A 144,179-nucleotide genomic window follows, 5' to 3' on the forward strand; every position below is an offset into this window, starting at 1 on the left:
TGCCATGTTAAATTAGTTGTGTTTGAACAAATATGCTCATTATTAGAATACTACATATATTCCTGTATGCACCTTTGCAAATGTTCCTTTGATAGTAACAGCAGTACTCAAGGACTCCACAGTGTATTTTGTAAGCCAGAAATACGTGTAATTCTTCTGAGGTAAATATCTCTCTTAGAGCAACAGCTGTTTCCTTTTCAGTAAAAAATATCAACTTATTTAGGAGTAGTTTACAAGAAATGGAGAAAATCACAATATTGGTATTCTCAGTGAAATAAAGGCAGAAATTAAGGTCACTAGCTAGCATGGAACTTGGGTAGAATATTGAGACAAATATTTCTATCAGTGTAAAAAGAGATAAATCATCTCAAATTCCACATAATCTATTGGGAGCAAATAAACTCCAGTGTTCAATAGTCTTATATCAAATAGCATAGTTTCTTCTGGAAGTGTACTTTCTCTTACCCTCATGGTAAGGCATTAGTTTAACAATGAATTCATGGCTTGAGCAAAACTTACTGACTCAAAAAGCATCATCTTTTGCAGCAGCAGTTATTTTATGGGATTCTCATCCAAGTATTCAGCCAGCCTAATCCTGCTTAGCTTTTGGAATCTGATGCAATTACGGGCTATTGTGATAAGGCAAAAGGCTTACTACCCAGATTTATTTTATAGTAATGTGAAGTCAGAACTTGCTGTGTTTAGATATAGTATTCTCCCCTTTTTCTTGGCAATATTATGTCAAGTAAGTCTTTCTCATGCTTTTACAGATTCCTATATTTGCCCTCTAGTTGCCTTTGTATGTTTACCTTCTGTTTGTGTAGCTTCTTAGCTCTGCAGTAATCTTGAGAGAGTAAATAAATAAGAGCTATACAACTCTATTTTGAATTATGTGCCAGCGGAGAGGAGGAGGGAAACAGAAAGTAAAATCAAGCAATCCATAGTTAGACTACAAAGCCTACATCTGTGCTCTTGGCTTTCTGATCACCACGGAGTGACACTAAATCACACTTAATTAATTGCATTAATTTCTTCAAATGATTTAACATTTTTGGTATGCTCCCACAGATTCTTCTGTCGTAATAATTGCACATGTTTAATTACTAACAAAATAATACCTTTCACTTGCAAACAAAGAAGTGCCAATTTTTTTGGTGTAAATCATGGTTTCCTAAAATTTCCCAGATTACTACTGCTAAAAGCAGCAACATTAGTAGTTGAATCTTGACCCATGCACATATATTTAGTTTCTAGACAACTATGATCCCACTCCCATGACCTGACTTTACCAACTTTCCTAGTGTTACAAGAAAAACACCGCCTTCTATTATGTGCAGACCCTGCCTGCCCAATGAGTAGAACAGAAAAAGACTCACTTTATTAGTATTTCTTTTATTGAAGAAAATCTGAAGTTTACAATTGCTAGCACGTATCTATGACAAAGGTGTTGTAGACAGTTCCTGGTGTCAGTTGCATGCACATGACTGTGACCTATGCCAAATTGCAAGGAGGACTCCATCTAAGAGTGATCAGCTCTTGCACAGATACTTGGATGGTGGGTAGGTGTCATTATGTTATCTGCACACTGTTATAGTTCATGCTGTTTTTTACATAGTCCAAGTTCAAAATACTTCTGGTCTTCCAGGCCAAAACAGTTTTATCTTGAATTAACTTTGTAGAAGCAAGAGCATATGCAGCTATAACAGTACCAGCTAAAATATTTTTTGGCAAGATGGCATTAGCTTTTTAACAGTTCGTTAACCTACTCACATAAAGTAACTAATCACTAATCTGCTGTGAGTCAGCAGGAGATTCATTCTGCCACTAAGGCATTCAGGGATGTTGAGGAGGGTAGTGGCATTTTCTGTATCACTGCTCAATATCCCACTCCTTCATTCACGTAGGACCTATTACCGTCTCTCCAAAGGTGTCTCCAAAGGTCTCCGTGCTACATCCTGACTTGACCTGCTCCTGTATCCAGTACTTGTCTCACCTCACTTCTCCTGTGCATGTCTCACATTGAGTTGATTTCTACAGTGTGTCAGACTTCAGGCTTGTGTACATGTAGGGTCTACGAGTGAATTCCTAAGTGGGTGTGTAGGCAGACACAGTACTTCAATAACATGAAGCCATCTTTTTCTGCCTGCTCCACAGGCACTGAGAGAAGTGAGGAAACCAGTCCTAAAATTTCCCATGTACTACCAGTAGTTTACTTACTACAGTGTGGGCAACCTCGTGCTTTAGAATAATGACATGGTGTTTTGAAACACATTTTATTATTGAGTGAGTTAAAAGCTTTTCTTTATATGATAAACTGGACACATATGAAAAGGAGGAAGACTAAGCTGAGGGAACCTCATATTCAAGAATAGAAATTTGGACCTTTTTTTTGCTTTAAACAAAGAAATGGAATTTAACATAGTACTGTAAAGAACATGTGCACTTAAAAAGCTTTTCCAACAAGGTATTTTTCAATGTCTGAAGTAAGAGCGTTCTACTTTCAAATATTGATTAGAAATGTCAAATTGTTTGTCCTTAAAGTATAGTAATAAATCAAATGGCAGCAAGTGTCTCTTTACAGTCATGATGGACACTTTGACTAGTTCATGGGAGAGGAGGGAAAAACACATCTGTACAGCTTTAAGGAGTCTCTTGTACTCTGGTTACCAATTTCTCCAGTCTTTGCTTTATTTCATCTGGTTTCTTAATTAATGATTTTCATTTTCCTTATGAAGTGAATACTTATGCCTATATTTAAAGTTAAGCCTATGAGTTGAGAGGTCCGTAAAGTCAATGAAACTAATCATATGCTTAAAACTGATCATGTTTTTGTGCAAAACTAATACAGTGTCAGAGAACTTACTGCTTTGTATATTTCCTATGTAATTCAGGAATTTAACAATTTTTGAAAAATTAAATGGAAATATTTATTTTGATAAAAGTAGGAAAATATGCACAATAAACTATTTGAAGAATCGAATCTGTATTAGGAACTATGATTTGTGCATGAATTAACATGTGGTAAGTCAGGATTTCCCTAGCATCTGTTCTGTAAAATTTACAGCTTCACAACCTTACAAAGTTTAGAAAATTTAATACAGCTCTCCTCCAGCCCTAATGAATATGAAACACAAACAAGGTAAAGCTAGAAAAAATTACTTCTACTTCCTTTTTCTTCTCATCAAGTGCAAAATAATTTCACATAGTCCATGACTCTTTCTGAATTTTTGAGTGACTTCAATGATGGGCAACTTGCTTTCAGGAAAGTGTCTCAAGTCTGATACATTCTTAAAAGTAAGAAATTTTTATTTGATTAATTTCATATCATTTCGTCTACTTCATTCCCTTTGGACTTCCCAGATGCTTTCTTCCTACTGCAGTATCATTTGTGAATTTTATCAGTGTACTTTTAAAGCTTTTTTTTAAAAAAAAGGATAATTAAGATGAAGATTAAAAGTGTTTTAACACTAATTGCTGCAGCATACATTTAATGTTCTTTTAAAGCCTGGTACATTTCTGCTTGTAACTACTTTGTGCTTATTTTCTTTTGAAATTTTTTTTTTTTTTTTTGGCCATGTTCAGTTCAAGATCACTGAAATTATTGGTATTGGTACCAAAATTACATATTATTTCAAGTGAAACTTGACTCCACATAAATTGGAACATTTTACTTGAAGTTAGAAATGTTTTTGTTGTGTAGAGAGCATATAATTCCAGTGAAAACACCAGTGAAGTTTTAAATGATATATCCACTTGTCTTCAATATTTGAAATATGTCCTAGAGAAACAGAACTGTCTTTTTCTCTCTTTTTCTCTCTTATTTTAGTAGCAACTAGGTTAATTCCCTGAACCACAGCTTCTTGTCAGTTTTTTTTGTAGATTTATACATTTTTGCGAGAAACTGAGTAATTCCCTTAGAGCTGGCATTCACCTAGGTCGCAAAATTATTTGTTTTAAAGGGGTAGTATCTGTTTAGTCTTTCCGATAACATCAATTTGTAATATACTTGTAACCTATAATATGAGTTCTGCATCTTTTCGCACGTCTTTGCAATTTGATTTGGGCAAAATACTTTTGTTAGAAGCCATCTTTGATTTTAAATTATAGACCATTGGCTGAAATCAAAATAAGAGACTTTCAAAGATGGTTTGCCAGACTACCATCACTGGCCATGATGACAGCTAGTGCCATTACAGCAACCATGGAGGTTTCTACATTATTGTTTTGGTTTGGAGCAATATTGCATTTTTGGAGCAAATCTCCTGATTGTCCTTATTTTCAATGTTTTGTTTCAGATCACAGAACATTTGGTATCAATCCTGTAACCCACCTTCTCTCAGTTACTTTGTCTGGGCACACACAACTGTGCAGAGACTCTGCAAGAATATAAATGCTTTGTGCTCTTAAGCTGTAATATATATTGGCTAATACACACGATACTTTGGTATTGCAGTACTCATTACCCCTGGGGGACACCTAGTGAGTCTTTGCTGGCCTGGAAGTCATCAGCCAGGTGGGGAAGGTTCAGCCTTCATTGTTCCCTGGAAGAGATTTGATCTTCAGTGTTGCTGAATTACCATCTTCCAGTTCCCTGCTTTTGTCTCTTGAGATTTTCTACCTTTTCATGTCAGTGTTTTTCCTCTTCCATCTTCAGCTGCAAACTAGCCCCATCAGAACAATCTTACCTGTGTCTGTAATTTTGACTTTCTTATCTGCATGATGCTTATCTGCATATTTTATTATAGCTCTTTCTCAAAATGTAGCAGTTTTCACAGAAGTCTGAGTCAAGATTATACGGCTGTGCTGCACCAGAATTAGGTAGTGGGTCATGGCTAGGTCAACAACTAGGAGGACGGTTACAACTACCAGCCTCTGGCTCTTCATGATTCACTCTTCCATCAGCAACTCATCTTCCACCCAAACCTCTCCTGGCTCAGTAGGCTTTCCCTTCTTGCTGGCCCTTCTGTTGTTTTCAGAACTTTTTTTCAAACTCCTTGTGCCCCCACCTCTCTTTCATTGTACTTCTTTTGTCAAGTGTCACCATTTGCAGTTAAAATCTTTCCAATGGTGACATCAGCTGCTTTGGTCTCCCAGACAAGCCAAGAAGAGAGGCCCTCAAGGAAACAACACTGCCTGCTGCATGACATCCTCATCATATTGGAGGCCTGTAGGTTAGTTGAGTGGCAGCCATTGAAGTATGTATGATTACAGCTGCTTTGCTGCAGTGATTTGGAGCGTGGGTCCTGCCATCACCCCCACACAGACCAGATAATATCCAAGAGGGCCAGGACTGCTTCATTAAGGGTGTCCTCCTGGAGAAGGTTGAAATCTTACTCTGTTGGTATTACACCTTTGTTCAGCTGAAGTTGAAGTTCTGCTTCACTGTAAGGAGGTTCAAATAGCAGGTACCATTGTATCACTTGTAAGTAAGGCCTACTTCTGCCGATGTGGCCCATTATAGCTACTACTGGCATCAGGAGTATGTCACTGTGTGGCACAAACAGCAGGATGCTGGTGCGTCTCTGGATGGGCTGCTTAGGGGCCAACATCCCAGAAAGTGAAGGTTTGTGCAATAGCTTTCCTTAGGCAGCTTTGCCTCACCTGGGCTGTGGGACCATTCAGTCTGGGAGACCAGACTAACTAGTCTGAAACAAAACTTCTGAAACCCATATAGCATAGGTATAAGGAGTGTCAACAACAGCTGCTTGAGCTGCTGACCCATTTCTGTTGTGCTTCATTATTGTTCATACAAACACATACAGTTTTTCTCTGTTCACTGCTCAATCTCATACAGTGGGCACGGCATGCCTCCTGCACCCTTTGACTTTATCCTCTCATACCTCAGCTAGAATTTCAATCCTATTCACTATCCTATCCTACACAATCGTATATGTGATTGTTCATATACTTAAGTTAACCACATCAGTCTTGGTAGGATCAGAGCCTTGCTTTTAATGAAGTACTAAATTCCAAGAGGTAAATGTCCTCAAATTCCACTAAAAATTACGAAATTTAAAAATCAGTGAGTACACCTCCGGAAATGTCATTGTTTGTACCTATACAGAATTATTTTTCCTTACAGTTTCATTACAGTGTTCCCATTAATTCTGCAAGGCAGGACACATGCAAATCACACACGGAAATAATGTATTATGTTACTCTCAGGAACAAAGCTAACTCAAACTTCATATTAAAGAGTGGTATTATATTCTAGGCACAACCTCTTTAATTATAGCAGTCCCTGTAAATTTGTTTGGGGGGAAAGGAGCTGCTAAGCAGTTTTCAAAATTCCTATTTTCCTTTTGTAGAAGACTAATGAAAAGTGTGAAATACGCTTTCCACATAATTTAATGAAATCCTTCATTAGTGAGAAGTTACACTTGTGCTCCATATTAAATAAGTTCTTTGTGCATGGAAAGTAACTCTTAATTTGCTTAAAATTGGAAGGAATCTATTAGCTTTACAGGATGGTAACTGATTGCTGTGCCACTGGTATTTTTCACAAGCAAAGCAGTTTCAGATGACTGTTATAAACAGTACGCTAAACCAAGTGCTGAAAGGCAATATAGCATTATTTTTCACTACCTTTTTCAGTTAAAATGTACTCTCTTTGTAATCCCACAGCTGACCAAACAGGAATGTTATTCATAGGAGATGCAATAATACAGGTCAGTAAACATTTGCTTGTTCTGCAGACACATTTGTTTCATACTTCATGTTTATTTCTTTAGCCAGCTTACACATTGCAAATCGTTTTCTCTCTATCATATCTGCTTTTAGGTTAATGGTATTAATGTAGAAAGTGCTACCCATGAAGAAGTGGTAAGTCTTTCTACTTTGATTTTTTGATAACATGGAGAATATTGTGTCCATACTGTCTTTTCTCTAGCTTTGTACCATAGCAGTTTATTTTTTCACTGTAAAGACACAGTGCTTTAGCCAGGTCTGTCAGGCATGTGAACATTAAGAGTTTTATTTTGGCTGTTCACATTATTTATAGTTTCTTTATAGGTACCTTTTTGTGACTGTTCTTCACATTAGGATACATGCACTTGTGGCACAAACGTACTGTTCCAGAGTCCAGTCTCCTTTATCATTTACTGTAGTTTTTACATTCCTTAGAAAAAAAAAATTTTTAAAGCAGAAAATAAGGCAAAAATGCCAAATCTTGGTAGGTTATGTCCATTCTCTTCAGTGGAGCCCAACTGCTCTTCCCAGAATACGAACTTTATCAGTTTCACCAATGAACATATGATGAATTTTTTCTTTCTGTGAACTGTACACTGGGCTACTTGCCATAAAAATTGAATAGAATGCAAATAAAAAATTAAAAGAGCTTCACTATTTAAGAATTAATGTTAAACATATAAAAAACATACATCACCTTCTTAGGTATGCTACCACAGGTACTCAACAGTCCTGTGGGTATGCACAATTACAGTCTCTCAGGGAAGGCAAATACATTGAATAGTCTTTTATATATATATATATGTATTTATATATGTATGTATGTATATGTACGTGTGTGTGTATTTGTAACTTTATTTATTTATGCACAGAGGTATGATCTTTATGGAGTATGACTTCGTTATAGTCCCTGATCCACTGGTATTGTAGGTGGTCCTAAAGGGTTTAGGTACTTTGATAATACTCTTAAACAGTACAAAAATTCTCAGCTTTTTAGCATTGCAGGAACAAGGATTGAATTACTGTAGTAAAGAATCTATTTTAATTGATTGTAAGAGCAACATTGAAAAATTAGATTATGTGAGGTGAGTGTCATGTTCCTGCTCAGGTATTTAAAGTCTTTGATACCCTTTGCCTTCAGTACGATTAAAAAGGACTCAAGTTTTGCAGGTTATATGTGTGCGTGTATATATATACACACACATATATATATGTATGTGTATGTGCACATGTGCACACGTGTATATATATATGTATAATATTATATATAATTTATATGTGTATTGTGACCACAAGGTGGACAAGAGAGGGTCAGATACCAGCGGAGAGAGACACTCAAGGTTCATAAGGGGTTAAGCAGGATAAGTTTAACAAAGGACTTACTCTACAGACTGCATGGGGAGCCCCAGGAAGCACGAGGAGGGGTTGCCAATGGGAGGCTGCTGGAGGCACGGGTAGGACACACAGGTCAGACGCCCAGGTGGGAGTCAACTTGTTGTTCCTAAGGACCCCTTAAATCTACTAGAAGTGTTTCCTCATCTCAGCTGTGCTAACCTGAGTAGCTACTGTCTGGAAAGCAGCTAGACGTTGTTGACAAAATGGAATATGCATGCCTGACCTTGATGGGAATTTGGTCAGTGCATAGTTTCACACAATGGGCCTGCTACTATGTACGCTGCCAGTCACTGATTCCTCACCAGATCTTCAGCAGGTGTTGTCACTACATGTATATACACCTACATTCATGCGTATATATATAGTTATGTAGTTATTGTTGCTGTGGGCTGTATTGCTTAGCACAGTGTACCTGTTTTGTGTTAGGAGTTCTCAAGTGTTACAGAAATATCACTAGTACATAAAAATAAGATTTATCATTATATTTAGACTGTGTCTAAATGCTGGGGCAATAATGGGAGGAACAGAGAAAGCAGTGGTGATAACCCCATTCAAATTTCAGCTTATCCTGTATGTCATTTTAAGACAGTATTCATCAGATTTGGGGGAAGTTTAAAAGAAAGAAACTTTCTTTGAAAGAAAGAAGCTTCCCCCAAATCTGATGAATAGTGTCTTAAAATGTAAGAAATGTACTTAAACATTGGTTGCAGATTTTTCTTCTTTTCTGAAGATTCTTTTAGATTGTATCTGTAGGACCAAGATGCACTTCCTACCTTCAAGTCTGAGTGCACATATTGTACACATGCTAACTCCAAGCTTATACTGCTAGATGTTAGAGGGATAGAGATAATAAATAACCCTAATATAAAACTTTGTACCTAATAAGACTAAATGTAAATGTTGAAACAAAAAGGAGAGGAATAAAAAAAAAATACAAAGATATACGAAGTTAAAAAGTTGACCTACAAAGATGTCAGCTGCAGGCTGGGATGAGAATAAGGCACACACTGCTGTATCACGGTTTTCATGTGAAAACCAGTATGTGCGGATTACAGGGGAGCTGCACCACTATGAAAAGTCCCCTTCTCTAGAAAAGATTGTCCAGGATTGTACAGCATGCTATGGAATGCACTTGTAGCTTGTGCATAGCTTTTGAATCCGGTGAAGTTCCTTAAGAGAAGCCAAACTCTTATTCATGAAGTAAAAGTATGAATGTGATAGATACGTATCTCCTTTTTTTTCTGAGGCTCACTCATGTCGATTTTTGAGAAGTGTTAACAGTATGTAAGTTTTTGTTAAGTTTAGAGGAATCCTGAAGTTAAAGAATGGAATTAAGATAACTAGTGCTAGTACCATATACTGACTCTTTCTGGCATATTCATGGTCATTATAGTATTCAAGAAGGGGACTAAGGTCTTCAAGTGAGTTCTAAGGAGGTATAGTACAGTAAAAAAGGATCTAAAGATTGGGAAGATTATCTGATATTTCTAAGGCCAGTAATTTCACAGAGCATTCAGTTTGCTTAAAATAAAAATTATTAAAATGTTTTCTATATTGCTTTATAGAATTAAGATGTTAAGAGCTTCTCTCTTCTCCTAATTAAACGGTAGCATCTCAAACTCTCTTATCTCTTCATTGAAAAGGTTTGTGTTGGGGGGTCAGTAGGGTTGTTCTGTTTTGCAGAAAAAAATTAAAATAGGGAATTACTTTCTTCTTCTGAAACATGTTATTTTGTATATAATACCTTCCATAGCGTTTTCAGTGCTTAGATGCTTGCAGCCATACACCAGATTAGAAAATACTTATCAATTGCTACTTCATATTACCTATTGGAATCTAGACAAGAGATAAGCCAGAAGTTGCTAGCTGAATTTCCAGAATGTTTTTACCAACACATGTAATCTGGTTGGGCTAAAGTATTGATTCTGACAGTATTTCTTATACTTTCTCCTCCAATTCATACTCTACCATAGTTTAAGAATCACTTGTACTTACATCCTCAGACTAATGTGTTGGCATGCACAGAGGAGAGGAGATGGCTGAGATGGGAGTAGGCAGTGCACAGAGCAGAGAGAACCTATGGATTTTGGATGCTACTGACACATCACCAGCTCTTGTCTGAGAGTATCTGAATGGCTCCTAGCAGTAATATGTTCTCATTGCATCTGTTCCCTGTGCTGGCATTAGATGCAAGGTATTAGACAGGTATTACTACCTTAATCCTATAATTATGAAAAATTTTGTTTTTTAAAGGGAATGGACACACACCATTCTCACTGATTTAAAGAAAAATGGGGGTCAATACTATGTTTATTTTTTTCATTTATTGTTCTGATTATTTCATGTGGTTTTGAAGCACAAACCATGACAATGTTTTCTCCTGCATTTAACATTGTTTAGTTTTAAATTGGTTTAGTTCATTTATCAGATTGACTGTATTCAGGGAATGATTTTACACACTATGAGATTAGGTAGACTACTGGCTCCTAAGAGAATGGAGGATGTTTTATTTCTTGTTTTTATGTATGTTGCATTTTCTTGAAATAATGGTTCAGTTTTCTCACCCAAAATAAAGCCAGTTCATATTCTGCCCATGTGCACTGCTTTTCTGACATGCAGTAAAAGGCAGTATAGGTAAAAGTTCTTAGCACCTGTTGTGTGTTTATTGGCAGTATCAGTTGATTCACTGACAAGTGTATCTCAGAATAGCATCTGTAGCAATCATAAATGACATGGGTTTTGACAGTCTTATCAGCAAGGCAGAAATTATATGGGCAAAGAAACTAAACTAGTTTTTATTACCTGGAGGTGATCTCTCTAGGTCAAGATAAAGTGCAGCTACATGATCTTGCAGTCCATTTCTTAGTGCTGATTAATATAGTCAGGCTGAATCTCTAAAATAATAACAGACAGAATCTCAGTAAAGCACTGAGTCAGATCTGTTTTATATTGGTGAACTGCCCTCCTGCTGCTTGTATTGTTGTTGCACATACAAAACTCTAAACCTTCTGAAAGCTATTCCTCACAAAACTGTAAGTTACATCCCTTAAGGGTTGTTTTTCAGTACCAAGGAACACTCAAGAACTGTCAGTGTAACTCAGCTATTCTCAGTGGTGAGGAATGATAGAGAAATTTGTAAAGCTACTCTTTGCACTGTGCATGGGAATTCAATGAGAATCACTAACCAAAACATTTTGGAACAACTGTAGGCCATATGGCTGAAAGAAGCTCCAGAAGGGAAAGAGATCTCAATGGACCTGGAGACAGATCTGCAAAGAGACATTTCTACAACCACAGCCTGCTATCAAAATCAGAGTGAGGTTTGATAAATGGGTCAAGTAGTTTAGGAAGGGACTGATTCTATATGGTATCAGATTAGGTAGGCTACTGCCAAAGCTCCTGAAAGAATGGAGGATGTTTTATTTCTTATTTTTATCTAAGTTGCATTTCCCTGAAATAACAGTTGAGTTTTCTCACCCAGAATAAAGATTTCCTTATTTGAATATGGTATGTGACTTTGTAGTTGAGAAGAAATGCTTCAGAAAGAAGTCTGTTAATGTTCCTAAGCTTGCAGCTGTAGGAATCCCTTGTTTGTCAGTAGCCACTGTTTGTAGATGGAATACGTCAATGATGCCTTTATCTGCTACCTATGAGGAGGTTAATATTTCTTATCTCATGTTCATTGAATTACACAGTGCCTGAGTGCACATGCATGCACACAAACATACGACATAAACAGCTAAAGTAAAATTCATATAGAATTTAGGAATATGTGCGAGTGATCTAGTTAATTAAAAATAAAAAATAAAAAGCCTTGAACTGAAGTTCTTTAGAGTCTGTGGGTTTTTTTTTTTTTTTTCTGATGAATGTAGATAAGTTTAAATTTCTGGTACTGCATACATCCAGAGCTGCGTTTTTTCAGTGCTTCTTTCCTACGTAAGATTTTTCATTTATTTGAAAGAGGAAACCTCAGTTCTAAGATGTTTAGGGTTCAGAGAACTCATAAACTAACAGGTTTGGGTTTTGTATACAATACAGTAGCTTCTGAAGCTATTAATACAATAGCCTAGTGATTAAGAGTACTTATCTAATCCAAAAGGCAGAAAGTTAGGTTTTGAGGAGCTATCTAACCTTTAGGGAATCACACCTGCATCTTCTATCTCCATAAAGAGTTCCCTGTTTTCTATGTGCGTAAGTCGGGTGAGAGGTACTCCATCAATTCTGTTCAAAAGGCGCTCAGCAATGAGGTTTGGGTAGTCTCAGTTCATGTTGGGTTGTATTTTATGCTTAGCATTGTTAATGTCATACGAAATAGTTAATGAGTGGGAGAATGCCTGCCGCAGGATTACTGAGTCATTCTTCTGGCTTGCTTTATTTCCTTTGGCACCATGATCATATTCAGTGATCTGCTTCAAGAGGAGGCTTCTGAAAAGTCATCCTCCAGCATAGTTTGAACATACTTCTTCCTGTTCACGTCCTGGGAGATGAAGATGTCATTTGTAAACAGCTAAATCAAGTTTATGAATTGTAGTGTGTGATCCAAAGGACTACTACAAGGACGCTGGTGGTAAAGGTAGAGACACTGGATTCTTTCACTGGTGCCTGCCACAGTGATAAGGTATTAAGGGGCAGGTTCAAGAACACAGTCTCTGCTTTTATTTTTTTGGTTTGGCTTTTTTTTAATCTTTTTATTGTAGCACTAAAAAGTGGTATTTAGAATTTTTCCCCTTTTGTTCTTCATTTCTTCTGTTTTAGAACACCTGCTGGTTCAGTCTTAGAGTATGTGAGGAAGTGTGCTGCATAGACACAAGTTTAGATAACCCACACTTTATTAAATGGAAGATTATGTGTAATCTCATGTCAGTTTGGCTGACAGGTGTTCCAGAGTCACCATGGGTGAATACATTTGGAGAGGAAGCTACAAGATCTGGGAGTAGTGGGAAAGGAGGTCAATTTAGTCTATCTACTGCTTACCAGCCTCACAGCTGGCACTGTGGAGATGGTTATGTAGATGTCTGATCTTGGTTGCACCAAATGTATAGCTTTGTTTCTTGATCCTTGCACTTTCAGCAAGGTTAAAAGATTCTAGCTTCCTTGGAATCTAAACAACTAGCTGGGCTGTCAGCAACAATCACAGCTTTCCTGTTTCACACTACTAATTATTAGAATTTACTTTTCTCCACAGTTCTTCAAGCTGCTACAGACTTGCTATCAACTTGCAGTAGTTGCTACCCTTCTATGGGCTTATCTTGATGGCTTTATTTTCTAATATAATTTGGCTGTTTTTTTGCACCTTATTTTGTACTTCAGCTTTGCATTGTTGTTTCTTTATCCTTTTCATCTAACTTCGAGCAACTGTCCTATCCCACAGTTCTCCCATTCTTTGCATTATTGCACTCATATGCACCAACCAAACATCAGAGGGCAAGCAGATAGAATCCTTAAAATAACAGTGTGTCCAAATTTTGGCTGATACACAGGCACGAAGGGGAGCTGCCGTGGCCCAAACTGTAATTTTTGTGTTATATTTTGTATTCATGCCTGTCCTAGGCCTGACTCAGGAAAATATTCATGAGGTCATCAGATAAGCCAGTGTTTAATCCAATTGAGATATATGGAAATGAAGCATGTGTTTAACTATTTTAATTATTGCATATGGCAGTTTCTCTGAATGGTATGTTAGCAACAGATTCAAATACAATAATAATAAAACCAAAAAGATTAATGTAAATTTCATTTTAGATTTATTGCAGTCTGTGTGAGGGATTGCCTGTTTCCATTTCATATTATTAGAAAATAGATCTTTGAATTTTTAGATCACGACAGACTTAAGGACATCATGGATATTGATAAAATTCTGGATGAGTTGCTGTAGGTAGTGTTTGAAAAAAGTGTAGATGAAAACAGAAAACTGGAAATCAGAATTGAGTGAAATGATGCTTTTACAGTAGGTAATACAACAGACTGTGAAGAAATGAAAATAAATTATTTTCCGTGAAAAATAAATTTATTTTTAGAAATAGTATATTGGCATGGGCAGACTGTTAGTACAGATAATTTTAATGCAGAAATTAATCTTGTTTCTGTATTGATCATCTGAGAGCAAATATATTTTGTTTCTCTCATGGCTAATCAGATTATCACCCAACACAACACAAATCGAACAGTCAGTTCTCCTAATAAAATGTCAGTTCTACGTTTGCCCCAAAATACCCTTACAGCCTGCAAAATTCTATTTCGTGTGCATCAATCCTTTGCATTGAATGGTGTGTATATTAAAATAAAAACTGAATATATATTTTTTACTCCTTTTAAAATTTTTAAATCAAAATCTTTGATGTTGTTTCCTTCTTCTAGTAATGCTTCACTATTTAACAGAAATCAAAATGGACACTCCTTCCAATGAAACCGAATCAGGAATTACAGTAACTATACTTTTAAAAATTATTTTTCTGGTATTTTACAGATATTTTTCTCAGTAGCCTATGTCAACTGAGAAATATTTCTACAACATAGAACCAGTTCCTCCCATGCTGTCTATGTGTTATTGGGGTATGAGGAACATGGACAGACAGCCTGTGGGACAAACTCCCAGTACGTTAGTTTATATTTAATTTTGGGACTATTTCAGATCATTGTCAGAGAGAGTTATGTCCAAAACAATGCACCAAAGTCCTTATTTTTATAAGCTCTGCCACACTGTTGTAGGGCAAACTATTCTTAAGCATCCCAATATTGTCTGCATTGGTCAAATCATACATCTACCATATGTCTGATCAGAACTTATTCTAGAGAATTACTGGATCAAGCATTTCCTTGATCAGGTCAAAACAAAATAAAATAAATTATCTTGTGTATCATAATGGAAGGTCGCTCTAGGAGCGGTGAATAAATGGGTCTTTTTAACGGTGAGCCACAGAAGGATGTGCTGGCTCTTTACTGCCACATCGAAGGAGGAGGCTGTCTTGATTTTACCCTAATTATTCCCTATTTTAAGGAGCAGTAAGAAATTCTAACTCTAAGTAAAGACATTTTTTTCCTAGAGAGAGTGGTGTCTGCAGAAAACTTCAGCAATGCTTGTATGCAAGTACTTTATTTTCAGATGTTGTTGATGGGGAGTCTAAAGTATCTTTGTATTTGAGGATTGAGAGGTGACAAATATGTGTTAGTAAAAAGTGCAAAAGATGATCTGGAAAACCTGGTGTCTGAACTAAGCAAATTATTAGCAAGTAGCAAAAAAATAGAGTTAACAAACACATAGACAAAAATGATTTGCTGGCAAAGAGTCAGTATGTCTCAGGAACCTACTAGAGCTTTGTCAAGAATCGAGAAGCGTGTGGATAAAGGAAATTTGATCAATATAGTCTGCTTGGCTTTACAAAAGGCTCTCAACGAAATGCTTATCTCAAACATGCTTTTAAGTAGACTAACTAACCAGTGGATAAGAATGACAGTTCTTGCTTGGATAAATAATTGATTAAAAGATGGGAAACAGAGGAAAAACTATCTGGTCAGTGTTCACAGTGAAGGGATACCATCACAGCTTTGCTTCATTCACAATGAACTGTGAAAGGAAATAGTTGTCTTGGTGTGAAATTCATATGTCCTTCTACTGTTTGACTACCATTACTTGGGAAAAGACTCCATGGCAATATGGAGTATGGTTTGGCGACTTTGGTAGTTTTAAAGTTAGTGTCTTTATTTGCATTAAAAGTGAAAAAAAATCTAACATTCTTAGGGTAAAAAATTACCCTCTTTTGTGAGAAAGACAGAGAAATTGTTATTCTGTTACTTTATATGAAATGGTCATTTTGTATAAATATTGCTTTATGGAAATTGTTTTCTATTTTTGTCATTTTACTGCATTGAAAAAAGCATAATTTTCTCTTAAAATGACAGTAGCTCAATGCTGTATTTCCAAACTGTCCAAAGCAAAATTAATATTTCTTTTTATGCTGAAACCATTGTACAGTACTTGTGGCAGACAAATCCACAGACATCAGTGTGCGCGCTTGCGTGACTGTCTGTGTGTTTGTGTGAATACTGCTTAGCAAGTTCTACTGAAGTCAAATCAATAAATATTTCCTTTAATTAAATCATATTATTTGGAAAGATGCACTTCTATCCAAAATGGTCAGGAGTTCCATATACTTAAGTTGTATGTTATATGTCCATATCTTCAAACATTATGTGTCTGTCATATTATGTAACAGTGGTGAGTCTAATCCTTTCTAGTTAATGAAGATCTCAACATAAAATTCTGTATGGGTTTGTGTGTGTGCCTGCAAGTGTATAATGCAACAGAGATTTAAGAGAACAGTATTGTGCAAATCAAAAAATAAATAATAATAACAAAAGAGTTATTTGTTTATATTTTGGGGGAAAAGAAAATAAAAAGACCATTACCATACAGAGGGCCTTTTAACTTTCTTCTAAGTGGCCTTCCAAGTGCCACAAGCTTGTTTCTGCAGGGTTAGGAATAGTAAGGGATATCCCACAGAGTACTACTGCACAGGTATACGAATGTGCAGGAACTCTGTAACAGGTTTACTAAATTTGTTTTTTTTTAAAAAATCATCTACTTTGTTCTACTTAATCTTACAAAGTAGCATTTGAGCACACAGACAGTAAATTCTTGCCGCTCATCTTATGTACGAATTGCCAGACAGCTGGGTTATCAGGTTCATCTTTCTTTGACACACCACTTTTTGTGAACAGCCCAAGTGGTCTATGATGTTCTCTGTGACTTTGAGGGAAACCCAGGGAAATCCGTGCTAAACGGCTATTGCACAGTACAGTTCCTGTTCTGGTGTTGTGTGGTGTGGGCTAGGTGTTAGCATGTGTGCTCTCTGTGCCTAGTGGAGAAGAGAAACACGATGCAGAAAGATTTTACTGAGATTTGTCTGGTTTTGGTCGGGGACACATCGCATTGTCCCCAAGGTGAGCGCTACCCTAGAGTGGAATGAATTGTTCACTAGAAATGCCTATTTGTATTCACCATAAACAAAAACCTACATGACTAGTTAAGATGTAAGTTTCATTGAACTGAATCCCATTTCAAGACAGTAAACTTTTTTTCCCATTAACTAGAAAAGACAAAACTGAGCATCTAAGAATATAAAAAGAAGCACAAGGTACTACGCAACATTTTTTCTTCATATTTTTTCATAGTAAATTAGTGAGTTTTAATATAATTTTGGTATTTCACACAAATGGTAATTTAATTGAAATCTTGCTCACCAATCCAGGAAAATACTTAGAAATATTTCTTATTTTAAGTATGTGAGTAATGTCACAGAAGTGAATCAATAAATAAGAAGTACTTCTTTAAAACAGAGAATCCATTCAATGGGGTTGTTTTAGATTTTCAGAATTTCAACTGCTTTTAGTCAGTAGTCATCAAGCGTCTTTGCCAGATCTTTGAACTCTTCCAGCTATTTTTTGTAATAGTTTAATATATTATTGGCTTGTCTGGCAGAGGGTGATGGACTTGGACTTGAATAGGTTGATTCATTAAGGACACAAGGGAAAATTTGAAAATTGCTCTTCTTCCTTAAGATATTGAAATTTTCGTTTCACTCATCCCTTATTTCATCATTCATTCTTTGTAAATTATTATTAGTTCTTTGCACAGAGTCTTCTTAAGTTCTATTACAAGTGGAACACAGACTATATCCTTGAGTTTGTATCTACGTAATATCAGAAAGAAAAAGGCTGACTAGAAAGAATTAGATACATGCCTAAAAACGTTCATGGTGGTCAACTGCTTAGCAGATACTTCACATCGAAGTTTGTAACATAATAAAAACCATATAAGTAGAATTGTAGTGATAAATTAATAAAATCAGTAAAATAGGAGAAAGAGAATTATCAAATACCTTCACAAATTGATAAATTCATCTTTTGATATGTATGTGAAATAATAAAAACATTTTTATGATAAACCATTCATTTACTAATTTTACTGTGTAGTAGTGCCTCATAATAGTATTAATAAGTAATTTTTTATTGACATATCCAGTTATTAAAGTCATTTATTAAAATCTGCTGCTACCTTAAACAATTTAAGATATTAATTTATTTGCACTGTGAAAACTACCGTGTTATTTTCTGTAGATTTAACTACCTGCTAAATTTTAATACATAATTCAGCTATATTTGAGTCAGCAGCCATGTGAAATTTGGAGAAAATAAAAGTAAAGTTTTCATTCAATACCAATAGAGGGTTAAATACCTAAAGATTCCTGCAGGAAATAATGAGCAGTACAGATTACAACTGCAAGTGAAATGCTTTTTGTTTTGTTAGATTGAACATGTACTTGCTACATTAAAATATATAGATACACTTGCAGATGTACATGTATTTCTGACTTGAGACTGACACTGACCTTTTATCTTCAGGTTATTCTTCAAAGCTTTACAGTTTCTCCTGTGGGGAGCTTTTCATTTTAAACATGTTCTTTTGCCCAACAGAGAAAATGTTACGATGTCAGCAACAACATGTTAATTGAGATATGGCAAGTATAGTATGAGAGTTTGATCAAATAAATGAAGGCTAAGACAAATATTTTACTACATATGAAGACTGCGCACCTCTTTCATTTCTTGGAATATCTATCTTAATGCTGCCAAGATGAGTATTTTTTCAACAGTACACTGTACATTTCACTTTAATAGTTAGGCTTTTATACTGCAATTTCAGACTTCTATCAAAATATAAGAAATATTCAGATAATACTGGGAGGTAATTCCTCCAAGTCCAGAAGAACCAGTAGCTAAGAGTTTCTCAGGTCACATGTAGATTATCTGATGCCTTTGGATGTTGTGGCACTGGTTCTTCGTTTCAGCTGTGTGGCTCTCCCATTTTATCAGTACTTTGCAAAATTATTTTTAGACATCTTAATTGTAGTAAATTAATTTGCTCTTTTGTATGGAGAGTTTAGAAGTGATGTTATAAATGGTTTCCATCTAAATGAGATTGTGATTCTGTATTCCCTATCCCTTTTCCTCCCATGTCTCCTTTCCCAAATGAAATTCAGTCAGAAACTGATCAAATAAGTATTAAGGAAAAAAAAAAAAAAAGAAGAAGAAAGGATGTGGTGATTCCTAAGATGGTCTTACATATCCATTTACTTCCATATAGATGTTGCTGCCTTGCTCAGATGTTCTAACAAAAGCAATCTCTTCCTCCTGTTTTTTTTTTTTTTTTTTTGATGTACTGAAAGACGAGGTGGATGCTTTTAAGAACCATTTTTAAATGAATTATTACCAGTAAAAAGAGACAATAAAATTGTACACATTTTCTGAAATATTGTATATACATTATTGCAAAGTTTTGTTGGAATTAAATCCTACTATATTAATGCAAGTCAAAAAAGTATGTGTTATTGCACAGAAACTTAGCAGTATTGTGTTAAATCACCTGAACATTTTGTTGCAATTCACAGTCTGTATTTCCTGAAATTGGCATGTGTTCAAGTAATGCAGATGCAGTAGAGTGGAAATAAACGAATCTCTGTAAAGATTATATTGAACATGTAGAGAAGAAGTGTGTGTACATTTTTGTGAGGTTGTATGTTTTGTCATGGGAAACCTAAAGAAATATGGAATAGGATAATCAAACTCTGTGTTCCAGAGAGACTGCAAATAAGTCTCAGGAAAATGTCAGCGAGGGAAGAAAAAGAAGAGCAATAGAAAAAGTTGAAAATCTGTCTCAGTGAGTTTTTGTTAGGGCTTTTGTTAGTGCCTTCATTGATGTCAGTTAAGTAGCTGTTAAAGAAAAAGAGAAAAAAAATAAAAACTTACAATATGCAATTGACTAACCGAGAGCTAAAGTGGCTCCCTTCTCTCTGTCTGTCTCTCTCTCTTTTTTTAAACAAAAACTTAATTAATCAAAGCTTGTAGAGCAAACAGAATTAAGGTATGTACTTTCATAGCCTTGACCCTCCTACTTCCCTTCTCCATATCCTTTCTGCTCATGAGAGCTGAAGAGAGAGGAAGGGAAAAATGATGGAGATTACCTAGAACAACTTGGCAAGGCTATGCTGTGAAATGACTTAGGAGGATCCATTGAGTCTCCTCTTTTTTTCAAAGTCTTTATGTGAAATGCATTTAATCTTTTGAAGATAGTTTTGGCATTTTCTGAATTTTCTGCTTACATCGTTCCCTCCACCCCCAAAAAATAGCATTTAAAAACAATAAAGCCAAAACCTTTGGTATTTTCTTACTCTAGCTGATTTCCATCACTGATCTAAGTTGTTACTGGATATTGAAGAAGAAATGTAGAGGTTTTTGTCTGTCGTCTTTTCTATGACTAGTTTCTGTGTATGAAATGTAATTTATTTAATTTGTAATGCCTTATTCTTTTCCGTATATGTTGCTGTTAGTTTTATTTCTCTAAATGGATTATATGGGTCATGAAATAAATGGCCAAATACTGAGTGACTGATAAGATTGGAGTGTGCTCCAGGCTAATAGGTTATCTCCAGTTACACAAAGACATAAAGAAACAATGTGGGCAGAATCCTTCCGCCCTGAGTATATTAATGAAGGGGAGCTGCATTCCTGGAACCCCTGCTGAAATAATTCCAAACACTCCCTGCTAGGTATTCCCATTATTAGAAGGTTTACTTTTTCAGTCAGACAGAGCGAGCATGGAGCTTGCCAAAGGATTTATAAGTGAACTTTAAACAAAATGGGATTTTCAGACATAAGAGAAATTGCAATTGCATATAAATAAGATTTTGTGGAGGAACTCTTTAACCATGAAACATTCAACAGGTCTCTGTTTAGTTAAAGCTTTTTAGTGTATTTCAAGGACTACACAGAGAAAAAAAGATAACAAGCTTCTGAAGATTTTATTTTCAGAACTTCATCTTGGTAGTTCTCAGAGTTCTCTTGTCATTGTCCCAGATCAGTCCCAAAACAGCACTTTAATTGTGTCCACTTTGTGGACAGTAAATACCTCTTACGGTGAGTAGATAGCTGCAGAATGGCTGCATGCATCAAAGAGCCCAAGCAGGAGCTGAAAGAAGTAGATGAACCCTTTTTTTAGTAGCATTTATTGAAGGGTTTAATATAGGAGCTTTCATTAGTTAAGACTTACCATGTATTTTAGAAAATTAGCTGCTGCTATGTTGGTAGGCAGTAACAGAAAGAGAAAAAAAATTTACATTAATAGGAAGAATGCTAATTTGAGTGCAGAATGAAGTCCTGGTGTTCATAGTTTGCCTAGGCTATAAAATAGTATTCTTTCAGTTACTCTTTGGAACTTTCCTGGGATATTTTTCTGGGGATTTGGTCATAGCAGAACAACCCTCCTATCTGACTGCGAGGCAAATAATTTAGCAATATTTTTTACCTTAGATGCGAAAGATATGAGTTTCATTTCATTTTTCCAGGTGCTAGTTTGCCATAGGCATTCTGTATCCCAGCCCTACGTAAAAATAAAACTACATAAAATAAGCAAATTACAGTACTACTGAAAAATATTGTGGGATACACAATTCATCATTGCTGTTTGCCAGATACCATAAGAAATGGGATCATTTCATCACTGGATGCATCTGTCAGCATTCCTTATTAAGAATCAAGTTCTAATATACCATCAGTCTTCAGCATCTTTAACATGAAAATGATAAACCTCACATGCTTTAACACACATTTTTGCCATTTGAAATTGCACCCTTTTGCACCTCTAGAGTTCTTTTGTAAAGAATTAAAAAAAAATCAAGAAAAAGATTTAAAAAATAGAGTAACACCATATGGTACCTATATTCGTTTTATACTTAAAAATGTTACATGATTTCTGTAATATATTCTTGGAAATGGACTTACTTTGAAGCACTAAACATGTTAAGAAAGCATCCAGAATTTAATAGTTCTAGATTTCAGTATTGTTATTTTACCACCACCTATTTCACAATCACTTAATTCCCTGAGTAAGAAAAGCAGCAAGTACTCTGGTATTACAAAAATGTGTGATATGCATAATCTTTGAACACAAAAGCTGAATTATTGTAATTAAAACCAATAGAAGAATGCAGCTTCTTGGCACAAAGGAGCTATAAGCAGAATTTAAGTCTTTGTTAAGTTACAGGCACAAAATGTAGCACTTAGATAAAGCACATAGACAGTAGGCCTGAACAGCTACCATTTAAAGCAGTACTTTCTACAGGTTAAAAAAATAATATTTTAAAAAAAAGTTTTACTTCCAAACTCAGGTATCTCTATCTCTTCCTATAACAGTTAGCCTTTTTCATTTCATAAATTCTGAAAGACCTACAAAAGAGTTTTAACAAATTGTACTAGTCATAAAGAACAAAAAAATAGGGTCGCTATTAGAGTTGCATGTAAACTGTAAATAATACAAATACAGTTCAGAAATTAAAAGTAATTTTGCATCAGTTTATATAAGGGAAAATAATATTGAATGCATGAGTAAAAGCAGGATGAGTGATCACAATTTATATGTTTTATTATGCTTAAAATGTGATCCTCATTTTGATCTAGGTGATCCTTGTCTTAGAGTTTTGAAAAACTGACACATGATGTAGCAGATCCTTTTACAAAAATCACCAAATACCTGGAGTTGTGCAAATACCTGGAGCAAGCAATTACAGTAGCTCTATATTTAACAGAGCTGGGGGGGGGGGTGTTGAGGGGGAAGGGTAAGAGTGATCTAAACAGTTTGCTTGTAATAAGATGAAAAATAATCTTAATTTTATTCCATTTTTGTAAAGTACATCAGACAAATAAAGATTAGATCAAAATATAATTCAAGTTTAAAAGTAGGTCATGTTAGATCAGTCATATTTCCGCCTCTTATGATTACTGAACTTGATCACCACCACCACTGACACCTGCACCCACCCTCCTCTTGGCATTGTTGCCAGCACCCTGTCTGCACACCCTGTCTGAGCACATGGACCACAACCCTTGACACCCTGCACAATGGGAGCCAAAGATCCAGTAGGTCAAAACTGTGCCTGCTACCAGCTGAGTGTGGGGTGTCCCCGCACTGTCTGCAGCAGCAACTTCTTCCCACCACAGCCTGCTGCCTCCTCACAGAGGGAGTGAACTTTGAGTGAGTCCTCTTCCTCACTTACTCCAGCCCTGCTCCCCACTACTTCACTCTGCTCCTTCTTCCTTCTCCTCCTATCTGTATAAAACCAAATGCCATGGAGGGAAACCAAATATTTAAGCTAAAGGAGAATGTTGAAATAAGAACAAAAGGGTATAAACTATCTGTGGATAAATCTCTAGCATCACTGAAAGTGTTGATAGGAAAAGAAATCATCTATTTTTAAAACGGGGCTTGATAGATTCAGGACAAGTACTGTGTGACATCCCTTGTTATCACTGACAGTCACTAGGAAGAACTTTCCACTCTAGCTTTATTTGATCCTTACATCATGTGCACAAACTAATCTGTTTTTTTCATTTTTGGTCACACTTCTGCACCTCAACTGGTAGTTAGCTTCTCTGAAGCAGTATCCATTCTTCCTATTTCCCCCTCCCCTACGTACCTTTTGCTATCTAAACAGTGTTTTGTGCTATCAAATAAATCACTGCCTTATCTTGGGTGACCCTCCGTTTTTCATCAGAGTGTAAAGAATTACAGAACATGATATATTCTAGCCCCATGTTATTATGAGGACCAAACTGGAAACTAGAAAAGACTTAGTGATGTTCAGTTGATTATGTAAATAAAATTGTACAAGATCAAGCTTATTCTGTTTCCATAAGTGGAACTCAGTCATTTTGCATCTTGTACATTTCCTGAATGGGAAAGGAAAATACAAGTTGTATAAAAGAATTAATCCCACATAAAATTAACTTCTTAATAGAGTTGTTGTATTTCTGATCATAAGTGATATGCATGAACTACTTCTTGGATTGTGGTTTGTAAAGATCATTATATAAGCTGTGTATAAGTTCTGTTTCTCTTCAAAAAGGCGTTGACTTTAATGGGGATGATCTAAACAAGAGGCGAAGAGGTCTCATAGCTGTTATTAATATTACAGGCAATATTAATTTGTTTAGCCACTAAATTGAGGCTAGATTGTGGTACCTGCTCTTGTTCCTTATTGTAGATACCAGACAAAACACTCAGAGCATAAATGGTCATCCACTTTGTTAGGGGGAGGCCAAATCCAGTAGCCCAGTAGTATCCTGGGCTGCATTAGGAAGGGCTGCATTGCCAGCAGTTCGAGGGAGGTGATCTTTCCCCTCTACTCAGCCCTGGGGTGGCCACACTTGGAGTACTGTGTCCAGTTGTGGGCTCCCCAGCATAAGAAGGATATGGAGCTACTGGAACAAGTCCAGCAAAGGGCTACAAAGATGATTAAGAGACTAGAGCATCTCTCATATGAGGAAAGGCTGAGAGAGGTGGGACTATTCAGCCTGGGAAAGAGAGGGCTGAGGGGGGATCTTATCAGTGTGTATAAATAGCTGATGGGAGGGTGTAAAGAGGATGGGGCTAGACTCTTTTCACTGCTGCCCAGTGATGGGACAAGAGACAACAGGCACAAACTGAAACACAGGCAGTTCCATCTGAACGTAAGGAAAACCTTTTTTATTGTGAGGGAGACAGAGCACTGGCACAGGTTGCCCAGAGAGGTGGAGTCTCTATCCTTGGAGATACACAAAAGCCATCTGGGCAGGGTCCTGGGCAATGTGCTCTAGGTGATTTTGCTTGAGCAGGGGGGTTGGGCTAGATGATCTCCAGAGGTCCCTTCCGAACTCAACTATACCGTGATTCTGTGATAGCGGTGAGGCTGTCACAGCTCCGTGTCCCTAAATTCATCCAATAGCAAGGCTGAGCATACATTCCCAGTAGGCGCCCACACAAACACATGTATACAACATATATATACATATACACATGACTGGCCACACAGATTAACACGGACAGACACACTCAGCACTCACATAGACACAAGCAGTACCCATGTCCTCATCTTGGTCCCCTCTCTGGCTGATCAGGAGGCAGGTCTGTAGTGGGGCACATATATACAAATGCATGATGTGGATCCCTCCTGTAGCTGGGCTTCGACATTCAGTTTGTCCAGTCACTGCCCCTAGATCCCCAGTTTCCCAGTTGCTGGCTCATGGACATATGAGTCTCTGAGGCCCATAGCCACACTCCAGTTGCTGATGCAGATCCCCTTATGATCACGAACGCACACTCAGAGACACAATCCAGAACCTGGGTTTAAAGACACACAGTCCATCTAGAAGTGTATCCTGGTATTATTTGAGTTCCTCCATCTGCCATTGTGTCTCTGCACCTTTGTGCGTGTGCAGAGGAGCTTTTTATCACAGAGCCTAACACTTCAAACCGTGGATAAGATAATGCAAATGTGGGTGCAAAACTGCTGTAGGTAAATCAACACTCCACATTTGAAGTAGGAATTTTCACCTTACAAAAACCATCATTCTATTTTAAAGGGCCTGCTTCAGGGCCTGCAGCTAGCTAGCACTATTTGGAATCTAGCCCTTGTTACTGTTGTTCAAGGAAGAGCTGCTTGAAACAGGAAGACTATTTTAACTGTGGTGTTGTATGCATATACATCATCTGTCCTTCTGTGGTTACAAGGAATGTCGCTGATGCAATTTCAATCAAAATCCTGATAGCATAAACATGTAGAATACCAGTCTATTCTTGGGCATGTCAGTGATGTTGGGATTCAAAGATCAGACGAAATTTCCATAGCAAGCAAACCTGCTGTCTTGCTTTTGGCTACAGCCAGAGTACAGGTGTCATGAAAACAAGATAGAATTTTCATAGAGACAGGGAATTCAGACTGAAGTTGGAACTCAGTCTCTAATCTGGTAATATATACATCTACATGAAGAGTTCATTTACATTGGAACACTCTCAGTTTGGGTGTGAAGTCCTACTTTGCCAGTCTCCACACTATTTTTTGATGTGGGCTATGTCCTAAGTGTTCTTTCTGAGAAAGCCCAGGTATGGAGGGTGTAGAGTGCTAGGCTGGTGCACACATTTTGTTAATGCAGTACAGCTGTTCCACTATGGATTTTCTGAACACCACGGGCTCATCATTCTGGTTCAATTACAGTCCTCACGAGAGGTCATGCATGGGTTTGCAGCCTGTTGTTCTTCCTCACAATCTCATATGTCTTTCGGTATACATATATCACCCTCATCTGAACAACAAAGAAAAAGTTCTTTCTCCTGGACTGTCTTGTTTCTGTTGCTGCACCAATGTTGTGCTGCAAGGAGGACCATCAGGCATTGCATAACAGTATAGGAGGGTGAAGGGAAAAAGGAACAAGAGAGCTGTAGTGCATATGTGTGATGGGTAGTAGGGGGGTTGCTACTCCACTCTCTTTGGCAAATTTTCCTGTCAGTAGCATAGTGCTATTTTAAACACGCTGTCACAGACTATCAAGAAACACAACAGAGAAGCAATGCTTAACTGAAAGAAACTGAGAGAGACATGTTGGATACAAAATGCTAATTTGGGGCGTTTATCGGACCTGCCTCTCTTACAGCAAGCATGAAGAAATCTTTGGCAAGCATTATACTATCCTACCCACTCCAGTGCATGATCCCGTGCCTGGAGTCCTATACTACAGGCTCAACAAAAGGACTCTTTCAATATGATCAGGCAGCTGAGCAACTGAAGAAATGATCCTCCTTTTGAACTAGACATGGACATCAGCACAGAGCTCACCTGCTTGTCTCTGGGATGGTCTGTGCAGCCATCCAGTATAGGCTGAAACCAAACTCAATGAATACAAGTACTCATTTTAGTGGTGATTGGGAAGAAACTAAAGTCTCATGGAAAATAGATTGCTTTAGGGGTACACACTGACATTATAGAGATGAGCAGAAGTGGGACAAAGCACCCAATGTTGGGAAGAAATTTCAGAAGCCTGTGCACAAAGGGGAATTCCAGTCATGAAGCATCAGTGACACGTATAACAGGCTAATTAACAATTATACTAAGCAATAAAGTACATCCCAACTCACACTGCTTGCAAGATTGAAGTGTATACATGCATAACTGAAGTATCTTGGCCTTTCCTGGCATCCCAGAAGACTCAGGCATATAGTCCCCTACCTCCAAGCATTCAATCAGACTAGCTGCTGCATTGGCAGTTTTAGTACTGTGGTGTTTTCCTTTTGAATGCAATCATATTGTCTCTTCCCATTAACCGGTGTTATTACTGTAATATTTCTTGTAAGTACATCCTCATGAATAACATTTGCCTCCCCTGATTATTTTTCAGAGTTCTTCCTTCCCTACACTATCTCATGCAGTGGGCTAGCAAAGGCACAAGATGTCACAACAGGGAAATACCTGCCTACAGTTCTCAACACTTTTGTCTGGTTGCTTCCCCATTTCATGGGTAATGAACAATAATATAGGATTTGGCATGGGCTTAGGCAAGGGTATTGACTAACTGGCACTTAAGAATGAGACAAGGACTGCTTGTTTCTTCATTTGGGGTAGGTCCTACCCAATGGTGGTATGCCAGTATTGGTAGAGATCTCTGTCTCTTTCACAGCTGCCTGGAACTTCTGGACCATACTAGAGTGTTCTGATTGTCCATAATAGCATGGTGTCAGCAAATATTCTTTGGCACAGGAATTTGATCAGCAATATTGTTAAAATATCAGAGGATACTTGGCATAGCTTGGCCCAAACCAAATATTTCTTTCTGAAACAACTACCAGGCCTGGATCAGAAGTTAACATGGGCCAGCCACCCTGTTTTGGAGGTGAAGAGAAATACATATGGCCAGACAATGCTAGTTGGTTTCAGTGCCAAAGAACAGGCACTGACACTATTTTCCTTACTAGTTTAGCTGTGCCCGCTGAATTCACTTTATGCATCCACATATAAAGTTGCAAACTTTGTGCTGTAAGTAGCACTGGGTGTTTGGCAGATTGGGTCTGGCTACCAATATATTGTGTACCTCTAAACAGAAGTAGAGATTGATGAATTTGCTGTCTTTGCCTCTACAGAAACAGCTGCCTCACCTTCTCATGGGTTGCCTCCAAACTCTCACCGTGAATCCTCCAACAGCAGACTGCTTATGCTGTTGAGATCATGTTCCTCGAGCACAGATAGATGAGGAAAGATCCCTCATCTATCATGCCCCAGCATAATTTTGTAGGACTGGAAGGTGCGAGGGTGCTAACAGTGCTATCTTCAGGGGGAACAGCGGTAGCAGCTGGACCTACTCCAGCAGAAACCATCAGGAAGAGCTAGTCCAGCCTGTGAAATGATTCACAGAAGATAAAGCAGTAGCTGAATCAGTAAGTCTTTGGTCTGAGACCCCAAATGCTCTTCCATATGGCTCCAGCCTTGGGGGAGGAGTGAAGGGAACAGGACTAGGTGCTTCTAGATGCTAGGGCTGATGGTAGCACAATCTACCCCTCCCTGGATCCACAATAGTTGGTTTGTAGGGATGTAGCCATGGCACCTACTAATATAAATTAGGACAAGAAGACCTTGATTCTTGTGGGAAGAGGGTTGGGTTTTTTCCTCCTTAATAAAATTAAGAAGATATGGGAAAGTAGGACAGTTAATTTTCTCTTGTTGACTGGGTGCCCTTTTTTTGGTTTTGAATTTGGAAATAAAATGCTGGTAAGAACTGAAGCTATGTCTTTTGCCTTTCCATGGATTCCAGGAGCTCCTGATCTGTTAGCTTCTCCAAGATGTACAACTATGTGCCCTGGTGGTCACCCTATGCTGAGGCAGGGCACCAGGGTTCAGAATCTTCTGCAGGATAATAAATTAGGCCAACTAAGGAGTGGTGGGCTGTGGAGGGAAACCTCTACCAGACAGGTTTTGCGATGTTGAAGGGGAAACTTGATTTGTAGCATCAATAACTGTCTGCTCATTGGGTTGCCTTGCTCCATGACTACGATGATTCCTCATCCCATAGCCTGTGGTTTGCTCTAAGGTCACTGTGGGCGAGCCAGAGGACAGATCTGTGTTCCTGAAACAAAAAGGAGGGATTTCCCTTTTTGGGACTGGGTCAGGAAGTTGTTAGTGGATTAGTTATTGGAATTCTTTACTGTAGATGGTACTGAGTTCATTACCCATTCCAGAGTTGAATAGAGCATTAAGGGCCTTGTAGGGCCCTCTTAGATAGGGTTCACTGCTAGGGTTCACTGATAAGATTCATTAGAGCATTTTATTGTTAATCAGACTCTCTTAAGAAATTTCTCTTTCTGATAGTTAGGCAAAATTACCAGAATATTCTGAAGTTGCAAGGCTTGTAGTGTAATTAAAAATTACTAGAAGATTTTCTTTCAGTTTTATTTTGTGGTTTGACTGGAATGGTCTTCTTTCAGTTTTGTCTATTGGAGGTTGTCTATAACATAATTAGCAAGTCAGATATATGAGATTTGTTAATACAAGAGATCCCCAGTATAATACAGCAATTTTGATGATAAGACAAACTGTAGTATTATAAAGAATAAAACCTTGCTGACTACATGGTTCTGCTAGCCTGTTTTACTTGTTTTGTTGTTGTTGTTGTTGTTTTTTGCTTAGATGTTTAGTGTAATTCACGGACTGAAATAAACAGCTGTCTGTTGATGGCACTCTGGTGACCTTCTAGGTCTAGAAAGTTTCAGATTTTTAAACTTAAAAATATAATCCAGGTCATATTAAAATAAAAAGTAGAGTGCCTAACTTTTTAAGTTGAAAAATCTCAGTGATTCAATCAGAAAGAATAGAAATGAAAAAGATTTATTAACAACTCCCACCTGTACAACTGCAAATGAGTTCTTGCTTTCAGATTTAGTTTCATCTAACTCAGTGATTTCCTGAGTTACCACTAACTTCACAAAGTCCCCTGTGACCCTTTCCCTCACCTCTGAGTTCTGGTTCTCTGCCTCCTGGTACCCTCAGGTGTGTCCCGGTTTCTTTTCATGAACTGCAAACTCCTATATTGTTGCTAGATCTCTTTCTCTGACTCCTTCTCACCTTGCAGGCCAAGTTTCTTTCTCTGAGTATACTCAGCTGTTGCTCAAGCAAAGATCAATCTTCTCCTCAACCAGAGAATCCTTCCTAACCCAGCTTTCTTAAAAGAATAAAAAATGGCACAACTGAGAATAAACACATTAAACAGATACAGGCTGTCATGCCCTGCATTCACGTTTCTCATAGGTTGGATGTCTAACTGCAATTTGGATGGGGTAAGATGAGAGCTAGGTAATGAAAGGATGCTGAAAACCTCCAGCGTACCAAATACATAGTATCTGGCATGAGTATCCATCAGGATATTGTACGGTAGTGATGGAAAGGGGAGTTACCTACAGAACATGTTTTATTTTACATATATACTTTGTTTAGATAGTCTTTCTTGAAATACTGTTCCAGAGTTAGACTGGTACCTACCCTGTTAGATTTGGAGTCTCATCTACTTGGGCAAAGACTATAGTAGCAGATAGTGGAAGTTTTACTTCATGTTAGTATATTGTGTGTTGTGTATTTGCTGCCTTTTTGGGTTTTGTTTTGTTCTGAGAGCAGGGAAAAAAGACTACTTGTTTGCTTTTGGGCTGCCATGCAGGGAGGCAGGTGGAGCTGCTTGGGAGATCAGAGAACAGCACCTTCCATGAAAGCATTTGAGCATACACAGCGGCAGTTTCTAAAATGCTGAATGCGGCCATGAGTGAATAGTCCATGAGTATGTGAGGCACAATAAGCAGGGAGCATACTAAAAGACTTGTGAACTTGATTGTAAGTCAAGTCTGGGAAGTGACAGAGACTGAGAGAGGCTATGTAGAGTTTGTTGTGACACAGAAAATGACAGACAACTGCTGAACTGGAAAGCAAATCTGTAAGGACACTGTAGTAGGAGGGAAATTTGTCATTTCACCTTTTATTCTAGGTTTTACCATGCAGCAGATGTCAGTTTTCTCCATTTAAAAAAATAATTTATTGTAATGTAATGTTTTGTATTCTAGTAAAACGTGGATTTAGAGATTTGGAAGTCTCTTTGGAATTCATGTATTTGATATGTTCAGTTAACAGAAGAGATGGGATAGTTCCATTTTAAGAATCTGACTGACTCATGGACTTATTATGTGGTCCCCAAATAGCAGACTCTTCAGTGGAGAATTTAATGGCAACTATTTTATTTAAATGTTTTTATAAAGAATGTAGAAATTATTTCCAGCAAGTTATAATCATCTGTCAGTCCAAACATAGATTTTTGTGTTCGCATACGTGAAACTATCCATAAAACGTTATAGTTAGTTACTGCAGTTGGTGTTTGGGTTAGATATGTATATAAGCAAACTGTGTCTATGCTATCTAAATATCTAAATGCTTTATAAAATAAATGTGAAAGATTAATTAAATGAACAACAATCAGCCAGCTTCCATGGCCATCAGAAATATAAAGACATTATAAATGCCTCTTGCTGATATCATTTAAAGGCATACAGAAATGACTGCAAATGAAAACCTGCTGAAACTTCCGAACTCAGGGTATTGCTTTGAGACCTCAGCACTGAACTGACAGAGATTTGTTATGGAGAAAATGAGCTTTTGCTGAACTAACTTCCATTTTGCTAAATCCTTCAGATATGTGGAATATAAACCTAGGAAAATATATGGCCAAGAATGACTTTTTGACTTTCTTGATGTTAGACTTGAAAAACCTATTAATGTGAAATGATTTACAGGCAATTTCAGGTGACTTCTTCAGACAGAAAAAAGAGTTTTCGGTGATGATGAATATAATGCTGTGAAATTGATTTTATGTACTTTATTGATAAGATCAAGTCCTGTCTGACAGTAATTGTATGAAGTGCCTTATTGGAGCTATATGTTAAGATTATACATTTAAGAAAATTGTACAATGATGTGACTTTGTGCTGGTTCCATTATAAAAATAGGTTATTACATACAGATGCATTAAGCTAACCTGGAGTCACATTAACCATTAAAGCAGGATCGTGATGCATAGCTATTAAAGAAAGAGTTATCTCAGAGATAATTTTTGAGACTATAATGGTGCAATATTAACATTGCAAAATGACTCCTTGCTTTTAATCTTGCAGTTTCAAAAAGTACCTCATACTTGGCACTTGTAGCAGAAAGATATATCCATTAATAAAGTGTGTGTATGTGTACAGTTAGTGCTTGCCTGAGAGGTTCTTATTAGCTTTGTCTATAAATACAGTCCACAGTTATACTGTAGGGTGAGAGTTTCAATAGTAAATAAGAAATGTATTCATTAAATTAATGGGATTTGTGTAACTAAATTACTTACTTGGTTTTAAATATATCATTCTCAGTGCAAAAAAGGCTTAGTGCTGCTAACAGTTAAGCATATTAGAAGTTCCTCTGAGCCCAGTCTCTATATAATGATGTCCAGCTGCTTTTATGTTTTTAGACATATGAAGTGTAGCATATGGTCAGACACATTTTATTGGCTGTCATTCTAAATGCAAGCAGTACTCTTTTGGTTTGGTGTTTTATTTTGAAAGTTCTCATTGTGTTTTCCTTTCTCAGCTGAATTAGCTATTGTCTGCTGAAAAAATATATATGTATAGTATAATGTAATATAATGTGTTAACATAAACAGTTTTCTTTCATGATCTGATTTCAGGTTCCCCTGGACCATCTAGTGATCACAGCAGTGGAGCTTCATCACCTCTCTTTGACAGTGGTTTACATTTAAATGGAAACTCGACTAACACGGTAAGCAAATTAGTAATAAAAACATGATGTAAGCTGTGTAAGTTCGCTTTCCATTCTGAGCTTCAGAATGTTAACATAGGACTATACTAAGGATTTGCATTTATTTATTTAATTTAAGGGCATAAAAGATTCTGAAGATTCTGAATTCACAAAGTAACCAACATGGGCTCTTGAATTACTAGGTTCTTATTCGGAAAAGCTGGAAAGAGTGACCACAGTAAGACTGGGTCACTGTATTGGGGGATATGAGTACATGTTAACTTTTGACATATTTTATTGAATTTAATACAGCTAAAGATGCTGACTTACACATGGAATTCTGAAAAGAATGTAAATTGGATTACTGAAACAAACATTCATAACAGGAAAGAAAGCGAGAAAAAGGGAAAGAAATGAAATGAGAAAGCAGACTTAGGGAAAAAAATCGGTTCTTTATTATGGAAGATAACAGTTCTTTTCTCATCAGCAAACAGCTATGATTGAAGCATACGTAATATCATGAGGGTTTTTTTTTTCCCTTTTTGAAGTAAAAAGACCATCTGGCAAAGCCAAAGATAGGTTGTCTTAGTAGGTGGACATGTTGCTATCTTTTTAAAATTAAGATGGAAGATGGAAATAGCAGCTGTACAAGGAGAGACCTTCATGGTGACAACTCCTTTAGCTCCTAACTAATTGCAACTGTGGTCTTTTCACTTCGATACTACATTTTACAGAAAGTATATCCAGAGAATGGACTGCAGGCTGCTGCTTCTATTTTTCCTTTTTTTTTTTTTTTTGACTCAGCAAAAGATATCAGTGTCTGCTCCCTGCCGTAGACTTCTCCCACAACTTTGCACTTTTCTGAGCATTGTCTCTCTAAGCTAGTCCTTAAGGCTGGTTTTCGTCTGATCGAAATTCTGAGATCATCTATGCTGTGATACCTGTAACTTAGGGCCCAGGGTCCAAACTGAGTCTAGGTTCAGAAAGTTTCATGCTTATTTGTTTGCAGTTAATTATTTCCTTTCGGTTGTGTTATTGTCTTACCAAAGAACCCCAGTCAGTCATCAGGGTCCATCACTCTGCAGTGCCTGAAGAATGCCTGTGTACCAGGTGCTCTGCAAGTAATCCATTTTGCAAAGAGCATATGTTATAAGAAGAGGGCTATGGTCAGAGGATTGCATGTGATTGCATTAGCATGTTTTAGTAAATTAATGCCTTTTAAGTACCAACATGAGTGTTCCATAATAACTTACAAAAATTATTATGACTGTACTTTGGGAATTACACATTTTGAATTCTACACATTATAAAAGTATAAATAAGTGGCTGGAGATGCTTAAATTTGTAAAAGATTAATTTAGAGTTGCAGTTTACAAGGTAGCACACAAAAGACTGAGTAAGCTTGAAATACAGGCAGAAAAACAGAAAGCAAAGAAAGGAGAATACTTAGGAACGAATTTGTTTTTATACAGAACTTACTCTCTTTTTCTGAAGTTTGACATAAACTCACATGGGAAGCTATGCCTAAGCACCAGACACTATGGCCTAGAAGTGAAATAAAGCAAAAGAGTCTATATTTTATCTAGCCAACTACTGTGGATACAGGAAGGGGTAGCTTGTGCTACCATCAGCTCTAGCATCTAGAAGCACCTAGTCCTTAGTGCTAAAGGAGGAGCTGGCCTCAAGGCCGGTGATTACAGGTCATGTACCTTCATGATTCTAACTACAAAACAATGGGGAAAATACAATATGGATATTTTTCTTGCTGTCCAGATGCCCTAGATTTCCAGGCCGGCCCACTCAAGAGAAAGAAAAAGTCTGAAATAACTTTTAATAAAGACATACAATGAAGGTACAATAAAAATACCATTGAATTATTATTATTCAGTAGGATAGTTGCCAGGCACATGGGGAGAATGTGGTCATTTTTCATTTGTTTGAAAATCCAGCTTCCTCGAGATAAGGTAAATGGTCTAAAAGTGGTATTCTGATAAGTGAACTGAGACCAAAGTAGACCATGATTTTCTGTGTGTTCATGTAATTTAAGAATGCTAATTAAATTTTTATAAAGTGTATGATGACTTTGGTTGGTTAGATGAAACTAAATAAGCATTTAGGATTTTCTAAATTGCTTTAAAATCTTTTTTCCTTAGTTACTTTGTTTCATCTATTAAATTAAAATGTTTTGCATTAAGAAAGACATTGTCTACTTCATCACCTGCTACAGCTTATAAAAAATTAAAAATACAAATGCCCAGCTGATGGGACCTGTAAGATGCTAAATGTTTAATTTGCTATGCAAGATCCTGTTTTCAGAGAGAGATAAAGGTATGGCTCAGTCAAGCCCGTAAAAGGCAAAAAAGGAAAAGGCTCCAAGAAAGGGGATGGACAACCCCATACAGAGAGTAAAAGCTATGCTGACGGATACTTTTAGTAAGTGATCGGGCTATTGAGTTGAGATCCAGTTGCTGCCCTACATCTAAAAGCTTCAATGGTTTTATTTTTTGATTGCTTATATGGCATCTTCCAATTCAGTATAAACACACTATTTATCATTCTGAAGTTTTATTTTATTCTCCATTTTTACCATCCTGTAGCTCACTTTGGAGAAGTTTCAAGATTTCAGATCAATACTTTTTCTATTAGAATGGTTTAGCATGTGATGCCAGTAGACTCAGCCATTCCTTGATCTGAAAGTCCATGATTTTCTCACTGAGAATGAAAGCATTATAGGTATAGATCTTGAAGCTTTAAATTGACTTTCAATTTACACTGCATCATTTAGTAATGTATGTGTATAAAATGTAACAAATACAAAGAATAGTTCCCTTACTTAGAAGGACAGTGCTGGTTCCTGTCATGAAAGTAGTCATCAATATCTGCTGAACAGAAAAGAAAAGTGTTACAATAGATGAGCATAGCTAGGTACACTTAAATATTTTGGACTGCTGCTGGGCTGTGGACCTATATGAAATGAGATAAATACACTGCAAATAAGTGCACTCCTTTTACTTCATGAATAAATTTGAAATGGCTGTCTCTTTTCTGCATACAGGGAAAAATAATCTTGAATTTTCTGTTCTGATTACACCTTTCAGGAATAGTAGCAGTAGAAAAATAGGCTGGAAAATGACAATTAATTAATGCCTTCTTACTCTACTAATATAGAATTGTATATGAAATTATTTTGATATTGAGTAAGAAAATTGTTTAGTTTAGATTTAGTTGTTCAAAAACACTGTATGTCTCTAATTCGGATTAGAGTTGATTGGGACTTTCACTCTGACATTATTGAAATGAGTAAATTGTATCTTTAAAAGTCTTATCTTTTAGTTGCATTGATCCCCATAATCAATTCTGTTAATTCTTTCACCAGACATACTTCTTCTGGTGTTGAAACTGATGGTTGTTTGTCATTTCTTCTGCACAGAAATTAAACACTTTTTAATTTACCATTGAAGTTTAATTCAAATATGTTTTATGATTTTTTTTTAAACTTAGAGCCTTAGCAACGTCTGGTGAATGGAAATACGGAATTGCAAAGGTCTTACTAGCTGCTAAATAAGTAAACACTGAGCAATATTTATTATTTTATGATATCTAATACTAGTAGAAAAAATTCAGTTAAAACTCTGAAAATTGATCCAATGTTCACATACTGTCCAAGAGGAAGGTTTAAATTTTTTAAGTAGGACTGGCCTTCTTCTGTTCCCATTGGAAAAGAAATCAGACCAAGAAAGGTCAGATGAAAGGTTCTGGCTTTGTGTAGTCTTTGTTGAGACTTCTAGCCATAAGCATAACAAAAAAGTGCAGCAGTGAAACTACGGAACTAAAATGCCAAGCGGAAAACAATAACTTGAGTTGCATTTTGTAGCTATTCTGGTTTCATTTATTATTTCTACAAATTTTTCCCATAAACAGCTCTTTCTTGTTGTGAATAAGTTGTTTTCATATTTCTTACAATTTTATTTCATTTTACTTTTCATCAGTAGCACAAAGGAAATGGCTTAGAAGATAAATAAAGCTTAGTTTATTACTTAGGGTTTTTTTATCCTTTCTCATATCACTCGGCTTATTTTCTTTATCCTTGTATTGTCTGCAAAATTGTCTGCAATAGCTGAAGTTTGGATATACTCACATTTATAGTATAATTTCATATTAATCTCAACATTTTTTTCTTTACTGTTCTATTCCTTATATACCTACAACATAATGTTTTGATTTCTGAGTGCAGTTATAATTTGAGGAGCGGCACAATTACTTTCTGCTTTTTGTGCTGAAATTAAATATAAATTACTCTGTCTCCCCATGACCGTCCCTATCTCCCCTCTTCCTCCCCCCCCCCCCCCCCCAAAGAATATATCTAGAAAGGCATTCCAGGCAAGGTCATTGAGGTTAGTCAGGAACCAATTAGATACTAGCCTGAGGGAAACAAATTAAAGAAAAAGGTGCAAGATTCTGTCAAATAGTCTATTCTCAAAAAATATCTTAGGCTTTTACTTTACTGAGTCATTAAAAAAAATAATGTAATAGTACCTGGCAGCACAAATATAATGAAATATTCATTAATATTTCCATTGTAAATCACTTCTGGAGAAATTCATATAATTGAAAGGTTTTTAGTTTGTGCCTCACTAGTAGCAGAATTACTAATCCAACTGATTTAAATGCATAGCTACTGCAGTGAACAGGGCAGCGTAAGCCACTAACACTTACTGATATACAGACTCTCATGTAAACACTGCATATAGGTGTTCAGTGTCTGCAAGAGCAACCATTAAATTAAAAAACCATTAGAAGTCTGTGAGAGCAGCCATTAAATTTCAAAAGCATACAGGTGAGATAGCCTTAGAATCAAATCAAAATGTTTTTTTCTGTGACAGAAAGGGAGGGGGCAATATCTTGTTTCACATGCTGTTTCACATTCTTCCAATTTAATTAAACAGTGTCTGCATATTAAAATAATGTAGAATAGAGCTGTGTAATTAAAAGTTGCTGCTTTCACTGAATTTTAAAGACCTCAAATTACTTTTCCAAATTGTTATTTCATCTGGAAGACCTTGTTTCCTGTATAGAAGCCTTTATCTACTAAATGATTTGGTGATGCATACTTTATCACATAATTACTATCGTTTTAAAGCTGTCACAGAATTGTGCACTTGCATCTAAGCATTCCATTAAAAATAAATAAACACCAACCCTCTGCTGAATTGATGCTGCATCAAAGGAATGCATAGGTATTTTGATATCATCATTAAATGAATTTTGAGACTAGTCTAACACTCTGATTGACTCCTGTTTACAGCAGCTATCTCAAAAGTGTGTTTCATTAGCTGGGCATCACAAGAGTTTCAAGTCATGTCCCTGCTCCTCGTTGAACATTTGTAATTTTGCTGTTCCATGATTAATGTAAGCTAATGTAAGACTCCACTACTGCTAGATGGAACAGTCTTAATTTCTTCTCCGACTTGTCCCCAGCCTCTGCTTCCTCTCTCTCCCAAGAATCAGTAATGTTCAGCCATACATTGATCAGATCAGTTCACTGTTCCACTGGAAACTAATCCTACCTATATATATGGGTATACATATATACATATATATGTATATACACGTATTTCAGTCACTGACCTGACTGACAGCTGAAGAGAGAGAGTTCATTCAATTCATTGTGAGTTGTGTGGTTTCTGGTGCTGTTGCAAGAAATGTAACAAGGAAACATGCCTGAGACAAAGACCAGAAGGTTAGAATAACTGCCATCAGCACCAGCATGATTTTGTATCAGCTTAAGCTGATCATGACACTGCATGCTAAGGCCATAGCTTTGTGTACGTTTAAGTTTGCATTAGCCAGCAATAGCAGTGAAAGAAATTCTACCTTCCCCTAAACTAGTAATTCTCATCTATGCCTCCTGTGTACCTTTTCATGCTTCTGCAGTGAACTAGATTGGGGAATTGATCTAGGTTAAAACTAAGCTGGCAAAAACTTCTTCACGTAATTGTACAAATGGTGTTTGTGCAGAGGGTGGAAGTGCTGCATGGTTTTGGCAATGATGCTAGAATATGCAGGCCTTAGAAAGTGAAAATTACATGAAATTATAGCCTCATTTAGAGTGGTGCAGCTTCACAGGGTGTTGGCTGGATCTGAGGCTTTTAGACTATACAGGATGAGCTTTCCAACTTCTCAAGTTCTGCCACTCCACTTCCAATTTTAGTTATCGGTCTACATTGAACAAACCCCTGAACACAGTTTTACTAATCAGAACTAATGTATTTGAGCATATTCGAAGACTTGTACAATCTCATTGGAAATTATAAAATGCTAAAGCCCCTCCTCCAGATTAACTGTAAGACAAATCAGCCTACTTTGAAAAGCTTGTTACATTGAAAGCTTTCTTTTGAGTATGCTGTAATATATCTGGTAATGGAGGTTTGTAGAGATGTAAAGATGCAAGAAAGTTAAATTTACTACACTCAAAGTTTTACTAAATCCATCAGAAGTGATTGTCCAATGTTTTCAGTTATAGCTTTAGAAAATGAAAGTATTGAACATAAGGGCACTTTTCGGCACTTCAGCCTCAGGGTTAAGTTTATAGTTTCAGTATAGTTTCCGTTTATAAATTTCAGATGTTGTATTATCAAATGTTGTATTAATGTCGCTAACATTTTCATATACATATTTTATAGAGAAAGATTTGTTTTTCTGTTCAGAACTTTTCAATAATGCTTACTAAACAGTAAATAGCAAAAAAATGCCTTAGAAGATAAATAATATCATCCTCATAACCTCTTATTTTATCCAGTGTCAACAGCAGGCAGTAATCTGGTATTAGTCATGCTCTTCCATATGCATGTTCTTGATAGAAAAAACACTTTTACAGAACAAGTTCAAGAGTTTAATAATATGCTTTGAAAGATAAATTCTCTAAAACAAAAAATGGATGAATTCTGAATTATCGATAAAGATCTTACAGAAGACAAGAGGAAATCACAAAAATTAGGCTGTAATTTTTCCTAGTGGGTATCCCACTTGATTCTTAATCATTTTCTTGTAGATAGTCTTACCTGTCAGTCTTCACCAAAACAATAACTTCATTGAAAGTTAAGTTTCAATATAAGAATTTAGCTGCCCATATGTATTTGATCCAAGTTTCCTTGAAAGTTGTAAGTGTATATCTTGCCAGTCTTTTGAAACCTGCAAACATGCAAGTTAGCAAGTAATTGCAAAAATCAAGGGATTTTGATAGAAGATTGAAATCTTACAGAACACAAGCCTTTTGTGAAATCATTTCCACTGGTTACATTAATAACTGGCCACATTATATAAAACAAATCTTCTTACACATGATAAATTTTTAAACCCAACTTATTAAATTTTTAAACCTGTAATTTTATTTTTGAACATTGCTTTCATTGCTAATGTTTTGTTTTGTATTCCATTCAAATATTTACTGAGTAGTAAATGCTGGGTATATCCAAAAGGCACATTTTGGGAAATCGGTTTATGCCTTTACCATCCTCAGTGGAGAAACATCATTGATAGGAGGAACAAACCAGTACCAGCCAAACACATTAGCAGGTTGAGAAGAAGTGATAAGGAACTCAGAGTACCCCCAAAAGAATCACATCTTCCTAGCTATTTCTTGCCCACATCCTTCCAGTAGGATTCTGCAACAGCAGCAGAAATTGCTTCAAATATCTCCAGTTTGCCAGAGCCTATCAAAACAGGAGGTTGATGGGCATTCAGTTATCAGGAATATCTGGAAATGGAAGCATTCCAGAAAGTGGAAGTGAGGTTCCTAGAACCTTTTTTCAATTAAAATTTGCCACCAGAAGTAAGATTGCATTGCTTGGAATGAGAAAGCCTTGAATCCTTGACTTGTCCTATCATCCTTACTGTCATACACTGCAAGAGACCATTGAAAGCTCAGATATTGCTAAAAAAAAGGTTCTGCCCTCACTTTCTTTCTTAAAGGTGGTGACAGCAGAGCAAGGCATCATGGTAGTAAGGAAAGAAAGATAGCTTCTTTAAAGGGAACAAATACTTGATGCTAGTCAGTTTAGTCTTCTAAGAATAAACCCTACCAATAATTGTTGCCTCTGTTTTTTTGCCCAGTTGTGCTATGACAATGCTTGCAATAGATACCTTGCTATTCCAGGTGTATTCCTTCATCTTCATCCACTATAAAGACTTTGCAAGACCTGCCTTCCTGCAAAACAGATTATATTTGCAGTATGAAGTAAAGAGCATATTTAAGTGCAAGCTTAAGCACGCTGAGTAGCATGACCCTGAGTATTTTCTGCTCCCAAAACTGGCTTAACTCAGCTTCAACCTGTCTGAAGCCTGTGTTTAAAGAAAGAGCTGTGTCAACCTAGAAAATCACCGTTTCAAGGGGCAGCCGTAAGAGAAATTGCAAATTAAATTACTAGGGAAGATTCAGAAATACTTTCCTCCAATAACATGATATTTCCCCTGTAGAGATTTAGAATCAGTGGCAGTTTAAAAAAAAGCAAGGTAAAACAACTGATTGCCCACTCTCTGCAAATCGTATATCACAACAAGATGAAAAGTTGACAGCCACAGCCAGCTGCAATCCTATTTTCTCCCTTCCTATGTTCTGATAGTGGAAGGTTGATTATAGAGACATATCTAATTAAGGCTCCCACTTAACAGAGGATGTTTTATTCTATTTATGGAAAGACTTCTTGGTTGACCCATAATGAGTTGTTATAGAATATGTTTAAAAAAACAACAAAGCTCTCATCTAAATTGTCCTTCATAGGTCAGTGATTGCTAATGGGATACAGAATCGTTCCCTCCTCCAGGTCAGCAGCTCACATCTGTCCCAGGTGGGTAGTGATTATGTGTCATTACAAACTGATTCTTGTTCAGTGTTCTGTCAAAAATGAGATTTTTCTGCTCAATCCATTTCCTAATGGACAGGTGTTACAAACAAAATGGCATTAATTGGCAGCATTGTTGGTGGTCTCAGCAGAAAGTCAAAGGTGTGAAATGGACCAGAGGATAAAAGATGTGATTGCAGAGGTGATCCCTAAACAGCTATTTTTTTTAGTGCTTTGGAAGGGTGATGTGGAGGGTTGCAACATGAGCAGCAGCTGTTTAGTAGACAGAAGGCTTGAAGGGCAGCCAGCTCGGCACACTGGACTTTGTCCTCAAAACATGCTCTTGACAAAATACAAGACCAGAGGAAATATATAGCGTTATTTCTATGGTATATTCTCTACACCTCCAGTGATTTCTGGCATAGGGACTTCCTGAGCCGGAGTTTGTATCTTTGCATTTAGCAGCCCTGTTTGGATTTTGATTCCATATATTTGTATTCCTTGATCACATATAAACTTTTAGCACCTACAACTTTGTGGATGAAAGTTTCACAGCCTCACTCTATGTTATGTGGAGACATACATCCTTTTTTTGTTTTTACCCTGTTGCATTTTACCTCTATTTGATATCTCTGCTTCTTATATTAAAAGACTCAGTGAACTATTGTTTCCTAGTCACTTTCTTTGCATTTTTTGTGGCTTTATAAATCTTTGCCATACACCCCCCTCAGCAGTTTCTTTTCTAGTCTAATGAGTCTTTGTTTACTTACTCATTTTCATGGAAGCCATTCCATACCTTTCAACATTTGTTTTTCCCACAAGAGCAAGATCTTTTTGCTGAGCAGTAATCACCTGTTCATATCCTACCACAGCATATGGAAAGTTAATGTTGTCTTTTCTCAAGTATTTGTTTACAATAATTTTGTCTGTCATTTTATCTCTTGACTGGAGAAATATTAAATATCATGAGATTCTTTATTTTCGTTTTGATTTTCTTTTTATTGTTCTTCATTACTTGGTATGCTTAGTAAACTTGGTCAGTCCAGCATTCACCACCTTGTCCAGTTCATTCATCAATATGCATAGGTTGGGCCACAGTTGTCTGTGGGAGCCTGAAAATGCCCCTCCACAGTGAAAAATGGTTATTAATTGCTGTGTTTTGATTGCTATATTTTGCTATATTTTAGGTAATTATTTATCTGTATTTATCTTGCCTTATTTCATAGCAAATTAGCTAAGAATCTTTGTGTGGGACAAATGATTTTTGGAAATCCAAGTGTGCCTTACCAAGTGGTTCTCTCATATTAGTTGACTGCTTTGGACAACTCTGAAAGATTTGTGAGACGTGACCTCTGTTTGCAAAAGTTGTGTTGACTTGATTCTTCCCCAGTTTGTTATGTTTATCTATGTGTTCACTAATTTTGAAGGGATAAAATCAAAGGATGAGTGTCAAATTGAAGTGTAATAGGTTACAGGACAAGCTGAACAAAATGAAGTGTTGGTCCTATGACAGAGTTTACTTTTTGCATGGTGGCCTATGGCCATGTGTATGCCCTCTTTTTCTCTTAAGAAGGAGGGGTCAGGCTCTACTCTGTGCTCCAACATAAACTGGGTAGTAGAATATGTTTTAGTATGAAGTAGACATTTGAGAATGTCACCAGCTTGACCCCTTTGTATCCTTTCCCTATTCCTTGTCATTACAGACAGGCTTTTAAGTTTAGATTATCTAGATCTGATCCATATCTAGAGAGTGGAGGGGAATGGAAAAATAGGTGAGGATGCTTCAGAAATTGTGGTACTTCTTTACTTTCTGATTCCTGGATATAAATTCAGTGATTGTATTCAAGCATTTATGTTTGACTGTAATAAACTACCTTCAGGTTTATGCTTAGACATTTCAGTTTCCAGATAGGCACTTTAAATTATGTTGATCATTTTCAACTTCGGATTGCATGAGGTTATGTCACAAAATCATTTGTACAGAATTCAAAAATATGCAACAGATTCTTCACTATGATCTTATAAAATTTATACAAAGCTCTGGAGACACCTTAGCCTTTTGAGGCTAATTGTACGGACTAGAATTAGTCTATGAACTTTATTATTAAATATTCATACTGCAACAACACCAGGAGATCTCAATCAGATGAAAGCTGGATTTTCCTAGGTACTTTGCAAATACTCTAAATGAAATTCTTTTCCCCAAACAGTTTGAAGCCTAAGAGATATTTTAGTATTACCAATTCTGGCAATTTCATTATGAATTTTTCATTTACTAGAATGCGTTCCTCAGTCACTAATTCTCAGTGGTCCTGTTAGAATATGAAACTCACTATTCTGATTTATTTAAAGAAATAAATAGAAAGATCAGCCCTTGCTGACTATAAGAGCTTTAGGAAAAAATGTTAACCCTAAAACCTTATGAGCAAGAAAAAGAACTAGAAATAAAACAATTCTCAGAATATGCTTTATTTTGAGTTAAGTTTTATGGCCTTTGAACACCAGGGCTTAACAGAGCTGAAGCCAGGTCATCCTGTAGTTTATCTGCTTTTGTACGTACTACTCAGTGCATATTTGTGACCTTTTGTTAAAATAGCCAGCTTTCAACTACATTCTGTACTAGAAAATTCTCTTTACAACCTGGGATAAGTAATTTTGGTTCAGAGTTAGAGAACATAGATGCCTAGTTTTGACCTTAATAGCTGTGTCTGTGAATCTGTCTCAGCTGCTTCTCTGTAAAAAGTATTCCTATCTTTATAAAAGAGTGCAATGCTCAGATGTCATGATAGTGAGGAGATAAAAGTACCAATGAAAACTTTCCAAGTTATCATTTTTATGCACTCTGTAAGAAGCTCCTTGCTGTTCTGTTGTTCCCATTTAATAATTCCCATTTTGCAGTACATAATCATGATCATAAATCCTGAGTGGTATTCTGAACAATGTATTCCAGCAGTTACTCAGCTGTTTCTAATTTAATTGATTTTTGCCTGTAAACACAATTTTCAAATCAATTGAATTGCAACCAAAACCAATTGCCACCATTTCCTTCTAAATTTGGGCATATTTCTGTACTTTCACTGGTGTAAACCTCTGTTTTTACAAATGGTGTAAACCTCTGGACATTATGTCATAAAGAACAAACTACATATATATACATATATATACCACTGCATATATATATTAGTGTTAGTGGTTCTGTTACACCTTTAACAATCTAAAAAATACTTTCTTTTAATCATGTTTCATTCTGTGGTGCCTTCAGGAACTAATTAAATAATTAGGTGTGATACATAAGAGGCAATATATATTAGGAGGCTGAACAATCTCCATATAATCTCTACTTTAGGTTTGGCTAGACCCTTTTATCAATGACAGTATGTCCAGTCTAATTCCCCTAACTTCGTTTGCAGCGGCATTTGCACACATTTAATTTAATGTTATATTATTTTGTTTGTTCTCATAACATGAACTAAGTAGGTCATACAGGTACATATTTATTTTCACTGTTCTGAGATCTGGACATCTTTTACTGCTTAAATAATGCCAGCAATCTTTACTAGAAGAAATACTTGGAGGAAAACTTCAAAGATAAAATTTTTAAATTCATCAGTCCGTAGATGGTTAGTGATAATATGAAACTCAGGATTTGCAATCTGTTATTAAATAATGCTATGGATAAAAGTCACAATGCGTAAATAAGAAACCAGTATTCTGCATGACTGCTGTAGTCTTTACATATATATACTAAAATTAAAATTACTGAAATACTGAAATCAAATCACAAGTATAGTATCAAGATGTCCAGTGTTCTTTTTTACACAAATACTTTTTAACATTTTTCTACTAGATCCTGAGTTTCTTGAATAGTTCTATTGCTATATATTATTCACTTCCAACACAAGCACAGCCAGAAATGCATATTCTTGATTTATGCACTATATTGTCTGATAGACTGTGCTTACTGATTCTCATTTGTTTTGTACAGGCTCCATCATCACCTTCTTCACCCATAGCTAATGAACCAAAATACGAGAAGCGCTGGCTAGACACCTTATCAGTTCCTCTGTCGATGGCTCACATCTCGAGGTACAAAGCTGGAACAGATAAATTAAGGTTTGTAATCTAAAAAGGGAAGCACTGGGTTAGTTAGCTGGACCTAATATTTTGCTCTGGAGCATTGGCTGTGCAAGAATTCTTTGCGTTATGAAAATCTTTAGTTTTTATCATGAAAGATATATATATATGCCGGTCATCTTCCCTTGAGGTTAATGGCATGCTTGGTGATTACCAATGACAAAGTAAAAAGTATAGTAAACATAGCTCCATAAAATATGTTTCCATAATCCATTTTATCTTGGGAGTTCGGTTACCATCAGCAGATAGTTCAGAGGTTAAGCTTGGCTTTACTTGAATTAGTTTTTAAGGTATTACATTTCACTCCATAGCTCTATAAGAGAATACTCCTATATTCCATATTCCCAAGTTTTGATATTGTCAGTTAACACCTTTTTTAAAAAAATAATGAGATATCTCACAATTCTTGTGACTATGCTACATACCATTGTCATATAGAAACTCATTGACTGTAACAGAGTTTTATAAAGTACAGGGTACAAAAAGTAGTATTTTCAATCATAAAATCTTGCATCTCAGAGACCTAAGCAATGGTTTATAAAGCATCTGTGGAATAGGATAGAAGAGCTGATTTTGCTGGACTAACAAAAAGATGTGAAAGCAAAAGTGTATACTGTCACCTGAATCAGGTGGCAGCTCCTCTCCCAGACTTTGCGTTAAAGCATCACAAATCAAATAATAGTAATCTGTCCAGGAGAGTTTTAGGTTCTTCCCCAGTCTTTGTGTTAGCTCTTAATTCTATTCTTTGCTAAGTCTCTCATCACTTCCTCCACCGCTTTCTTTCTCCCTCCTTCAGCTGTGAAGTTCACATGGTCATTCTTCCAAATCTATAACAGGCCTCTATACATTCCAAAATAAATATATCACAACAAGGCTTAGAAGTTCTCCTGTGGGTTAAATGAACAAATCTCTGCATGCATATTTAGGCATCAACTCTAATGATCAATGTTATTGCACTTAAAGGATAAGTGGAAAGAAATCAAAACATTTAAACGACTGAGTTCAGTTACTACCCTGCTAGTTAGAAGCAGTTTCACTCCTATTCTGTGCACTCTGTCCATTAATTGGAGCAATCCGAATGGATTCCAATTCAGAAAATGTCAGCAATATATGCATTTTGAGATTGCCTTGAAATAAAACACCTTCTAAGTATTTTTCATGTAAGGAATTAGAATTCTAGTGCTTTCAGCCTCAGCCTCAGATAGATACAGTCTCTTGTGATGCATCTGACTCCAATATATACTTTCTGTACACAGCATTCCACTATTACTGTTCTTTTGCCTTTTCTTTTAAACAATACAGGAAGTTGGAATCATTCCTTAGAGCCTATCACTATCACATGATACTTCTACTGATATGCACCCTGCTGCTTTTTATTTTTGGTAATCCTGCAGGAATATCCATGTGAGCATTAAAGGAATACCACCTTGGGAGTAATTGCTGATGAGGCCAGTCCCATGTTCTTACCAATGTTGTATTCTTATATGAGGGGTACCAGACTGCTCTTACCTATTCTCTCCTCCTCTGAAATACATGCTTATATTCTTACTATTATCCCACATATTACTTTCTTTTACATTTCTCCATGTTTGTGTAAGCATAAATTCCAGCATTTGTCTTCAGTACTTACTTTATATAATCAAATGTCTGCCTTGCATGAAATGAAACCTATAAACAACTAGAAGTATAAATGGTAACATCAGTCTGGATAAAATCCCTTCTTTCAACCATATCTGCATATCTTGACTCCCTTTCACATTTCAGCCATCAATCTAAATTCATTTGAATGAGTCTGTGCCAATTTCCTTGAATGTATCATGGGTCTAGCTGACCAATTTGCTTTTTTTGCCATTCTCTGAATATTTATTTAGAGTCTGTCTGCATACATTAGGTAAACAGCATGCCTACTTTTTCAGTATTAAATGAGTTTATGAATCTATATGTCATCCTTGCTACTTTCTGAATCCCTCCTGTTCTCTGTCATGGCTTTGTTTTGCTGTAATGCTTCTTTATATATTTCTTTTTATATACTACTTTATATATTATCCTTGGGTTAATATATAGGATTATCTCAGTTGATCTTAAGAAGGTGCACTGGCACTGGAACAGCCACTCTTGTTTTTAAGTCCATATCATTGAGAACTATTGGAACTGTTTTCTGTAGTATCACATACGCAGCTGTGTGCTTTCTCTTCTACTGGGTGACCTGTGTGAAGGGCCTTTTTCCCTGCTCTTTACATCAATTAAACTTAGAAAGAGTGATCTGCATCATTCTCTGTATCAGAATGGTCTATGTACTGCTTGCTTTAGGAATTTACTTGCAACTGTGCAAAATGTTATGGTTTGGGAAAGGTTATTAAAGCCTGTATGAGTATCTTGCTGTCTGTCCACTCAGCCATGTAACACACACTGCATTCTTCAGTCCTTCTTTCCCAAATGGAAAACCGTCTTTTTCACCTCTGAGATTCTTGCAGATAGCCACAGCAGACTTAGCATTCTTTTGTTATTAAAATCAATTGCTTAATTGCTGTGGCTTGTTTTAATACGTGGTTTTGTACAGTGTAAGCCCAACTATTCTTGTTGTTCTGATGTGGAAAGCTGCTGCCAGCCAGTTTGGATGACCTCATTCACTTTTCTTTCCTTGGCCATCATAATTTTCAGCTTTCCTTTTCCAGTGTTGTAAATAATCTCCAGCCTTCAGACAACCTTATGAACAAAAAAGAGATTGCTTGTCATAAGGTCAAACAGAGTCTGATATGTTACTGAAGGGTATCTTTTTGTTGCCTTTAAAAAATATTGAGTATGTCAGCGTATAGCATGTAAGCATCTTGCTGAATGTCTTTGACCCTTTTTTGGATTAGAAACATTTTATAAGCTAGAGTTGTCTGTTAGACTATAATATAACTTTAGTGTGATATTAGATCAGTTCTAATCTAAGCTAATCAGATTAGGTTATATCATTTCCTTTGTGGTTAAACTACACATTTTAAATAGCTTGGTACTTCCTCTGAGCTTTCCAGTAACTTTGGCACGAAAATGCATACTTTTAGCTCTTATGTCATCAGATGGCCAGGAAAACCTGTATGTTTGATTGTTATTCTATTCTTTACTATAAGGAAAAGGACTTACCTTTGACTTTTCATTTCACTTGATTTTTCATTTGATTTTTCTCATGAAGTCTTAAGTCTTTTTACTTAGTGCCAAAGAGTACCTTTTTTCACATATATTAGATTTTGTTAGCACCATAGGTATTAACGGAAACCAGAGAGAATAGGAAGGACTTTTTTCCTTTTTTATACTCAAAGAGGAATAATCAGAAATACTGCAAAGGGCAAGTCCATGAAGTGTGTTTGCCCCATTACAAAACAAAAACAGAAGAAAAACAGTCCCAGGATACCTAAAGAAGAGGTAAGAAATGTAGTAGATCTCTTCTCTTCTCGGTGCAGGATTTTTCCAGCTATGTCTTCAGAGAGTGTGAGTATGGGCAAGAAATAGTAACTACCCAAGTCACCCCTAATTAGTATATTTCGGATTGTTGATATGATTGAAGTTTATCTGAATGCATGTAGATTGGTGTACTCCTTTTGGTAACTTACTAAATCAATAACTTTTTTATTTGCTTGTTTTTATAATAAGGCACCACTGCTTTTATCATCCTAAAGTTCTCATCAACCCAGAAGTGTCTTAAATGTCCTGTTTTCTGTGTAAATTTTACAGTAATATGTACTGTGAAAATTCTGTTCTTGCGAATACTGTTAATTGCTACTTGTTGATGGATACATTAGGGATAGAGTTGGTCACTAATTGTAATAGAAGTTTGGCAGTGAAATACTGAGATCAATGTCTTTCTTACCCAAAGTATGCAGAGTCTTAAGAAGTGAATATTGTGTATCTATAACCTCTCAAACATTATGAGTTTAGAGTCTGAAAAAAAAAACCCAAACTCATTTGGAAGCAGATGGAAGCTAAATTCAAGAAATGTGTGGACTGGAAGTAACGTAGGCACAGTGGCTATGAGTCTGTGTAGCTATGATCCCAATTACAAAAACAGCTTAATTAGGTTTTGGTGTTATTTTCTATTTCTTGATATTCTGGTCATTATAATTATTGCAGTGTATTGTGTTTTTTGTTTTGTTTTGTTTTTATAATTGGCTCACTGGGTTTTTAAGATAGATAATTTTTCTTAAGTCTTCTATTTCCCATTTTAACACTTCAGTGGGTTAACAAAATGCCGTTAATTAGGTAAATAAATAGGACAGTAAGAAATTAAGCAAACCATTTTGAGATAAGGAAGGTGAAGGAATTGAGCAAAGAGTGAGTATGTAAATGAAAAATACCACAGCCAAACTGGAATCTAATTCAAGAAAAGGGGGCAGTAGGGCAGGAAACTATGGCAGACAGTAACGTCTGGTAAACGGAAAAGATGAGAGTAATTTGTAGTGAAAAAGAAACTATTGATTTGGAGAGATACTATTAATAGAGTGCCTTAAGAACTAACTTGGCTGCTGTTGATGCAGAACATAGAACTACACTAATCAAGCTCACTGGTGACACAGAATCAGCATCATCGGTACAGAAAAGGAGCACTATATTCTTATAAAAAGATGGAACTAATGGAAATGGGATGCAACCTAACAGTACAAAGTGCAGGGGGATGACATCAGGGATTGTAAATGTTGTAACAGGGCAGTTTGATCCTTCAGGAAGATTAAAGTTTGTCACAGTTCTGTTCAAGCAGCAAGATATTTTGGAAATCAATTGTCAGGAATCAAGTAAATGCAGGCTACAGAATAAAGTCTGCTCAGCAGAATAGAAGCAAAGAGATATCCAAGAAGTGGCTAGGCATTCTGCAGACCTCTCCACAGTGAGAGACAGACATACCCTTGACTAAAATGAGCTGCTAACTCAGAGAAAAATCAAGATATAGGCAGGAAAGAAAAGCTAGACAGGAACTGTGCCACACAGAATTAGAGATCAGCGCTGAGTACTGATTCTCAGCATTTTAGTACCTGTTCCTTATGCAGCAAGTGAAGTAGAATGTCTAAGCCAGAAGTTAGACATCCTTTAGGATGCCAGATATTTGTAGTCTAAAAATGTATCAAAAAATCAATGACATGAAAATTAAGGAAATTGCTGTTTCTTTGCAGTGTAGAGCAGTGTATTTACATGCTCTTTACAGCTCATATACATGCCTTTAATTTGTTCGGCAGCATAGCAAGAGAAGTAAACTGGCTTATTTTTTGAATCTTCACCCTCACAATGGTTAGCTGAATTCTAGCTTTAAAATCTATACTGCAATTAAGTGTGCCACAAGCAAAAATGAAGCATCCTCATTCTTTTCAGAATCCATGTATTCAGGAAGAACTTCCCCTCATCCCCAATGGTTACATGTTGCACATCTCTTCATTTGTGCTTCTTCTACTAAATAGCATCCCTTAGAGTACAGAATCCTAGATCACAGAAAGGCAAATTGTTAGGAAGCAGAAGAAAAGGCAAAAGAAATCTTCCTATCCCCACCCCCCAAAATAAAGAGATTAATACTGTCAGAAGATTGTTCATATTAATATTACCACTGAGCTCAAAGAATTATTACTTCTTTTTCTTTCTGGAGGTGGTGAGACTTATTTTGCCTTTTCTTCTGCTTGCTGACAACATACTAAATTCTAATCCACTAGGATTATTTCAGCAAGACTCTGCCCCCAGATGTCTTCAATAAATGCCTCTGGATAAATAGCCTTGGGTTTCAGTGGCAGACCTGCTTGCTTTCCACTAACTTGGGCATCAAAGTAGGAAAGAAATAAGTCAAGTGAGCTGAGTATGTTGAAGTGAGTAGTCGTAATGCTCATTACTGAGCTTAATTGCTTTTGTTTTTCAAAATACCTATTTGTTCAAGAAATGACTGTTTTCAGAGGTGTGTTGTGGAAAAAGTCTGATTTGCACTATGTTAGCTTATTAATAATAATAATAATAATAAAAATATAAGAGCAAGCTATATTGGTCTTCCTTCTGAAACCAGACGGTTTGCAGACTTCAAAGAAACATTGCTAAGTGTGTCATGCACATGAACATCTGCTCTTCCCTCCCAAACACATCTGAATTTCATATGCCGTATAAACTATATATTTAAATCATGTGGAGAGCTGAAAATCTTGAAGAAGTAATCATTTGCGTATAATTTAAACAAAATGTACCTGATATTCTCTGTATTCATGACACTGATGAATACAATTCAGTTGTTGTGGGCTGTAGACTGTCCTCTTACCGAAAGGCTTACAGGGCCTGAGAGGAAATTGAACCTGAACATGAACGAGCATTACAATGGCAAGGCAGTCCAATAATTGTTATCTATATGTAGATTTTGTTAGCCATCTTATGTGTCAGGAAATAACTAGAGACACCTATATGTTTTATATAAGAGATTGAAGCTATTGACCTGTCAAGTCATCTGTAAAGGCATCATTAAGATAAATCTAGTCTTCCTACAAGGAATGCAGTAGGATGGCTTATTATTTAAAATTTTCACATCTCCCACACACTCCCATTGTGCTGAAAGACCAATTAGAAAATAACATGCCTCTGTATCATCCAAGTGACTAAAAGAAAATATAAATACTTGCATTAAGACTTCTTAAAAATACAGCTGAAGGGTTCCTTTTTTTTTTTTACCTTTGCTTGTATTTACTTTGCCAGTTCATTCAATAAGATGAATGAAATCAATCTTGTCTGCTTTTTTCTTTGTTATTTTCAATTCATATTTAGTAATATTTTCTTGTATTTTTTTAAGCTGAGTTAATGTGATTATGCTCTGCATGTCGATAATGTAAGGCAAACCAACATTCCAACTGTTCTGTGGAACTATTCACATGCTTAAAATCTTTATGGGATTGGGACTTAATAAGTGAGATTGATCTTATCTGACTGTAACATCTAATAGTTGCTCATCTGCAAATGTGCTTAATCCCTGGACTCATGTTGGAGTCAATGGAGAGAAATAAATATCTCCAGAGAGTGATTCACCTCACCTATCTTGTGCATTTACTTATGATAAAACAAAGTTGTTCCTGAGTTTAGCATGCCTTGCTTATCGAATCATAGAATAATTTAGGTTGGAGGGGCCCTGGCGGTCATCTAGTCCAACTCCCTGCTCACTGCAGGTCTAATGGGATCATGTTGCCCAGACATCTTGTGCTGTCAAGTCTTGGACACTTCCCAGGATGAAGAGTCCACAGGCGCACTGTGGCAGTTTTTGATCCTGGCACCTGTGTCAGTATTTGATTGCCCCCATGGCAAAAAAAAAAAAAAAAAAAAAAAAAAAAAAAAAAAAATCTAATATCTGATTGTAATTTGCCACATTCTAACTTCTGTTTGTTGCCTCTCATCCATATACTTAGGCGATAGAATTTAACATGGCTAAATTGGGTGAAATGCATCTCACTTGAATTATGCCTTACCATAATTACACTGAAATTATAAAACACTTACTCACAAGTACACATACACCCTGTTCTCCAGCCTACCACAGTGACCAGCCCTACTAGACATGCTGCACTCAAGAGACGACAGTAGTACAGTGATATTGCATATAGCTTTCAGTAATTCAAGCTGCTCCTGTTTTCCAGCAAAACTCCTCCACCTCTTTCTTTGATCTGTTACTTCCGTACAAATAAAGCATGCTGAGTGTGACAGACTGTAATTCCACAGACTTTTCTCCCTGCAGCAAAGCCGATTAAATTATCTCATACCTGCATTCCACTCTCTTGTTTCTCCTTCAGCTGCTTGTTTTACCCTATTCTGTCCTCTTCATAGTGCCAGTGTAACTATTTGTATGACTTCATGAAGAACAGAGTAAGAAAGAGACCGGATCAATACTAAAACCGTCCCACCTCCCCCCTCTCCTTTTTCTCTGCATGTATTATTACAAACCTGATGGATACAGCTGGGAGTTGCTTCTGCTGGCAAATTAGTAGGAAAATTTCTCTAGAAGCATCATTTCTATGTCACTTCAGTTATCTTACTCTACTACTCCAAGTTTAATACAAAATAAAGCAAAGTGACAGCATGGGAAGCAAAATGTTCAGCTAAAACAAACACAAAATGCAATCCAGGTTTATGCTTAATAGCTTCATTTATTTTTAGCTCCACAGTTTCTGCTAATAACCCAATTGTATGAGCAACTTGATCATTATTTGAAAATATGAGGGTATATAAAAGCTACAGTACTAAAGCCCTTCATTTCTTAAATTTCAAAGGGATAAAGATTCAGAGAGTACTTTCTTAGGATTTTTCATTCATATCCACCCATAATCCATAAAACTTAAGCCTAAATAGAAGTAGAAATTCTAGCAAGACAGCCGTAGAGTAATGTAGATAAGCCACTAGAAAATGCTGTAAGAAACACAAGAAACTTTGAAGGCAGTCATCAAAATATGTAGAAACAGGGCAGAAGACTGAGTTAGGACCTGGGAAGATATAAAGCTGATCAAGTGTATCTGTCTGTAACAACATGTTAGTAAACTTTGGATAAAACAGCTGCTGTCAGACAACCATCTAGGCTTTTATTAAGGAGATACCGTATAACTTTGAGATAAATCTAAAGGACAGACTGTTTCACATACCACATTCAGATACTGAAAATCTAGTGGCTCTATATGGCAAAATTCACAGTGGCCATTTTAAGTTTTATTAATATTAGTTATTATTAATTACCAAGAAGTGTCAAAGTCAGGAATTGAATTTAAGTCTGTCGATGCCTATCTGTTATTCTGACTGCCACTCTCACTAAAACAGTGTTATTTTATTAAAAGAAATTAATGCAATAAACAAACCCCAAAACAGAGCAGCATGCAGATTCTTCCATCATTTCACCATGAAAGTGGGATATAAATAGACTGAGTATAGAAAACAGTGCCACATGCTCCTGAGTGGTTATGCTTACAAGAAACAAACAAACAAAAATTTACAGATAAAAGGCTGAAAATAATAACAAAGAAATGTAAGGGTAGTGTGGCCCAAATCCCTAAAGTTTAGGAAAAGCAAACATTCTAAAATTCTTATTCACACTCATGCAATGTCCAGTTAAAGACAGTATGGCCAGATTCAGTAGCTGTCCAACTACATAAATGTAGAGTGAGAGAAAGCTGTAGAAACTAACAACATAATATGAAATATTAAAAGAAGACTCTTTTCATCAGAAATTTTTCTGCATCTGAAGTGTTTGTACTTTTCCCCATAGAAGTCACATATCAGCAAAAATGATCTCTTACATTTAATGTGTGAAACATATGCCTAACAATTAATGTTTGTTATCCTTCTTCCACACCTGAGGAAGAGATGAGATATTTTAAATGTTGGAGAAGGATGGCTGCCTCCAGATTGTCACTTCACAGCCACAATGATGCTGTCTTTGAACAGGCTACATTGGAGAAAATCATGCAACTCCAGTCTTTCAAGATGAAAAAAAGGCCTTCAATTTTCTCAGTCTGGGAGTTTAAGTGATACTTTCCTCAGTAAGACTATTTATACATGATACATTCGGTGATTGCTGCTTTGTAGTGAAGAATACTTCCAATCATGGCAAAGTGGGAAAAATTCCATAAAGTTGATGCATCTATTAAAGTGGAGACTTCTGTATTTGGAAGGACTTTATCTTTTACTTGATTCAGAGATGAGTTTCATGAGCTTTGGTAGTCACTTAAAATAGTTATGTAAAATTCTTGATAATGTCATCCCATCTGTATTTGAAATGATACTGAGAGTAAAGCACCAGCACACAATCTTTCTCAGAGCAGTAACTGCTTACATTTCTGTTTCCTGTTTTTTTCTTTTTGGGGGGTGTCTGAACTGAAGTCCATTCATTTCTGGTTCTATTTGCAATAATCGGTACAGTAACAGGAAAAGTAGAAGAGATGGGAATTTCCTCTAGCTCTGTCTTTCAATGATCTTGAAGCCACAGAGGGAAAAAATAGCCAAAAAAGATGTATCTAATCGTATTTTGTGGTGATGAGATGACTACATAGCATCTTGAGATCTCTCAAACCTGTTTTTCAGTATTAAATACAAAACTTAGCTAAAAGGAGTAGGCGCATACTTGTGCCTCTTCCCCCCACCCATGCTTTGAAGAAATGGAGAAAGGCATGATCTTTAAGCCTCCAGGATTTATTTTCTCCTGAATTTCAATGCTGTCTTTGTGCTTGCGTTATTTATTGATTACTTCACATAAAAAGAAAAGAAAAATTCAGCATTCAGTAGTTTTCTACTTAGCTTTTATTTTTAGCTTCCATATTTGCTTTTACTTTTTTCTGTATATATGTTATATTTTTCAGACTACAGAGTAAAACAGAACAATATGTTACATGAATTGTAGAGGGAAACTACTGTAATTAAAGGCAAGAAATAATCATAATAAAGTTCAGTATGTTGAGAACAAAACCACTGTTTTACCAGCACAGACTTACTGGTTGGCATCTGTAAACTTTGCTTATTCTTTTTCTGTTCTGTTTCAGTCACTTGCTTCAAAGGGGCCTGCTTTCTGGCAAAACCAGCTTTCTGCTAAAGTCAGCATAGTGGTGGTGGTGGTGGTGGTGGTGGTGCACTGCAGGTCTCCGTCCCCCATACCAGACAGTGTGACTACCTATGGCACATCAGAGGCCTTAAACCAGACAGAGCTCCTGAGGGAGGAGGCAGTTGTCCTGGTCACAGGCTACAGGGACACATTGGCTAGAGACCAGGAATGGGGTCAGTGGAGGAGGTGGTTGAGCTATCAGTTGAAGAGGAGATGAAGGAGATGAGCAGCTGCATAGCATCATGGAGGATGAACAGGAGATTGACAGGTTCCTCACAGAGACTCTGGGGGCTCAGGACTGCGCCTGTCCACCCAGATTGCTTCGTATGATGAAACAACTCTCTCTGTAGATGAGGGGAGAGCAGTGGGTGTTATTTACCTTAACTTTTGCAAGACTTTCTGCAGTCTCCTGTAGCATCCCTGTAGCCAAATTGAGGACAATGGACTAGATGAGTGGACTACAAGACGTATGAAATTCTGGCTAGACTCAAAGGGCAGTGGATAATGGTTCAAAGTTTATCTGGTGGCTGTTTACAAGTATTATTCCTCAGCTGTCTGTAGTAGGGCCAGTAATGTTTAACATCTTCATTGGTAATCTGCTCAGTTGGACAGAGCACATCCTCATCAAGTCCATGAATGGCATCAAATTGGGAGCAGTAGACATTCTTGAAGATAAGACTGCCATCAAGAGAGACCTCAAAAAGGTAAAGAATGAGCCAACAGGAATCTCATCAAGTTCAGCAAAGACACATGCTAAGTCCTGCACCTGGGTCAGAATAAGCCCATGCAACAATACTGGCTAGGGAGCAGCTCTGCAGAAGGGCTTGGGGATCCTAATGGACAGCACATTGAGCAGCGGTCAGCTGTAAGCACTCTCAGTGATGAAGGCTAAGACAGATGGGGCTGCTTTGGTAATAAAATGGTATGCAGGTTGAAGGAAGTGATTATTCTTCTCTGCTTTGCATTTGTGAGGCCACATCTCAAATACATGCATCTATAATACTGTGTCCAGTTTTGGTCCTCTCGCTGAAAAGAGAATTGTAATGTAAACCAGTCAGCCAGGAGGTTGGACTAGAGGACCTTCAGGATCCCTCACACCATGTTCTTTGATTCTGTGCAAATATCCTGTGACTGAAGCGTTCAGAACTCTGTCAACTGGCTTTTATAACTGATTACCATATTTTAATAAGGAAAAGGATGTGACAAGTGGAGTTTGTAGTGTCATCCAAAGTATTGCCAGCATCATGCTTTCAAACAGTAAAAGATTAGTTCATTTTTATAATAAAATTTGTTTTGTTTTGTTTTTATGTTGATTGTCTAGTGCATTAGTTGTTGGCTTAAGAGTTTATTTCTGTGATCTTTCATCAGCCGTTTGTATAACTTTGTGCCACTTGAATAGGGCATTCACATTGCATTCATTCATGCATCTGCTCTGGATGAGTTAGTATCCTAGGCATTCTGTGGATTCAGTGGAGAGCATTTACTACTTCCTGCTTCAGTTAAATGTATTTTAATTTTGATATTTAAATTTGATGTCTAAAGTAGGCATTGTGAATGGGTTAACTTCATGGCAGCAGATTCAGTTTTTTTCCATGCTCCACTGTCTACATACATGATAATGGAACGTTCCTATCTCAGAGGGGTGTGTATATATACATATATATATATATGGATACTGTCTTGTGAATATTGTATTTGATGGGAACTTTATAATACCATTTTTAGCAAGTATATAGATATGAGTCTTCATGTGCACCATCAAACTGCCTATGAATGACAAATGTTAGGTTAATAATTTTTTCAGTAAGTCATGAGTAAACATGCCTTGTAACCTCCATGTGTCACTTTGAATGCTTATTTTGACATATATCATAAACTAAGCATTATTGGACTTGGCCTTAGATCAGAGAATCACAGGGAAACCCTGCAACCACATAGAGCATTTTTCTTGAGTCAGTATCTTATTTTCTTCTGGGTTAGTTCTGAAAAGAAACCAATATAGCATATAAATAATCTGTACTACAAATATAGCAGATAGCAGCAATATTTTCCAAATGATATACAAAAGAAACATATGCACAATCTTTCAACTATTTATAATTGTCTTTTATAGTAGTATTTGAGCTTTCTGAAGTTCTGTTGCTGAAAACATTGCATGACACATATTTTAAAGATATCTAAACCAGTGCACTTCCATGCCACTACTTAATTTTCTGTTGTTCCTACCAAAAAATCTAACAGTTCAAAATGCATAATGATATCCCATTTCAGCATCCAGATGTGTGGGATTTCAGCAGTACATGGATGGTGCCTAATTTACTGCAAGCAATGAGGAAAGCACTGGCATTTGCAGAATAAAGTTGTTATATAAAAGATGCATAGAAAGTGAATAAATGCAATTAGCAATTAGCATACGTAGATGCTATTATGAAAAGGGGCCTTACACTGAAAAATGCTTTAAAGGAAATTTTAAGTACATTTTTCAGATTTTCTATGTCATAAAGGGGCTTAAAGGAAGCATTGCTTAGAATTTTATATAGAAAATTATAGGAATCCAAGAAATTAAAACTAGGGAAGTCAATTCTTTGCAACTTATACATCCTTAGTAAATGAAACCAAAATGCAAGAAATGCAGAAAAAAAGTCATTTTGGTTTCAGGATTTGTTATAGTTGTTCAAAAAAAATTAATGCATATGTCCTCAGTATGCTACACTAAGTTCAGTAATTGTAAACATATATTTATACCCTAGTAAATAAATGATCAGGGCATATAGATACTGGTACAGAGAAAGTATTTATTGTATGTATTGCTCCTGATACTGTCCATTATTATCTTTCTTTCTGTTACCTTTCCTTTACTTTGTAAAGTCAAAACCCAAAACTTGTCAAAGATTGTAAAGATCACTTGAACCCTGAAAAATATTGGGCAGTTTCAGAAAACTGACATATCTTCCTTTATGGATATGTTTCTTCTTACTGCAGATCTAATGCATTTGAAGTGCTGGCACTCGATGGAGTTAGTACTGGGATACTTCAGTTATATACAGCCCAGGAGAGTGCTGACTGTCTGAGAGCAATATCAACTAACATCAGTGGTTTGACACTTCAAAATGTATGTTACTTTCTGCATATTTTTTGTCTATGCTGTCTTAAAATTATTTCTAATTTTCCAAGGACAGAAAATAATTCACATTTAAGATAGGCGATATAAAACAAATGTGTGTGTATTGGGAGGAAAAGGAGAAAGGAAAGAGAAGAGACAGGGCTTCTGGTAAATCAAAGCTGTCCTGAAGTTTTCAAGACTTGCAGTACTATTGTAAAACAGAGAGAAATAGAAGTTCAGGTTGCCTTTATTATTTTAAAGATTCTTTCAAGGCAAAATACTGACCCTTTCTAATCATATAATGGAGCTTTGGATAGGGCCAATTATATCACTTGTACTTTCTCGAAATTAGTGTGCTTAAAACATGGCTTCAGAAATTAGCATTTGTTGATTTTGAAGTAGGCATGTGGAAATTTTGTAACTAGTGAAGTGTAACTTATAGGGGCTCATTGGGAGGCAGTATTTTTACGTCTGTAATTTGTCTAGGAATTGGTTTATTTAAAGTCATGCGTTCCATCTTTTTGCCTACAGGTATAGAGGTGCTTATGCCAGTGTAAATTATTCCTGTAAATTCAAAAGTAGCATTTGTTATTGAAAACAGAGGTACTAAATAAACTCCAGAGAAACAGAAAATCGTTATTTGGACAACAGGTTATTATTCCAAGAAAGAACAACTGGAAACTATTGAAAATTCTGGAATGGAACATAAAGTCAAATAGGCAACTTGATAATGTACACTATTGAAAATATATACCAGTCTTTATGAACTGGTAGAAATCAATGATGAAAAAAATACAAGCACAGTTTGCTCTGAGAGAATTACCTGGGCAGATTTTTCATCTTGTTCTTTAGATGTGTTAAGACTGAAGCATCTTCTATAAACCAGGATCTGGTAGGATAAATATCTTTAATTTGTACTCCAGGTTAATCGATGCTTAGTTATTCAGATTATATTGGGTAGGATTTGTATCAGGTTTGAGCAATCTTTGATCAAACTACATAATAATTTGACTTTTTTGGTCTTCAAAAGTTACTTGATCATGGTAGATATTTGATCATGGTAGTTCTATTAAATTAATTCTTTTTTTTAATCTGAAATTATTTAAGGAGGTCTTTGACAAAATCAGTAAATTTGCTTATGATATATCCTTTATAAATATTCCCTTCTAGGCACTATTTAGTAAATTACCTAATTTAGAGATTATTGTTTCTATTTGATAATTCTAGGGAAATAATATACATTATTCAAGAATGTTCATAATTGCCTGCTGTGTGAATAGTGGAAAGAAGTTCACTTTAATATTTTTAAAGCAATTCCACTTCCTAGTTCCTAATCACAATTCTTTTGCTTTCTAAAAAAATCCCATGAGTTAAAGTCACTCCAAGTATGTAGCTGAATATGACAGTAAAAGTGGCTGTACAAGCAAAGTATTTATTAATATATTTTATTACTGGTAGGGTTCTGGTCTGTTTCTTTGAAATGCAATGTATGTGGTAGCAGGTGTCTTGACATAGTATCCTCACTGTGTTATGACCTGTCTACAAGAATATTTTGTTATCTGCTGAGTATTTTTACTAATCTTCATTTTTCAGTTATCTATCACAATATAGAATTCTGTAAACAAAATACTGCATCTTGTGTCTTCCTCTTTAGTAGGGGTTTGATCAAGCTTTGTTAACAGCAGTGATAAATTCACGTGTTCTAAGCCAGGCAGAGAGTAATCTCTACACAGATCATATTAGAAGTGGGTAAAATCTTTACTTGGATTTAGTGCTTAACAGGCTGTGACAGAGGTGCAGCCTTTGGAACAACTGAATAGGGTCTGGCCACAGTAGTATTTTAACTAATTACTAATCATCAGAACAACAGATGTAAAAGTCAGCGAGAAACCATTTTATTGAAAAACCTTTTGCAAAAAGATCAGAATGTGAGGCTGGAATGCAATTTCAGTGAAAGTTTGCAGTAAAGGAAGGCTCCCTGACTGGGAGGGCCAAGGGACTATTTCAAATCCACAGTGCCTAGGGCAAGGCCTTTACAGTAGACTTCTTGAAAATCTATTCAGAATGCTTTTTATTACATTATTATCATCTCACAAATGGTCAGTATTTTCCTATGATCATCTTATTGAAGTCGAAGTTAGGCTATGTATCTGTAATTCTTCAGACTATTTTTCCTGTATTTGCCCTTCTTTAGTCCTGTAAAATTTCAGCCATTCTCCAGGAGTCTCTGAAGATAATCAGGATTCAGAGATTAGGGTTAGGGTTAGGGTTTGGAGTTCAGATAATTTCCTAACTTCTCAAGGGTTAATTTCATGAGTACATGCCAACACTGAGTTCATTGGCTTCTCCAAATATTTAGCCTATTCATTTCCTGTTCTGTCCTATGCTGTCATGCCTGTAGATAAATGAATTCTGTTAGATACGTGATCACAATGGGCCTTGTTACTAAGACTATTGGCATCAAGAATTTCAGCCTTTTCACCTGACCATTATTAAGTTTTTCTGCCATATTTTCCATTGCTCACTTTTACTTCTATATATTTTCAGATTTTCTATGTCTATGATGTTTATGCTTCTTGATTTTAGCAACTCTTCCTGCACCTTAGTCATTCTTGCTTTACCTGTGCCTATCTGTGCCTCTTCTGTATACATTCTTTGTTGTACATGTTTGCATACCATTCGAATCATCTATTTTTGACTTTTAGTTCTTAAAGAGATCCTGATGGAGGTGAATTGATCTCTTACAATGCACGCTGTCTTTCCTGCATCGTAATGCTTTGCCACTTTGCCCTTTCAGCAGTTGGCAGCTCTCTGCCAGATCCCCTGCTGATGCCAGAAGACAGTCCTAATGTAGGCAATACAAAAATAATTCTGCCACAATCTGACACTTCTGCTAATGTCAGACTACTCTTTTGAAGTACTGAAACATCTAACTTCTATGCAAAGGCAAGCTCTCAGGGGATCAAGTGAAAGGGAGGAGTTGTCTTTCAATAGTGAAGATGTGAGGAGTTGTCACTGCCTAAGGATGCTACCACTGAATGTTAGCATAGCTAGAAAGTGTTACTCTGTAGATGAGAAATAATGATTCTGGTATTAGCCTGGAGACAGTTAGTTCTTATAAGACAGAAAAGCACAGCGAATATGGCAACATGGAGAAAGATGTAAGCGTGTCTTTTCAGCCTGCCTTCCTGATATTTCCCTTGTATGCGGAGTTAGGAAAACCTGCCAGTAACTGTCATCTTTACAAGCAATACAGATTTTTTTCTAAAGATCCATGCCCCCCACTATTCACCATTCTGTCCATACCCTTGTTTTTTGCATACTTTTCTACCAAAGGGAAACTTCCCTATCCTCTTCCTTTATGATTCAATCCTTAGTCTCCTCAGTGTGTTCCAAGATCTTCACATTTACCTTTTGGAGGAGGAAGAAAACAGAGATGAGTAAGCACCTCCCATCTATTTCTTCTTACAACCCTTTTCTCACAAAAGGAGGTACAGTTAAAGACACTGAGGGAAGAAAAGGAACAGAAGCTGTCAGTGAAGCTGCCATAATGAATCAAAAAGCATAGGCAGCAACTTGATCTGCATGTGCTTCTCGCTGCTACTGTTTGGTTTGTTTAGTTAGAGGGTTCTTTGCAGGGAAGTGACAGCGCTGTGCAGGAGATGTTTTTAGGAGACAGTTCTTTGGAATAATTTAGAATCCCCCCTCTGTTGTGCACCATTCAGATAGCTATCTATTAAACGTTTTTAGCTTTTGTCATGGGCTTTAATTATTTTCTTTCATACATAACACCAAACATTAATATAGACATGATAGGTAGAAACACCTGAAGTTGATGTTGCCGGTTCATTTGCATCATAGAAACTTATTTCTTATATTTATAGATCTCTCAAGGTTTTCTCTTTTTTGCAGTGTGTTCTCAAGGTGTTGTGTTTTTCAAATTTAATAACGAATTTAATAAATGAACAGTTCATAAGCAGATAAGGAATAAAAAGATGCAGTTGTTCCACTTTAACCATTATTTATGATCTTTTTAAATCATTCCAGCAGCTCATTGGAGGATGATAGAAACTTAAAATTTGGCTTCAAAACAAGGATATTAATCTTAAATCATATATATGCTTTTGACAGTGGATTTAATTTCCATGTGTTGTAGGACTTAAACATTTTCTCTTATGCTTACATGTACATGTATATCTACAACAGTGGAGTGAAATTTCAGTTTGATTAGAGAGAGGCTTATGAAATATGAGCTTTGAACATTCATATAAAAAAGAAAGAGGAGTAGGTCTTTCTTTCTTTACAAACCAATATGTGAGGTGCATGTAGATCAAAACAAAATCCATTATGTGTCCATAACCTGTAGGAAGCGGTATACAAATCTTATTGCTCAGTGATTATACAAACCATTCTATTGCTGTCTAGGGGTAGTAGCACAAGAGAATGTATCTTTTCTGCCGCTTCTTTTTGTTTTTCAATGCAGGAATTCCTATTTGGAAGTACATCAGATCAAACCACTGAGATTGTAAAGGGTAGTCAGTAAGGGTAGGAATCATGTCAGCTAAATTTAGCCAATCAAATAGGATCCTCTTGCTGTGCGAAAAGAGAAAGAGACAGCTGTCAAGATCCTCATATGTCTCTGCTGATTAGAAAGAGAATATTGATATATTAAATGTATAACTTTTTTTTTTTTTTTTGAATTGCCAAAGCTAAGTGAGGTAAATCCCAGCCTGGGAGCTGAGTCATGGCAGCCCCATTCTCTTCCTGCCCCCTGCAGATTCCTATGCATTCATTTAAACACAGTATAGTAATTATGATTGTTTAACAGTTCTAGTTGTCTGACTCAGCCACCGCACTCTTTGCAGATCCAGATTTTTGGTTTTAGCTTCCCTGCTCTTCCAAACACCCATTACTGTACTACAGTGTTTAAAACACATACATTCCCAACAAGGTGTAGCAAATTCCATTTGTATTCCTGCCACAATGCACCAGCTGTGGAGGGATGTAGGGAACATATGGTGCTGTGCAGTATGGAGAGTGCATACTTCCCTCTCCTCAGTCCAGTGACATAGGGGCACAATGTGATGTAGAAGGAGATCTTTCCCCTTGCCCCGCTTACATCAGGGCTGCAACCATCCCTGCTTTGAATAAAGAATGAGTTAAGCCTATGTGGTGAATAGCTGTGGAATCCAAAGCATCCTTCCATATTGCCCTTAATAACTGGAAGCGATGCTGTTTGTGAGGATGCTCTTCACATTACTCTTCTCTCATTCTCCAGAGAATCTGCATGGCCAGTCTCACGCACATTTTCACAGGCACATCTGAACATAGTAAGGTAGAAAGTCGGATAACAGAATTTCTTCCTTTTATAAAGAGAACTTAAAATAGTTTGATTTAACTGGAAAGCAAGGTGAAAGGAGACAGGATCACTGCTTATTCTGTTTATTTGCACTGTATTATATTATAGTGATCTCATAATTTAGTGTGTCTGTGGTCACCTGCAGGGAAATAGTATTTTCTGTGTGCGTGGCTTGGTTTCTGAGTAGTTACTTCTTGTGTATATTTTTCTCTAAAGCACTGGAGAATTGCTGGAGCTGAAGATAGGCAGGGGGTGATGGTATTCCTGGTGATGTTAAAGTATTTAAGATACCTTTTTGTTATGTCTTCTCAAATGCCCAAGATTAAGCCTGCTACCAGTCCCCCAAATCAGACTGGTGAGGACTGCTTCCTTCTGTAACACCGGGCTTTTCACTAATTTGTAGCACGCAGGTTACAGATAAGGTTTCTTGGGTTCCCACCAGTTTGTTACTGTCAAGGCCCTGAGAGTGGCCAACAACCTCTGCCACCCCCTGCCCCATCCCAGGGATTTGGCTGCATGTGCTCAAGGCCAGTGCTGACATGCAGCCGGGGATGAGGCTGCTGTGAGAAGAGCTGTGGGAGAGAGCTGGGAGAAGCCTTGCTGGAGGCTCCCCTTTTGCTTGGAAGCTGCATGTTGGGAATGCTCATCCTTGGTCTTTGCCTGAGCTATGGTGCAGATGTCTGTGGCCTGCCTCTGTTGTGGTGGCCCCACTCCTCCTCTGGGGTAGCATGACCCCTCCAAGGGGCTGGCGGACCCTCCCTGCGCACCATCAGATGCCTTGCCAGGGTGATAGCCAGGCCTGGCAGCTGCCCCAGGCAGCCGGCAGGTCAGCTTTGGCCACCTCATCATGCAGGGCCTCAGTTAGGCCCTGCACGGTTCAAATACACAGTTCAGTTCAAGTGGGTTGCAAAGCTGAGTGGGGGGAACGATCCCTTATGGCCTATGACTGACAAGTTCTTATAGCCCTGGGGCCTTTGTGTCATCCTCCATGTGTACATTCAAGGCCCTTGCTATCATCCTGTATTCCTCTGTGTTGCGTTTTATTCTAGGGTCATTTTGTTTAGGGTGGTTCCATACAGAATAAGCACTTGTTATTGCTATCAATTAGTTACAAATATCTGCATATGTATATATATAACATTACACCCCACAACTGCACTTTTCTCAAAAAAAAAAGAGTCTCATGCTCTTTAGATAATTGTTATAGCTAAACAAGCTGTAACACAGCTCCAGACATACCAAGACAGATCCAGACCAAGCCCAACAAGAGCTGAGGCTGGTGTTGTTGGAATAATGCAAGGCCTGTTGGCCTCTTACTGTCATGCTCTGCCTTTGAGGTTTATCCACAGATTTCGTCTTGCAAATCTCTTGCTCTTGCTAGGATACTGGTAATAGCCTTGGATTTCTTCTGCTCTTTTCCAGTGACTGTATCTTTTCCTGTGTGCAATTGTAGCTTTTGGTCTGTTATCACAAGCTTTTCATTTTTTTATAAAATGAGGGGAAAAGCTTTGTGATGATAAGATTGTTTGGAAGGACTCATCAGCTGTGTGACTGTTTGCAGGTTCTGTCCCTAGATATAGGGGAGTCTTTTCTTGTAGTCATTCAATCTTTTCATGTCTAAATCCCATATGTTTAGTTCACTGTTACTAATATTTCGCATTAAGAAGTGTTTCACTTTAAAGAAGGGTTTGTCAAGGTTTGTTCAGCAGTCACCTATGCCAATTATGACTGTCAAAGAAAAGCCAAAATCAGCACACCTCTTCATTGACTAAACTGTGAGCAAAAAGGAAGATATGTTACTTTATATTGAACAAAAGGAAATCCTAAACAATTCCCTTAATCTGTTTTATATGCTGCGTCCTTCATTTCACAAAGTACTTGAGCACATGCCTAATTTACAGATCTGCTTAAACAATCTATAATACAGTACAATATTTTCACAGTGGCAAAGTAAATTCATACAGCCAGTTCTTTATGAAGGATTTCCTGAAAACTGTGATGAAAGGTTTCCTGTCTTTTGAGTCCTTTGTTTTCTAGGCTTAGGATAATTATAATCTAGTATTTCTGCACTGAAAATGTAAAAATTTCTTATAATTTTGAAGTACTAATAGCAGTGTGCATTAACTATGTCAGTGCTAATTGCCTCATAGTAACTTTTAGCATCAGAATATTAAAAACTGAGTATTTTTCAATCTCTGTTCTATAGATGAAAATGACAAATAAATGCTGTTCTCCCTCAGACCAGGTAAGACTTTAATTGTATTAATGAAATGTATTCATCATGCCAGAACAAAAATTATTAATTTTTCTAATTCTTCTCATTGCTTTAAGTTGCAAAATTTGTAGAGCCTACATACAGACATTTAGTCAGTTTGCAAATTCTAAAACCACATTTGCAAAATCTGTTCTAAATTTTGAGATGTCATAGTTTACACAGCAGATTCTCACTAATCAACAGTAACTAGTAGAATCCCCAATTGCACTTGTTTATTAAAAAATAAAAATAAAGGAAAATTAAAAAAGAAGGCTATATCACTGGATTAGATGGAGCCATGATATAAGTGAAAGAGGGAGACAGTGTAACTTACAAATATGTCTTGGAAAACATACTTTATGCTTGCATGCCTATAGCTTCAGCGAGTCTGACAAATTGGTGTGACTTTATATCTACATCACATTATTATGCATAGATAGCTCAGGAATATATTGCAAATAGTATCCTTTGGATGTGTCATGCTGTGCAGAATACATGCTTGCAGTGACCATTTGTCTAGGGCTTTTGGAGCTTAGGGAGCCTGATGCAATATTGCTGCACCTCTAGCTAGTCAAAAAGACCCAATGAATTTACTACACTGGAAAGCCTGCTTACTTACTGTGGGATTGCAAAGTTGTTTTTTTTTTTTTCTATTTACTTTGTAAATTTTCTTTTTCTTTTTCCAGGCTAATTCTATAATTCTGGGAAATAAATTGAATTTTATATCATAAAACTAATGAGCTTCACACTTATTTGCTATCCTTGCATCAATCTGGTGCTGAACTCAGGAAAAAAGAGCCCAATCCTTGTCTGTTTCCAAGAATGCTGTGTTTGCAGATTAAAAAAGTGAAAATTAGCCAGGTTTGTCTTTTTGCTACTTACTGCTTTACTATAGAAATTTATTGTAGAAATTTACTACAGAATTAAAAGACTGAGTCTAGAAGTATTTTGTACGGACATCAAATAAATGTTTAAAATATTTGTTATTAATTAGACAGCTTGTATATTCTTTCATGTGTCACCATTTTGTCATCTTATCTAAAAAACGTAGTTGGACATTTGTAGACTGTTCTAGAAGTCATTAAAAATATCTAACCATTTATATTTTCTTACCCAGGAAACTGCTTTATTTTGTTATACTTGTGCCTGCATTTTGGAAAAAAAAAGTACACCTGAAGAACTACTATAAACTTTAATTCTGTGCGTAGTAGATACCCAAAAGTTATCCCTAAAACAAAATGAATACCTATGTAAGAAGGGAGCATTTAATTATTCCTTCTCATTATTAATCAAACTGATATGAAAAACAGGTGATTATAAATGGTAGGAGGAAAGATATTGAATTTGGATATATGTTGTTGGATGAACTCCCTACTACAAATATTTTAGTAACTATTTTCATAACATCTGAATCCCATTTTAAATTTAATGATACATTTAATTATCTGTAAGTTAAAGAAATGAAGAATAATGATAAATGAGAATTGCTGCCTGTAACCTGCTTACCTACCTGCAGTATGGTATAACTACTAATGTAATTAATAATATGTTCCAAAATTTATTTAATGTTCTTGGGTCTGTCACTTTTTTGGAGCTGCAGGAGTACTGAAATCAAAGAAATGCCAAATCTGCTATACTGTAGCATTCACATGAAAAGCTCGAAAGGGAATTCCAACTTCTATTTTATTAAAGACAGAAGTACTAATTGACATTAAAATGTCTGCTTTTAAGAAGCTCTTTCTTAAACTAAGTACAGGAACATTAGAAGCAGTCTTTGTTGATACAGACAGCTTGTAGAGTTGGATTTAAAGACTTTGGTTCAAGCTGCTGAGAGTTAGAAGGCAAATGAAGATGATACAAGAATGAGCTTTTTGGTATTAATGGATAACTGCAAATGATTGCCTCTATTCTTTTCAACTTTATTCATCTCAATTTTTGTGCATGTAATATGATACTTCAAAAAAAGGAAGAAGTATTCTTCCTGAATTTGTAAATAAATATTGAGGACAGTCATACGACCCAACATTAGATGCCTAATTTGATTTCCCAGGTTAACAGGCTAGTGTCTATAAACTATCCATTTAGTCAGGGCAGAAAAATATTCTTTTCCAGAGCGTCATTCAAATGTGGAAATTAATATCAATCAGTATTTTAAATAATCCTTTATACGGATTATATATATAGCCTCTCCTTCTGCTTTGACTGTACTGGGGTCCTAAGAAGACCCCAGTAGCCTCTTAACTTACTATCTAAGGTAGGTGTCTAATGTTAAGCAGTACAAATCCATTACCCTTTTTACCTTCAGAATATGAAAGGAAGGAAAGCTACAATTAGAACGTAAATTTCTGGAATGGAAAATTTAAGGCAAGACTGATGTCACTTACATAATGTGTGTACAAACCTGAACTGCTCTTGTTAATATAATTGATTTAAAAGACAGAGAAAAGAGAAGTTTGAGAGACTGGAGGTGGTTTGAAGAGCTTCCTTAAGTAAATTTTGTGATAGTTGCAGATTTATCCTTCCTGTTGAGTATGGACATTCCTGAAGAACTAGATAGAGCCTTTGAGTTTCATCATCGTGTCAGTTGCCATGAGTTTTCTTCATTGCCTTCAGAATCCAAACCAATCTTTCGAAAAGGGGTGAGATCAGATCAGGACAGGTTCCATTCAGATTCTGTTTTTCATAGGTCTATAACAAACTAGGATTTGGCATCAACAAATGCAAAATTAGTTCACTAAACCTGGGTTTCTCGCTTTTCTTTCATATTGTCCTTGACTGGTTTAACTGGAAATATTATTCTGGAGATCCAGAACAAGATGAATTCCAAGGGCATATAGCTAAGAAAACTGTAGAGGGAAGGGATGCAACTAATGGTTCTCAGATCTAAAACAGCTGTATTTCTGGGTCTCTTTGCCCAAAGAAGACATTAAACAAAGAGTTTGCATTTTGTCCTGCATATAAGATCCAAAGTTAGGAAGAGGTTCCTAGAGGTAGTGGTAGCAACAGTTGTAATTATTATGACTATATTTATAATGTTAAATTAAACAGTACCAGGTCAACAAGCTAATTGGCACAGTCTCGCTACGTTCATACTATTAATGTCTCTTCTCCCTCCAAAGGAGGCATTTAAGCTGGGAGGCATTTAAACTATTGGAATTTCATTTTTGCCAGTGCTTAAATCCCAAACTGTTCTTGGGAATTTTTTGAAGAGTACAAGTTATCCCAGACCATGTCATGCTAGTTAGTCTCTGTCAAGGACTAATTATAAAAATTTGACAGGTGTATATAAATAAGTACCACTGCTGAAGCCCTGACACTATACGTAACCTGTGTAGACCTCAGAGGATTGGAAGCATGAGGCACCTAAGCACTGGGTACTTTTAGAGCAGATTGGTGCTCTGCAAGAAGACAGGGAGATTGAACTAGGTTGTACAATATTTTATTGAGTGTGGAGAGCTGCCATTTTCCAAACACTGTAACTTTTGATTCTGCTTGATATAATTTGTTGCAGTGCTCTAGAGACTTGGAAGCACTTAATTCTCTTATCTGTAAGCAGTTAGATTTGTGACTCAGTTTTCAAAAAGATATGCACCACTGGATTGCTGCATATTTTTTTATGAAAGAGTAAATTAGGTGATTCCCTCTGTACAGAAAAAAAAACTTGCAGAGTTGTTGGCTTTCTAAGACTATATGAGCGTTTCCCATCCTCCACTGAAGCAATACCTTTTCTTCTCAGTATGAAGAAAATGTTCATCGGATCTTGATAAACACTATGTATAATTTTACTTTATATGCTATAAAACAGATTTTCAGTGTTTCCTGCAATGTCTCTTTCCTTGTTTGTTTTGATTTTTTGCAGCTGGAGGAAAAGGTGAACTCTCTCCCTGTAATTGTTTGCATATGTATATTCCATTTGCTCTTTTGTAGTGATTGTATGGATTTCAGTATTTATAACAATCAGTGATTTAGAACATGAGAGGAATTTCATGAATTTGGAGCCTTGCTTTAGTTGTGTCCTTTACCAGACTTGTGCATGGTAGTGCACAGGTATTCTCATCTGCAGCCCCGCAACTGTGAGTCTTCCACGATGTTATACCAAAGTTTTACATTTGTGTTTCTGCTACAGTATCACCAATTCATAACATGCTTTTGAATTTGCTGACAATACTATTCCAGAACTGTTCACTGACCTTTGCAACCTGAGTCAAGGCCTACAAAGGGCACAGTAACATACTAATTGAATTAACTGGGGTTTGAATCATTCTTTTGTTTTTCTTCTGACATATATCTTCAGTAAACAGAGTCACTTGCTTGCCTAAATCATGAGCTTTTCATTGACCGCTAGAGGAAATCATACAGAAATTAAATTCTAGATACAGTGATTATAAAAGAAGAGCATGTACCTGAAAGGCCAGGACACAGATTAAGATGTAACCAGCAAGAGATATATAGGTAACAAAAAATTATGCTGTGAATTCATTAATAGCAGGGAGATGACAAAGGAAAATATTTGCCATTACTCAGTTTATCAGACATCAGCCTTCAATAAAAAGGTCAACTGCAACAGATGGTTATTGCAAGTAATACTAGAAAAATATGGCAAGATCTCAGATTACAAAATGAAGGAAAATTTTGGTGGTACTTATGCTTTCAATGCCTTGTGATGTGAAAAAATGGTCAAAGTAATCTCAGAGCTGTTATCAAGATATCTCAGAGGATTTGTGACTGCCAGCTGACAGATCAAAAGACTGGGAAAGGGTAAACACAGTGCCTGTTATTGAAAAGAAAGAGAAACTGGAGAATTAGAGACTAGTCAATTAACTTCAAACCCTTGAAAGAAATCTGAAATAAATAAGCAGAACATTTGTATACAGATGAAAGATAACAAGCAGATGAGTGGCAGCCATGAAGGATTTGTCAAGAATAAGTAGTTAATATCTAATCTAATTTCCTTCTGTGGTAGGATAACAGATCTTGTGGATGGGTGAGAAGTAGTTGCTGACATATCTTGACTTCAGTAAAGCTTTTGACACTTCTTGACATGAGAGTATTCTAAACAAATTTTGTCCAGATTTCCTGGTACAAACTTTGTTGGATAATCCAAGAATAGGTGTAAATGGTTCACTTTTAAAACTAAATGATATATTGATGGAGTCCTGAAAAGGTATCTCCCAGATCCAATTCACTTGAATATTTTCCCTACGATGCATTAGCAAAAGTATGTGTACTAGTTTTGTAGACATGAAGCTGTAAAAGACAGCATTGGACATAAGAATGATCTTGATGTATTGAAGAATGAGTCTGAAAAACAGGATGGAAGCCAGTTATGGTACAGCTCGTAAGCAAGAATAATCAACAAATATTTGTGAGAGGTTGTAGGAACAACTCATTCTTCCAAAAAGTATTTGGGGACATAAACTCTGTTGGGCAGTTCAGTCCAGCCTCTGTCCCCTTGCTAGCATTAGGGAGGTCATCGTAGTGCTACTGACCACAGAAGCCAGTTGGACACACATGGTGTCATCAGAAAAACAACAGGTTTATTATTATATCAGGCTGTGGTAGTCAGGCACAGGGCTGATTAGCAGGGACCTTTCAAAAGTCCCAGTCACATGGTTGACCTTAAATTCCCTTTTCTCTCTTTTTCTCCCTTCCAAATAAGCAACCCACAGACTTTTTAATCTTTCATCATCCCTGTTTTTCTCATTTTTATATTCTTTTTTGGTTATTTTGGCCTTAGTCACTGATCCTCAACATCCTCAAAAAGCCAGCACCTCTCTTTCTTCTGATATTCTTAACCCAAGGGGACTTCCTGATGCTTCCCTGTCATCTATTTAGCCTGCCAGTTTATCCCGTTAATGTTTTATTAGTTCAGCAGTGCTAGACTGGAGTTGGCCAACCACTTTTTCCTGTACATTGTGTGCAATGTCCAGCAGTTTCTTACATTGTTACCTTGTTTGTTTAACCTCAGGCCAGAGCTGCATACCATAACTACAATGTCTCCTTTGTGACTTTTGATAAAGAGGCAAGCATTCTGGCCTATGTGTTAATGTATAGGTGAGAGTACCTTGCAAAACATAAGTGCAAAGTGTTCCAGCTGATTTTGTGCACTGTGCTGCAGAAAAGATTTTGACGAAAGGCTTTCCATGGTCTCTGTGGAAAGATTGAAAGAAATGGAGTTGTGTAAATTAAAGAAGAGAAGACAGGGAGGTATGAAAGAAGTCTTCAGAAATGGTAACCTGATCTTGCAGAATGGAAGAAAATAAATGTTCTTATGTGGTTGATCAGAGAATGACATGTGGAAAGAAGCAAGGAATGATGCTACACAAACTACATGTTATGATTCATGGAATTTTTGCTCCAGTTATGGATTGAAGGAGTTTCTGTTTCCTCTACTCTTGAGGGTGAAGCAATTTGAGACTTTAATGGAGAGGGCAAAAAATGTCTTGAATTGTAATTATAGCACAGATGACTCATGTTAGACATGAGGAATAGACTTCTTCATCTCTGGTAAAGCTGATAAAGTGCTGGAATAGATTGTTGGAAGAAATTATAGAGTCTCCATTACTGGAGGTCCTTAAGAGGTTAAGAAAACATCTTTTAGAAATAAAATATGTATCATGGGTCCTGCATTTCAGAGCGGGTTTTAAACAATTTCTGAGAAGCCTCTTTTCGTCTCTGTTTTTGATGATTATATGAACCTAATTGTGAATAAGTTTTCAAATATGAGGGCTTTTCCCACTGTTCTTCATAGTAGAACTGCTGTCTCAGGCATGCCATGAACTCTGGCTTCATGCTGCAGATTCATACACTGCACATACTCTTACAAGATCAATTTCTCTTTTTTCATTTTCATAAATTAGAGAAAAACATTTTACAATTATATCATATACATGATAAATTTAGTTTCTCCAAACTTCAGAAGTTAGTCTTCAAAAGTTAGATTCTTGCAGACTATAGTTTTAGGACTCACACATCTGGAAACAGAGCAAGAGTAAACTCCTTTGAACATAATGCAACCACTTAAAGATAGAATTGAGATATTCCTTTGTAATTGTTCTTACTTTATTTATATGGAAGGTCAGTTATGCAATTCTTAATGAAATTCTCTTGATCTGTTTCAGAGATTTTTCTGGGACCTCAACACTTTCACTTATAAAATAAAAGTTACTGGAACAAATAAACACCACTTCAAAGCACATAAACAGTTGAACCTCTAGTCAGATAGTTACAATGTAATTCCTCTGTGATGTAATATTACTATTATACCAATTTTGAAGATGGAGAAACTGTAGATACTAAGGTTAAGAAATTTGTCAAACTTGATGGAACAAATCAATATATTCTGATTATCCTTGTTGCATTTCTGAACATATTTCAAAAATCTCACTGTGCCCTCTAAAACTAACACATTTCACAGTGTGTCATGGTGTTTGTATGTTCCACTTTTCTCTCTTTAGAATGGAACATATTTGTGTTAATGAAATAGCTTGTATTAGCTTACTCTTTTAAAGTTGGAAGACTTCGAAACATTTGATTCTAGAAACTCTAGAATGGGTCAGACTAAAGAATTCTGTCTCAAAGACTGACCAATAGTTCCTATTGAAGAACTAAGTATATGAAACACAGTATTTAAACACCATTTCTTACCCTAATATGTTGACCATAGCTTCCAGCTGTCAGCTGGGTTTACAGATACTCTGACAGTGACTGGAACAATGTAATTCTGTTTTTTGTGAAAAATCATGTTCTCTGATTAAAGCTGTCTTCCTGATAATTTCATCGAGCTTCCATAAGCTCCTAGAATATAAAAAATTGTTAACAATTGTTCTTTATTCTCTGTTTCCATACCATTCTGACCTCTCCCTACTCTCTTTTCAATTTCTGCTCTCCAGGCTGAGTGCTGACCTACTGTATAGATTTCCTGTCTTTATGTCTGGACATCCGTATTGCCATTTTCTGTAGTTTTCTAGTTCTATTTTATCTCTCAATTTGATTTGTTTATTTCTGCTTTATGATTGTGAGAAAGAATCTGGAAGATATAGTCTTCTGCACAGGGAGCTCCTCTTCACAGCTTTTAGAACTAATTGCTTTTCTACTCAGTTTTATAGAACAGTGATTTCACTGGATTCACACTATAAGATCAGTCCTTCTCCTTCAGGATGATTCTCCAGTTAAAATTATGTTGACGCATTTTTAAGCAGAATTACCATGTGATTGATTAGGGGATAACATGCAGAAGGAAGCTGGGAGTAAATTTTCAGACTGAATTTTATTTTTGAGGATCTTTTTGCAGCAGCTATAGATTGATTTTTTTAAAAATTTTCCAGAACAGCAGAAGAAACAATTTGAGTCCTTATTAGGTGAGGAGTTGTTTTTTAAGCTCACTTTACGGTGGTTGTAATTTTGATAAAAAGCTAAACAGAAATTTAAGAAAAGAGTAACTAAGGACCTGAGTTCTCCACTGTTACTTGGATTGGGTTCCTGCTGCACAAGTAGTCCCACTGATTTTTTAAAAAAATACAAGAATATGTAGAAGAACAGGGCATCTACTAATAGGGAAGAACAAGAATCACAATAGTTAAATAAGGCTTGACCATCAGCTGTTGAGATATGAATGCTGCTTTGGGAGAGAGAAGAGGAACAACTGCCCAGCTCACTAATCATTACACCACATATGGTCTCCCAAAAGAAGAACATCTGAATATGTTCAAATATTGGAACTTTTGGTAATTTGGTCAAACACCGGAGCAAATTACCCAGACAGGTTGTGGAATCTTCATCTTTGACAGATATTCAAAAAAATACATATTATGTTATGTTATATTATTTGTGTTGATACTAAAAACTCATTTGGATAAGTCCCTGAGTAACCTGATCTACATTGGTACTGCTTCAAGCAGGAGGTTGGACAAGATGAGCTCCAGAGGTCTCTGTCAACCTAAATTATTCTATGATTCTGTTTGGATCTTTTTTTCTGAAAGGCTCCCAGATGTCATCAAAGAGAGCAATATGGGCTGTAATAACTGTTTTCACATACCATTTCTGGACAAGAAGCTGAGAGCTGGATAGTCTTGACTTTAGTACAGGTGTGCACCCTTCGTTAATTTTAGTCACACCTACTCCGGCGAAATATATCTGATATTTAGCCATGGACACTGACCTACATGTACACTACTCATCAGGCGCTCATATCACATAGCGGGCAACTGTGCCACAGAATTCAAACTTTGGCCAGTAGGTTTGGCATTACACTGAGCTATTGTATAAAAGGCAAACACAGGTGTATCACTTCCTGCTGTATTCAGAAAAGGATTTTTTTCAAAGGCAACTTATTGATAGCTGTTCTCAAGAGAAAGCTTTAGGTTTTAGATCCTATCTTGAAAGAGAAGGCTATTATGAAATAACCAGTAGGTTATTATGAAAAAAAAGTGGGTGACATCATCCCCAGTTTTACCAGCAGCCCTGTAATGGAAACAGTAGTCACTACCCAAAGGACTCTGAATCCAAATTTGACATAGGCAGCCAGCTCCTGGGAAAATGAATGAAGTCAGATGCATACCCATCTTCATGGTTTCCTATCTGTTAATGTGGACATGTTGCTTTTTGTGGTGTTCAAGTTGTGCCTAGCTTGGACTTAAAAAATTCCCTCTGGGGTTGAAGCATGTAAAAATAGGGTATCGTCATTTCTAAATTCCTCTGTAGTTTCATCCCTAAAACATGTTATTTTAAATAAATGTTAAATATGTCATTCTGACAGAAATGGATTAAGTTAAATACAATGGAAAACATCAATGTAATGCATCAGATCTTCTGGCATGCCAATTTTTTTTTTTTTTTTGAAAATTTATTATTTTCATGATAATTATGTATGTGAGAGGCCTGCAGGTCACAAAGATACAGAAAAATCTATTAGTCCCTCTCTCCCCCCCCCCCCCCCCCACCAAGTACTAGTTAGAATATAAAGTCTGCCACTTGCTTTGGAAAAGACCAGAAAAAGAACTAAAGCTAAAATTAAATGATGCTTTATGATACAACATTAGTTTTTGACTTGCAGTCAAAGCTGGTTTCTGTTGTAGATTCTTCTCCTCCCTTAACTAAATGAGCATTCTATCGCATCTGTTCTGACCTTTCATATGTCAGAGATCTACTTGATTTTCTTTAACTATTTTCCCCTTCAGTGTTTTGCTTCATTTACTTTTCATAGCTATTTAACTAACAGTACTACACACAAAATGTACAGATAACTTTATTAAATGTAACACACGTTACGTTTCCAGTCATCTAGATGCTCTATTCCTATAGCAAAACAGTAAGTGCAAATAAGAATGTTCACTCATCTGCTATCATCGGATTACATTTTGTTAGTGACATATTATCACCCCATAATGAGTGCCATTGCTCATTTTGTTCCTACAGGAACTTTTGTAAAGTATATTGGAACACTTTAGGAAATTAATAACACAGCAATGGTGAATGGGTACTTTTCCATGCAGTTTCAAATAGCAGTCTGAGATTGATCAAGAAAGGAGTGCTAAAAGCAGTGCTGAAAATGGGGTAGTTTGTAGTGTTATGCCAAATCAGCACTCCTTAAAATTTCAAATGGAAGGTTTTGGTCTAGTCAAAATCTCCCTAGCATACTTATCAACCACAAGCAGCTTATTATTGAGTGCCAATATTTGGTTGGGTTTTTTTTCCATACAGACTTCTGTTGAACTGAATAATTATTCTTCTACCCATTCATATGGCCTAAATGACCATTAAATAAACCAGTCAACAAGAAGGAGAGATGGAGAGAAAGTAAACAAATGTTAGATCTTTTTTTCATATTTTTTATAAAAGATGCGTAATTTTACTTACATATGTTAATTAAACACTGATTCTGATAAAATTCTTCTATTTTCTTTCTTTACTTTTTAGGCATTTTTTGTCTTTATAGTTGATTATAAATTTGTTATACTCTTTTCTTTATGGCTTTTTTTTCTCTCAGATTTATTTTTCTCCCTGATTTTTCCTTCTTCGCATGCCTGTATAGTGTCTTCTCTTTTGTTCTTTTCATTTTAATTTCATGTTTATTTTGTTTCATTATTTTCCATCTTACAATATTGGTGTCTTTCTCCTCCTGAGTGTCCTTTCCCTTGTCTCTCTGGTTTGCATTTGCCTTTCCTCTTTCTCTTTTATACTCGTTAGCACTTACTTTCTAGTTTCCCCTTTTATTATCCTCAGTTAATTCAAATAACAGTAATGCAGCTCTAAACCCACTGAGCTCACTCCAAATCTTCCAGTAGCAATCATTCTTCAAACACGTAGCTTAACTTTATTTCTTCTTGTAGACAGTATCTCATTTCAGCAATCTGCATTTGAATCAGCTCAAATATTGCTTTCTCATAAATATACGAAAACTCTAAACCAAACAACCACTAAAACTTTTCGTGTCTTCTAGCCATATTATATTTCTTTCCCTAAATATATGTATGTACTGAGACTTCATACATTCAGTAAATTTTCTACAGGGGTATTCTTCTTTGACTTTTAGATCAATCTACCAATGGCTCCTTGTTGATTTTTTTCACATTTTCATTAAAAAAAAAGAATGGACCAAGATGATGTAAGAATAGATACCTTTTAGAAAAGGCAAGAATTGCCAATAGATTTTTTTTTTTTTTTTTTTTTTTTTTTACTGGCACCTTTAATACTTAGGTAAGAGTCTCATAGTGTAAATATAGAAACCATAACCTTGTGATTTGAAAGGCTTTCAAAGCTTTTGAAGGGGGATTCTTTTCTTTAAATTCACATTGAACTATAACATACTAGCTAGTTTTTCTGGGTGAGTTCTTATTTTCCTTTGTAAGATAGAAATCAGCAAAGCATTTTTTCTTATTTCTACTGCTAGGCACAAAAATTGCTTCCTCATTCAAGAAACTATGTTGACAATCTGAAGCTAAGTAGTGGCTTTAAAAAAAATGGAAACCGAAAAAGCTATTAATCAGTTTTGACATTTCTTGGCAATTATCATTAAATCAATCATCCAAAAAAACAAAAAAAATTTTCAGGGTTCTAAGACTGTTTGCTTTGATGATGTTATATTATTTGGGTTTTTTGATTTAGATCCTGTGTTTCTGGAATTGGACTTTTTAATTTGGCTACTCATTTCAGTCAAGCAGAGTAATAAGCTGTCCAGTGTATTCAAAGTGTAACTGAAGTATTGCTCTTTTTTTCTGTAGTCTTTGAAGAAATAGAACAAATAAATGACCTCATGATGATCCATATACTTGTTTCTATAAGAAATTAAATGAGCGATATTACAAAGCTGCAATCAGTTAATAGAAAGACCATACTCTCCAAAAAGGTTTCACAGTCCCCCCAAAATCTAGTCCAGTGAATATGTTTTTGTATAATTTTGGGTTTTTTGGTCTGGGGTTGAAAGAGATTCCATCATACTAAGGCAGATTATCACTGAGTTTATAGGTGCTAATAGTTATAAAAATCTGTTTGCAGTGTGGAAAAGGATATACTTGAAACCAAGACTTTTGATTCTGACCTACCACAAGTAGTCTGGTCACAGCATCATGTGGCTACAATAAAAATAGTAATAGTACATTTCCATTTTAGTAGAACACTTAGAGCACAAGCCCAAAATATATGTCTGCAGCTGATCAGAAAATGTAATCTATAATGTAAAGGGACATATTATAATATTGTTAGAGCAAAGTTATGTGATGAGTGAAACTGACATTTAATTTTACTACAACATAAAGCACATATCCTTCTTATGTGATAAAGTTAATCCAAAAAAGGTATATAAAGAAAGAATCAATGTGACAAAGGCACTTTATTAGCAACAACAAAGGTGAGCGTACAGAAAGTTTTTTTCAGATAAATCTTGTGACTTATTCAGATGTCTCTCTTAAGAGGTATGTGTCACAGAGGTTCTAGGTTGTCCAGCTTTTTACTGTCCTAAAGGTAAAGTAGAATCTAGAGTACTGGCTGTACTATTTTAGTACACCCAGCTTTTCTGCTAGCTAAAATGAGAGTCTGCTGAAACATATGTAGGTGACTTTTTAAAAGGAGATTATCTTTGGAACCTTCTAATATGGTTGTATTAATCATATTAGAACACCTAATTTTACGATAATAACTATGCTTAATTTTTACATATTAAATTTCCCCTTTCCTCCATGGCTGGCACACAGCATACCAGCATGGATACAACTTTGCTGCCTGGAATAGAATCAGGATTCAGAAAACCTGTTCAATATGGATTATGTCTCTTCAAGGACTTTTGACACACTGGAATGATTAAAAGGTTAAGAGTGTGATAGCAATGGAAGGGCAGTTTAGAAGCAGGGAATGATGCATCCAAATCTAAGACACTCTTCCCTGTGGAAAGATTTGACCTATTCAGGTCTATCTTATGCCTCGCTAGAAAAATGAGCTTTAATTTTCAATGACTTTGTTTTACAGGTCATACATATGGGATGGGTAAATGAGAAACTTGCAGGAACTCATTCATCTCAGCTCTACAAATTCAAGTTTCTGGCACTGAAGGGTTCATCCTTCTACATTTTCAGCACTCCACCGGTAAAAATATATACACATATATATATATACTTTGGGGGAGGATTTAACTGTAGATGGAAACCTGTTTGTTATGTCTGGGTTTATTTTTTCCTACCAAGTAGAGTTGTCAGCTGAGATTTCAAAAACAGTTAAAGCCATAGATGCCACTATGTTTCAGTAAGCTTTAGATATCTAACCTTTTTCAAGGTCCTCTGAAAATCCTACCATATCTGGATATCTCAATAAATTCTTAATAGAGAACATTTGTGTTACTTTTTTAAGTTGTTGTGTTCAGATTCTTTTCTGGTTGGTTATAGTCAAAATTTCATATCTTACATTTATTCTGAGGCATTTTTCCAGGTGTAATGACTTGGTAGTTACTCTGTTTTCTTAAAGATAGTCACATCATGAAATACACCACCGATACTAAAGTTGTGAATTTTACATACAGGCTAGGGATTGAACTATTACAGAGAATCCAATCCTAAATGTGCAGTTTGAATAAGTGACAACATCCTGCTTTGATTATTTCCATAGCTAAAAACTAGAATCGTATTTCATAACAGATGACTTACCTAATACCACTGTAAAACACTAAAAATTAATTTAAAAGAAGGGAACAGAAATGAACTGGAAAATTCTCGGCTCCTAAAAGTGACCCATAAATACCACATGGAAACTTTTTTATGCTTTCTTTCTCCCTTCAGAGAGCCATTGCTTTAAATACATCACAAAGAACAAAATGTAGAATTAAAATACATTTGCAGCTAAATAGCTTTCTTGATTCTTGATCAGAAAGTGGTCAGTCTCCTGATTTCTTCAGCAGAAGCAAAAGCAAATCTGATTTTTTATGTGTACCACCAGCATACCTTTGTGAAGTACTTACTCTTTGAACCTTATTTATGAACAGAAGCAATTAATAACAGTCTCTTTCTCTAGACTGAAATTCTAAACCCAGTGATTCCTATAAACTTCTAACATTTATAAATGGCAAATTAATAGTACTTTTCTTAAAATGAGAGAACACATCTGGAAAAAGTTTTTTTTTTCTTTCTGCAAAAGAATATTCATGTTTATATGTTGAGGAACTAAAATCTTATTCAGTTACTAGAATCCAATTATAGTGAAAAACAAAACAAAACAAAAAATAAATAGCACACCAAATATTCATGTGTCTTTAACTTCATGAATTTCAATTATGATGTTCAGACCTATTTTGGAAGGAAAATTTTTGATATAATTAAAACTATCTATCTACATGATACTAATTGAGAATAAACTACTTCATTTATCATATTCAGCATACTCATTTATCATATTCTACTAAGAACAGGCAAGTCAGGATAAATGTTTGTTAGCATTTTTACCATCTTATTTGTCACTATCTACTACACTCTACAGTGTTTCTGTGCAACATATTTGTAGAAACAATGGCTTTTCAAAAAAAAGGAACAAAGGTGACCCCTTTGGTCATGGTGTTACGTCATCGCAGTAATCAGATGCACTTAGGTGTACAATGTCAATGACAGAATGCATAAATCCCAAAACCCATTGACCAGTTTTCCTGATCTGTAATCACACCACAGATGTTTTATATCAGGGAATTAAAAAAAAAATAAAAGAAAGGAAATTGGCAGTTTCCGTTTAGAATTCAAACCTGGATCTCGAGCCACAAGCTGGCTGGGGCTGCCCCAGCTGTCACCAGGACCTTGCTCCCTCAGAGCAGGGGGACGGGCCCCAGCAGCCAGGCCAAGCCCAGCCCTGTCCCACCAGCAGCCCTTGCCAGTACCAGCCCTGGGGAGGCCCTGGCCCATGTTGCATCCTGAAACTGGTTCTGTATTGCATGTCCAAGCACGAGTAACTTTGTAGCTTCAAACATAAATCCCCACAAGAAGCCTTACACTACTTTTAGTGATATTTAATTATGCTGCTCTTATTATCCCCACTGATTTTTTTTTACTACATTAAGTGAAATATAACAAATGGACTGTTCTACTACAAAAATATTAATACTGTTATCTTGCCTGATCTTTAAATGTTTGCCATTATGTTTTATTTCAGACATGTTTCTCTGATGCTATGCTATTGACAATGCCACACTGTAGTGTACATGAAGTAGATGATGTACAAGTCATATAGTTAGTTGTAATGACCTTATCCATAATTTATAACTGCTTATAAAAACATCTAATACAATTTTTACTCTATTTCTTTGTGTATAAGAGATCATAAGGGGGCAAATACAGTTTCTAACTTTCAAAAGAATAAACAAAATACAGCTACCAATGAGCAAAATTCAAGAAAAGTACAGATCAAGTACGGATTTTGTAATTTCAGAGAAGCTACTATAGAGAGTAGTGTTCTATTTATACTCTGCTTAAACAGTTTCTCAGATGGTGCTTTCAAAAATGTAGACGCTTCCCAGTAAGAACAGATATCAAGAACAGAGTTGCTTACCACAGTAACAGAAATGGGCTAGAAAACTCAGCTGTGATGTGTAGACCAGGGAGTTTTCTAGCTCCATGATGAGGAACAAGCCATTTTCTAAAAGGCTGTATGATATCTTCTGTCCTCTCCAAGAAGAAGTGTTATTTAACATCTTCCATGCTGGAAAAAGCTCATAGGCTTATTCTTGTTTGACTGTAATGGGCGCATTTTCAACTTTTTCTGTTTTCAGTTGTGCATATAATTTCATTTGCATGGTTTGTCACTATGAATTGATGAGAGGTTCTACATGTACACAGAGATATGCATGTACAGATACAAAACCCAGCACCTGTTCATGATGGAGTGAAACATTGTCACATATGTTTGGCATGGTGTGCATAGCTGTAGCTGTATGCAGGAGAGTTTTATATACAGAAATTGGTGATGTGCTGAAACGCTTTTACATTTAGACCTAATGATAGTAATCGAAATGTCTTTTAGGTAAATACGCCTATGACTTATAGGTCATAACTTATGACACTTCCTATCATAGATTTAATATCCACAAAGGCCTTGGAAAAGAGATAATTAGGTTTCATATCAGATTTAGCAAAGTCATTTTTTTGTGTCATCAGATGCTGTATATTCTCATGTTTTCCTGTTTTAAGTAGAAGTAAAATATACATGACATCTGCACACTTTCTTCCCCAGAATCTTCACTGGCCCTAGAAGTGCATCTTTTCTGTAGTTTATAGAGACAAATAGACTGATATGATGTTCTCAGAGTTTAAATAGCTTGGACTGTGAAAGTTCAAAAAGCAGATGCTTGGGAATGGCTGCAGCAGGCACTGACCTATAATTGAGACTGAACTGAAGAATGTGTAATTTGTGTTTATAAGGCATAAGCATGGATCTACTGCCTGTGTTTACTCCATTCATTTCAAAAATTTCTTCCTGTTGTTTTTATGTCAGTCTGGTTAGTTAATTATACACTCTGTAACAGAATTCTTATCCACCCACTTTACAATATGTGAATCTTTCTGGATCAAGATCATTCCTGAATAAAGCCAGTGAGTTTATGGTGAAGTTGCAGCTTAATGCTGAGACTAGAATATCTATAATATCTGTATTGAGGTCTGCTCTGCCTAAGAAGTGTTTTATTGGGGTTCCTGTTTTATGCAACAGTATCAGGACAAAACTTGGCAGATTTAGCGAAACTAGATTTTAGATTGCCCTTATGGAAAATGGATAAAGATATGGTAGGTGCCGTAAATATTACAGAATAGATAACTCAAGGGGAAACAACTCTTCGAGTCATTACCAGTGTAAGATTTGTCAATTATTCTGTAATCATGGCTGGCTCTAGGGGATAATTAAGGGCTAAAAATGCATGCATTTTTATTGCAGCTGATGGAGTCTGAATTATTGCCTCTAGATGTTACCATATATAAATAAAACAGCAAACAGATGTGATTACAAAGTGCTTTCTATAAGCTGTTATTATGCTGTTTCCACTTATAATTGTATTTACTGTAAAAATATTTTAGTTCAGTTATATCCAAGGAATTCTGGGAGATTTTCTTTTTTGCAAGATAATACTTTATTTCTGAAGAAGCTAATTTTTTAAAAGAGTGGAAATTTATCCAAGAATATAAACATGACCGACAGTGAAGAGAAGATCTTGTTATCTCATCGTATACATAATTTGATTAAAAAATTAAAAATTCTTAAATAAAGATATGAAAAATCGAGTCTTTATTTTGAAATTATTATGAAGACTCCATCCTCAAAATTTATGTTTCGGTTATATAGATATACAAATGAAAAAAATGTAGTGGTTACAATAGGCATGTATAAATTAAAACAATTCCTTCTCTGTAGAGTTCATTTTGATCTTAAGGCAATATACTAGACATCTAAGAACTAATGCATAATCAGCAACCTACAGCCTGTTCTCAAATCCGTCTGAAAACCAAATTTGCTGCACGATGTAGATGTTCATTAACTTCAAGACAAGAAATTCTTCAAGGCAAAAAAACAGTCAGTTTGAGTTTGGCAGATGATCACCTCTGCTGAAACAACGAGGAAAGTGGAAAGTGAATATGAATATTACGTGAAATGACAACAGTGATGGCCCTCAGGAGACAAACTGCCAGTTGTTTTAGAAAGAGTTATGTTTGTCTAGAGGAAGCAGATTCTCCATCTCTCATTCAGATAAGTGCATTAATCACTGACTATTATATATAATAGCACATCTAGAACCATATCCTGTGTTAGATTACTGATTCTGTGATCATCTTTGTTATCTGCCATTAACCTGTTATTTCAGGCTCTGCTCATCACTGGTCACTGGATTTCCCTTTAATTTTCATGTGATTTTCCTGAATAAGTATCACTGATAGTTGCTGCCTGTGAGAATTTTTTTCTTATTAGAAATATTTAACAACTTTCAGGGCATTAATGACTGATTGGAAAAGCTTGGTAAAATAATGCTAAATTGCAAAACTGAGGCACATATTCAGTTTTGTATGGAAATTTCAGTGACTTGTAACTTGAAATTGGCAAAATAGCTGAAGCAGAATATATTATTGCTTATTTTGTTACTGTAGTTCTTAGTAATTATAGTCCTGGACCAATATTTCAGAGTTTTGTTGCTGTTCAGAGAAGGTTCAACAAAAAGGTCGCTTCTCCAGAAAACCTGAAATGTAACTATGAGAGAACAGAATGAGAGAACAGATATGGGGTAGATAGAGAAAGACAGGGGGATATAAAAGGACAGTATTGGTAATAACCCACAACCCAAGTTCACAAAAGTATTGGTATAAAATTTGTGAGTAGTCTACAAATAGAAACTACATGAAGTAGTGTAGAGTGTTAGTGGTGAAGAGAAATGGAGTGGATGTATTTGTGAGGTAGTGAGAAAGGAGTTTTCTGAACTTTTTATAAAAGCCAAGAGGAATGCCAAGGAAAGATTTTTCTTTTTTCTTTCTTTTTTTCCTTTTTACAGCCAACAGAGATGTGCCTGAAACAGGACATATACTCTTTTTTGACCTTCCCAAGATCCAAAAAAACTCCTAGATCACGTCATTGATCATAATTCACTTAAAGAAGCTGAAACAATAAGGCTGTTTGTCAAAGAATGTTCTTCCTGCATCCCTAAAGTAGCTTATCTGACTGCATTTAACAGATTTACAGATTTAATTCACAGATACTGTATTTACAGTTTAAAATTATGACACACTTTTGAAACTATCAAATATGAAAAACACCGTTCTTTTTAGGGCTATTTTACTATGCAAGCTTTATTTTATTACATTCCGAAAGCATCTGATAAATTTCTGTCTATTTTCAAATCTTGAAAAAGTTCTGAATTCATATCCTAGAAGAAATTGGGAAGACATTATTCAGTGAACAAAATTTTCAAAAACATTCATTTAATAACAAAGTAGTTGAGATTTACTTGAAAATTTCCAGAAAAAAATATTTTGTGTTCACAGAATAAGTGCTGTAATTGTGGGGAAGTTGTACTGTTTTGTTTTTCCTATCTTCTTCTTCCTCGTAGTTTAATATCATTTTTAGGTTCCAGTTTTAAAGTAATTATATGTTTGAAGCTGTTGTGGTAGTCTTTAATGTGTTTTTTGAGATGATTAGATAAATAGCACTGAAGTGACTCAAGTGAAGACAGTTGACCGTCTATCCTACTTTTATTTTTAACAAAAGGAATAAATGCAACAGTACTATGAAAGCAATAGATATAGTTATGAAGCTAATATACTCTATTTTATCAGTCTTTTACCTTGGACAAAAAATTACAGAGAAGAAAAGTACAGGTAATTTAATTGGTACATGAACAGTACTTTGATATGAAAGAGTACCGCTATTTAAGTGGTAAGTATTGGCAATTGTAATTGTAATTGTACGTTGTGTATATTGCCAATGTAACATAATATGAATTGAGCTGCAGTGCGTAGCCATGGATGCTTTCAGTGGACTTTCTAACTCTACATATAAATCCTTATTTCTTTAGTTCACATCTTTGCTTGGCTCTGACTACTCTTTACTGTGTGTTTTGTAGCATCTAGTTCAGGTTGTTTTAGACATCTTTAGGTTCCTACTGTTATATCATAGTTCACATCAGGAACATCTCTTGATATATCTTTTTCTTTTTAAAGTTTATATATAATTTTTGAAATTTTTTCTTGGATGATTTTTTCCCCTTTCATGAAGAAGCCAGTGAAGTGAATACTATTGACCTGGAAGTATTTCATCTTTTTGTCTTTACCTTTGTAAATATTTTTAGATTGATTGGATAATTCTGCTTACTTGTCAGATAGTGAAGCTCCTCTGTAGTCCAGGTATTAAAATCTTTTTCATTTTTTCCCTAAGTTTTATTCTTTAAATATATTAAAATTTGTTAATATTATTTAGGTACTGTAAATTTCCAGAATCAGGTTCAGTGTTCACAGAAGCCAAAGAGTATGTTCCTTTTGCCTTCAGTGAGTTTTAGATTAGGTCTAGGTATAGTCATGCTACAATTTTTAATTAAGTGTGATGCTCCCTTATATATGCCCCAAAATTATATTGACTGTATCTTCTTCTTTATGTTCTATATCTGTAGTGTAATCCTTTAGTATGTTTTGTTGGGTATCATTGCAGAATTCTCTTCTAAGGAATAACTGTTGTTCAGTTTGTTGTCTAACACATGGATACATATGTCCTGTATGCATGTGTCAAAATGATTTTAATTTTGTTGTTTTCTCTCTCCTGTTCTAAAATCCTCACAGTGTTTTTAAGAAAAATCAATGAATTATGTGCCCATTTAGAGCTAAGTATATTTTGAATTTGAGCATTCTTCTGAACTGATGTTCAGATTACTTGGTCTAAATACTTAAAACGAGAAGGCTTGAACAGTGTAGTTTAGTTTCTTAAATCCATTAGAATGCCTTTTTTAAAAATGAGGAGCTCACAGAAACTCACACTGAAGGAAAAAGTACCTGTTAAACACTTAGCACTTTTGAAAATCAGGTCTGTTATTCCAGTATCTCTTTATGGATTTAGAATTGTAACTTCGGGTTATATCTTTGTTCATTTGTATTATCCCTGTGTCCTCATGGGTGTTCATGTGGCCTTTCATCTGAGCTCAGCATCATCTGCCAGTTTATGAATGTGTTATTTTACACTCTTTCTGAAGGAATAAATATAACCAAATATCTACAAAAACAGTATTCAATAACTTTTACAATTTTTCACCAGGTAGTGCATTGAGTTAGCTAGGAGTTGGCTATACACCTGAAAAATGCTCAACAATGCAATTCTTTCTAATACTGTATAATTAGACTTTCACCATATTGTTGTGAATAACAGCATTCAGTTAAACTTGGTTATAAATTCATGTATTAGACAAGAGTTAGGTGGAAGCTGACTGAATGCTACTAGGTATTCTCATATATTTTCACACTAGTTTTTACTCTTTGTGAGACCTAAATTCACATGAACAAAAGTGTGTCTCAGTCTTAATTGACCCATTCTGAATATAACTTTTTGAGATATTTTGTCAAATGCTTTATTAAAAAGTAAATATGTTGTCATTTTAGAACAATTCCAAAATATTGCAATGTATAGAATATTTAGAGGAACAATTCCAAAGGACAATAATGAGGAAAACTTCTTTATTGCTTAAGGAATATATTTCAGTGTCTCATTTATCTTAGACCTATTTATTAACTGTGTTATGATGGATATGCTCATGATAAATTGAGACATCTTTTAAAACAAATGAAGTGTATTGCACTTTTTGTGAACTCTTCTGATTCTTTGCAGCTTTTCTCATTGACTAGAAGTATATGATCACTTGCGATATTTTTAAAGCAATGCAGACTATAACAATAACATTTTAAACTTAGACATTCTAGGATAGTTCTAAGGAGAAAACTATAAATAATGTCAACTGCCCCTTTGGATTCCAACATCTTTTTGCATTATGTTTATTTCCCTTCCTTAAAATCCCTCAAAATGTCATTTGTGTTCTCCTGATGACCTTGCACACTGTGATATTCAGGCTGTTTCACTCTTGGCTGTAAGTGTGGTAGTTTTTCCTTGATACACACAGTAAAATAAAGACTGGGCTTATATAGCTGTTGATTGTGATCTATCATCCCTTGCTATCTCTGCACAAAAGGTCATAAGAGGTTACAGAGAGTCAAAGGATGAAAGAGATCCACAGGATAATGGGGAGAATTCTGAAGTATTCAGAGTGAATTTAATGGCACAGCAGTGTTACCAGTGTCCACGGCAGCATCATTAATAGTAGCAAAAAACCCTAGCAGTTTAAATTAATCTTCAGGAATCAAAACAGAAGGTAGGAGCAAATGAAAATTCAGTTGTCTGGACAACTTTTAAGTTATACCCTCTGTCATTAAGTTCACTTTCATAAACAGCAAATTAAGCAGGTGCTTCTGCTTTTATGTCTTGTCTAGCCACTAATAGGGATGGAGGATTCTCATACTTTTAACTGAGAATGAAAAAAAATTTTTTCCTTCCAGAAACTCAAGACCAAATAATGAAGTAGCTATCACTCTGCTATAAATCTTATTTTGCAAGAAGCATTGAGATCTTTTGAGAGTCAACAGTAATGGGCCAGAACCTGTTATCTTTAATTAGTTTATTTTCAAAACAACTATCAAAGTAAAAAAGACTTCCCTTTAAATAAGAATCAAGGAAAGACCTGCAGTACTTAGCCCGATGTCAGCATGTTTGAATGTACGGTATTCCCTTATGAATCTGCCATAATTCCTCAGTTCCAGTTGCTTCTAATCTTGTGTTATTGCCAACTCCTAACAATAATTAAAAATCAAAATTCAAATAAAATATTGATTGCACCTCACTAGAAAAAAAATAGTAACAGAATATTTAAAATCAGTAACGTATGACTCCAAAAATTACTGCACTTTATAAGTAATGGGAGGACAGGTGTAATATTTAAAATTGCTTTAAATTGGTTTTCTAAAGCAGCTGACATTAGATTTAAATTTGACAAAGTTCCTTTAAGGTAGTATTAAGTACTTTTAAAGTTATCATTAAGTAATGTCTTGAGCTTTAATTTATGATGAAACAATGCTTATAATATTACAGAAAGAATTGTATTGCATTGTATTTAGGTGATTTTTTAATTTAATTTTTAAAATATAAAAACTGTCAAATGGACAACCATGGAATATGAGTCCCTTTACATCCTGAAAAGATATGGTGATACAGCTTTCACTTCCAGGGGTCTTCAGTCTCGTTTGTAATATGTGATTCATCTCAACTAAGTTTGGTTTTCTGAAAGCTACATATCTAATCTAAAGTAGTTACCAACTTCTACATCCAGTGACAGAAAAAGAAAAAGCATTTCCACAGTCTGTTCATAAACCCTATGGCAAGGATGTAAGACAACTTGGAGAAACCACTGTCTTGTCTTTTCTTTTTTCTTTCCCAAACATGAGGGAATTAAAATTAGATTTATGAAGAATTAGATTAGATTGTTAATATATTCTGATATCTAAATTTAAGTGAGATGTTTTGCATACTGGGAAGAAAGATTTTAGGTAAATTCTGGAACACTGCTTTTAAACTCATAGCTGTGACAGATATGTGGCAATAATGCCCATTAGTTCCTGTTGGAGTGGACACAAGAGCATATAAGATTAGACAGAAATTAACACTGAGTTCACATTACTCTTCAAACAGCATTCAGGTGAAATAACTTTTAGTTACTGACAAAAATCACCACAGTCTGCTCCTGAGTTTTGTGGTGCTTTTCAGACTTCGGTTTAGTCACATTCTCCATTTATCTGAACAGTCATACCTGTGCATTCACCAAGAAAAAAAACATGACTTTGCTGTAAATAATATAAAGAAAATAATGTGTATTCGCCTTGTATTTTTTATACTTAGAGGTTCGTGGTTTTTTTCTTGAACTGCATAGGCTAGATCCTGTTTTTAAAATAAAGCAGATGATTAAGACATGACCTAGACATTAGAGAGAAAAACTTCAAATATCATTCCAACTGTCAAGCTATAGCAGCCATTAATGTCAACAGGATACTGTAACAAAATCAAAAGAAAACAAAAAATTCCATTTCTTTTTAGTATTAAGAAATATAGGCACACAGCTGACATTCTTTCTAATGTCAGATATTGTAAATATATAGTCCTTTTTCATTTTTAATATAAAATTAAGGTCCTCGTGTTCTAGTGTATGTGAATTCAAAGCTGAATTTAGGATCACATCTTGGTTTATTGATTTAAAATTTTTATTAAATTGGGGAGTGCATTTGAATGACTCTGAATTTGAGAAAGTTCTGTCTGTTAGCATTTTGTAAAATAAATACGGTTATGTACCTCACCACAGAGATTACAAAGAGGTTTCCATCATACTGAAGTAATAATAGAAAAAATGTAATTAAATATGTTTTAATTTTAGTAAGAACCCTCTAGGTTCTGTTTCTTTAAAAATGAAATGCTATTTGGCAGTCTTTTTTAAATCCTGGATATTAAGTGTAGTAATGTTTGAATATTTTTATAGTATCCAGTAGAATAATCATTGGTGAAATCTTTTTAATTTTTCATCTTTTCATAATTTTAATAGAAATATGTAAAAAGAAATATGTTTTTTAATATTTTCTTTTGATATTATAGGTAAGCACACTAGACTGGGTACGAGCTGAAAAAATCTCTGTGAGGTTCTGTTTAAAATTCACAAGGTAGGTTTCCCAAAAATTACGATTATGCTATTTAGTAAAAAGAGTTTACCTCTTCAGGTTAATGATGATCTCAAGTTAAGATTAACTGGTAGTAGCTAACATTCAAGTAGTTTATCTGTTGTTATAAAGCCTATTCTTTGCAGCAGCTGCATTGTCTATGTAAGTATAAGAGACTACAGCAAATGGATTAGGTACCAAGCGAGCAACTTACTAAAATACTTCCAAATTGAAGACATTTTTCAGTATTACAGCCAGCCATGTCAATTATGAATGAAACAAACAGCTAATCATAATGAAGCTTGATATTGCATTTCTCTTTAATGAGTCAGATTTTTACATGACTGTGACAAAAAATGCTTTCTTTGTAATTTTGATATATGTAAGGTACTGTTATTTAATTTGCATAATAAGGAATACAAAATTCTGTCCTTGTTAGATTGTGAGTAACTTACTAACACTATAATTGGTTTTACCTTACAAAGGACAACATGGTGCATTCATGTATTGTAGGGTTTTTTTCTTTTCTTTTTTGCATAGTCTAGAGACGTTGTCATGTTTTATCTCTTTAGCTTGTCCTGAGGAATGACTTTTTGGCCAAACATTAGCAGTCTGTTTATAGAATTGATTTGTGAAAGATATTTTTGTGATAAGTTCCATCAGATAGATTAAGTTAGTTCTTTACCAGCTAATCGGAAACTGCTTTGCAGGTGAGGGAAATAACTTGATCATCATCATTTTGGACAGGGAAACCCAAGCATAGGTATATTAAAAGTATGCTTGTAGAGTCGCAGAAGACTGAAAGTAGAGCCATAAGAAGACTGTAATTCACCTGAGTCCCCAGACTGCACTCTAACTGTGAAATTATACTTTCCTTCACCATGTTTGCAAGCTATGAAGTTTACACAGGATGATGTCCAGAAAGACAGGTACTAGAAAAGACAGGTCCAAAAAGACAGGTAGAGGTACCAGTTTGCAGCCATCCAAATGGGAAGTTAGCTGGAAAAAACTTGTACTTATCTCTCTCACGTTCTGTATGAGTGCTTTAACTACTAGACTACTTGCTGTTAGAATTACATCAAGAAATGCCATCCTAAATAAGAGATATTTCGAAGAAAATAAAAATGAGTGAATTCCCAGAAAAAAAGGTTTTCAATAATTCAGTCTTTTTTCATGAAATGCTATTTCATTGAAAAATTCCAAACCAACTGAAAACAATTCTGACCAGCTGCTGACCCTTTCCTTACTGTTATTCCTTTGACCATGTGCTAGTGTTCTAAAGAAGACGGGTTGGTCTGCTGTCTGTACGTAACTGCAGAAGAACAATAGCTCGCCGACTTAAGTTCCATTACTGTAAGGGAGTGCTAGTTACGGATGCTTCTCTGATGCAACACAGTTATTATTCAGGACAAGTTACAGAAGGAGAAGATCAAAAAATATATCTTTCAGAGAGCTGACAATAACATTCGATCCCCCTTTTCTGTCTGGCTCAGAATGGAGTTCCCTGTTGCAGTAAATGACCAAATTCTTTAAAGAATGGGGTGACAGGTATGGATAGGTACAACATCTCGACCACTCAAACTATTTATTCCAAACTAGCTTTCAACAACACAGGCATACTTCCTATGCTTGTTTTGCTGATAATGACTAAAAAAAAAAAAAAAAGAAAAGAAGAACAAACTTGAAAATATGATCAAGTTATAACCACAGAGCAAAGAATATGTGAGATGACAGAAACTACAAAAATAGTTCTTAAACATGTGCTGACATCTGCATTTTACAGAGGTGTCATTCCCTTTAGCTGACAGCTAAAGGAGCCTCTACTGATTTCAGTGGCCAATTTTGCTGTTGTAAATGAAAAGTTCAGCAGTTCCAGCCCTTCAGCCAGAGTGAGGAGATTCCTTCACTGCCTATCACTGCAGCAAAGGGCAGAGGCTCTGTCCCAGGTTATTGATTCTATTTCCTTAAAATTTTATTAAACCTTATATTTTCCAGATAAATAAATTGGGCAGCGACAAAGTAGATACTCGTCAAGCCTTTTGAGAAGGGTTTGCTGTATAGTAGGCATTGTTTTTGTTTTCTCTCCTATAAATGTTACTACTGATTTCATACTCAGTCCTTCCTTGAATATTCTGGTAAGGTTAATTTCAAGGACATCACAAGAATTTGCTTGAAGTAAATTCTGAAAAAAATGAAAAAAATGAAAATTCTTAATTTTCATTAAGAAAAAGTGGGAAATAGACTACCCACAATTCAACTCGTAATGTCCTTGACATTTTAATAGATGAATGCTTAATTCCAAATCTTAGTGATTAAATTAACTAAATTACAAAAGCTTAAACTCAACACTTAAGTTTCTTTTCTGTTGGTTCTTTAGTATACATGACAAATGAAGGAAATTGTGTGAATCAACAAACATGGACAAAATTCTTAAGAGATTAAAGCTTCTGCATGGCAGACTCAAAGGTGGAATTCATGTTGTAAAGACTGCAGTTTTGGGAGAGCGTTTTTAAAGATTTTCCGAAGCTAGTTAGAACTACTATAAGGGTGTAGTGGAGAATATTGTATCATTTTGGTTCTTAGGAAAGATGGTTCTTAAGGCAAGGTCAGTTGTTACACATCAGATTGTAAGCTTCTCGTGTTGATTATAACATAAGTTAAAAATGGAAAATAAGAATTCAATATGGAAATTAGATTTTAACACAAAACACTTGCTATATTTTAGGTTTGTGTGTGTTTACATATGTACATATATACACACACACACATGCAAACATAAACATACATATGCAAATATGTGAATGAATATTCATATTTCACATTCTCACACTTGAACATACATGAACATTCAGTGGTAACAACCAGATGATTGAAAATCTGATCTCATTTATCTCATTTTTCCCCCTACATCTTAACTCATACTCCATATTTACTGGAACTGTTACTGAAAATCTGTATAGTTCAGAGGCAAGAACATTAGATACTTTTTAAAAATCAATCTGCCTTAAAAAACATTTCATTTTCTTCTAATACGTAGTGTTTCCACACATCACATTTTCACATTCAGTCAAAGTAAAAAAATATATATGTATTAGTCTAAGAGCCAGGGTAAGCATTACTGAGTCTCAAAGCAGAAGTAGGCTTAATACCTATTAGTCCATGGCTGCTGAAAAAGAGGTGACACTTGGGAACATAGGAGAATCTCTGCTCAGCTTCCATTTCATCAGTCCAAAAAAGCATGGGAAAATCGGTTTGAACTGCCTCAAGACCATTCTCTCCTAGAATAGCTGCAGGGCCATTTTTGACAATGAAGTGCAGTGTACCCTGGTGGTATTACATGCCACGTCCAAGGTGCCCCCTAAAACACCCACAGCACACATCACAGCTTAGGTTTGAGTAAATGGCATAAAGTTAGATATGCCAGCTTTATGTTACTCAGTAGTTCACGAGCACAAGCAAAATTTTCAGTTCCCACATGAGAAGTTTGGTGCTGTTTGTGAATATGGGGCAGTACCTGGAGGAGAATGTGCTAGCAAAGCAGTTTTTTCTTCTGCTTTTTATTACTGAAAAGGGAACCTTCACTGCTCTCCTGTGAAGGTGGTTGTGTGTTCATCTAGAACAGGAAGGACACAGGACCCTAAACTTGTAAGCATTTATTTTATACACATGATTGTAGGTTACATTTAGATGTTCAGATCCCAGTTGTTTGCTTATTTGTTTGTTTTTAGGTACATGGGTTGCAGGTCCAGACTTTGGTAGGTTATGATAGACTACTATAGGTCCTGGAAAAATGAATGCAAAATCTTTAAAGTGCTTATTCTGACTACAGGATTCTAGGACTTGGGTACAAAGCTGCATTCTGATCTTTTCAAAGCCACCTATGTCCAGTCCAGCATCTGCTTTTATCCCATATCTGGCTGACTAGAGACCTCTCCTAAACCCAGAAACAAAACGCTCTTTATAGGTGACATTAGAGCGTAACGAATGGGATTCTTTTTGCAAAGTCCCTTTTGTTCTTTCACTGTTCTCTTCCCTGTGCCGTCAAAGAGAAAGGGAGGTGGGAAAGAGCCCTATCTAATATATAGAAACTAAAACATATATAATTTGAAAATTCAACTGGTGAAAATATTTAAATCTATAAGCAGCTGGAAAGACTGGCTTTTTAATTTAGTTTTGTTTTTCTCAGTTTTCGTGCTAATCAATGATAAACTGAAACATAAAGGAAGTTTCTTGTAAGAGTGTGTTTTCATTTACAAAACCTTGTGTTACAGGGATGTATTTTGGTTATAAAAGAGTAATGTGGAAGTTCTGGTTTGTCCTGAAGTTGATGGCAGGGTCTCACTTCACTGCCCTTGTAGTTGCAGGGCACACTGGCAGCTACTAAGGGACCTGTGTAAGCTCATGTTGTCATTTCCAGAATAACCATTAGATTGTTAATAAATTACTGCATTAGCAGACTGGAATCCAACTAGCGTGGAGTACTTGTACTCTGCTGTAAGACTGGTGCAGAGCTCTTCAACTGCATTCAAGCAAGTCAGGAATTTCCCTCCACTTGATTGTAAACAAAATATCATTTCTTTGAGCTTATAAGAAGTTCTTTTCAGTGTCACCTCTGAGTAATCTATGACTGGACCAAAACTGTAAAATGAAATGGGCTCATTAAAAGTGCTTCAAGAAAAAGAAACTCAATCTTTCAATCTTACAAATCTGAGTTTAGTGTTTGGGAAACACTTTAAATAAGATACCATTCATTTAAGTCTGTTTCAAAAGTAATTTCTTTCTTAGAAGCATTTATCACTATATGGGGGAGTCTTTTGTTTTATTTCATCTTTAAAAGGTTTTTTTTTCTTGTTTCACAAAATCACACTAATCAGTTCCTTGATTAACTGTGCAACTTAAACTAGGTATGTGGTCAGCTAAATTTATCTCAGATACAACTCCACTGACTGCGAGGGGCTATTTCCTGCCGATTTTTTCATAAATATGTTAGTTCAAAGGGGTGCTATTATGAAGACATTTGAAAAACCTATGATGAAAAAACATAAAAGAATATATATTATATAATATGTATTTATATATATTTATATATTTACTTTTATAATAGATTATAAATTCAAAAGCTAAAATATTTAAATTAGAGGGAATTGCTTTACTTGGAACTGGTATCTGATATCATAGTCACAATTTTTGCTATTTTAAACGGTCCATTTTTATAAAGTAGGTAAGACACCATTTTGCTTATAGAAGTTTGAATTCAAGTTCACATATAAAACAAAAAATAGCAATTCACTTCCAAATGGTTGATCACAGGATAGCTGGAAAAGGGGAGAAACAGAACTGGAAGGATATAAAATATAGTTCCATATATTATCAACACACCTGCTAATAGGTGTTCCTCTCTCTCTTCAGCATGATAGTGCAGACGTTTTAGTCATCACCTGGAATCATGGATGAATTTTTAAGAAACTTCTCCCACCATCCTCTGGAGAAACAATAGTATGCTATCTGCTGTACAGCCATTGGCTTTCTTAGAAGTTCTGATGCACTCCCATATGCTGTCTCCCAAATTTATCCCCAGTATCTCTCCAAAATCCTTCTTTCCCTCTTTCGTTGGTAGGCTTGTTCTCTAACCTCAGTCAGAGAACTTCCTTCTGGTCACCCTCCTAATCATCCCTTCCTCCTCAACTTCATTACTATAAAATCCTTTTAAATTACAATGTATGTATTGCTTAGATTACTTTGACGGTATTTTGGAAGTACAGAAGTAGCTCAGATTGTACATACAGGTTAAAGTGAATAAAAAGTAAAAGAGAAGTTGTCTTTGCAAATATTCCTTAATTCTCAAAGCATTGCTTCAAGATAATTGTTAATATAACAACATAAATAAGTGAGTACCTGTCATTTACAGAAGACAATGTTGCCGTAACTGCTTGTTTTTGCTAGATGAAGAGTCACATACTGAAACATGTCTTTCAGCTCTGGCTTGCTGATGATTGCTGGCTACAAGCAAACTTGTATTTAGGTATTCATCAAGACTATGATCTTGAAGACCAGAGGCCTTATTGTTTCAGTGTTATGGTTGGACATAGCAAGAGTCATTATTTCAATGTAGAGCTTGGCATTGAGTTGGCAGTGTGGGAGAAATCTTTTCAAAGAGCAATTTTCTTGGAAGTTCAAAGAACAGGGGTAAGTAATGAATAATTTGAATCCTGGAGCCATTTCATCAGTAAAATATTCTGTAACAAATTTTAGCAAAGTTACTGCATATGTTTAATAATTGTTTCAGATTAATATGCACTGTGAGTAAAGATCTGAGTATACTTTAATACACCAAAGGCTTCTGAAAGCTTCATCATCACATAAATATTTATCTGTCTATGACTGTGTGATAACACTGTATGAGTATATTATGACAGTTTGAAAATTAGAAGTAGTAATGTATAAATGTACTTTGACTACAATAAACTGGAAATTGATACATTCTGCAACTGGAAAAAAATTTCTGTGGAGTTTCTTCAGGACACCTTAAACAGTGTCCTCCATAAAGCTTATTTTCCACTTGCATAATATAAATTTATTATATTTTGCATAACGGTTCTATTTTCAAAGAACAAAGAAAGAAGTATTTTGCTCTTACGTTGTTAATTGTAATTTAGGAATGACTTTATTAACATTGGAAGAATTTGAAAAATCATTGTAAAATCATTGTGAGAACAAATTTTGTCATATCACTCTATCACTCTTTACTGAATAGTAAAATTCTCTCAAGCTATTCTTTTCACAGACCAGAGAATACATTTCCCATTAGGTGATATGAAATTTAAGATGCAGATTCCTCATACAGTTATCTACAAGTGGGTGCCTATTAGCCTTGTGGTGTCTAAGCTCCCATGAGAGTTAGTGAATGGAACCCAGAGAATGATTGTGCTTATCCTAAAGCAGATATTTTATCCTAAAGGAGGTATTTTGTGGTATGAAGACAGAGCAGTTCTATTGATTTTGAGTTAAGTTGTAACTTACAGCATATTTATACTATATACCATTGCTATACATGAGGAAGTTATTGCTGAACATCTATATCTGTACTCCCAACTGAACTGGATGAGTAGTACGTGAATGTATGGGTTAAGAGTATAAGCCTTCTCTATTTCAAAATCTATTTACACATTTTAGCACAAATGCAAGCTTGAGCTGGTGCGTGCTAGTTTGCAGGGGCCTCCTAAAGATGTTTATGCTAGCCAAAGCACACTGGATCATGGTATTGCATTAGCACAGCTTGCAAGGAGCGGGAGTCCCAGCAAGACTGTTGAACCAGCTTTTCTAAGTTTATGTATATTTGGAATTCCCAGGAGATTTCTGCATGTTCACTTAGAAGAGTTTTAATAATCTCTTTGGACTGATAGGGTAACAAAAGAGATTTTGTAATGGCAATGTTGTTGTTCGTGCACTTCTGAGAAGGAATGCAGTCCTTCAGAAAAAATGTGATTCTTCCTGAAAAATTGCTAGGTTTCAGGGAGGGATTAGTAATGCATAAAGGATTTTCTCACGCAAACTCTTCAAGAAATAGTGATGAATCCATTTGACCAACCACGTAATTATCTTATCCATCATCCATATAAAAAACAGATAATATAGAATTAAAGTGTAAGAAGGGTGGGGATCAAATTATTTGGTAACTGATTTAAAAGACATTATTTTGTCTTATATGACATTGTGAAGTGTTTATTGTTAAATCTCAAAACCTGATGTTCTGTTACATTCTAACAATCTCAAAATTAAGGGACAATTATTCACTTGTGCAATGATCTTTGTCATTTGAATTCAAGAATCTGCTAGCCCAGTATAGCACAAAAGATACTAATATTTCTTCCAGTCATGGTTCAGCCTATCTGAAGACTCCAGCTGAGGCATTAGATTAAAAATCTGGTTGCAATGCGTAAATTCCTGTGTGTGTATTCCCATATCTTAGTTTTCTGTCAGTCAGTTTCATACATTCAAGTTTGCTATAAACCACTATGCCAGTAGGGTACAAAGTGTTGTGGTCACTCTCCAGCAGTGAAAAATCTTTCTGATTCCACTATTTCCTTTCTTACCTCAAAAAATAAATGCTGCTTTTCATGTCCATCTTTTCAGAAGGATATCAGGACTAGCATGAATGAAGTCTGCAATTTAATGTTACGCAGAATATTTCTAGCCACATAAAGGGGGCTGACATTTCAGCATCCAGAAAATTAAAGGTTGTCACCTGTAGGTTCATTTGTCCATAAGACTTCTTTCTTTTGAATAAGGACCATAATTGCAGTGGGAAGCTTTCAATTTTCATTTCAGAAATATTATGCTGATAAAACACTATTTTAATATTTAATTTTTTAGAAATTAAATTTCCTAAAAAAGAAACAAGAATAGTTAAAACAAATGCAATTAATCAATTCCTTTTCTGTTTTGTCAGCAGCGATGAATTACTTTTCAGTGCTGGTGTGTCCTGCCAATCCCTGTTTTTGCTCTGTGATCATAAGCAATGTTCCACAGTTATGAAAGATCACAGAGCTGAAATTAACTTATCTCAAAGTATCCTGAGTTCGTTATCTTCTTATTCCAGACTTTAGCATTTCCCTCTATCCACTGAATGTTCTTCAGGATGATCAAGTCAAGTAATAATTTTAAAGAAATGTTTTATACAATATCCTTTCCTCAGCTTTGTTTCTCTTTCCTGTTTTGCTTGATGGACTATCTCTGATTGAGTATCTAGTCCTGGGCATTTTTGACATCTTCTCTTCTATTAGTCTTTCTAAATTTCCTCTTTAATATCTTGTCATAGATTTTACCAGTTCATCAGTTTAATTCATTTCTAACCCAAACATAATATTCAGGTCTGAGAAGATGAGATTATTTTCCATGACATATCCATTGCTTAAATTCTTTCAGAATCCATTCTGTGTTTATGTTTTGTTTTTCACTTCTTGTTTTCCTAGTAAATATTTATGGTTTTAAAATTTTCTGTGTAAAACATACCCATATAATACTTTCTTTCCATCTATCCTTTGCAACTCAGACAGTGATCTATACAATCTCCTCATTCCTACAACTGCTCACTGTTCTGAAGTATTATTTAATTTTGCATGTGTATTCTATTAAAAATGCCCTGAAAGAGGTCACTAGCACTGATCAATAATCATACAGAAGTGAATAGATTAGCTCCAACTGATTTCAGTAGCCTTTGCATGAAACCAGTGTTTTCTAATAATTTCCCTTTAAATGCATTCATTTGACTGTATTATATATATCAACACAGTAGTGACTATATGCCTATGTACTACTTCCTGACCTTTCATTAGCAATAATTGTTTTATAATATGAAAAGTATTGCTTATATTTTAAATCACATACTTGCTTTTGTGATATTTTATATATTGATATATTGATAGCTGTGAGAGGTCAAATAGAAAACTGCACAAAACTGCACTGACATTTTAAAAACCTGCATTTTCACCAAAATAAACAAACAGGTGAATAGCTCCAAAAATCTAAGTTGCTCCAGAAAGAAACAAAATTAACTTGTATATTTTGGATATTGTTCTATGTCCACTGGAGGTATCAATAAAACTCCCATTGTTTTCAAAATTAGGAGTTAGCTGAAGAGATTCCACTAGATAAAAATTCAAATAGCTTCTAAACTATTTTTGCAATGAATAGCAATGCAGTCTTGTATCCAGTTCTTCTGTGATCATGATCAATAGTAGCCTACTCGTATATTTTAAACTTTTTTTTCTATTTTAATGTTTCTATTCAAAAATAAAATCTGTAAATATCAAAATCTGGGTGAGACTGCTAAATAATTACAGGATAATATTCCATTATAAATCCATCACAATATAGTTGGACTCAAGTAATATGTAATTAGAGGGGTATTGGAAAGGCAAGGCAGAGGCAGAGAATAGGTATCTCCCTACTCATGTTTGTATCACAGCTAACCTAGCTCTTCCGAGAACTCAGAAGACTTTGGGTGTCTAAGCAACTCTGCAGTCAAAACAAACACATTAATTGTTTCCAGGCATCTTTAGGAATTAAGTGGTGCTTGAGAAATAGGATTCTGAATCACCCTCTAAGTTTCATCAAGAAATGTTCCCCTACATAAATAAAATTAAGCAGAAATTAGGCAGTCAGAATAAGAAGTAATTGTCATTTCTATCTTATGAATCTATTAATTCTTCATGGTAAACTAAGAAGATGAATAAAACAGGGTTGATGAATGTGATGCTCATGAGTGGCAGGATCATGGCTGCTGGCTGTGCTTGTGAGGTCACAGCAGCCTGAGTGCCTCCTAGGCCAGTGGCAGGCTCATGGCTGCTGTCTGTGTTTGTGAGGTCACAGCAGCCTCAGTGCCTCATAGTTTAGTGTCCAGCGCCCCCTGCTGGCTGTGCTTGTGGGCTCAGAGCAGACTCAGGGCCCCATAGACCTGTGGCAGGCTCGTGGCTGCTGGCTGTGCTAGTGAGGTCACAGCAGCCTCAGTGCCTCCGAGCCCAGTGGCAGGCTCCTGGCTGCTGGCTGTGCTTATCAGGTCACAGCGGCCTCAGTGCCTCCTAGGCCAGTGGAATGCTCCTGGTTGCTGGCTGTGCCTGTGAGGTCACAGCAGCCTAAGTGCCTCCTAGGCCAGTGCCATGCTCATGGCTGCTGGCTGTGCTTTTGAAGTCACAGCAGCCTCAGTGCCTCATGGGTTAGTGTATATCGCCCCCTACTGTCTGTGCATGTGAGGTCACAGCAGCCTTAGTGCATCTGAGGCCAGTGTCAGGCTCATGGCTGCTGGCTGTGCTTGTGAGGTCACAGCAACCTCAGTGCCTCATAGGTTAGTGGCAGGCTCATGCCTGCTAGCTGTGCTTGTGACATCAGAGCAGCCTCAGTGCCTCCTAGGCCTGTGGCAGGCTCATGGCTGCTGGCTGTGCTGGTGAGGTCACAGCAGCCTCAGTGCCACCAAGGCCAGTGAGCGTCTCCTGGCTGCTGGCTGTGCTTGTGAGGTCGCAGCAGCCTGAGTGCCTCTTAGGTTAGTCTGCAGCGCCCCTTGCTGGCTTTTCTTGTGAGGTCACAGCAGCCTGAGTGTCTCCTAGGCCAGTGGCAGGCTGCTGGCTGCTGGCTGTGCTTGTGAGGTCACAGCAGCCTCAGTGCCTCGTAGGCCAGGAGCAGGCTCCCAGCTGCTGGCTGTGCTTGTGAGGTCAGAGCAGCCTGAGTGCCTCCTAGGCCAGTGTCAGGCTCCTGGCTGCCGGCTGTGCTTGTGAGGTCACAGCAGCCTCAGTGCCTCATAGGTTAGTGGCAAGCTCATGGCTGCTGGCTGTGCTTGTGAGGTCACAGCAGCCTAAGTGCCCCCTACGCCAGTGTCAGGCTCATATCTGGTGGCTATGCTTGTGAGGTCACAGCAGCCTCAGTGCCTCAGAGGCCAGTAGCAGGCTCCTGGCTGCTCGCTGTGCTTGTGAGGTCACAGCAGCCTCAGTGCCTCATTGGTTACTCTACAGCACCCCTGCTGGCTGTACCTCTGAGGTCATAGCAGCCTCCGTGCCTCCGAGGCCAGTGGCAGGCTCCTGGCTGCTGGCTGTGCTTGTGATGTCACAGCAGCCTCAGTGCCTCCTAGGCCAGTGTCAGGCTACTGGCTGCTGGCTGTGCTTGTGAGGTCACAGCAGCCTGAGTGCCCCCGAGGCCAGTGGCAGGCTCATGGCTGCTGGCTGTGCTTGTGATGTCACAGCAGACTCACTGCCTCCTGGGCCAGTGGCAGGCTGCTGGCTGCTGGCTGTGCTTGTGAGGTCACAGCAGCCTCAGTACCTCCTAGGTTATTGTCTAGCGCCCACTACTGGCTGTGCTTGTGAGGTCACAGCAGGCTCAGTGCCTACTAGGCCAGTGCCAGGCCCCTGGCTGCTGGCTGTGCTTTTGACATCACAGTAGCCTCAGTGCCTCATAGGTTAGTGGCAGGCTGCTGGCTGCTGGCTGTGATTGTGAGGTCACAGCAGGCTCAGTGCCTATTAGGCCGGTGGCAGGCTCATGGCTGCTGGCTGTGCTTGTGAGGTCACAGCAGCCTCAGTGCCTCTTAAGCCAGTGTCAGGCTCATGGCTGCTGGCTCTGCTTGTGACATCATAGCAGCCTGAGTGCCTCTTAGGTTAGTCTACAGCGCCCCCTACAGGCTGTGCTTGTGAGGTCACAGCAGCCTCAGTGCCTCCTAGGCCGGTGGCAGGCTCATGGCTGCTGGCTGTGCTTGTGAGGTCACAGCAGACTGAGTGCCTCCCAGGTTAGACTACAGCGGCCCCTGTTGGATGTGCTTGTGAGGTCAAAGCCGCCTCAGTGCGTCCTAGGGTAGTCTACAACACCCCCTACAGGGTGTGCTTCTGAGGTCACAGCAGCCTGTGTGCCTCCGAGGCCAGTGGCAGGCTCGTGGCCGCTGCCTGTGCTTGTGACGTAACAGCAGCCTGAGTGCCTCCTAGGCGAGTGGCAGGCTCATGGCTGTTGGCTGTGCTTGTGAGGTCACAGCAGCCTGAGTGCCTCCTAGGCCAGTGCGAGACTCATGGCTGCTGGCTGTGCTTGTGAGGTCACAGCAGCCTCAGTGCCTCCGAGGCCAGTGGCAGTCTCATGACTGCTGGCTGTGCTTGTGATGTCACAGTAGCGTCAGCGCCTCCTAGGCCAGTGGCAGGCTCCTGGCTGCTGGCTGTGCTTTTGAGGGCACAGCAGCCTCAGTGTCTCCTAGTCCAGTGGCAAGCTCCTGGCCGCTGGCTGTGCTTGTGAGGTCACAGCAGCCTGAGAGCCTCTGAGGCCAGTGGCAGGCTCATGGCTGCTGGCTGTGCTTCTGAGTTCACAGCAGCCTGAATGCCTCCTACGCCAGTGGCAGGCTGATACCTCCTGGCTGTGCTTCTGAGGTCACAGCAGCCTGACTGCCTTCTAGGCCAGTGGCAGGCTCCTGGCTGCTGGCTGTGCTTGTGAGGTCACAGCAGCCTGAGAGCCTCTGAGGCCAGTGGCAGGCTCATGGCTGCTGGCTGTGCTTCTGAGTTCACAGCAGCCTGAATGCCTCCTACGCCAGTGGCAGGCTGATACCTCCTGGCTGTGCTTCTGAGGTCACAGCAGCCTGACTGCCTTCTAGGCCAGTGGCAGGCTCCTGGCTGCTGGGTGTGCTTGTGAGGTCACAGCAGCCTGTGTGCCTCCTAGGCCAGTGGCAGGCTCCTGGCTGCTGGCTGTGCTTGTGAGGTCACAGCAGCCACAGTGCCTCCTGAGACAGTGGCAGTCTCCTGGCGGCTGGCTGTGCTTGTGATGTCACAGCAGGCTCAGTGCCTCCTAGGTTAGTCTACAGCGCCCTGCACTGGCTGTGCTTGTCAGGTCACAGCAGCCTGAGTGCCTCCTAGGCCAGTGTCAGGCTCATGGATGCTGGCTGTGCTTGTGAGGTCACAGCAGCCTGAGTGCATCTCATGCCAGTGTCAGGCTTGTGGCTGCTGGCTGTGCTTGTGAGGTCACAGCATCCTGAATGCTTCCTAGGCCAGTGGCAGGCTCCTGGCTGCTGGCTGTGCTTGTGAGCTCACAGCAGCCTGAGTACCTCCGAGACCAGTGTCATGCTCCTGGCTGCTCGCTGTGCTTTTGAGGTCACAGCAGCCTGAGTGCCTCCTAAGCCAGTGGCAGTCTCACGGCTGCTGGCTGTGCTTGTGAGGTCACAGCAGCCTCAGTGCCTCATAGGCCAGTGGCAGTCTCATGGCTGCTGACTGTGCTTGTGAGGTCACAGCAGCCTCAGTGCCTTCTCTGTCAGTGGCAGGCTTATGGCTGCTGGCTGTGCTTGGGAGGTCACAGTATCCTCAGTGCCTCCGAGGGTAGTGTCAGGCTCATGGCTGCTGGCTGTGCTTGTGAGGTCACAGCAGCCTCAGTGCCTCCTAGGCCGGTGGCAGTCTCATGGCTGCTGGCTGTGCTTGTGACATCACAGCAGCCTCAGTGCCTCCTAGGCCAGTGACAGGCTCCTGACTGCTGGCTATACATGGGAGGGCATACCAGCCTGAGTACCTCTGAGGCCAGTGGCAGTCTCCTGGCTGCTGGCTGTGCTTGTGAGGTCACAGCAGCCTCAGTGCCTCCTAGGCCGGTGGCAGTCTGATGGATGCTGGCTGTGCTTGTGGCGTCATAGCAGCCTGAGTGCCTCCTGGGCCAGTGGCAGTCTCCTGGCTGCTGGCTGTGCTTGTGAGGTCACAGCAGCCTGAGTAGCTCTGAGGCCAGTGGCAGGCTACTGGCCGCTGGCTGTGCTTGTGACGGCACAGCAGCCTCACTGCCTCATGGGTTAGTGTCCAGTGCCCCCCGCTGGCTGTTCTTGTGATGTCACGGCAGCCTGTGTGCCTCCGAGGCCAGTGGCAGGCTCATGGCTGCTGGCTGTGCTTCTGACGTCACAGCAGCCTCAGTGCCTCCTATGCCAGTGTAAGGCTCATACCTGCTGGCTGTGCTTTTGAGGTCACAGCAGCCTCAGTGCCTCCAAGGTTAGTCTACAGCGCCCCCTGCTGGTTGTGCTTGTGAGGTCACAGCAGACTCTGTGCCCAATAGGCCAGTGGCAGGCTCATGGTTCCTGGCTGTGCTTGTGAGGTCACAGTAGCCTGAGTGCCTCTGAGGCCAGTATCAGGCTCATGGCTGCTGGCTGTACCTGTGAGGTCACAGCAGCCTCAGTGACTCCTAGCTTGTTCTACAGCGCCCCCTGCTGGCTGTGCTTGTGAGGTGACAACAACCTGAGTGCCTCATAGGCCACTGGCAGGCTCCTGATTGGTGTCTGTGCTTGTGAGGTCACAGCAGACTCAGGGCCTCCTCGGTTAGTGTACAGCGACCCTTGCTGGCTGTGCTTGTGACATCGCAGTAGACTCACTGCCTCCGAGGCCAGTGGCAGGCTCCTTGTTGCCGGCTGTGCTTTTGAGGTCACAGCAGCCTCAGTGCCACATAGGCCAATGGCAGGCTCCTACTGGCTGTGCTATTCAGGTCGCAGCAGCCTCAGTGCCTTTCAGGTCAGTGTCAGGCTCATGGCTACTGGCTGTGGTTGTCAGGTAAGAGCAGTCTGAATGCCTCCTAGGCCAGTGGCAACCTCATGGCTGCTGGCTCTGCTTGTGAAGTCACAGCAGCCTCAGTTCCTCTTAGGCCAGTGTCAGGCTCATGGCTGCTGGCTGTTCTTGTGACATCACAGCAGCCTGAGTGCCTCCTAGGCCAGTGGCAGGCTCATGGCTGCTGGCTGTGCTTGTGAGGTCACAGCAGCCTCAGTGCCTTCTAGGTTTGTCCACAGCGCCCCCTACTGGCTGTGGTTGTGAGGTCACAGCAGCCTCAGTGCTCCTAGGCCAGTGTCAGGCTCATGGCTGCTGGCTGTGCTTGGGAGGTCACAGCAGCCTCAGTGCCTCCTACGCCAGTGTCAGGCTCATGGCTGCTGGCTGTGCTTGTGACGTCACAGAAGCCTGATAGCCTCCAAGGCCAGTGGCAGGCTCATGGCTGCTGGCTGTGGTTGTGAGGTCACAGCAGCCTCAGTGCCTCCGAGGCCAGTGACAGTCTCATGACTGCTGGCTGTGCTTGTGAGGTCACAGCAGCCTCAGTTCCTCTTAGGCCAGTGTCAGGCTCATGGCTACTGGCTGTACATGTGAGGTCACAGCACCCTGAATGCCTCCTAGGCCAGTGGCAGGCTCATGGCTGCTGGCTGTGCTTGTGAGGTCACAGCAGCCTCAATGCCACATAGGCCAATGGCAGGCTCCTACTGGCTGTGCTATTCAGGTCGCAGCAGCCTCAGTGCCTTTCAGGCCAGTGTCAGGCTCATGGCTACTGGCTGTGGTTGTCAGGTAAGAGCAGTCTGAATGCCTCGTAGGCCAGTGGCAGGCTCATGGCTGCTGGCTCTGCTTGTGAGGTCACATCAGTGTCAGTGCCTCCTAGGTTAGTCTACAGTGTCCCCTGCTGGCTGTGTTTGTGAGGTCACAGCAGACTCTGTGCCCAATAGGCCAGTGGCAGGCTCATGGTTCCTGGCTGTGCTTGTGAGGTCACAGTAGCCTGAGTGCCTCTGAGGCCAGTATCAGGCTCCTGGCTGCTGGCTGTGCTTGTGAGGTCACAGCAGCATGGTTGCCTCCTACGCCAGTGGCAGGCTCCTGGCCTGGCTGAGATTTCCAAAGTCAAGTGGGAGTGGGCAGTCAAAGCAGGGAGTCCCCTGCATCGCTGATGGGGAGCTCCAGAAGGCAGCTGCTGGAAGCTGCCTGGGACTGCACACGCCGGGTGAGCTGGTGTGAGCACCAGAGGGGTTTGGTCTCTGTGCCCTGCTGCCGAGCTGTGCGCCTGCCTGCGCAGCAGCAGGTGGTCCTGCAGGAGAGGGAGGTAGATGCGACTGCAGGCATTGAAATCCACAAAGCAAGGGGGAGAGAGACAGAGGCACAAGAGGAGGCTCTAATTCCTCGTCAGGAGAAAAACGCAACCGATGGCAGAGTCTCCCCAAACCCTGGCACGCGCTTGCCCCTCCCAAGGAGACGTACCTCCCCGGGCCACGGTGCCCTCAGAGGAGGACCAGCTCCAGCATGGAGCACCTTCTTGCAAGAGTGCGACTCCAGCCATTTGCCTGACAATGTCCCCTGCCACGTAGCTCCTGCCTTTTGTTTCTCCAAACATGGCTCATGACAGTTCTCCTCACGGGGGCCCTCTCGTGTGTCCCATGTCTCCTCCCATGTGCCTCCTCCTGTGTCTCCTGCCTGCAGCGTCTCCTGCCCGTTCTTCAGCACGTTGGAACAGAGGCACCATGGGCTCCTCTGACTGCCTGAAGTCCTGCTGCACAATGGGCTCTTGTCATCTGTGGCAGAGTTGGCTGGAAGGGGCTGAGCCTGGCCCAGGGCAGCTCGTGGTCTCCTCTCACACAGGGCCCCTGCAGAGCCCTGCTCCCAAACCGAGCCATCTGTGCCCAGCACGGCCCTCACTCACACACACACACACGCACACGCACACACACCCGCACTGTGGCTCCCTCCAAGAACTGCCCTTAGACACTCAGTCGGTCCTGTAGTTGGCCCTGGATCCCTGGTTTCCCAGTTGCCTCACGCACAAACCACACACACACACACACGGCCTGAGGCACCCCACTGCAGGGCTGCGTGGGACCGGAGTGCTGAGAAAGGAGACGGCCCTGCAGAAACTCTCCCCTCTGGTAGGGCAGTGGGAAAAGGAGTGACAAAGAAGTCAAGCAAGGGAATTGTAAGGCATAAATGACTCCCAGCTGCATAAGAAGATGATTCAGCTGGTGATTGCTTTAAGCTGCTACCTTCAAGGGGAACAAGGGGGAGAGCTATGAAAGAGTAATACCATCCCACCTGGTGTGGACCCTGCGCTGGACAGCTGGACTGACCCCAAGACCCCACGCGGTGAGAAGGGGATGCCTGCACTGCGATTTCTCCGTGACTGATGGGGCATCAAGGGATCGGGATCCCGAAGACAGCCACTTGGTTGCAAACCTGAAGCGTGTGCAGAATAATATGTTAGTGTTTGGCTCTAGCTCTGGCTTTAGCTCTAGACCAGCCTGTTAGACGGAGATGAACGACTAACCCAGTATGTTCTAAGTATGCAAAAAAGGTTTGAAAATCTTTTTTAAAAAAATACATGCTCGATGATATCAATCCACACCACCTGAAATACAAGTGCCTGATATACAGCCTGGGGATGAAGTTTTAGTTAAAGTATTTTCACAAAAATCCAAGTTAAAACCTAAAAAGGGGACGCCCTTAGCCAAAACTTTGGAAAACTGGAATAAGATTGATGGTACCAAAAATTAGAAAAGAACCCAACAAAACAGTTGGTCCAACTGTGTCAGGAGGATTGCCCATTCCTGACAAAGGAGGGAAACCCAGCGGAACGGTGGCCACCGCAAGGGACTTGTGATCAGCAGGAACTAACTGTCTTGTGAAATCGTCTGGAAGGCAGGTTTCCAAGTCAAATGGATTACCGGTATGTTTGGGAGAACTGGGCATGGGCGCAGGAGCACTTGAGCCAGGAGGGAGGGAGGAAAGAAACCTGCCGAAGGTAACACTCGTGTTAGCAGATACTAGGACCCCGGACTGTGCTCCAAAAGTTTCTGCTCCACCTTATATGCCTGATGATCTCTCTGTCATTACTTCCCCTCCTCCTCCTCCTTCTCCCTCTACTCCACCGGCTGCCGGACTCTGTGCTATGATCTCCAACGTGCTGACTAACCCTGCCGCTTTACAGCCAGGGGAAAGGGAGGGGCCAGTCCCCCTCCTCCTGTGCTGCAGGTATTTACTAATCGACCCCGGGACCCTGGCGATCTCGCCTGATGGGGGGGGGGGGGTAAAATGCAGAGATTAAGAAAAGATGCAGAACCATGTGTCCAGTTCTTTTCTAATATATGCACCGGGCACAACCCGCTCTGGAGTGATACCCAAATTCTTCTGAGGGAATTCTTTCAACCAAATGAAGGGGATAAGATAATTAAAGATGCGGAAGTAGCACAGCAAGCCAGGGGAAATAGAAACCTCTGGCTAGCAAATGATCCAAACTGGGATTGTAATAATGCAGGAGATAGAGCTGTGTGTCAAACAGGACTTTGAAATGTAGCAGAAGCAATTAGAGCATGCAGAGTTAGGAGTAAGTTGGACTAAAGTACGAGAATGCAGACAGTGATTAGATGAACACCCCCACGACTTTTGGGGACTTCTGCGGTAAGCCCTGCTAAAATATGGAGGGATGACCCCACAAAACTTCAATGATGCTCTCGCAATTAGTGTTTTTATAGATCAAGCAGCCCCTGATACACAAAAGTCTTTTAAAGAGCATATGCCAGGCTGGCAAGGGGAGGGGGCACGGCAGAACCAGGGGAGATAGATGGAATCAAAGTGAACGTGCTGTACAATCAAGAGTTAATGATGTTTGTCATTATTGCGGGGAACAAGGGCACTGGCAGCAGGAATGCCCAGCGAGGCCCTGTGTACTTGGGAATAGAGGGGCCAGCATGAGAAAAACAAACACTAAGAATGAGACCAGGCAATTCCCAGTCAGTCCACAATGACAGGAGAGAGGAGGCTCAGAAAATACTGTGGAAATTGGGGTAAATATATGGGATACAGATTTTTGAATTTTGAGGGGCAGGTAATGGCAAATAGAGAAGGTTTAGAAGTTCCCTTTCTAGTGGATACTGGAGCCACCCTTTCCCTTTCAAATTTGGAGCCTAAAGGATGCAAGTCATCAGATAAAATAGTGACGCAAGGAGTAATGGGAAAAGGCGAACGAATGTTATCTAAGCCCTTATTGCTCACTTTTGGAGGTAAAAGAGTGTGGGGATGTTTTATAATTTCCACAGACTCGCCCTCTTGCCTCTTAGGGAGAGATCTCCTGCAAGCCTCGGATACTCACATCTGTTTACAGCCGGCAGGGATAAAATTCATAATTATGGGCTCATGTGTTCTGGCTAAGACACCAGAAGCAGAGTCGACTAATCTGCAAATTCCAACGAGTTTAGAATCAGTTCCTAAAAAGTTATGGAGCTCTTCAGGAATGGATGCTGGACTACTGAAATCAGCTAGTCCAGTCTCGATAAAAACAAAGGGGGGATTGCCTCCCACAGTTAAGCAATACCCTATCCCAAAGGAAGCAGAGAAGAGCATCCAAAAACAGCCTTTTTTAGTATGCCCATAGCTGAGGACAGCCAAGATCTCTTTGCTTTCACTGGGAAGGGACGACAATTAACTTGGATGAGGCTGCCGCAGGGATTTACTGGGTCTCCAACTATCTTTTTCGCATATACTCAAAAATGATCTCTCAGATAGCAAACTTCCAGGACATTCAGTGTTAATACAATATGTGGATGATTTGCTATTAGCAAGTAAAGATTATGAGACATGTTTAAAAGACACTATTTCTCTATGTAATGCTCTTGCAGAAAAAGGGCATCGAGCATCTCTGTCTAAACTTCAGCTGTCTCAAGAAGAGGTAAAATAGTTGGGTTTTATTTTAAAGGAAGGACACAGGTTAATTGATCCAGAATGAGTAAAGACAATTCTTAATATGCCTCGTCCTGTAACAAAAAAGCAACTTAGGGGATTTTTAGGAGCTGCAGGATTTTGCTGAGCATGGATTCCTGGGTTAGGAGAATTTACTAAGCCTTTAGTGCAGGTAAGAAAAGAAAAAAAAAAAAGAGGAGATAGAGCCTTTGGCCTGGGGTCCAGAAAGGGAGAAAGCTTTTACATCTGTAAAAAAGGTGTTGGTTTCAGCCCCTGCTCTAAGGTTACCAGATTATAGCAAACCATTTGAATTATTTGTCCATGAATGACAGGGAGTAGCAAGTGGGGTACTCACCCAAAAACTAGGTCCTCACCGTAGACCAGTGGCCTATTTACTCCACACAGCTAGACGTGGTAGCTAAAGGCACTCCAGGATGCATCAGAGCAATAGCAGCTACTGCAGCTCTTATTGAAAAAAACAGGACCTGTAGTTTTGGGTCACTCATTGACTGTGTATGTGCCACATGAAGTAGAACTGTTAATGAAATAATACGCAACTCAAGCACTATCCCCACAGAGAGCTCACCGCTATGAACTGCTAATATTGCATGCAGATAATGTGACTTTAAAGAGATGCAATATCTTAAATCCAGCAACGCTACTGCCTCTACCTGAGGATGGAGAGCCGCATCATTCCTGTGAACAGGTGGTCGTCAGCTCAAGCAAGCCCCGGCAGGACCTTAAAGACGAACCTTTGGGAAACCCGGACTTAGTTCTGTCTACAGACGGATCATCCTATTATTTGGACGGAAGGCGCCACTCAGGTTATCCTGACACCAACATCTTTGAGGTACTTGAGACTAATCCTTTGTCTCCATCTGTAAGTGCTCAAGGAGCAGAATTAATAGCATTGACCCAAGCAGCAAAAATCGGAAAGAACCTGCGGGTAAATATCCATACCGATTCTAAATATGCATTTGGAGTATTTGATGTAACAGGGATGTTATGGAAAGAACAAGGATTTTTTACGTCATCAGGAAAGAAAATAGCTGATGGAGAAAAAATACGTAATCTGCTGGAAGCAGTCCAACTGCCCCAAATTGCTGCAATACACTGCCCAGCCCATACTAAGGACACTACAGAAATTAGTAGAGGAAATGCGTTAGCTGACGCCGCTGCGAAGGCTGCAGCCCCACAACCTCTCAGAGAAGTATGGTGGCAGTTCCAAGGATGAACCAAAGTGAGTGGCCAAATTTAAGAGACCCCAAAACCATGTATGAAAAGGACTGCTCAGTGGAAGAGAACAAAACAATGGGAGTAGTGGGAAGCAAAACAAGATGATGATGCAATATGGACAATTGGAAGAAAACCAATTCTACCCCCAAAATATTTAATTACTATAGCTAGGTGGTTTCACGATACAGCTCATGGGGGAGCCGAGGCAATAGCTAAACAGGTACAGAAAGTATGGGCCGCTCCAGGAATTTATGCGGCTGCAGAAAGAATAACAAATAGCTGCCCGACCTGCCAGAACTTTTCAAGTAGCAAACCAAGCTCAGAGCTAGGGGGATGACCATGGGCCCACTTCCCTTTCCAAAAGCTACAAACAGATTATGCGGGTATGCCATCTGCCAATGGGTACAAACACTTGTTAGTGATAGCAGATCAGTTATCAGGCTGGGTAGAAGCTTTCCCAACAAGAAAGGCCGATGCAGGAGGGGTAGTAAAAGCCTTACTGAAAGAAACCATACCTAGGTAGAGAGTCCCAGAAGCCATTGATTGAGACAGGGGTGCCCATTTTACGGCAAGCATAATCACTCAGTTATAGAAATCATTAGGCATAAAAAGAAACCTATGCACCCCTTATCACCCACAATCTTCAGGACAAGTAGAGAGAACGAATAGAACCTTAACAGGAAAAATAGCAAGAATATGTAGACGTGCTAGCCTAAAATGGCCAGAAGCATTAAACTTAGCTCTATGGGATGTTTGAAATGCCCCACAGCAACCCATAGGACTAACGCCAGCAGAAATTCTCTTCGGGAGACATTTAGCTGTACTAGGGACTTGTTATTCCAGCTAAGACCAGCCTGTTAGACGGAGGTGAACGACTAAGCCGGTATGTTCTAAGTATGCAAAAAAGGTTTGAAAATCTTTTTTTTTAAAAATATATGCTCGATGATATCAATCCACACCACCTGAAATACAAGTGCCTGATATACAGCCTGGGGATGAAGTTTTAGTTAAAGTATTTTCACAAAAATCCAAGTTAAAGCCTAAATGGAATGGGCCATATACTCTCATATTATGTTCTTATTTTGCTGTTAGAGATGAGCTGTACTTGTATATGTTGAAAAAGAATGTGTATGTGTAAGAACACTTTGTAATCTTATATAAATAGATGGCATTATTGTAGATACAAGTAATCAATGAAATATTTGTATTTGTAACTTTACCCCAAATTATGGGGTGCGACTTTAATTATTTAGCTCCCATTAGATCTTATCAATTGTTACAATCTAATTATACATTGAGCCAAAATTTACTACCTACCCCCATTGGAATGAATCTTACACTAGTCAAGAAACTACTCCAATGTGATGATTTGCGTTGACTGCTAGAACGCACCTGAAACAATGGAGAAAACTCTAATCACCATTCATCATGATGCAGAAGAGAGACACCACATCTTGGAAAGGGTAAAAAGGGACGGAGAACATCATGGCTGGGAAACTCTCCTCGGATGGTCACCAACTGCAACAGGGATTTATAATCACCTGTTGCACCCAGTAGTAGTCGTGTTAAGTTTAACTGTGTTATGCCTATTACTTACGATCATATTATACAGAAGATTATGGAAAGTGATAGTATGCCTCGAAAGGCTTCAAGAACTCCCTTTAAAGGATTAGCAGGGATGCTTCATAAAAACAAAGGGGGGACTGTTAAAGAATATTGAGCTGAAACTGTCTAGAGATAGCTGCTTAGCACAACTTCTATACAACTTGCTTAGCATGAGGAGCTAGATTTGCTGAAGCCTTAGGCCCCACTTAGATAAAATAATGAACTTTTACTTAGTCCAGTAGGAAAAGAGGCCTCAGAGCTGGTTCCAGCTGGGAAGATAAGGAAGTTACAAGCAGTCTGCATTCCTGCGTCTCACACTCCGAAAGGGAGGATGTCAAGGCTGTGAAATAAGACCGGTGCAGGGCATTAGGACCTTGAGGGACAAAGCCTTAGCTCACTGCTGGGGCAGTGTTAATTGCTATGATTTAGAATCACCTCCTCCTCCTCAGGACCTTGAGAGACAACAGTAAGACCCAACAAGAAACAAAGGGACAACCGTCAGCAGTTGTGCTGACAGTTTACAGTCAGTTACAACAGTAAAGATAAGGGAGAAAAAGAGCCTGCCTAGGAACAAGGATGACACCCAATAAGGAGCAGGAGACCCCAGACCAAAAAATTACTCTTGGTCTGAACTACCGCGTGAGGGGTGGGAAACTTAATTTGAAAAAGCTATAATTGCCCAGGGATTTCTATGTTCGGGGTCCCTCTTCGGAGGCACCCAGCTCGAGCTGTAATTACTGCACGTGTGTAATTAAAATTTAATTCTTTAATTTGCTTTGATTTGGCTCTGAACTTTACTTGCGGGAACCTAGGGTCGAGCCCTGTTATGGTGGCTGACAAGCCTCATTTCCATAACAGTGTCAGCACAGCATGAGCTGGCTCTGCAGCCTGTGCTCACCAGCTGGGCACCTGCCTCTGCAGCAGAAGGTGGTTCTGCAGCAGACCTGGGTGTGTTTGAGCAGCTGCGTTGGCATCCGCAGAGAAGGAGATACCCGGAGCTTTGGCACCCCGATGGGGCACAACAGCCCCCGGCAAAGCTCTGGATGCCCAGGGCTAGGCCCTCTCTTCTTGGGACAGGGGGAGAGAGAGAGGTAACGTGTCCAACGCACACGTCTCCCTGCCACAAGGACCAGAGCACACCAGTGCCCCAGTCCGATTCTCCACACGTCTCACCTCTCTGAGGGCTCGGGTCCCAGGACTTGCTCTCCCATGCTGCCGTCTCTTTTGACCCCAGGCAACTTCAGGGGGGAAAGTCTTCTTCGAGAAAGGAGGCGCTTCCCAGCAGGACTCCCTGCAAGCGGGACATGAGAAACCCCTTCAGAAGAGTGTCTTTGTGGCACCGCAGGCAAGAAGTACTTGCAGAGCTGCTCTGTCCTGGTGTGAGACTGTCTGTGGCAGTACTCCCCATTCCCTTGGGGTCACGTTTCCTAGCAGGACTTAGGTCCTTTCTGACAGTGCTCGAAGGAAAGAGCCCTTGGCAATACACGTGAGGGAAGGGAGTGCAGTGGGCAAGTGTCCTTCAGCAGATCAACTGCAAGGTGCAGCACCGGGCTGTCCCAAGCTCCTCTTCCATGGTCAGCCCCTGAAAGGTGACTGCTGGTGGTAAATAGGGCCACAGGAGGGCAATTTCCTATCCCCGGCATCACACTGTCACTTTGGCTGTTGTCCCCTGGCACTAAGGAAGCCTTCAAGCCTCTGTCAGCACTCAGCTCTTACTTTACCCTTTTGCTCCTTCTCCTTAGCCTTCTCTTTGCCCAACTCGTCCTCTTTGGCAGGCTGCAAATATGCCCCCATGGGAGGCAACAGATGATTAAAACCTTCCCTGCAAGGAAAGAAGGTGAAAGAGAATATGAAGCTGGCAGCAACGGCTGACCACCCTGCCACGAGCAGCTAGAGAAGGCCCCAGAGGAGAAACCCCACACTCGGCTTCTCCAGCTGCGCTTTGCTTCTGCTCTCCGCTGAGGGAGAGCTTGCTCTGGGGCAAAACTGCCACCTGCAGCCTCCTGCTGCGGCCTGGCTTCTGCTTTCCGGGGCAGGCAGGAAGAAGGCTGCTCAATGGCAGCATGCAAGCAGGAGCCAGCGCTCATCAAGGTCAGAGGGATAATGAGGAAAGGAGCCCCACCTCCTTCAGCAGCAGTGCTTGGCGGTAGCACTCACACACGCTCTCCCAAACTTTAGCCATATCTGGGCAGCAAGAAAAACAGGGGCTCTGCCTGAAGTCAACAAGCTCACCACCATCCCACCCGCTCCAAACCAAGCAGACACACGCAGCACCCACCACCACCACCACCACCATCCCCAAGAGCACCCGCACAGCGGGCGGCTGCAGAGCTGACACCTTAACTGAATTCCAACCAGAAGCCCTCCGCTGGCTCCGCCAGAGCTCTGGAGACAAAAGAAGGACAGAAGAAAGGCTTGCCACAAGGCCTTCCTCCCAGCCAGGAGGCCGAGGCGTCTCCGACGGCAGAGCCTCTTCCCCGCTCTGCGGGCGCCAGCACAACCAGGGCCGAGAAACCAGGGGCCGTGACTGCGCTTCCCAACACGAAGCCAAGCTCAGCAGCAGGAATCACAGGCTCTGGCAAAGCAAACGATCCCGCTCGAACACGGGCCTTTCCAAGAGCCTCTCCAGAGCCCAGCAGCAGCACCAGGACACCTCAGCCTTCTGCCAACAGCACTCCTGTCCTTTCACAGCCTCCTCGCAAAGCCGGACCCTCTCCTGGCAAAAACTGCCCCTCCGTCCCCAGCCCGGCAAGAGCACAGGCCTCTGCCCACGGGCACCTCGCGGGCTCGCGGAGCTCCAGGCCTTACCTGCCTTCCGGAAACGCACAGGCTGCCGAGACAGCGATGGCAGAAGCGGAGCAAGGCAGAAACGGGCCGGTTCCGCGCCGTCGCCCCCAGCTCTGACGAATCCCCTGCGCGCTCAGCAAGGCTTTGGCCCAGCTCAAGCCGGCCGCACCCAACGCCCCACACACCCCGCCTGCCCGCCCCCAACGGAAGTGACGCCTCCCGCCCCTCCCTGCTGCGCGCTCCCCATTGGCTGCGGCGGCGCGTGGCCTGCCGGGGCTGCACAGGCGGGAGGGGAGGGCAGGGGAGGGGCGAGCAGGGCAGGGGCGGGGCGAGGCAGTGGGCGTGCGCGTGCGCAGTGCGGGGCCCCGCGGCAGAGCGCCCCGGGCAGGGCGGGCGAGGGGCGGGGCTGCGCGCATGCGCGGAGGCCGCAGGCGCTGGGGAGGCAGCAGCAGCTGCGCGTGCGCGGCCTGGGGCCTGGGCGAGGCGTGGGGGGGGCTGCTGAGGTGCTGCCGCGGGGGCAGCAGCTGCCCCGGAGAGACCTTCCCGTGTCTCTGCCGGAGAGGATCCCCGAGGGCCTGGGGAGGGAGAGCTGCGCGGCCTGGATGCTTTTTGTGAGACTTCCAAAGCCAAGTGGAAGTGGGCAGTCAAAGCAGGGAGTCCCCTGCATCGCTGATGGGGAGCTCCAGAAGGCAGCTGCTGGAAGCTGCCTGGGACTGCACACGCCGGGTGAGCTGGTGTGAGCACCAGAGGGGTTTGGTCTCTGTGCCCTGCTGCCGAGCTGTGCGCCTGCCTGCGCAGCAGCAGGTGGTCCTGCAGGAGAGGGAGGTAGATGCGACTGCAGGCGTTGAAATCCACAAAGCAAGGGGGAGAGAGACAGAGGCACAAGAGGAGGCTCTAATTCCTCGTCAGGAGAAAAACGCAACCGATGGCAGAGTCTCCCCAAACCCTGGCACGCGCTTGGCCCTCCCAAGGAGACGTACCTCCCCGGGCCACGGTGCCCTCAGAGGAGGACCAGCTCCATCATGGAGCACCTCCTTGCAAGAGTGCGACTCCAGCCATTTGCCTGACAATGTCCCCTGCCACGTAGCTCCTGCCTTTTGTTTCTCCAAACATGGCTCATGACAGTTCTCCTCACGGGGGCCCTCTCGTGTCTCCCATGTCTCCTCCCATGTGCCTCCTCCTGTGTCTCCTGCCTGCAGCGTCTCCTGCCCGTTCTTCAGCACGTTGGAACAGAGGCACCATGGGCTCCTCTGACTGCCTGAAGTCCTGCTGCGCAATGGGCTCTTGTCATCTGTGGCAGAGTTGGCTGGAAGGGGCTGAGCCTGGCCCAGGGCAGCTCGTGGTCTCCTCGCACACAGGGCCCCTGCAGAGCCCTGCTCCCAAACCGAGCCATCTGTGCCCAGCACGGCCCTCACTCACACACACACACACACACACACACGCACACGCACACGCGCACACACCCGCACTGTGGCTCCCTCCAAGAACTGCCCTTAGACACTCAGTCGGTCCTGTAGTTGGCCCTGGATCCCTGGTTTCCCAGTTGCCTCACGCACAAACCACACACACACACACACACACACACACACACATTCAGCAAGGCCCTGCCCATGGGGGCCCCCTCCAGCCCCCAGGATCCCCCCGCGGGGCAGAGCCCGGCAGGGCCCCCACAGGAGGGGACGAAACCAGGCGTGCCGTCACCACGGCCCACCTATGCCATCATCAGTGACCTCAGCAACGCTGTTCCAGAGCCGTTGGGAGACCGTTGGTGGGAGAAGGGCCAGGAGGGTGCTCTCCGTTCCTGCCCGCCATGAGCCAGCCGGAGCGGCTGTGGATGAGGAGGAAGGCGGCGCTGCGCATCAGGAGGAAGGTGGGCCCGACCGTTTGGGACCGCCGCGCCGCCCTCCTGCCGAGTGCCGCAGCCGCCCCGGAGCCCGTGGAGGTGGAGCGCGCGGAGGAGGAGGAGCCCATGCAGGTGGAGCCTGTGGAGGGGCAGCCCACCCCGCAGCCCCTGGACCTGCCCCAGGGGCCAAAGAGGAGGAGGAGGCGCTAGCCCGGCAGAAGGCCCCCGCTGCCCACAAGCCAGGGCACGGCCCCCCAGCAAGACCAGGCTGGGGCTGGCACTCAGCCCGGGGCAGCCGAGCCCAAGGCGCCGGGCTTGGAGGCTGAGGAGCGCCGGGCTGCGCGGCACCTCCTGGCCCGCCCCTGACTGCCGGGCACCAACATCTGCCCGGCAGAGGCAGGGCCCACCACGGGGCCACCTCCCTGCCAGGACTCCCCTCCACCTCCGCTGCAGGACGGAGACAGCACCACCCTGCCACGGCTCTCTTCAGCCCAGTAGATAGTTAGGAATATTATTATTTCAGGATTAGGAAGATAAGTAGTATGAAGATCGTTAGTGTAGGTATAGTTCTTGTAGTCTTAGTGGGTTCTTAGGCAGTTACTTAGAGAATTCTTTGAGCAGTTGGGGGGGGGTCTTAGTTCATAGGTATTTGGCTAAGTGTAGGATAGAGTTCTTGTTTTTAGTTCCCCTTGGGTCAATTATTTCTTAGAGGCATCCTAAGTAGCATTAGTCATAGTTATTGGTTAGAGCTATTTGGTACCAGTAGGAGCATTAGTCCTAGTTGTTAGTTATAGTTCTTCTTAGTCAGACTTAGGGCATAGTTCTTCTTCCTGTAGGACAGTTCATGTTAGAGTGTAGTATGAGGCTGGGCAGCTCAGAGCTGGTGACAGTAATCTGAGTGTGCAGTTAGCTCGACTCAGTTACCGTATTGTTAGGGCAGCTGGAGGAGGCAAGAGTGCTTCTGTGTGCAGCTGCTTGTAGGACTGGGCCCCCCAAACCACCCTCTTGCCCTCTGCGGAAAAGCAGCTGGACTCTGGCATCTCCTGCACAGGGACGTGAGGTTAGAGAGTTTCACCAAAGAGGCCTCTAACGCCAGGATTTAGGAACAGGGGAAGGTCCCTTGCAAAGTGCCTGCGGCCACGAGGCTGTGGTTCATTTCTGCCTTCCTACAAAACCTGCTGAGGAGCCTTGGGGAAGCGCAAACAACAGGAACTTGACTCCCTGTCTCTCCTGAAACCTTGCATCTCCATCTTCGGCAGTCAACAGCACAGACAGAAAGGACTCTTCCCCCTTCGCTGCTCCAGCACCTCCTCACAGGGCTTCCATTTTGCCTATCTGCACAGCACTTGCTGAGGATGTCTGCACCGCACACTCGGGCTTTCCTCTTCTCTTCAAGACTGGTGGCAACACGGTGGGAGCTGATGAGGCGGCAGCTGTCCCAGCCCAGCAGGCAAGACTGGGCGTCCTGGCGAGCAGAGCCCCGATCCCAGCGGGCTGCCCTGGTGCGTCCCAGCAGTCGGCAATCGCCGGGGGTGTCCACGGCCTGAGGCACCCCACTGCAGGGCTGCGTGGGACCGGAGTGCTGAGAAAGGAGACGGCCCTGCAGAAACTCTCCCCTCTGGTAGGGCAGTGGGAAAAGGAGTGACAAAGAAGTCAAGCAAGGGAATTGTAAGGCATAAATGACTCCCAGCTGCATAAGAAGATGATTCAGCTGGTGATTGCTTTAAGCTGCTACCTTCAAGGGGAACAAGGGGGAGAGCTATGAAAGAGTAATACCATCCCACCTGGTGTGGACCCTGCGCTGGACAGCTGGACTGACCCCAAGACCCCACGCGGTGAGAAGGGGATGCCTGCACTGCGATTTCTCCGTGACTGATGGGGCATCAAGGGATCGGGATCCCGAAGACAGCCACTTGGTTGCAAACCTGAAGCGTGTGCAGAATAATATGTTAGTGTTTGGCTCTAGCTCTGGCTTTAGCTCTAGACCAGCCTGTTAGACGGAGATGAACGACTAACCCAGTATGTTCTAAGTATGCAAAAAAGGTTTGAAAATCTTTTTTAAAAAAATACATGCTCGATGATATCAATCCACACCACCTGAAATACAAGTGCCTGATATACAGCCTGGGGATGAAGTTTTAGTTAAAGTATTTTCACAAAAATCCAAGTTAAAACCTAAAAAGGGGACGCCCTTAGCCAAAACTTTGGAAAACTGGAATAAGATTGATGGTACCAAAAATTAGAAAAGAACCCAACAAAACAGTTGGTCCAACTGTGTCAGGAGGATTGCCCATTCCTGACAAAGGAGGGAAACCCAGCGGAACGGTGGCCACCGCAAGGGACTTGTGATCAGCAGGAACTAACTGTCTTGTGAAATCGTCTGGAAGGCAGGTTTCCAAGTCAAATGGATTACCGGTATGTTTGGGAGAACTGGGCATGGGCGCAGGAGCACTTGAGCCAGGAGGGAGGGAGGAAAGAAACCTGCCGAAGGTAACACTCGTGTTAGCAGATACTAGGACCCCGGACTGTGCTCCAAAAGTTTCTGCTCCACCTTATATGCCTGATGATCTCTCTGTCATTACTTCCCCTCCTCCTCCTCCTTCTCCCTCTACTCCACCGGCTGCCGGACTCTGTGCTATGATCTCCAACGTGCTGACTAACCCTGCCGCTTTACAGCCAGGGGAAAGGGAGGGGCCAGTCCCCCTCCTCCTGTGCTGCAGGTATTTACTAATCGACCCCGGGACCCTGGCGATCTCGCCTGATGGGGGGGGGGGTAAAATGCAGAGATTAAGAAAAGATGCAGAACCATGTGTCCAGTTCTTTTCTAATATATGCACCGGGCACAACCCGCTCTGGAGTGATACCCAAATTCTTCTGAGGGAATTCTTTCAACCAAATGAAGGGGATAAGATAATTAAAGATGCGGAAGTAGCACAGCAAGCCAGGGGAAATAGAAACCTCTGGCTAGCAAATGATCCAAACTGGGATTGTAATAATGCAGGAGATAGAGCTGTGTGTCAAACAGGACTTTGAAATGTAGCAGAAGCAATTAGAGCATGCAGAGTTAGGAGTAAGTTGGACTAAAGTACGAGAATGCAGACAGTGATTAGATGAACACCCCCACGACTTTTGGGGACTTCTGCGGTAAGCCCTGCTAAAATATGGAGGGATGACCCCACAAAACTTCAATGATGCTCTCGCAATTAGTGTTTTTATAGATCAAGCAGCCCCTGATACACAAAAGTCTTTTAAAGAGCATATGCCAGGCTGGCAAGGGGAGGGGGCACGGCAGAACCAGGGGAGATAGATGGAATCAAAGTGAACGTGCTGTACAATCAAGAGTTAATGATGTTTGTCATTATTGCGGGGAACAAGGGCACTGGCAGCAGGAATGCCCAGCGAGGCCCTGTGTACTTGGGAATAGAGGGGCCAGCATGAGAAAAACAAACACTAAGAATGAGACCAGGCAATTCCCAGTCAGTCCACAATGACAGGAGAGAGGAGGCTCAGAAAATACTGTGGAAATTGGGGTAAATATATGGGATACAGATTTTTGAATTTTGAGGGGCAGGTAATGGCAAATAGAGAAGGTTTAGAAGTTCCCTTTCTAGTGGATACTGGAGCCACCCTTTCCCTTTCAAATTTGGAGCCTAAAGGATGCAAGTCATCAGATAAAATAGTGACGCAAGGAGTAATGGGAAAAGGCGAACGAATGTTATCTAAGCCCTTATTGCTCACTTTTGGAGGTAAAAGAGTGTGGGGATGTTTTATAATTTCCACAGACTCGCCCTCTTGCCTCTTAGGGAGAGATCTCCTGCAAGCCTCGGATACTCACATCTGTTTACAGCCGGCAGGGATAAAATTCATAATTATGGGCTCATGTGTTCTGGCTAAGACACCAGAAGCAGAGTCGACTAATCTGCAAATTCCAACGAGTTTAGAATCAGTTCCTAAAAAGTTATGGAGCTCTTCAGGAATGGATGCTGGACTACTGAAATCAGCTAGTCCAGTCTCGATAAAAACAAAGGGGGGATTGCCTCCCACAGTTAAGCAATACCCTATCCCAAAGGAAGCAGAGAAGAGCATCCAAAAACAGCCTTTTTTAGTATGCCCATAGCTGAGGACAGCCAAGATCTCTTTGCTTTCACTGGGAAGGGACGACAATTAACTTGGATGAGGCTGCCGCAGGGATTTACTGGGTCTCCAACTATCTTTTTCGCATATACTCAAAAATGATCTCTCAGATAGCAAACTTCCAGGACATTCAGTGTTAATACAATATGTGGATGATTTGCTATTAGCAAGTAAAGATTATGAGACATGTTTAAAAGACACTATTTCTCTATGTAATGCTCTTGCAGAAAAAGGGCATCGAGCATCTCTGTCTAAACTTCAGCTGTCTCAAGAAGAGGTAAAATAGTTGGGTTTTATTTTAAAGGAAGGACACAGGTTAATTGATCCAGAATGAGTAAAGACAATTCTTAATATGCCTCGTCCTGTAACAAAAAAGCAACTTAGGGGATTTTTAGGAGCTGCAGGATTTTGCTGACCATGGATTCCTGGGTTAGGAGAATTTACTAAGCCTTTAGTGCAGGTAAGAAAAGAAAAAAAAAAAAAGAGGAGATAGAGCCTTTGGCCTGGGGTCCAGAAAGGGAGAAAGCTTTTACATCTGTAAAAAAGGTGTTGGTTTCAGCCCCTGCTCTAAGGTTACCAGATTATAGCAAACCATTTGAATTATTTGTCCATGAATGACAGGGAGTAGCAAGTGGGGTACTCACCCAAAAACTAGGTCCTCACCGTAGACCAGTGGCCTATTTACTCCACACAGCTAGACGTGGTAGCTAAAGGCACTCCAGGATGCATCAGAGCAATAGCAGCTACTGCAGCTCTTATTGAAAAAAACAGGACCTGTAGTTTTGGGTCACTCATTGACTGTGTATGTGCCACATGAAGTAGAACTGTTAATGAAATAATACGCAACTCAAGCACTATCCCCACAGAGAGCTCACCGCTATGAACTGCTAATATTGCATGCAGATAATGTGACTTTAAAGAGATGCAATATCTTAAATCCAGCAACGCTACTGCCTCTACCTGAGGATGGAGAGCCGCATCATTCCTGTGAACAGGTGGTCGTCAGCTCAAGCAAGCCCCGGCAGGACCTTAAAGACGAACCTTTGGGAAACCCGGACTTAGTTCTGTCTACAGACGGATCATCCTATTATTTGGACGGAAGGCGCCACTCAGGTTATCCTGACACCAACATCTTTGAGGTACTTGAGACTAATCCTTTGTCTCCATCTGTAAGTGCTCAAGGAGCAGAATTAATAGCATTGACCCAAGCAGCAAAAATCGGAAAGAACCTGCGGGTAAATATCCATACCGATTCTAAATATGCATTTGGAGTATTTGATGTAACAGGGATGTTATGGAAAGAACAAGGATTTTTTACGTCATCAGGAAAGAAAATAGCTGATGGAGAAAAAATACGTAATCTGCTGGAAGCAGTCCAACTGCCCCAAATTGCTGCAATACACTGCCCAGCCCATACTAAGGACACTACAGAAATTAGTAGAGGAAATGCGTTAGCTGACGCCGCTGCGAAGGCTGCAGCCCCACAACCTCTCAGAGAAGTATGGTGGCAGTTCCAAGGATGAACCAAAGTGAGTGGCCAAATTTAAGAGACCCCAAAACCATGTATGAAAAGGACTGCTCAGTGGAAGAGAACAAAACAATGGGAGTAGTGGGAAGCAAAACAAGATGATGATGCAATATGGACAATTGGAAGAAAACCAATTCTACCCCCAAAATATTTAATTACTATAGCTAGGTGGTTTCACGATACAGCTCATGGGGGAGCCGAGGCAATAGCTAAACAGGTACAGAAAGTATGGGCCGCTCCAGGAATTTATGCGGCTGCAGAAAGAATAACAAATAGCTGCCCGACCTGCCAGAACTTTTCAAGTAGCAAACCAAGCTCAGAGCTAGGGGGATGACCATGGGCCCACTTCCCTTTCCAAAAGCTACAAACAGATTATGCGGGTATGCCATCTGCCAATGGGTACAAACACTTGTTAGTGATAGCAGATCAGTTATCAGGCTGGGTAGAAGCTTTCCCAACAAGAAAGGCCGATGCAGGAGGGGTAGTAAAAGCCTTACTGAAAGAAACCATACCTAGGTAGAGAGTCCCAGAAGCCATTGATTGAGACAGGGGTGCCCATTTTACGGCAAGCATAATCACTCAGTTATAGAAATCATTAGGCATAAAAAGAAACCTATGCACCCCTTATCACCCACAATCTTCAGGACAAGTAGAGAGAACGAATAGAACCTTAACAGGAAAAATAGCAAGAATATGTAGACGTGCTAGCCTAAAATGGCCAGAAGCATTAAACTTAGCTCTATGGGATGTTTGAAATGCCCCACAGCAACCCATAGGACTAACGCCAGCAGAAATTCTCTTCGGGAGACATTTAGCTGTACTAGGGACTTGTTATTCCAGCTAAGACCAGCCTGTTAGACGGAGGTGAACGACTAAGCCGGTATGTTCTAAGTATGCAAAAAAGGTTTGAAAATCTTTTTTTTAAAAAATATATGCTCGATGATATCAATCCACACCACCTGAAATACAAGTGCCTGATATACAGCCTGGGGATGAAGTTTTAGTTAAAGTATTTTCACAAAAATCCAAGTTAAAGCCTAAATGGAATGGGCCATATACTCTCATATTATGTTCTTATTTTGCTGTTAGAGATGAGCTGTACTTGTATATGTTGAAAAAGAATGTGTATGTGTAAGAACACTTTGTAATCTTATATAAATAGATGGCATTATTGTAGATACAAGTAATCAATGAAATATTTGTATTTGTAACTTTACCCCAAATTATGGGGTGCGACTTTAATTATTTAGCTCCCATTAGATCTTATCAATTGTTACAATCTAATTATACATTGAGCCAAAATTTACTACCTACCCCCATTGGAATGAATCTTACACTAGTCAAGAAACTACTCCAATGTGATGATTTGCGTTGACTGCTAGAACGCACCTGAAACAATGGAGAAAACTCTAATCACCATTCATCATGATGCAGAAGAGAGACACCACATCTTGGAAAGGGTAAAAAGGGACGGAGAACATCATGGCTGGGAAACTCTCCTCGGATGGTCACCAACTGCAACAGGGATTTATAATCACCTGTTGCACCCAGTAGTAGTCGTGTTAAGTTTAACTGTGTTATGCCTATTACTTACGATCATTTTATACAGAAGATTATGGAAAGTGATAGTATGCCTCGAAAGGCTTCAAGAACTCCCTTTAAAGGATTAGCAGGGATGCTTCATAAAAACAAAGGGGGGACTGTTAAAGAATATTGAGCTGAAACTGTCTAGAGATAGCTGCTTAGCACAACTTCTATACAACTTGCTTAGCATGAGGAGCTAGATTTGCTGAAGCCTTAGGCCGCACTTAGATAAAATAATGAACTTTTACTTAGTCCAGTAGGAAAAGAGGCCTCAGAGCTGGTTCCAGCTGGGAAGATAAGGAAGTTACAAGCAGTCTGCATTCCTGCGTCTCACACTCCGAAAGGGAGGATGTCAAGGCTGTGAAATAAGACCGGTGCAGGGCATTAGGACCTTGAGGGACAAAGCCTTAGCTCACTGCTGGGGCAGTGTTAATTGCTATGATTTAGAATCACCTCCTCCTCCTCAGGACCTTGAGAGACAACAGTAAGACCCAACAAGAAACAAAGGGACAACCGTCAGCAGTTGTGCTGACAGTTTACAGTCAGTTACAACAGTAAAGATAAGGGAGAAAAAGAGCCTGCCTAGGAACAAGGATGACACCCAATAAGGAGCAGGAGACCCCAGACCAAAAAATTACTCTTGGTCTGAACTACCGCGTGAGGGGTTGGAAACTTAATTTGAAAAAACTATAACTGCCCAGGATTTGTTTATGTTAGGGTCCCTCTTTGGAGGCACCCAGCTCGAGCTGTAATTATGGCACGCCCGTGATTAAAATTTAATTTGTTTTGATTTGGCTCTGAAATTTTCTGCGGGAACCTAGGGTCGAGCCCTGTTATGGTGGCCGACAAGCCTCATTTCCATAACATGGATCATCCTATTATTTGGACGGAAGGTGCCACTCAGGTTATCCTGACACCAACATCTTTGAGGTACTTGAGACTAATCCTTTGTCTCCGTCTGTAAGTGCTCAAGGAGCAGAATTAATAGCATTGACCCAAGCAGCAAAAATCGGTAAGAACCTGCGGGTAAATATCCATACCGATTCTAAATATGCATTTGGAGTATTTGATGTAACAGGGATGTTATGGAAAGAACAAGGATTTTTTACGTCATCAGGAAAGAAAATAGCTGATGGAGAAAAAATACGTAATCTGCTGGAAGCAGTCCAACTGCCCCAAAGAAATTGCTGCAATACACTGCCCAGCCCATACTAAAGACACTACAGAAATTAGTAGAGGAAATGCGTTAGCTGACGCTGCTGCGAAGGCTGCAGCCCCACAACCTCTCAGAGAAGGTATGGTGGCAGTTCCAAGGATGAACCAAAGTGAGTGGCCAAATTTAAGAGACCCCCCAAACCATGCATGAAAAGGACTGCTCAGTGGAAGAGAACAAAACAATGGGAGTAGTGGGAAGCAAAACAAGATGATGATGCAATATGGACAATTGGAAGAAAACCAATTCTACCCCCAAAATATTTAATTACTATAGCTAGGTGGTTTCACAATAAAGCTCATGGGGGAGCCGAAGCAATAGCTAAACAGGTACAGAAAGTATGGGCCGCTCCAGGAATTTATGCGGCTGCAGAAAGAATAACAAATAGCTGCCCGACCTGCCAGAACTTTTCAAGTAGCAAACCAAGCTCAGAGCTAGGGGGATGACCATGGGCCCACTTCCCTTTCCAAAAGCTACAAACAGATTATGCGGGTATGCCATCTGCCAATGGGTACAAACACTTGTTAGTGATAGCAGATCAGTTATCAGGCTGGGTAGGAGCTTTCCCAACAAGAAAGGCCGATGCAGGAGGGGTAGTAAAAGCCTTACCGAAAGAAACCATACCTAGGTAGAGAGTCCCAGAAGCCACTGATTGAGACAGGGGTGCCCATTTTACGGCAAGCATAATCACTCAGTTATAGAAATCATTAGGCATAAAAAGAAACCTATGCACCCCTTATCACCCACAGTCTTCAGGACAAGTAGAGAGAATGAATAGAACCTTAACAGGAAAAATAGCAAGAATATGTAGACGTGCTAGCCTAAAATGGCCAGAAGCATTAAACTTAGCTCTATGGGATGTTTGAAATGCCCCACAGCAACCCATAGGACTAACGCCAGCAGAAATTCTCTTCGGGAGACATTTAGCTGTACTAGGGACTTGTTATTCCAGCTAAGACCAGCCTGTTAGACGGAGGTGAACGACTAAGCCGGTATGTTCTAAGTATGCAAAACAGGTTTGAAAATCTTTTTTAAAAAATATATATGCTCGATGATATCAATCCACACCACCTGAAATACAGGTGCCTGATATACAGCCTGGGGATGAAGTTTTAGTTAAAGTATTTGCACAAAAATCCAAGTTAAAGCCTAAATGGAATGGGCCATATACTCTCATATTATGTTCTTATTTTGCTGTTAGAGTTGAACTGTACTTGTATATGCTGAGAAAGGATGTGTATGTGTAAGAACACTTTGTAATCTTATATTCATAGATGGCATTGTTGTAGATACAAGTAACCATTCCAATATTTGTATTTGTAACTTTACCAGAATCATGGGATGTGATTTTAAGTATTTAGCTCCTATTACATCTTATCAGTTGTTACAATCTAATTATACATTAATTCAAAATTTACTACCTACCCCCATTGGAATGAATCTCACCCTGGTAAGGAAACTCCTACAACATGAGGACCTGCGTTGACTGCTAGAACGCATCCAAAACAGTGGACAGAAAGCGCTAATCACTGTTCATCATGATGCAGAAGAGAGACACCACGTCTTGGAAAGGGTAAAAAGGGACGGAGAACATCATGGCTGGGAAACTCTCCTCGGATGGTCACCAACTGCAACAGGGATTTATAATCACCTGTTGCACCCAGTAGTAGTCGTGTTAAGTTTAACTGTGTTATGCCTATTACTTACGATCGTATTATACAGAAGATTATGGAAAGTGATAGTATGCCTCGAAAGGCTTCAAGAACTCCCTTTAAAGGATTAGCAGGGATGCTTCATAAAAACAAAGGGGGGACTGTTAAGGAATAGCAAACTGAAACTGTCTAGAGGTAGCCACTTAGCACAACTTCTATACAACTTGCTTAGCATGAGGAGCTAAATTTGCTGAAGCCTTAGGCCGCACTTAGATAAAATAATGAACTTTTACTTAGTCCAGTAAGAAAAGGGCCTCAGAGCTGGTTCCAGCTGGGAACATAAGGAAGTTACAAGCAGTCTGCATTCCTGCGTCTCACACTCCGAAAGGGAGGACGTCAAGGCTGTGAAATAAGACCGGTGCAGGGCATTAGGACCTTGAGGGACAAAGCCTTAGCTCACTGCTGGGGCAGTGTTAATTGCTATGATTTAGAATCACCTCCTCCTCCTCAGGACCTTGAGAGACAACAGTAAGACCCAACAAGAAACGAAGGTACAACCGTCAGCAGAAACCACAACAGTAAAGATAAGGGAGAAAAAGAGCCTGCCTAGGAACAAGGATGACACCCAATAAGGAGCAGGAGACCCCAGACCAAAAAATTACTCTTGGTCTGAACTACCGCGTGAGGGGTGGGAAACTTAATTTGAAAAAGCTATAATTGCCCAGGGATTTCTATGTTCGGGGTCCCTCTTCGGAGGCACCCAGCTCGAGCTGTAATTACTGCACGTGTGTAATTAAAATTTAATTCTTTAATTTGCTTTGATTTGGCTCTGAACTTTACTTGCGGGAACCTAGGGTCGAGCCCTGTTATGGTGGCTGACAAGCCTCATTTCCATAACAGTGTCAGCACAGCATGAGCTGGCTCTGCAGCCTGTGCTCACCAGCTGGGCACCTGCCTCTGCAGCAGAAGGTGGTTCTGCAGCAGACCTGGGTGTGTTTGAGCAGCTGCGTTGGCATCCGCAGAGAAGGAGATACCCGGAGCTTTGGCACCCCGATGGGGCACAACAGCCCCCGGCAAAGCTCTGGATGCCCAGGGCTAGGCCCTCTCTTCTTGGGACAGGGGGAGAGAGAGAGGTAACGTGTCCAACGCACACGTCTCCCTGCCACAAGGACCAGAGCACACCAGTGCCCCAGTCCGATTCTCCACACGTCTCACCTCTCTGAGGGCTCGGGTCCCAGGACTTGCTCTCCCATGCTGCCGTCTCTTTTGACCCCAGGCAACTTCAGGGGGGAAAGTCTTCTTCGAGAAAGGAGGCGCTTCCCAGCAGGACTCCCTGCAAGCGGGACATGAGAAACCCCTTCAGAAGAGTGTCTTTGTGGCACCGCAGGCAAGAAGTACTTGCAGAGCTGCTCTGTCCTGGTGTGAGACTGTCTGTGGCAGTACTCCCCATTCCCTTGGGGTCACGTTTCCTAGCAGGACTTAGGTCCTTTCTGACAGTGCTCGAAGGAAAGAGCCCTTGGCAATACACGTGAGGGAAGGGAGTGCAGTGGGCAAGTGTCCTTCAGCAGATCAACTGCAAGGTGCAGCACCGGGCTGTCCCAAGCTCCTCTTCCATGGTCAGCCCCTGAAAGGTGACTGCTGGTGGTAAATAGGGCCACAGGAGGGCAATTTCCTATCCCCGGCATCACACTGTCACTTTGGCTGTTGTCCCCTGGCACTAAGGAAGCCTTCAAGCCTCTGTCAGCACTCAGCTCTTACTTTACCCTTTTGCTCCTTCTCCTTAGCCTTCTCTTTGCCCAACTCGTCCTCTTTGGCAGGCTGCAAATATGCCCCCATGGGAGGCAACAGATGATTAAAACCTTCCCTGCAAGGAAAGAAGGTGAAAGAGAATATGAAGCTGGCAGCAACGGCTGACCACCCTGCCATGAGCAGCTAGAGAAGGCCCCAGAGGAGAAACCCCACACTCGGCTTCTCCAGCTGCGCTTTGCTTCTGCTCTCCGCTGAGGGAGAGCTTGCTCTGGGGCAAAACTGCCACCTGCAGCCTCCTGCTGCGGCCTGGCTTCTGCTTTCCGGGGCAGGCAGGAAGAAGGCTGCTCAATGGCAGCATGCAAGCAGGAGCCAGCGCTCATCAAGGTCAGAGGGATAATGAGGAAAGGAGCCCCACCTCCTTCAGCAGCAGTGCTTGGCGGTAGCACTCACACACGCTCTCCCAAACTTTAGCCATATCTGGGCAGCAAGAAAAACAGGGGCTCTGCCTGAAGTCAACAAGCTCACCACCATCCCACCCGCTCCAAACCAAGCAGACACACGCAGCACCCACCACCACCACCACCACCATCCCCAAGAGCACCCGCACAGCGGGCGGCTGCAGAGCTGACACCTTAACTGACTTCCAACCAGAAGCCCTCCGCTGGCTCCGCCAGAGCTCTGGAGACAAAAGAAGGACAGAAGAAAGGCTTGCCACAAGGCCTTCCTCCCAGCCAGGAGGCCGAGGCGTCTCCGACGGCAGAGCCTCTTCCCCGCTCTGCGGGCGCCAGCACAACCAGGGCCGAGAAACCAGGGGCCGTGACTGCGCTTCCCAACACGAAGCCAAGCTCAGCAGCAGGAATCACAGGCTCTGGCAAAGCAAACGATCCCGCTCGAACACGGGCCTTTCCAAGAGCCTCTCCAGAGCCCAGCAGCAGCACCAGGACACCTCAGCCTTCTGCCAACAGCACTCCTGTCCTTTCACAGCCTCCTCGCAAAGCCGGACCCTCTCCTGGCAAAAACTGCCCCTCCGTCCCCAGCCCGGCAAGAGCACAGGCCTCTGCCCACGGGCACCTCGCGGGCTCGCGGAGCTCCAGGCCTTACCTGCCTTCCGGAAACGCACAGGCTGCCGAGACAGCGATGGCAGAAGCGGAGCAAGGCAGAAACGGGCCGGTTCCGCGCCGTCGCCCCCAGCTCTGACGAATCCCCTGCGCGCTCAGCAAGGCTTTGGCCCAGCTCAAGCCGGCCGCACCCAACGCCCCACACACCCCGCCTGCCCGCCCCCAACGGAAGTGACGCCTCCCGCCCCTCCCTGCTGCGCGCTCCCCATTGGCTGCGGCGGCGCGTGGCCTGCCGGGGCTGCACAGGCGGGAGGGGAGGGCAGGGGAGGGGCGAGCAGGGCAGGGGCGGGGCGAGGCAGTGGGCGTGCGCGTGCGCAGTGCGGGGCCCCGCGGCAGAGCGCCCCGGGCAGGGCGGGCGAGGGGCGGGGCTGCGCGCATGCGCGGAGGCCGCAGGCGCTGGGGAGGCAGCAGCAGCTGCGCGTGCGCGGCCTGGGGCCTGGGCGAGGCGTGGGGGGGGCTGCTGAGGTGCTGCCGCGGGGGCAGCAGCTGCCCCGGAGAGACCTTCCCGTGTCTCTGCCGGAGAGGATCCCCGAGGGCCTGGGGAGGGAGAGCTGCGCGGCCTGGATGCTTTTTGTGAGACTTCCAAAGCCAAGTGGAAGTGGGCAGTCAAAGCAGGGAGTCCCCTGCATCGCTGATGGGGAGCTCCAGAAGGCAGCTGCTGGAAGCTGCCTGGGACTGCACACGCCGGGTGAGCTGGTGTGAGCACCAGAGGGGTTTGGTCTCTGTGCCCTGCTGCCGAGCTGTGCGCCTGCCTGCGCAGCAGCAGGTGGTCCTGCAGGAGAGGGAGGTAGATGCGACTGCAGGCGTTGAAATCCACAAAGCAAGGGGGAGAGAGACAGAGGCACAAGAGGAGGCTCTAATTCCTCGTCAGGAGAAAAACGCAACCGATGGCAGAGTCTCCCCAAACCCTGGCACGCGCTTGGCCCTCCCAAGGAGACGTACCTCCCCGGGCCACGGTGCCCTCAGAGGAGGACCAGCTCCATCATGGAGCACCTCCTTGCAAGAGTGCGACTCCAGCCATTTGCCTGACAATGTCCCCTGCCACGTAGCTCCTGCCTTTTGTTTCTCCAAACATGGCTCATGACAGTTCTCCTCACGGGGGCCCTCTCGTGTCTCCCATGTCTCCTCCCATGTGCCTCCTCCTGTGTCTCCTGCCTGCAGCGTCTCCTGCCCGTTCTTCAGCACGTTGGAACAGAGGCACCATGGGCTCCTCTGACTGCCTGAAGTCCTGCTGCACAATGGGCTCTTGTCATCTGTGGCAGAGTTGGCTGGAAGGGGCTGAGCCTGGCCCAGGGCAGCTCGTGGTCTCCTCGCACACAGGGCCCCTGCAGAGCCCTGCTCCCAAACCGAGCCATCTGTGCCCAGCACGGCCCTCACTCACACACACACACACACACACACACACGCACACGCACACGCGCACACACCCGCACTGTGGCTCCCTCCAAGAACTGCCCTTAGACACTCAGTCGGTCCTGTAGTTGGCCCTGGATCCCTGGTTTCCCAGTTGCCTCACGCACAAACCACACACACACACACACACACACACACACACATTCAGCAAGGCCCTGCCCATGGGGGCCCCCTCCAGCCCCCAGGATCCCCCCGCGGGGCAGAGCCCGGCAGGGCCCCCACAGGAGGGGACGAAACCAGGCGTGCCGTCACCACGGCCCACCTATGCCATCATCAGTGACCTCAGCAACGCTGTTCCAGAGCCGTTGGGAGACCGTTGGTGGGAGAAGGGCCAGGAGGGTGCTCTCCGTTCCTGCCCGCCATGAGCCAGCCGGAGCGGCTGTGGATGAGGAGGAAGGCGGCGCTGCGCATCAGGAGGAAGGTGGGCCCGACCGTTTGGGACCGCCGCGCCGCCCTCCTGCCGAGTGCCGCAGCCGCCCCGGAGCCCGTGGAGGTGGAGCGCGCGGAGGAGGAGGAGCCCATGCAGGTGGAGCCTGTGGAGGGGCAGCCCACCCCGCAGCCCCTGGACCTGCCCCAGGGGCCAAAGAGGAGGAGGAGGCGCTAGCCCGGCAGAAGGCCCCCGCTGCCCACAAGCCAGGGCACGGCCCCCCAGCAAGACCAGGCTGGGGCTGGCACTCAGCCCGGGGCAGCCGAGCCCAAGGCGCCGGGCTTGGAGGCTGAGGAGCGCCGGGCTGCGCGGCACCTCCTGGCCCGCCCCTGACTGCCGGGCACCAACATCTGCCCGGCAGAGGCAGGGCCCACCACGGGGCCACCTCCCTGCCAGGACTCCCCTCCACCTCCGCTGCAGGACGGAGACAGCACCACCCTGCCACGGCTCTCTTCAGCCCAGTAGATAGTTAGGAATATTATTATTTCAGGATTAGGAAGATAAGTAGTATGAAGATCGTTAGTGTAGGTATAGTTCTTGTAGTCTTAGTGGGTTCTTAGGCAGTTACTTAGAGAATTCTTTGAGCAGTTGGGGGGGGGTCTTAGTTCATAGGTATTTGGCTAAGTGTAGGATAGAGTTCTTGTTTTTAGTTCCCCTTGGGTCAATTATTTCTTAGAGGCATCCTAAGTAGCATTAGTCATAGTTATTGGTTAGAGCTATTTGGTACCAGTAGGAGCATTAGTCCTAGTTGTTAGTTATAGTTCTTCTTAGTCAGACTTAGGGCATAGTTCTTCTTCCTGTAGGACAGTTCATGTTAGAGTGTAGTATGAGGCTGGGCAGCTCAGAGCTGGTGACAGTAATCTGAGTGTGCAGTTAGCTCGACTCAGTTACCGTATTGTTAGGGCAGCTGGAGGAGGCAAGAGTGCTTCTGTGTGCAGCTGCTTGTAGGACTGGGCCCCCCAAACCACCCTCTTGCCCTCTGCGGAAAAGCAGCTGGACTCTGGCATCTCCTGCACAGGGACGTGAGGTTAGAGAGTTTCACCAAAGAGGCCTCTAACGCCAGGATTTAGGAACAGGGGAAGGTCCCTTGCAAAGTGCCTGCGGCCACGAGGCTGTGGTTCATTTCTGCCTTCCTACAAAACCTGCTGAGGAGCCTTGGGGAAGCGCAAACAACAGGAACTTGACTCCCTGTCTCTCCTGAAACCTTGCATCTCCATCTTCGGCAGTCAACAGCACAGACAGAAAGGACTCTTCCCCCTTCGCTGCTCCAGCACCTCCTCACAGGGCTTCCATTTTGCCTATCTGCACAGCACTTGCTGAGGATGTCTGCACCGCACACTCGGGCTTTCCTCTTCTCTTCAAGACTGGTGGCAACACGGTGGGAGCTGATGAGGCGGCAGCTGTCCCAGCCCAGCAGGCAAGACTGGGCGTCCTGGCGAGCAGAGCCCCGATCCCAGCGGGCTGCCCTGGTGCGTCCCAGCAGTCGGCAATCGCCGGGGGTGTCCACGGCCTGAGGCACCCCACTGCAGGGCTGCGTGGGACCGGAGTGCTGAGAAAGGAGACGGCCCTGCAGAAACTCTCCCCTCTGGTAGGGCAGTGGGAAAAGGAGTGACAAAGAAGTCAAGCAAGGGAATTGTAAGGCATAAATGACTCCCAGCTGCATAAGAAGATGATTCAGCTGGTGATTGCTTTAAGCTGCTACCTTCAAGGGGAACAAGGGGGAGAGCTATGAAAGAGTAATACCATCCCACCTGGTGTGGACCCTGCGCTGGACAGCTGGACTGACCCCAAGACCCCACGCGGTGAGAAGGGGATGCCTGCACTGCGATTTCTCCGTGACTGATGGGGCATCAAGGGATCGGGATCCCGAAGACAGCCACTTGGTTGCAAACCTGAAGCGTGTGCAGAATAATATGTTAGTGTTTGGCTCTAGCTCTGGCTTTAGCTCTAGACCAGCCTGTTAGACGGAGATGAACGACTAACCCAGTATGTTCTAAGTATGCAAAAAAGGTTTGAAAATCTTTTTTAAAAAAATACATGCTCGATGATATCAATCCACACCACCTGAAATACAAGTGCCTGATATACAGCCTGGGGATGAAGTTTTAGTTAAAGTATTTTCACAAAAATCCAAGTTAAAACCTAAAAAGGGGACGCCCTTAGCCAAAACTTTGGAAAACTGGAATAAGATTGATGGTACCAAAAATTAGAAAAGAACCCAACAAAACAGTTGGTCCAACTGTGTCAGGAGGATTGCCCATTCCTGACAAAGGAGGGAAACCCAGCGGAACGGTGGCCACCGCAAGGGACTTGTGATCAGCAGGAACTAACTGTCTTGTGAAATCGTCTGGAAGGCAGGTTTCCAAGTCAAATGGATTACCGGTATGTTTGGGAGAACTGGGCATGGGCGCAGGAGCACTTGAGCCAGGAGGGAGGGAGGAAAGAAACCTGCCGAAGGTAACACTCGTGTTAGCAGATACTAGGACCCCGGACTGTGCTCCAAAAGTTTCTGCTCCACCTTATATGCCTGATGATCTCTCTGTCATTACTTCCCCTCCTCCTCCTCCTTCTCCCTCTACTCCACCGGCTGCCGGACTCTGTGCTATGATCTCCAACGTGCTGACTAACCCTGCCGCTTTACAGCCAGGGGAAAGGGAGGGGCCAGTCCCCCTCCTCCTGTGCTGCAGGTATTTACTAATCGACCCCGGGACCCTGGCGATCTCGCCTGATGGGGGGGGGGGGTAAAATGCAGAGATTAAGAAAAGATGCAGAACCATGTGTCCAGTTCTTTTCTAATATATGCACCGGGCACAACCCGCTCTGGAGTGATACCCAAATTCTTCTGAGGGAATTCTTTCAACCAAATGAAGGGGATAAGATAATTAAAGATGCGGAAGTAGCACAGCAAGCCAGGGGAAATAGAAACCTCTGGCTAGCAAATGATCCAAACTGGGATTGTAATAATGCAGGAGATAGAGCTGTGTGTCAAACAGGACTTTGAAATGTAGCAGAAGCAATTAGAGCATGCAGAGTTAGGAGTAAGTTGGACTAAAGTACGAGAATGCAGACAGTGATTAGATGAACACCCCCACGACTTTTGGGGACTTCTGCGGTAAGCCCTGCTAAAATATGGAGGGATGACCCCACAAAACTTCAATGATGCTCTCGCAATTAGTGTTTTTATAGATCAAGCAGCCCCTGATACACAAAAGTCTTTTAAAGAGCATATGCCAGGCTGGCAAGGGGAGGGGGCACGGCAGAACCAGGGGAGATAGATGGAATCAAAGTGAACGTGCTGTACAATCAAGAGTTAATGATGTTTGTCATTATTGCGGGGAACAAGGGCACTGGCAGCAGGAATGCCCAGCGAGGCCCTGTGTACTTGGGAATAGAGGGGCCAGCATGAGAAAAACAAACACTAAGAATGAGACCAGGCAATTCCCAGTCAGTCCACAATGACAGGAGAGAGGAGGCTCAGAAAATACTGTGGAAATTGGGGTAAATATATGGGATACAGATTTTTGAATTTTGAGGGGCAGGTAATGGCAAATAGAGAAGGTTTAGAAGTTCCCTTTCTAGTGGATACTGGAGCCACCCTTTCCCTTTCAAATTTGGAGCCTAAAGGATGCAAGTCATCAGATAAAATAGTGACGCAAGGAGTAATGGGAAAAGGCGAACGAATGTTATCTAAGCCCTTATTGCTCACTTTTGGAGGTAAAAGAGTGTGGGGATGTTTTATAATTTCCACAGACTCGCCCTCTTGCCTCTTAGGGAGAGATCTCCTGCAAGCCTCGGATACTCACATCTGTTTACAGCCGGCAGGGATAAAATTCATAATTATGGGCTCATGTGTTCTGGCTAAGACACCAGAAGCAGAGTCGACTAATCTGCAAATTCCAACGAGTTTAGAATCAGTTCCTAAAAAGTTATGGAGCTCTTCAGGAATGGATGCTGGACTACTGAAATCAGCTAGTCCAGTCTCGATAAAAACAAAGGGGGGATTGCCTCCCACAGTTAAGCAATACCCTATCCCAAAGGAAGCAGAGAAGAGCATCCAAAAACAGCCTTTTTTAGTATGCCCATAGCTGAGGACAGCCAAGATCTCTTTGCTTTCACTGGGAAGGGACGACAATTAACTTGGATGAGGCTGCCGCAGGGATTTACTGGGTCTCCAACTATCTTTTTCGCATATACTCAAAAATGATCTCTCAGATAGCAAACTTCCAGGACATTCAGTGTTAATACAATATGTGGATGATTTGCTATTAGCAAGTAAAGATTATGAGACATGTTTAAAAGACACTATTTCTCTATGTAATGCTCTTGCAGAAAAAGGGCATCGAGCATCTCTGTCTAAACTTCAGCTGTCTCAAGAAGAGGTAAAATAGTTGGGTTTTATTTTAAAGGAAGGACACAGGTTAATTGATCCAGAATGAGTAAAGACAATTCTTAATATGCCTCGTCCTGTAACAAAAAAGCAACTTAGGGGATTTTTAGGAGCTGCAGGATTTTGCTGAGCATGGATTCCTGGGTTAGGAGAATTTACTAAGCCTTTAGTGCAGGTAAGAAAAGAAAAAAAAAAAAGAGGAGATAGAGCCTTTGGCCTGGGGTCCAGAAAGGGAGAAAGCTTTTACATCTGTAAAAAAGGTGTTGGTTTCAGCCCCTGCTCTAAGGTTACCAGATTATAGCAAACCATTTGAATTATTTGTCCATGAATGACAGGGAGTAGCAAGTGGGGTACTCACCCAAAAACTAGGTCCTCACCGTAGACCAGTGGCCTATTTACTCCACACAGCTAGACGTGGTAGCTAAAGGCACTCCAGGATGCATCAGAGCAATAGCAGCTACTGCAGCTCTTATTGAAAAAAACAGGACCTGTAGTTTTGGGTCACTCATTGACTGTGTATGTGCCACATGAAGTAGAACTGTTAATGAAATAATACGCAACTCAAGCACTATCCCCACAGAGAGCTCACCGCTATGAACTGCTAATATTGCATGCAGATAATGTGACTTTAAAGAGATGCAATATCTTAAATCCAGCAACGCTACTGCCTCTACCTGAGGATGGAGAGCCGCATCATTCCTGTGAACAGGTGGTCGTCAGCTCAAGCAAGCCCCGGCAGGACCTTAAAGACGAACCTTTGGGAAACCCGGACTTAGTTCTGTCTACAGACGGATCATCCTATTATTTGGACGGAAGGCGCCACTCAGGTTATCCTGACACCAACATCTTTGAGGTACTTGAGACTAATCCTTTGTCTCCATCTGTAAGTGCTCAAGGAGCAGAATTAATAGCATTGACCCAAGCAGCAAAAATCGGAAAGAACCTGCGGGTAAATATCCATACCGATTCTAAATATGCATTTGGAGTATTTGATGTAACAGGGATGTTATGGAAAGAACAAGGATTTTTTACGTCATCAGGAAAGAAAATAGCTGATGGAGAAAAAATACGTAATCTGCTGGAAGCAGTCCAACTGCCCCAAATTGCTGCAATACACTGCCCAGCCCATACTAAGGACACTACAGAAATTAGTAGAGGAAATGCGTTAGCTGACGCCGCTGCGAAGGCTGCAGCCCCACAACCTCTCAGAGAAGTATGGTGGCAGTTCCAAGGATGAACCAAAGTGAGTGGCCAAATTTAAGAGACCCCAAAACCATGTATGAAAAGGACTGCTCAGTGGAAGAGAACAAAACAATGGGAGTAGTGGGAAGCAAAACAAGATGATGATGCAATATGGACAATTGGAAGAAAACCAATTCTACCCCCAAAATATTTAATTACTATAGCTAGGTGGTTTCACGATACAGCTCATGGGGGAGCCGAGGCAATAGCTAAACAGGTACAGAAAGTATGGGCCGCTCCAGGAATTTATGCGGCTGCAGAAAGAATAACAAATAGCTGCCCGACCTGCCAGAACTTTTCAAGTAGCAAACCAAGCTCAGAGCTAGGGGGATGACCATGGGCCCACTTCCCTTTCCAAAAGCTACAAACAGATTATGCGGGTATGCCATCTGCCAATGGGTACAAACACTTGTTAGTGATAGCAGATCAGTTATCAGGCTGGGTAGAAGCTTTCCCAACAAGAAAGGCCGATGCAGGAGGGGTAGTAAAAGCCTTACTGAAAGAAACCATACCTAGGTAGAGAGTCCCAGAAGCCATTGATTGAGACAGGGGTGCCCATTTTACGGCAAGCATAATCACTCAGTTATAGAAATCATTAGGCATAAAAAGAAACCTATGCACCCCTTATCACCCACAATCTTCAGGACAAGTAGAGAGAACGAATAGAACCTTAACAGGAAAAATAGCAAGAATATGTAGACGTGCTAGCCTAAAATGGCCAGAAGCATTAAACTTAGCTCTATGGGATGTTTGAAATGCCCCACAGCAACCCATAGGACTAACGCCAGCAGAAATTCTCTTCGGGAGACATTTAGCTGTACTAGGGACTTGTTATTCCAGCTAAGACCAGCCTGTTAGACGGAGGTGAACGACTAAGCCGGTATGTTCTAAGTATGCAAAAAAGGTTTGAAAATCTTTTTTTTTAAAAATATATGCTCGATGATATCAATCCACACCACCTGAAATACAAGTGCCTGATATACAGCCTGGGGATGAAGTTTTAGTTAAAGTATTTTCACAAAAATCCAAGTTAAAGCCTAAATGGAATGGGCCATATACTCTCATATTATGTTCTTATTTTGCTGTTAGAGATGAGCTGTACTTGTATATGTTGAAAAAGAATGTGTATGTGTAAGAACACTTTGTAATCTTATATAAATAGATGGCATTATTGTAGATACAAGTAATCAATGAAATATTTGTATTTGTAACTTTACCCCAAATTATGGGGTGCGACTTTAATTATTTAGCTCCCATTAGATCTTATCAATTGTTACAATCTAATTATACATTGAGCCAAAATTTACTACCTACCCCCATTGGAATGAATCTTACACTAGTCAAGAAACTACTCCAATGTGATGATTTGCGTTGACTGCTAGAACGCACCTGAAACAATGGAGAAAACTCTAATCACCATTCATCATGATGCAGAAGAGAGACACCACATCTTGGAAAGGGTAAAAAGGGACGGAGAACATCATGGCTGGGAAACTCTCCTCGGATGGTCACCAACTGCAACAGGGATTTATAATCACCTGTTGCACCCAGTAGTAGTCGTGTTAAGTTTAACTGTGTTATGCCTATTACTTACGATCATATTATACAGAAGATTATGGAAAGTGATAGTATGCCTCGAAAGGCTTCAAGAACTCCCTTTAAAGGATTAGCAGGGATGCTTCATAAAAACAAAGGGGGGACTGTTAAAGAATATTGAGCTGAAACTGTCTAGAGATAGCTGCTTAGCACAACTTCTATACAACTTGCTTAGCATGAGGAGCTAGATTTGCTGAAGCCTTAGGCCCCACTTAGATAAAATAATGAACTTTTACTTAGTCCAGTAGGAAAAGAGGCCTCAGAGCTGGTTCCAGCTGGGAAGATAAGGAAGTTACAAGCAGTCTGCATTCCTGCGTCTCACACTCCGAAAGGGAGGATGTCAAGGCTGTGAAATAAGACCGGTGCAGGGCATTAGGACCTTGAGGGACAAAGCCTTAGCTCACTGCTGGGGCAGTGTTAATTGCTATGATTTAGAATCACCTCCTCCTCCTCAGGACCTTGAGAGACAACAGTAAGACCCAACAAGAAACAAAGGGACAACCGTCAGCAGTTGTGCTGACAGTTTACAGTCAGTTACAACAGTAAAGATAAGGGAGAAAAAGAGCCTGCCTAGGAACAAGGATGACACCCAATAAGGAGCAGGAGACCCCAGACCAAAAAATTACTCTTGGTCTGAACTACCGCGTGAGGGGTGGGAAACTTAATTTGAAAAAGCTATAATTGCCCAGGGATTTCTATGTTCGGGGTCCCTCTTCGGAGGCACCCAGCTCGAGCTGTAATTACTGCACGTGTGTAATTAAAATTTAATTCTTTAATTTGCTTTGATTTGGCTCTGAACTTTACTTGCGGGAACCTAGGGTCGAGCCCTGTTATGGTGGCTGACAAGCCTCATTTCCATAACAGTGTCAGCACAGCATGAGCTGGCTCTGCAGCCTGTGCTCACCAGCTGGGCACCTGCCTCTGCAGCAGAAGGTGGTTCTGCAGCAGACCTGGGTGTGTTTGAGCAGCTGCGTTGGCATCCGCAGAGAAGGAGATACCCGGAGCTTTGGCACCCCGATGGGGCACAACAGCCCCCGGCAAAGCTCTGGATGCCCAGGGCTAGGCCCTCTCTTCTTGGGACAGGGGGAGAGAGAGAGGTAACGTGTCCAACGCACACGTCTCCCTGCCACAAGGACCAGAGCACACCAGTGCCCCAGTCCGATTCTCCACACGTCTCACCTCTCTGAGGGCTCGGGTCCCAGGACTTGCTCTCCCATGCTGCCGTCTCTTTTGACCCCAGGCAACTTCAGGGGGGAAAGTCTTCTTCGAGAAAGGAGGCGCTTCCCAGCAGGACTCCCTGCAAGCGGGACATGAGAAACCCCTTCAGAAGAGTGTCTTTGTGGCACCGCAGGCAAGAAGTACTTGCAGAGCTGCTCTGTCCTGGTGTGAGACTGTCTGTGGCAGTACTCCCCATTCCCTTGGGGTCACGTTTCCTAGCAGGACTTAGGTCCTTTCTGACAGTGCTCGAAGGAAAGAGCCCTTGGCAATACACGTGAGGGAAGGGAGTGCAGTGGGCAAGTGTCCTTCAGCAGATCAACTGCAAGGTGCAGCACCGGGCTGTCCCAAGCTCCTCTTCCATGGTCAGCCCCTGAAAGGTGACTGCTGGTGGTAAATAGGGCCACAGGAGGGCAATTTCCTATCCCCGGCATCACACTGTCACTTTGGCTGTTGTCCCCTGGCACTAAGGAAGCCTTCAAGCCTCTGTCAGCACTCAGCTCTTACTTTACCCTTTTGCTCCTTCTCCTTAGCCTTCTCTTTGCCCAACTCGTCCTCTTTGGCAGGCTGCAAATATGCCCCCATGGGAGGCAACAGATGATTAAAACCTTCCCTGCAAGGAAAGAAGGTGAAAGAGAATATGAAGCTGGCAGCAACGGCTGACCACCCTGCCACGAGCAGCTAGAGAAGGCCCCAGAGGAGAAACCCCACACTCGGCTTCTCCAGCTGCGCTTTGCTTCTGCTCTCCGCTGAGGGAGAGCTTGCTCTGGGGCAAAACTGCCACCTGCAGCCTCCTGCTGCGGCCTGGCTTCTGCTTTCCGGGGCAGGCAGGAAGAAGGCTGCTCAATGGCAGCATGCAAGCAGGAGCCAGCGCTCATCAAGGTCAGAGGGATAATGAGGAAAGGAGCCCCACCTCCTTCAGCAGCAGTGCTTGGCGGTAGCACTCACACACGCTCTCCCAAACTTTAGCCATATCTGGGCAGCAAGAAAAACAGGGGCTCTGCCTGAAGTCAACAAGCTCACCACCATCCCACCCGCTCCAAACCAAGCAGACACACGCAGCACCCACCACCACCACCACCACCATCCCCAAGAGCACCCGCACAGCGGGCGGCTGCAGAGCTGACACCTTAACTGACTTCCAACCAGAAGCCCTCCGCTGGCTCCGCCAGAGCTCTGGAGACAAAAGAAGGACAGAAGAAAGGCTTGCCACAAGGCCTTCCTCCCAGCCAGGAGGCCGAGGCGTCTCCGACGGCAGAGCCTCTTCCCCGCTCTGCGGGCGCCAGCACAACCAGGGCCGAGAAACCAGGGGCCGTGACTGCGCTTCCCAACACGAAGCCAAGCTCAGCAGCAGGAATCACAGGCTCTGGCAAAGCAAACGATCCCGCTCGAACACGGGCCTTTCCAAGAGCCTCTCCAGAGCCCAGCAGCAGCACCAGGACACCTCAGCCTTCTGCCAACAGCACTCCTGTCCTTTCACAGCCTCCTCGCAAAGCCGGACCCTCTCCTGGCAAAAACTGCCCCTCCGTCCCCAGCCCGGCAAGAGCACAGGCCTCTGCCCACGGGCACCTCGCGGGCTCGCGGAGCTCCAGGCCTTACCTGCCTTCCGGAAACGCACAGGCTGCCGAGACAGCGATGGCAGAAGCGGAGCAAGGCAGAAACGGGCCGGTTCCGCGCCGTCGCCCCCAGCTCTGACGAATCCCCTGCGCGCTCAGCAAGGCTTTGGCCCAGCTCAAGCCGGCCGCACCCAACGCCCCACACACCCCGCC

The 144,179-nt window shown here is 40.5% G+C and overlaps 1 pseudogene; it reads left to right on the plus strand.

Annotated features, from left to right (window-relative positions):
• The first annotated feature begins 9,052 nt into the window (after positions 1 to 9,052).
• LOC135323595 (gamma-2-syntrophin-like) lies at positions 9,053 to 98,150 on the plus strand (annotated as a pseudogene).
• The last annotated feature ends 46,029 nt before the right edge of the window (positions 98,151 to 144,179 follow it).

Source organism: Dromaius novaehollandiae, chromosome 25, assembly GCF_036370855.1.
Source record: "Dromaius novaehollandiae isolate bDroNov1 chromosome 25, bDroNov1.hap1, whole genome shotgun sequence".
NCBI lineage: Eukaryota > Metazoa > Chordata > Aves > Casuariiformes > Dromaiidae > Dromaius > Dromaius novaehollandiae.